The sequence below is a fragment of the Diceros bicornis genome, chromosome 11 (assembly GCF_020826845.1).
Source record: "Diceros bicornis minor isolate mBicDic1 chromosome 11, mDicBic1.mat.cur, whole genome shotgun sequence".
NCBI lineage: Eukaryota > Metazoa > Chordata > Mammalia > Perissodactyla > Rhinocerotidae > Diceros > Diceros bicornis.
This window is the reverse complement of record NC_080750.1, coordinates 14,473,657-14,617,835: the sequence shown is the minus strand read 5'-3', so window position 1 is coordinate 14,617,835 and position 144,179 is coordinate 14,473,657. Positions and strand designations below refer to the sequence as shown.

General features: G+C 38.2%; 1 protein-coding gene across 1 annotated transcript; it reads left to right on the top strand.

Moving 5' to 3' along the window:
* The first annotated feature begins 40,016 nt into the window (after positions 1 to 40,016).
* TNIP3 (TNFAIP3 interacting protein 3) lies at positions 40,017 to 132,026 on the top strand. Its single transcript, XM_058550633.1, has 14 exons — positions 40,017 to 40,130; positions 45,146 to 45,231; positions 82,041 to 82,161; positions 99,124 to 99,210; positions 102,410 to 102,490; positions 104,387 to 104,452; positions 105,853 to 105,984; positions 108,257 to 108,385; positions 113,049 to 113,168; positions 116,303 to 116,428; positions 120,023 to 120,073; positions 120,963 to 121,061; positions 123,869 to 123,929; positions 131,396 to 132,026. The coding sequence occupies exons 1-14, from the start codon at positions 40,017 to 40,019 to the stop codon at positions 131,425 to 131,427; spliced, it is 1,305 nt and encodes a 434-aa protein (XP_058406616.1). The 3' UTR covers positions 131,428 to 132,026.
* The last annotated feature ends 12,153 nt before the right edge of the window (positions 132,027 to 144,179 follow it).

The window sequence follows — 144,179 nt, the reverse complement described above, 5'->3', positions numbered from 1 at the left end:
TTGTCTGGTTCCATTACATAAAGAGGCCTAATTAATACTGTTTTAAACTACTGAAAGGAAAAGGTGACCTTAGAGAGACTATTTTTCACTGTCTAACAAGAATAAAATGAACTGAATGTGATTGTTATTGAATTGCTTTTAAGAGAAAAAAAAAACTCATTATTTTTATACAAAACTTGCTATTGCAAAATACCTATTTCAAATCACAAAGTTTGTTCAGAAACGTGAATTTCTCTTGTCAGTACAATAAACCTATTTGGTAAGCAGGCCTCATCTTGTTGCCACAGTGTAAACATGATGATACTGAGGATTTGTGATGTCAAGTTCACCTACAAAAGGCCACACAGCTAGTGCAAAGTAGCCCAGACTTGAACGGAGGTTTCTGTCTTTTGAATCAGCCATCTTCTTACCACATCAACATCATATTCCCTTTGTAATCAGTATTAGCCTTGCTCCCTGTTCTTGGACGCTAAGGGAGGAAGATATTTATAGGATCCTACACAAAGCTCCTTCTAGGGTGTGCAGGACCCAGGCAAATAATTTTTATTGCTCTCTCGTTTATATTAACACTTTCTTTAAAAATGTATAAGATTTGGGGCCAGCCCCGTGGCTTAGCGGTTAAGTGCGCACGCTCTGCTACTGGAGGCCCGGGTTCGGATCCCGGGCGCGCACCAACGCGCCGCTTCTCCAGCCATGCTGAGGCTGCGTCCCACATACAGCAACTAGAAGGATGTGCAACTATGACATACAAATATCTACTGGGGCTTTGGGGAAGAAAAAAAGGAGGAGGATTATCAATAGATGTTAGCTCAGGGCCGGTCTTCCTCAGCAAAAAGAGGGGGATTAGCATGGATGTTAGCTCAGGGCTGATCTCCCTCACAAAAAAAATTTTAAAAAATGTATAAGATTCATGGGCCCATGTGAAGTATAGTGTTTTATTGACGATTTAGAATCATGGGTAGAGAAGAAGTACAGATGTATTTGTTTATTGTCTAATCAGTTCAATAAAGATTCTTTGTGGGGCTGGCCTGGTGGCATAGTGGTGAAGTTCACGTGGTCCACTTCAGCGGCCCAGGGTTTTCAGGTTCGGATCCTGGGAGCAGACTTTCACACCACACATCAAGCCATGCTGCGGCAGCGTCCCACATACAAAATGGAGGAAGATGGGCACAGATGTTAGCTCAGCGACAAAGTTCCTCAAGCAAAAAGAGGAAGATTGGCAACACATGTTAGCTCAGGGCCAATCCTCCTTACCAAAAAAAAAAAGATTCTTGGTGGTGTCCAGGCGCCCTCTCTTCCTGTTCAGATCCAGGAACCATCTTGTCATGTTCTTTGTTGACAAATGTGCAGCTTCTGGCTAATTTCATATCTCTCACCCCAAGCAAATGACAGTAGTACTGTTGTAACTAACAATGCCATGGCTCTTTAGACCCTGTTTATACGGGAAAAATGTAGTTTTTCTTGCCTCTGCAATTGTCCCATACCATTTATTTAATGCTGGTTATATCATACTTTTGGCACTTGTGATCAATTGTACTGCCCTTGAATGCTGGCTTCCAATGACCCTCAGGAAGTCTGTTTCTGTGATTTGTTGAAGAAGCCTCATTTATACAGGAAAATGAGAACAATAATTTATATTATGGTGATGTTAAATTTACCATCCATAACTTTGTAGTTTAAATATAGAACAATACATCTTACAATCATGTTTTCTCTTGAACGCTTTAGGCCATAATCACTGCATGCCTAGAATGTTCTCTCTTTCAATGTCACCTGTACCCTTGCCTTCCCCACACTGTTGTCAGCAAGAAAGATAGGCAAGGGGCTAGTGAGTGGAATGAGAAGGGCGGTCACATTGTGCCAAGACTCTCCATCCTTATCTGGCATGGTCTAAGATGGACCTGAGACCACAACATCACAATACCAATGGGAGACAAGAGAGCACATGGAATGGAAAGGCCCATTGGCATTGCAGTGCATTGGTCTTGAACACTTTCAGAATGATAAGTGCAGCCTCCTTTGGGGCACTGACTAATATATGCCATGGAGCCTGCAGAAGGGTACCAGCAGTGGTGAGTACACAAGCCAAAGATGCCATCTGCCATGCCCACCATGCTTGAGTTCTATAGATGTGAGATGGCACCCTGGTTGAAAACTAGACAGGTGAGAACCATGCCATGGGCCACACATGCAACTCGAGAACAAGGGTCAGCGTTAGAACAGAGTCCTAAACTCACCGTGTGTCTGACGTGATTGAGAGTCACATCAAGTCAGTGTGTCACCACCATACAGGTGCCCCAATTTCATGTGATCCCATAAAAGAAATACACTAGTCAGCAAAGTGATCCACTTGTCTGACCACCTCCTGGAACTGGGGCCTGGCCAGGATGACTGGGGATGACCCCATGACACAAGTCCCAGAGCTCCTCGGAGCATCTGACGCCCCTTTGTGTGTGGAATAGAGCAGTGCCTTGATGAGGAGAAACAAAGACCAGGCTCAGGCAGGTCCCAATGTGCTTTCAGAGCACCCTGCCTGGATGGCTCTGGTCCCAGGCATCAGACGGGTCTTAGAAATTGTTGAGGAAGGCACTCCAAAGCACAGGGCCCCCTGAAGTGCAGAGCCTGAGCAGGGGCCCCGCTTGCCCAGGTATTAGAGTATACTAGTCCCTCCATCCACTGCTTCTTGGTATTTGTTCTGCTCAGCAAGACAATCAAAGGATCCAAAATATATGATAAAAAACCTCACTTGCTGTGCCAAATATGATCCGTTTGCCCCTACAAATCCATTTCTACTCACTTTCACATGCTCTCTGCCCCAGGAGGCTGACTGTTAGGGACTACACCTTCAGGATTTCTGTGCCCTCTGACTTCCGGCTGGGTTTGACCAGTGGGAGCCCTGGTCAGAGACTTGGAGAAAAAGTAGGTCAGTTAGATTAGGGAATTATTCTCCCAGCTTGTTACTTCTGAGGTCACTTTGCCTGTGTCCCTCCCCTGAAGGCCACTGCTCCTCTCAGGCAGCCATCTCTACACTAATCTCTCTCCTAGATTTTGGTCACCAACCCCTCAGTGGTACCAATTTGGCTTCTAGCCCCTGGATACTGCACTATCCCTAGAGGTGGCCTCAAGCCTCCTTGTAATTAACCCTTTTAGAATTAGCCTGTATCGATACATGTACAAAAGCAATGTTTTGTTAAAAGAGACCTAAGTTAGAGAAAGAGTCGGCAGTTGGAGAGGGCTCCTGGTTAGAGGCCTACTGCCAACAGGAGCTGCCTGCGAGCCTCAGGAATGAACTAACTTCACACAATCAGCTATCAAGGCCCACGCTTTCAGTCTGAGACAAGACAGCTGTTTGCCAGAGAGGACCCGGGACTCCTCCAGCTGTGTGCAAGGAACATGCCACTCTGCTTTGAGACCCTCCATGTCTTGGTCCTACGCAGAAAGCATTATGGTTTGGCATAGTGTTGCAGCTAATCATCATAGTTCCTCCATCTGTAAAATAAAGGGGTCAGATTAAAGGATCTCTGAGTCCAGCACCAGAGTCTGGGATTTGGAGAATGTTCCAGAAGTGAAGTGCCTCTCCCCAGGGCTTAACATTTGCAGGGCTCTGGGCAAGAATACAAATGGTGATCAACTTACTATAACTATAAATATTTAGAAGTTGCACATAACAGTAACAAGCAAATAAAATGAGTTTTGTATTTCTACCCTAACAAATTTGTATTCATCACAACCACCACAAAAAAATACACATAAAGCTGTAGTTTATTGGAAAAATATCAAACATGTATGAATTTAATCATGATTGCTCATATATGAGTGTTACTTTGATTGACAATATTTGGATGAGTAATAAAATTAAGACATATATAAATCATAAATAATTTTATATTGATTCCAAATTTTTTCAGCCTTTATTTCAGTAAAGCTACTAATTATGTTATTGTCATAAAAATTGCTTCAAAATTTGTGTTCTACTGACAGGATCTAAATGATTAAAAAATAAATATAATTTTATTCAAAGTTTTAATGTATTTTATACAAATATAAATTACAGTAAATGTAAAAAATCAAAAAATTAAAATTATTTTTCATAAATGTTTTAAGTTAATTTTCTTAACATTTGCAACCATGAAAATTAAAATGCAAAGTAAAATTAATGAATTACAAGTCAAAATTATTTAAATCAGACTGAACTTTTTATTTGGTTGTTTGAAAATATAATTAAATTTCCTTATATTAAAAAAACACAATTCTAGAGCACAATGTTCAGCTAGTTGCCAATGTAAAATATGCATATGAATTTCACACATGAATATGAATTGTTTAATATCACAAAATGTTACTCACCAGCCATGTGCCACTATCAAGAACATCAGGCTAATTTGTAAATACCTCTAGAAGCACAAATTAGAACACAAAGAGTAGAGAGTTGGACACTCAGCCCTGCCAAGAAATAATTCTTCAGATGCAGTGTCTTACACATGATTGGGGCATAATAAGTTATAATAAGTAGTAGTAGTTACTAGTAGTCTTTGTAGTAGTAATACTGTTTATTTTGTGGCTCTCTGGTTATTCCTTTGCTCAGTGTTACAGAATTATTTGGGGGCTAATTTAAATAAAGAGAACCTATTCAATTCCTCCTATATTTTGACCGAATTAAGCTGTTAAAAATCCAATTACAAGATGATAGGGTTAATTACTGTGCCTCAACAGCTGTCTTGATTTTACTTAGAAGGAGGAAATTTTTAATGTTAGAATCTAACCAATTCTATTTAGCAAAAAGTTGTCTTTGATTCCAATGTGTTTTGAGCCAAATTGCCCTCACAACCTGAGCATTGAATTTTGGCTTCTAATTTTAAGGAGAGAAATGTAACTGCAAAGCAAAAATTCATGCAAAGCCTTCTTACTTTATCTTGTTCAATTCAAACAAGGCTAGGAGCATTATGCACAGATCCTTAAGAAATTGTCTTTGCATTCAGTTGTCCTGTATTAATTTTCATTTCACTGCCATTTGCTCTTTTAACTTTCTCCATTGGCTTATCAAACAGAAATTGGCAGTGATCACATTTTCTATTTCTTTGATTTTCAAAATGGATCTTTTCAAAAATGTAGATTGACTAATAGACCAAAAGGGATGGAGTTGATCAGAATTTTTTTTGTGTGTGTGAGGAAGAGTGGCCCTGAGCTAACATGTGTGCCAATCTTTCTCTATTTTATATGTGGGCCTCCACCACAGCATGGCTTAATCAGTGGTGTAGGTCCACGCCCAGGATCCAAACCCACGAACCCGGGCCACCAAAGCAGAGCAAGCCAACCTTAACCACTACGCCACCGGGCAAGCCCCCAGAATTTTTTTTTTAAGACAGCTCTTCATATCAACAATTTCAAGAAGGTTTCCGTCACCCTGGTGCCTCTCATAAATTGGGTTCTTTCTCTTCCAGGAAATAAAACAGAATTATTAAAGTCTTATTAAAGTAGAAATGGCATCTGGAAATACTATCTTTTATCAAAGACCTATCTTTTATCTTTATATCAAAGACTACCTCCAACAAAATGACTTATCTTGAAACTGTCAGAAATATCACCTAACTTCTGCACATAGGAACACCTTTTATAGTTAAGGTAGCACAATCTACAGATACAGTGGTGACTATAAGAGTGTCGGGGTGATAGCCTGCTTTTTCCAGCTGTTGGCTAATTCCTCTTTCCTCCCAACAATGGAAAGAGGGGGCGAGAATCCGCAAATACTTCTCTGTTCTCACTAGTGGAATAGTTTTATCTAGCTGAATTCTCTAAAATTTTTCAGACATTTTGGCCTGACAACAAAGGAATGTCCAGAGGCAGATAAAAAGAATCTAAATTTATTCCAAACCGAGTGCAGAGTACCTGAGGCCTCTCTGCTTGTATTAGAAATATTTAGAAACTATTTCTAAACATCCAAATAAATGGACAAGTCTCTGAAAAATGGGGCAGTAACCAATGTCTGAATAGGGGCAGATCTAGTAGACCCAAATATGGCTTATGAATATTATTTAGCATTTTTATTATCTTTGGCCAGAATCTGAGAGCCTCTCAGGTAAAATAAAATGGAGTTAAATAATGTTGGAACTGGCTGGCTTTCAGAGTTCTTTAAGTATTGCATTTTTCAGAAGAAAAAATAAGACAGAGAGGTAGCCACCCAGCCAATGCCACAGTGTTGGACCTTGCAAAGATTGCAAAGCCTAGAGGAAGTACAATGTGGTAGAAAGATCACGAGTTATGTGATCAGGCAAACACTGATTCCAATTCCAGTGTGCCACTTCCAAGTTTATGTTGGAGAAGTCTCTCAACATACTATGCCCCTGCTACCATTTTCACATTTTGCATAGTGAAGCATAATATCTATTTATAGATTAAATAAAATAGTGTATAAAGAGCTTAGCACACAGCAGATGTATTGTGAACATAGATTATCTTTTTCTTTCCCCAATCAAGCATTCTCTGAACTACATACACTTATAAATGATCCCACAAAGGGTACTGAATAAAGGGGAAGGCATAGTGATATATTTTTTTAAAAATCTCTGACCTAGAAAGTTCTTACTTTCAAAGCAATAGGTGGCAGTGACTCATTACTATAGCACTCAAAACGCAGAGGAGGAATGGGGGTGGGGGGTTCCTATCAAAGCAAAACATAGAACACAGATGAATAAAAATACACACATACATGTTTTATCCCCACATATTGAAGTGTCTGCATAGGTGGAGCCAGATAAGAGGGTTCAATCATAACCGATTCTACTCTCTTCTGACTCATAAGCAGCGTTAAGTAACTTCCTGTACTTTCCTGAAATGAGTTCTATCTCTGCCCACCCCAGCACCCTGCAGCCTGAGAACCTGGCTCTACTTCAGAAGTTGAGTCACTGCTTTTATTTTAAAGGCTCTTTCTGCCAACAGATTTCTCCATCCAATTTCAGAAAAGAAAGCTTCACAAAGTCAGATTGCCCCATTTGAGCAGGGTCTTGTCATCCTGGTGCAAGTTTAATGCCATCGTACATTTAAAGTTGACCTCAAAAAAATAAAAAGGTGATTTTGAGAAGTCATATAATCAAAGAAAACTAGTACAAAATTCAAACTAAAAGACAAATGCCAACATTTCAACATTTCTCTGTGGAATTCAACTGCAATTTCTGTTGTGCAGAAGGAAGTGGTGATTCATCTCAGCTCATAATGGGCCCCCAAAGTGATAAATTTCTCTTGCTTTGCTTAATCAAAGACTCTAAAAGGACCTGAGAGATGTGGATGAGCAATGAGGAGACTTGAAATTCTTTTGATTCCTTTTAGTCTTATCAATTAGAATATACGACCCTTTATTAATTTAATGGATTGCAAATTGAAAGAAAAGATAATTTTCTTAATTAAAAATAATTAATTTATAAATTCATATAGAATTAAACAATAAGCACTGTAACAATAAAACCTTGACTTATCACATGAAGTAAAAAGTTAGTTGTGGTGAATGTATTCAGTTTCAGTATTTTTAAAAAACACCAAAAAAGAATGCTATCTTAAAAGTAGGGCATGTAGCATAGATTTACAGAAAGGAGCATGGGAAATATCTTGTCATGTGTATGGTTGTGTCTTGTCCGCTCCTCTAGCCGTGAAGGCTACAGTTTGGAGGAGGCTTCAACAATGTTTGCACAGGATCAACCTGCCGGTCTTACCTTGAGCCATGTCATGTGGCTCACAATGTGGCAGGGAGGCCCACGAGATCCCACTTAGCATTCACACATGTGTGTCCTGGGAGTGTTAGAGAGTTAACATCCGTGGAGCATGCTCGACCATGATGCTTGATCATGCTTGAATGAAGAATGGGGCTGATGGAAATGTCTCCCCCTTGACACACAGTTCAGAAGGCTCCTCAGAATGTCCTGCTGAGTGAAGCATCAGTAGACCATAGCAGCAACCAACACATCCGTTTACTGACTTTCCCTTCCTCCCTGATTGACTTCTCGTATTTGTTATCTACTTCTATGTAACAAATTACCTCAAAACTTAGTGACATAAGGCAGCAAATATTTATTTTCATAGTTTCTGTGGTCAACAAATCAGAAGCAGCTTCAGCTTGGTGGTTCTGGCTCAGGGTCTCTCACGAGGATGCAGTTCAAATGTCAGCCAGGGCTGCATTCATCAGAAGGCTTGACTGGGGCTTGAGGATCCACCTCTAAATTTACTCATGTGGTGGGAGCAGGAGCACTCAGTTCCTCACAACGTGGACTGCTGCTCACCTCACGGCAGCTGGCTTTCCCCAGAGTGAGTGAGCTGAGAGAGGACAAGGAAGAGCACAAGCAGGAAGCCGCAATGTCTTTTATGACCTAGTTTTGGATGAGACATACCATCACTTCTGCTGTATACTCTCCGTGACATAGATCAACCCTAGTGCAATGTGGCAGAAGACCACACATAGTGTGAATGCCAAGAGGTAGGGAACATTGGGCCATCTTGGAGGTTGGCCACCTCACTTCCTCTACCCTTCATTCATGATCCCTGGAGTCACTTCCAAAAAACTAAAGATAAAGGACAAAAGCCTTTATCTCAGGTTCTGCTCTTGGGTGGAAACTATGCTAAGACAATGAATAATTTTCTCTATGTAATTTTTTTGATGAGGTGTACCTGTATGTGCATTTGTCGATATAGAAAGATTTCCAAAACATGTTATTAACTGCAAAAAGCAAAATACAGAACTGTTATGGTATATGCATACAACTGAAAGAAAAGAAGAGAAATTTAATAATACCTAATAGTGGTTATTTTGGAGGAGAATGTGAGGAAAGAAAGACATTAATTTTAATTTTATTATTCTCAGCACTGTTTGAATTTTTTAAACACATTTATGTATTCTTTTAAAAAATAACTTGATTTTTTGGGATAATGAGATTATGGGTAATTTCAAATTTTTCTATAATTTTATGCATTAAAAGTATAAAAGTGCTTTTAAAAACAATTGTCACAGTCAGAGAAACCCTTTTCTCTCAGAAACTGTAGAAGATGTTTAAGAGAAAGCTCAATTCAGACAATACAAGGGGCCCCATGTTCAGTCTTGACAGGCAGTGAGCTGTGGTGTTAACCCAATTATTTCACACAAGAAGAGAAGTAGAGAGGCGTTCCATTTCTATGAGGAATCCATGCCCCAAAGACACAGCACACTTCTTGTCATTGTGTTGGCTGTCCATTCTCTTAACATTGTATTAAAACTGGAACTACATGGAAGAACCATCTGGAACCATGCCCCAGACTTTTGCTCTTGTCCTCTGTCACTTTTCATCCTTTTCAAATTAAAGTAAAATACTTTCACAATATGGCACCAAGATAGTGTGAATTCCTATATGAAGCAATTGACAGTTGGCTCCTACTAGTTTCTCAAAGAACAGGTAAAAGTTCTTACCTGGGAAATGACAGGCAACATTATCTGGCAAAGCAGGTGATCAAGTGAAGAGTGACTTCCTGCATCCTCACTATCTTCGTAGCTGAATCTCCCCCTAGTTAGAGCCAGTGAAACAGGGGCCAAATAACCAGAAGGTTCCTGGAATCATTGGGCCTCTCCTGGAAATTCCATCACTCCATAGTTAAACTGTTGTGGATAGCTGCCATGGGTAGCATCAAACTCCAATTGGGACCAGGATGGATCTGGATTATGCCTCCAGATCTTTCTTGCCAACTGGATTCATAGATCCAACAGGCAATTCACGAATCCTGCATTAATGTGACCTCGCATTTTGATCTTGACTTTTTAAAAACCTTGCCTATCCAGTTATAGCAAGATTTTATTATCATAAGTAAAAGACATCTCTTACAGCTCAGATGTTCTCTTAATAATGGTAACTTTTGTTAAAACCAATTAAAATTTATATTAATTTATTAAAGAATTTGAGTAGTCTACTTCATTTGACTATAGTTGTTAAGGAATGAAAGAGACAGGCCAAAAAGCTTACAATACTTCCCAAAATATTTGTTTTCTATAGAAGAAAAAAAGCAAATTTTAGAAAACAAATATCTTTCCTGATTATAGGAACATTTCTCAGTAAGTGAGTTAATGTCCTACAATTTTAATTGCAAATCCAAGTGTCCTTTCCAAGTTTTCCATGTTGTCAGTGAGGAAGAGGGACATCTGTGGTTCAGGCACTGTGTCCTCTGGGCCACGACCACATTGCTGTTTCCATTCTGACATATAGGACATGAACAAGACTCATTATTGTAGTCAGTATTGGAGTCTGCTAATATCTGGAGTGCTAATTTCAGTCAGTAGATTGGTTGATACCTGTTGGCATCATTTTCCACTCCTCCAGTATGAATCTCATTAATGTGATAAAGTTCAAAATATGATGTAAAAAAAAGCTGATTTTTTTTCATAAACTGCCTAACTTCCCCTACAAATTTTGTCCCCTTAAAAGACTCATGGTTTGGGGCCGGACCAGTGGCGTAATTGTTAAGTTCATGTACTCCACTCCGGCAACCCAGGGTTCGCAAGTTTGAATCCCGGGGGCGGACCGACACACTGCTCATCAAGTCATGCTGTGGCAGCCTCCCGCATACAAAATAGAGGAAGATGAGCACAGATGCTAGCTCAGAGCCAATCTTTCTCAGCAAAAAGTGGAAGATTGGCAACAGATGTTAGCTCAGGGCCAATCTCCCTTACCAAAAAAAAAATAATCATGGGTTGTGGGGAAGGGGGGCAGAGGAAGGGGAAAGGGGAATTGGGTGAAGGTGGTCAAAGGTATAAACTTCTAGTTATAAGATAAATACGTTCTGGGGATATAAAGTGCAACATGATGACTATAGTTAATGATACTGTATTGTATATTTGAAAGTTGTTATGAGAGTTGCTCTGAAAGTTATCATAAGAAAAAAAAATGTAACTATGTGAAGTCATGGATGGTAACTAAACTTGAGATGCTAATCATTTCTCAAATCAAATCCTTATGTTGTATACCTTAAACTTTTACAATGTTGTATGTCAATTATATCTTAATAAAACTGGGGAAAAAATCATGAGTTGACCATATTCCTCTGAAAAGCCGTTTAAGAGAAGCTATGTCTACTCAGACTAGTGCATATTGCTTGGATTTTCATTTTTGCTTTCTTATGGCAACTTTGAATATATAGTGTGTGGTTTTAAGAAAGCCTAGAACACAGCAGATAGCGTGAATAAGGCTGTGTCGCTAAAAATATCCTTGCCAGCAACAGAAAGACCAGTAACTACAAATTTAAATTCTATGCAAACTCAATTCCTTTTGCTCATTTACTCTTAACTCCTTTTAATCAAATTGGACTGAGAGATAAATATTAATAAAATATGCAAATTTGTACAAGTTTTCTCAGTTTTGTCTTCTGCAGTGAAAAGTCTTGAACCACAGAAAGAGGGATTCTTCCTCTTTTTCTGTCCCCTCTCAACAGTTTGGGTGGGAGGGACACTGAGTTTTTCATGCCTAACCACTCATATTCCACTCTTGACCCAATTAATTATTTTCATAATCACCATAAATAACCATAAAACCTCTCTCCATCACTTCAAGTTTTTTGTTCTGGATATAAAAGTGAACAGAAATTGTTTATGTGGGTTCCCTATTTGTTCATGATTTAGATTTGTTCTTTGGAAAGACTTCCCAAAGATTCTTGTATCTTCAGGGATGTGGCAGCCCATTAACTGTAGATACCAGCCTTCACTGAAAGTTCTTTCTCAGACATGGAAAGTAATTAAAGTACTTACACTTGGTTTTGTCCAGGGAAATAAAAAAATACTCTTTGGAAATTGACTTGAGGATATCAATACAAATGTAAATAACAAGGAAAAAAATATTTTCTTAACCACATTCCAAAAGTTTCCCCTTGGGGGAGATTCAGTTTTGAAGTTAAGACTTTGACAAGCCCATTTGGAGTTTCCAGGGCTGTAGGTTTGCTGACATTAGAGATGGATTGAAAGGGATGAGAGAGAGTGCCACAGCTCTGCTTAGAAGAGTGCGGGGAGAGATTTGAGACTTCATGAGGGAAGGGTGGCTAGAGGGAGACCTGAAGGCTGGCAATCAAGAAAAGAGGCAGAAAAATTTAATGTGATTCTGGAGCGAAATATCATGTGTAGTGTGATGTAAGTTCTTTCATAGACTCCTCTACAAAACAATTAGTAAATTTACACTGCTCATGCAAGCTTTATAGGGAAGAATTCCTATTGGAGAAAACTGAAGAAGCGCTGAGTCCAACTTCAAGGTGTGAGGTGAAAGCAACTGTCCACAGAAGAGACTACATATGAGATGAGAAAGAATTTCAATGTTAGGATTTTCAAGCTAGAGAATCACTTTCTTATCTAAGTAAGACCTACATCTCTCATAGTTCATATGGAAAGAACAGAATGTTAGGTTTTCTAAGAAAAAAACCCTTATAGTATTTTGAGAAGAATGCTTAGTGTGTACCACCCTGGGTTTGTCAGGGAGCAAGGACTTGATGACAGGAATATATAAGCAGGGTGCCTTGAATGTCTTATACCCCTGGAATTGTAAATTACATTAACTATTTGGTTTAGCTTGGTTTGGTTTGCATTTCTGTCACTTGTGATGAAAAATCTCCTGCCTTTGATGCAAACAGCAATTCTGGTTATCATTAGAAGATCACTCAGGACAAGGAGGGTGATAGGGATGAGAGAGCCCAGGGAATAGTTAAAAAGAAAGAATCGGGTAGCTGATGCAATTTGCCATCCTGTCTTCCTGGGTCTGATCAGCACTCTCATTTCAGCACTAGGCTTGGCCCAGAGGAAGAAATCCAAGGGCTTCTCAATGAGAGAAGCTTTCTATATCAAACTTCAGCCACGCCTTGGCTATTGAGGAGCTAGGCAGCTGCCAACTAGGATATGGAGGATTAGTTACGGAGAAATTTCTTTATGACTGGGATTACCTTGGATGAGGAGGAAAGAAGTGAGTATTCCACATAAAGGTGCACAATGAATTACTAAAGGCACTCATGGTCTATAGATCTGGACCTCACTCCTGAAGGAACATTGACCCCTCCACCTTGGCCATGCTTCAGCCAGTTTTTCCCACCTCACTGCACATACCTCCTATTCATGACCCTGGCTGAAGCCACCTTCTCCATCCTTGATCCTGCTAGCCCAATCTTTCTGTACCCGTACCTCCCTGGGAATTGCCTGAATCTTTTCCCAGTTGGGCTGACCATGCTTCCCTCTCTAGCTGTGTTTACAGTTGTAGGCCTGGACTCCAGCTATCTGTTCCCTTCTCACACAGGCCTATAATGGCCTCACAGCTTTTATCAGGACATGAACTTTGGCTGTTTGGATCTTTTGATCTCATGTGCTACTGTGAAAGTCACACATGGAGGCTTGTGGGTGGCAAAAACTGAATGCTTCAGTCCAGAGGAAAGTATAAGGGCAGAAAAAAGACACAGCTTGGAAGAGAGTGGAAAAACAAAATTAAAGATGATTAATAATATCGATTTTTACTTTTAATAATATCGATTTTTACTTTCTCTCCATTTCTTAAAAATCTCTGTTGTGCTTTATTCTATCTCCCAAAATTAGCAGAAGACTTCTAATCATGATTCACCAGTGGTTCAGGATGAGCTGCCACACTGGTTTCTACTCTTCGCCATCTGGCCCTACGGGGCCTGAGTCAGCGGAGGTCAATCAAACAGCAGAATACCAGGTTAATACTAAAACTCATTTCGACCCCCAAACTCTTCCATTGTTTTTGTCTATAAGCCCTTCCAATCTGGCCTTCACCTCAACCCTCCAACAAAACAGGTCTTGTCAAGGTCACAAAATAAAATCCACTTTTTAAAACCCAGTGGGAAATTCTCAAGCAGCTAACTTGACTTGTCAGGAGCTTTTGCACAGTAGATCTCTCTCCTCCTGGATATGTTTTCTTCACTCAGCTTCCAGGGCACCACACTTTCTGATTATCCTCCTAAGTAGATGCTCTTCCCAGTCTTTTCTTCTGATTCCTCCTCTTCTCCATTCTTTTAACATTGGAGCACCCTAGAGCTCAGTCGATGAGTCTTTTCTCTTCTCCACTCACGGTGTTAGTGACATCTCATCTAGTCTCAGGGTTTTAAGCACAATCTAGATGCAAATGCTTCCCAAATCAATCTATCTGACTGGGATTTCCCTCCTTAACTCCCAGCTAATATATACAACCACCTACTCGCTGGCTCTACTAGGATGCCTTATATGCATCTTAACTGTAATATGTCACAAACTGAATTCTAGATCTTCCTCTTTCAACCTCCAACTTCCTCCTCACACAGGCTTCCTCATCTCGGGATGTAGCAACACAATCCATCCATCCAGTTGCTCACACCAAAACCCTTGAGGTCATTCTTGAATTTTCTTTGTCTAATACCTCATATCCATTTCATCAGCAAATCCTACTGGGTCTGACTTCAGATTATACCCACCAACACTACCCTAGTCTAAGACATCAGATCTTTTGTCCTAAACGGCCTCCTAACTGGTCCCTGTTTCTACCTTTGCTCCCTTAGAGTTTATTCTCAATGTAGCAACTAGAAAGATTCTTTTGAAAACAAAGCCAGATTATGCTATTACCCTACTCAAAACTATAATGTCTCCCAGAGTCAAAGCCAATGGCATTTTAAAGGCCAAGAAACCCTGTATAATCTGCCCCTTTTTAATCCTGCAACCTCTATTCTTCCCTCTCTTCAGCACACTCTCTCCCAGGGCCTTCGCTCTTGCTGTTCCCTCTGCCTGGAGTACTCTCCTCCAGATATCCACAGGCTCCCTCCCTCACCTCCTCTGTATCTTGGCTCCAGTATCACCTTGCCAGTGGAGCCTTCTCCGACTACCAAATTCCACACCCCTGCCTCTTCTAGGTTTTATGTTTCTGCATATTATTTATCACCATCTGACCTATTCTATGTTTTACTTGCTTGTTAATGTTCTGTCTTTCCAGTTCATCTTACGTTCCACCAGAGCATGGAATTTTGTTTTGTTTACTTCTGGTCCCTGCGTAGAACAGTGCCTGACACATAACAAGTGCTCAATGGAAACTGGCTCAGTGAATGAATGAATGACAAACAATAAACTGATTTTTCTACTATATAACCTTCTCCCTCCCCCCAAAGAGAGAAATTTCATTAATAACGCCACTCTGTAGGTGGTTTTAACCACACAGTTTTTCCTCACTCATTTGTATGCATCATGGTTTTATCTTACATGTTTCAGGACTTTTAAGTATTTAAAATAAACAAAGTTGATGAGGAAAAAGCTGATGAGAGCTAAAGTTTCTAGAATATTAAATATAAACAAAAATATTTTTAAATATACAATGATTATAAAACATTTGGGGAAAAATCACATTTGGGGGATATAAAAGTCAAAGCAAACATTCAAAAAATTTTAAACAGGTAGATATAGACATGTTGTTAAAAATCGAAGCCAGATGACAAATTTTCATTCCTGTTATTGATCTGCTATCAAATCTGTAGGTTATAGATGATATAGTAATTTGGAACCAAGAGAGGCTTTACTTTAGCAGAGAAATCCTTTACCTCATCCACATAATACCAGTTGGAAAGGTTCTGAGACTATTACAGTGACATTCAGCAGCCTCTGACCGACTTCAACAAAGTGTGATAATATGTCTGAGACACTCACCATTTTTCTGATAAAGCATTAATGATATGTAAGCCAGGGCATTGAGCAAAGGGAAAGTTCAGTATTAAATGAGGAAATTCCATTAAAGTATCATTTTAATCAATGGAGACATGAAACTTTACTTCATTATATTAAAATTAGTTTAAGGAGTGTTGTCAAAAATTTGCCTATAAGTGAATTAAATCAATTTGAGATTTTTCAAATATGATTTTGTAAATATATCCTAGAGATTTTTTCTTTCACAAAAGGAATATTTCAGATTATCCTCAAAGGACTAGTTTCCAATGATTTGAGATTGATGCTGGGAATCCCAGAGGCTGAGATGGTTGAACATAGGTTTAGGTTTGCTACTAATGAATTGGAACAGAGAGGAGAGGATGTCAGATAAACCCAGGGGTAACACCCTCAAATATCCAGTCCTTTTACTGCCAAAATCTGTCGCAGGCTATTTCTGTCTACCAACCCCAAAGGCTCCCAAGAACTCAAAATACCATGAGACTATGGGAGGCAGTGCTCTACTTGCCCTTTGTCCCAACTTTGGCCTACTCTCCTATCACCTCCTCCTTCCCTGTCTCGCTAGAATCATATCCTTCTAGAAGCACTCTTAGTTAAACAGACACATAAGCATTTTATACATAGAACCCCCTACACACACATGTGCGTACATACACATATGCAGCCTATCTTATGCTTACATATATACATTTATACTACATTTATATATCGTGCTTCTATAAACATCAGTACCAACAAACTAGTTTATAGACCCTCAGACCAACATTGGCAGAAGCTGAAAAATGAAATATTAAATCAACATATATTACAATTTTATTTGTCAATTTTACCTCAGTAAAGTTGGAAATAAAATAAAATACATCTTTTTCAGATTAAAAAATTAATCAATCAATCAACAGGGATTTTTTTTTTTTTTTTTTTGCAGGGAAAGATTTGCCCTGAGCTAATACCTGGTGCCAATCTTCCTCTTTTTTTTTTTTTTTTCCCCTCCCCAAAGCTCTAGTGCACAGTTATATATCCTAGTTGTAAGTCCTTCTAGTTCTTCTCTGTGAGCCGCCACCACAGCATGGCAACTGAGAGACGAGTGGTGTGGTTCTGCACCCGGGAACCAAACCCAGGTCGCTGAAGCAGTGAAAGCGCTGAACTTTAACCACTAGGCCATCAGGGCTGGCTCAACACAAGATTTTTAATTGTATACAATTTATTGATGCCAAATCATTGAAGAAATGTTACTATAAACTAGGACACAAAAATAAGTGATAGACTATAATCTGCTTGAGATTATTATTTGTTGAAATTATTTTTTTATGGAGGGTTTAAACTTCCTTTATCTTATGAACTTGGTTAACGGGATTTTTTTCCTCTTTTTCCTTTGAATGTTTCCCCTGTCTCCTGGAAGTTGTAGAAATTAATGTTTTACTCAATTACTTGTATTGGGAGCTTTTGAGCATATAGTTTGTGAAACAAAAGGAGACACAGGGGGAAAGTTTATATGAGAGTGTGTTTGTTTCTCTAAGGCCACATTCAGGACAAGTTCTCAGCTCAGCACGAGTTGAACACCGTTTCTGTGTCATTGCCATTGTGCTATGAGAACCATACCCCAAATGAACATCCTCACCTTTCAAAGGAAATATAGACAGATATTTTCATATCTAACCAACAGGCTCATTTCTCATGTCAGGTTTTTATAAAGTTGCCTGCATTTTAATTGCCCAAATTAAAGGGTTAGAAAAGTAGTCATTATAAAAAGTTTCCCACAAAATCATTAGTCATTCTTAATTTTTCCATGCATTAGAATGGCAGCTTGGCTATCCTTGTCTAAATCTCCAAAGTTCTAGAACTGTCCTTGATACATGAACTAGTATATGTATAGCTGAAGTAGATTATGTATGTTCATTTTTGTCATCTAAATGCCTTCTCTTACTCTGAAACTCTTTCTAACCTCTTTTGACTGTTTTGCACACGGTGGCCAGTTCTGAAAGACGTTTTCTTTTTAAATACTTTTCTAGAGGAAGCATAAATGTAACAACCATCAAAATTCTCTGTGTCTCTGCAAAGGGTTGAATTCAGAAAGTTAAATGAAGTACTTCATCCAGAAAGTGCCGCTATGATGTGGATGAAATGAAATGAAAGCAATCTTGATACAATGAGAAAAATCTAGCCCCGAAGAAATCTTATAAATGCTTACTAGTTAAGTCTTTAAGCTGTGAGTCATGACCCATGATTAGTGAAGTATTCCTCCTCAGTTTTCAGTAACCATGAAGGTAGTTTTTATAAAAGTAGTTTTTACCCTCCCCATAGTGATAGCTAGAAAAGATAAACTCCTACACAAGGTAGTGGTGGGGGCAGCGGGGGAGGAGGTTACGATCTGTGTGGGAAGCCGTAGGTTGTCAGGGACGCTTCATGGTCCAAGATTGGGCTCCCACTCATCTAGCTCGAGTAGTTACCAGCTACTTTTTAGTTGCTTAGTTGGTCTGTTCTCTCTCGCTCTCTCTCTCTCTCTCTCAGTACGGCTTGCAGTTCTTATTAAAACAACACTTGAGTTTGTATCAGCAAATGGAATAAATTATTAAGATCTTATTCACATACATTTTATCATTCAAGCCATGTGTTCCTGTAAATATCTTATTGAGTTGTTCCATTTAAAAATAAAGATGCCGTGTCACTCAATATATGAAATTCAGCATGTCATTTAAAATCTCCAAAGCCTTGGGTCATACTGTTCATAGTTCATAGTTCATAGTTATTTTCACCAAAAAAATAGTTTCTATCTTTGCATCATCGTTCAGTTTAAGATTATGGCTCAAAATTACCTTAGTAGAGAATGCACTCCCCCACAGAAGCACTTACCAAACAGGAATTGATATTCTGAATTTCCTTTTTTCTCTTAAAAGTGAGTGGATTACCTTTCACATCTTTATAAAAAAAAATTTAATTAGCTTTTATTCTATCAAAGACTAAACAATCTCAAACTTCCATATTATACATGTTTTGTGTAAATGTATTTATATGTGTATCTCTGTCTGTCTGTAGACTATATAAATACACATACACACTCATATGTTGAAAGGGAAATGAAAAATAAAACAGAAGTCACGGCAGCACATTACATTTTCACAACCTTTCTGTTATTTTTATAGTCCTGTCATCACCTGTAAAGGTCTCTTGGTGGGCAACGCCAATGTGAAAATCTGGCATATCCACAGTTTCCCTAAACAGCTTTGAAATGAGATGAAGTCATGCCTCTCTATCACTTTAGGAGCCCTTCTGATAAACTGAGTGCAATGCTTACTTCCCCAGTCTCGACCGCCTCTTACCACAACCTGAGGAGGTACTTCCTCTTGATCCACAATTTTGGTACAAGCTTCTTTGGCCTAATTTCCAGAAATTAGCTTCTCTCAAATTATCATCACAGTTATTTCTGAGAGCCCAAGGGAACCATGTCACAGCCCTCCAGGACAAAGGCTTCAGATTTTCAAATTCCAGCAGAATTGTCCTGCAGTCACTCAGCTGCTATGGCTAAGCTGACTCTCAAAAGCTTGTGGTCCTCTGAGAACACCAGCCCTCCAGTGTGACTCTGTCAATGCTCCTTCAGTGGCCTTGGGAAGTATCACTATTCTACCTAGTCTCCACAGCACAGCTAAGACCAGGATGTAATTTTTATCAAGAATCTCCTGAAGGTTGAAGATAACAGATACACAACTCAGAAAGTAGCTTACAACTGCTACTAGAGAGCCAAAGATGGCCCTTTACGACTCTGGGTAGCCTGCGGTCGAGGACAGTATAACCCCTGACTCACAGGAAGCGTCAGACATCCACACCTCAGGGTCCAGGCTCCGCTGAGGGGAGACGTTCTCTTCTGTCCAAGCTGAGGGACAGAATGCCCACTATGTTCTAGCTACTTTATATGCACCTTCTTTAATCCTCACAACAACCCTGGAATGATGATAATAATAATAACAACCGCCATAATAATCCTCTTCACAGACGAGGAAAATAAAGCCCAAAGAGGCTAAAAGTTATTTTGCTCAAGATCACAAAGCCAAGATTTGAAAGCCAAAAGTATCTGACTCCCTCACGCCAGGAATCTAGAAGCAACTAAAACTCTCGTAGTGTTCAGAGCACTAACTTCAAACACACGATTTAATGCAATTCTGACAGATTCTTGGGTGAACAAGATGACGGACACATGGCCATGAGGAAGGAGCCAGGCAAAGGAGAGCAGCAACCCCTACCCTGGATAGGCTAGGAGGAAGAGCCGACTCGAAAATAGCACCTACTATTTGGGCCATCCAGTCTCTAGCCGTGTTAAAGCTTATGCACCGAGTCCAGAGGAAAAGATGTTCCTCCAGCCACACAACTGCCACAACTGCCTCACCTTGTGGCAGGGATCCCAACAGATCCTAATACCGCACCCCGAGTATCACGTGCAGCAGGGAGGAAGAGAGAGAAAGATGATGTTATTTCTATTGTCCTTTAGAAAGTTTCCTTCCTATTCCAAAGAAAGTCCAGGCTTACAGGTAAGCATCAGTTAAGCCATGATTCATCTGATGGCTTGGACAATGAAGATGAATATATATATATGAAGTTACAGTGCTGTCTTACAGAGATGTGGAGAGTGTTGTGGACACTGTAGAACCAAAAGTCATAACCTGAGGACCCAAAGCCATGGCTGATAATACGGTGAGCTCCCTAAGAGGATGTTCACCACCGGAGAGAACAGAGGTCAGAGGTGAAGAAGAAAGTCGGTCTACACTTGGTCGGCAGTCAGGAGTCAAGCAACAAAGTCAAGGCAAGTTACTCAGCAGTGAGACAAGGAAGAAAGCAAGTTCTACTCCTTAAAAATATGGATGGCAATTTGTAGTTGCACCTGCTTGACATAATTAAACTCACTGCAGATGGTATAATTCTGTGCATTGTCATGTAGATTTTACAACTACTCTAAAAACATAGCAATTTTAATGGCCCATTAATTCATTTTATCTGCTCTCAACTTATTTGATGAAACAGCTTCATCTTCAAGTCATAGCACTTTGACCTTTAAGAGTCTGCAAGCTCTAACCAACAATTACCATGACAATTCCTGTAGAAATTTATGAAGCATGTGCCGAAGTTGAAGTCCGAGCTAAGAAAGTGGAATGCCTTTATGCGATTTTATTGCCGAAATCTCTATCCTAACAACATCATACCATATTTGAGATGGTTAACATAGGATTAAGAGAGCACACTTCTTCCCCAGTCAGAGTAGAAAAATGATTACTAAAGATATACAAACATTCCTAAACAAAGTATTTTAGCTCTACCCTCTAAGTGTAACTAAACGTGACTTCGTAATCCTAAATTCTCAGACTAGCAACTCTAGAGCACCTTTTTCTGACGTAAGCAACAAACGTTTATTACATGTCCATCTCCACAACTCAATGGTGGGTTTTGTTGCATCAAAATCAATTGGATGTTATCACTTAGAAAACATATAAAATATTTCTATAGTAGTATTTGATAACAATGCTTTGCAGTTCCCTGGCTCCATTCAGGAAAAAAAAGGGAATTATTATAACCTTAGGAAATCTATTACTCTTGCACATTTTGGTCAATATTTAACATAGAGTGTATATAGAGAAAATATAACCTATAAAACCCACTATCTACGTAACAGAGGAATGTCTCCTTATCCTTAATTTTATGATTTTCTCATTTACTACCCTAGAACCTACACCACCCAAAGACTAATTACAGTCCATCACCACACACATGTGCCTAATCATCCCTTTCATCCCCCGCCCCCCTTCCCCTCTGGTAACTACCAACTCAGTCTCTGTCTCTACGTGATTGTTGTTGCTTTCATCTTCCACTTATGAGTGAGATCATACAGTATTTGACTTGCTCCCTCTGACTTACTTTGCTTAGCATAATACTGGAGAGCACCTTTTAAACAGAGAACTTCCAGAGTTGCACAAGGATCACCAGCCAAGCAGCTCTTCTGTTGAAAGAACAGTGTCCATATGTCCAGTAGAATCTGCTCCACCTAAAACAAGTTTTCCCCAGAAGTTATGTTTTACTGAACTTTCCAGACTCTGACCCAATACAATTTAGTGCTTTTGTTCAAGCACATGTCATCCTTTCATTGGTCAAGATGGTAAACAAATGGCAAATGAACAAAGTCATATTCACTGAGGGAAATTTTCCGGGTCAGAGATTGACTGTGATTCTCAATCCAACCCCCCCCCCTTTTTTAAATAATTTCCAATAAGTAAACAATTATTTCATAGATCCCTTCCAAATATTTTCAAGTTTACTTAATTGTAGCTGCCACATTCATGTTTACCTTGATTCCTCTTTGTTTTGTCCAGCTTAGTTTTGTTGTCTGCCTATAACCATCACAGCAAGGAACCAGAAAGAATTTTAGTCCAGACCAAGACCTTTGATCTCCAACATATCTGTTCCATGCCTGTGATGATGTGGACACAAAGACAGGCCCTGAAATAGGATGTGTACACTCAGGGCCTTTGACCTTTCCACCTTCTGCTGCTCATACCAAACAAGCCTAGGCCTCACCTTACTCCCTACCTGGAGTCCTCCTAACTGTGGGGCAGGGACATCCTGTCTGGGTCTGTACAACTTTCCACTCATACAGACACAGACCCCTTTTAGGAAGGAAAGAACCAAGTAAGATATTTTAGTGTCTCATCTCAAAGGGCTCTGGGTACAATAGTTTTTCTTACTCCTGACCCTCATGGCTAACTCCAAGATGTGATAACTGACTCTGACCCAGCTCTGTATCTGAATAGATTAGCCTGTTTACCCCTTGGTTCTTGTTCCTGAATTTCTCCAGTAACCTAATATCCTGATTCACTGTTTTAACCAAGTTTTCTGTACCAACTGGCAAATCAGACTTCCTGGCCTCCCACAGAGAGCACTCGATGCCCACAGTTTACCATACAGCTCTCTAGGAGTGCTGTCAGCTGAAGCTGAACCTATGCTGAGACATTTCCCATTAAGTTCTAGCAACTACTAGAATAGCTACTTTCTGATTTCCTCTTGTTTTGGAACTACTTGCCAACTTGAGGACATTATGTATATTTAGAAAAATTATTTCCTAATTGTAAACTTTGTTTGCTCAAAGCCTGACCTCATTTTGTGTTTCCCCATGCAGACTCTTAGTCTGGGTACATTCCTCAGGGATGATTTTGGCAATATGTCCAGAAAAGAGTATAGCCAGCACCCCATGTGATGGTGCAAATGATTCTCATGCTCCCAGGCTCCTTTACTTCCACTTATCACCCCCAGAAGGGTTTGCTTAGGTAACAAGGTGGAGATGTTTTTCTTTGGAAGATTTTTAGGAGGTTTCTTTGCAAGAAAAGCAATCAGAGTGAGAAAAGAGCTCAGCTTTCCAAGGAGCTTGGGCTACAGCTGTCTTCATGAGCAAGTGAAGATGAGAGGACAGGCAGCTGCTGGGCCCTCTGTCTCCCCCTGAGCGGGCAGAGGTGGGTCCCTGGAGTCACTCCCCTAGGGGGCAGCGAAGCATGGCGTTGTGAGAGACAGGAAGTGAGGAGCCTGGATGGGCAGAGTGTTTGGCAGAGTGGTTTCAGAATGAGGCAAGAAGGGCTCCAGACCGGCCCGAGGGATTACAGAGCAAAGGGTAGAGGATTATTAGCGTTATTTTGTTTATTTTTCTCAGAAGTGAGGCTGTGGGCTGTGAATTGCATACCCTTTCATGTTTTCCAAAAGACAAAAATAACACTAGAATTAAATGTTAATGTTTAATAGTTCTTGTACATTTTTCAGTATCTGACAGGGCAATCCATCAGTTAGTTTTTGCTGTGTAGCAAATCACTCTAAAACTTAGTGATGTAGTAAAAGAACCAATTATTTAGCTCACAATTCCGTGGATTGCCAGTTTAGGCTGGTCTCAGAGAGGCAGTTCTGGTCTCAATGGGACTGACATATATGTTTGCAGTTAGCTGCTGGTCAAGAGAGGCAATTATGCTTTGGGGAGTTGGCTCGCCATTAACTAGGTGGGGAGGGAGGGACACTGGGACACATGTCTCTCTTCTTGATGGAAAAAACTGAAAAGTCACATTGCTTCTCCCATCAAGAGGGTAGAGTCTATTTCTCTACTCCTTGAATCTGGGCTGGCCTTATAGCTTGCTTTGGCCCATATAATAAGCAGGAAGCAAAGTTGTATCATTTCTGAGCCTAGACCTCAAGAGGCATGTTTGTTTCTGCTCCCTTTCTTCAGAACTCTACCAGTTACCAAGGAAACACTGAGAAAATGTCATTGAAATCTGAATTACAATCTGGGGGTGAAAGCATGGTTCAAAACTGGCTATCTCAGCTAGAGAACCAAACTTATACAATATTGTGTTGCTTCAATAACAAGGAAAATTCAATGTCTCTCTTATGAAGTTGTGAAGCTGTCAGCAGTTTTCACTCAACATCTGTGAAGCACTAAATTTCTTGAGAAATGACAAGTATTTAGGTTGGTATCCTTTTTGCTTTATTACAGACTTATTGCTCTGTTTCACTAACAGTGTCCAGAATCCTTATGGAAGTGGCCATTGCTGTGTGACCTGTAATCAAGCAGGCTTTGAACTATGAGCAAAAGGTATCTCTACTGTAAACTGGAGAAATTCACAGAGAGCACTCCTCTAAGATCCTAAGGAAACAACTTTAAGTCTTGTTATACTACACCAGTGACACAAGACAGGATGGAAGCCTCAAAGCCTGAGAAAAACCAACTGCCAAATGAGACGTTACTGAGGTGGTTCATGGACTCAGAGACAGACAAACCATGTAGAATGACCTCACCATCCAAGAACAAATGATCCAGAGCAGACAGTGACTAGGATTCCCGTGGCTTCCCATTCCAATTGGAAGGCAACCACAACAGATTAGTTGGGAAAAGTGACGGGAAGATTCTTGACAAAGGAGAAATAGGCCAGGTTCAAGTGAAATATATGTATAGCCAAGGGTGAACAATCTTGATAGTCCCACACTGAGATGAAGTAGGAAAAGATGAGTCTCCGGTGGCCCTCCAAGAGCTGGACAAAGGTGGGAGATCCAATTCCAGAAAATGCAGTAGACTTTGAGAGCTGGAAATAATACCATAGCTTCTAAAGTCAGACCCAACAAACAAGAACCTGGTGGTGGAAATAATCAGGTTCCCCAATTCTAATCAGCAAACCCCCTACCCACAATTTATTCCCCAACTCCATATCTTCTGGTCAGCCTGGACCTCAGTTTGTAGGCTACATTCACTAGTTTGGCTTCATTGGGATGAGATGGGTCACAAACAGGAGGGTTACTTACCCTTGGCTATTCACAAACCCTGCCATGGATAGGCAATTAAAAGGCTACTTCTTTGGTAATTTCTGTTTCTTGATCTGGGTGCTAGTTACACAGTATATTCAGTTTTTGAAGATTCATCAAGCTGTATACTTATAATATATACACTATTTCTGTATATTATACACCAATAAAAAATTACAAAAAAAAGGACTACCCCAAATGGCTCCGACGTTGAGGTTTGGACATACACCTTACTTTGCTTTGGCTGTGTTGAAAAGGAACATGTTGTCACAGCTTGTAACTAGGAGATGACATTTTTCAGAGAAACCGATATTCCTTTTCACATTACTTGTGGTCACAACCCTAGAGTTCGTTCCTGTCCCCAACTCCTAGGAATGAAAGAAAGAATCCTGCAGACACTGCCGGCTGAACCTGACAGAGGCTCCTGAGTGCAATGACATTGACCAGGGAAGAAGTTGACGATGGCTCCTGCTGAACTATGAATGGGAGGACTCAGGGGAGGAAAATGAATATTGACTTCCTCTTTGCAGGAGGTGATGTGGATTTTACTAGGGTGTCAACAAAAGTGCTCCATAATCACTTATTGTGAGAAGAGCAGTCACAGAGGCAAAATCATTACATTTTTTGGAGAGTCTTTGAAGGTAAATTTCCAACACTTGGAATGTCACATTCTGTCCATCCTCAAAGGCACTGGACTTTCTTTCTTTGACTGACACATCACACCATTTTGACTCACTTGGGGCCTGGATATATTCAAGTAGAGTGGTTGGGCAGAGAGATTGAAGTGAATGAAGAAAGGAATAGGAGAAGTAAAATGGAAACAGTGAAATCTTTTAAGTTTAGCTTTGGATCTACTTCTCACCCAAAGTGACCTTAAAAATTTTTGGTTTATTTGTGTAACAGTCAGAATAATCACTGCGTGGGGTGGTGGGAAAAGTATGTGTTTCTGAGACTCACAAGCCGGGGCTGAATCCTAGCTATGTTAATTACTGGCTGGGATAAGGTCGCTTAGATTGGAACTTCAGTTCTTGGCAGAACTGATACTGAATACTTACACCTACTCTTGTTCAGGCTTCCACTTTTATTAGCTGGTGCCTGTGTTGAACCAGCTGTCAAATATTTTGAATAACAACTCCGCCTTTCCAAGCTTCATTTTTCCCATGGGTAATAGGGGGATGATGATACCTTATTTGCTAGTTACTGTAAAGAATAAATGAGATAATGCAATGCATCTCAAACTTGAATGTTCATTAATGAGATTCCCTCGCATACCTGGAGATCTTGTTAAAATGCAGATTTTGATTCAGTAAGTCAGGGGTGGGGCCTGAGATTCTGCCTTTCTAGCAAGTTTCGTGCTGGTCCGAAGACTTCTAAGTAGCAAGGAGATGATGTTTGTAAAGCATCTGATACACAATGGATGATCAGAAATTATTTCTAGTCATTCCCAACCATCATCATCAAACTCATATACATGAATTGCTTCCATTTATAGTTAATTATCATGCAACACAACAATGATAACGTTATTAAATTATCCAAGCTAACTTTTATTACAAACTTGGCTTAATTTCATTAGTGGGCTCTGTCCATATGTGTTTATTCTTTATATTACATGGCTCATTTATTCACAATTTTAAAAACCAGAGAAAATGACAATGAAAGCCTCTTGAATTTATGACATTATTTTTTATTCTCTCCATTTTAGTAGATAAAGGAGAGACTATAACTTCTTGGACTGCATGACGTAGTTCTTAGTTTCACCCAATTGGAAATATTGTTGCCAATAGTAATACTTGTTTGCTTCATCCAGTAACAAAATATTATGCCTAAAAATGATGCTAGTTATTATGGGTATAGAGAAGAAAAAAATTGGAGGAACATTCACAAAATTTTCTGAAACTAGCTGTCATCTTTGGAAATCACAGCCTAATATCAGAAGTTACTTCTCCATATTTTTCTGTTTCCACATAAAATAGTTTTATACCCTTAAACTTTGCATAATTCCTATGTTTGACATTTGTAATTAAAAAAGTAAAGGAAAAATCACTATTATTTTGGGTCTGTGGCTACTCCTGACTTCCTGGAACCCTAGCATTTTTGTAAAATAAAATTTTCTGAAGAGTGAAGTACTTCCCCTTAATGTCAAATGTTTTTACAGAACACTAAAAGACATATTGAACAGTTTTTCCTAAAGCCTACTTACTTCTCAGGGGTAAATTAGGCATTCAAGTATATAACCTTTCATTTGTGCTGGAGTCCAACTCTTCTAGGTCTTGGATACACTGGTTTAAGAAACTAAAAGAGTTAATACAACTCCATGAGTAGAATCAACTCAGAAGAGATACACTGTAGAACAAAGTGAGAGTCATATTTTTGTGATATTTTTTCTCAACTATACAAGGGACCTTAAAAACCATAAAACCAATCAAAATGGAAATAGTTATTTACTATTTGGGGTGATATCAAATTATAGAATCTTTGACCTGGATGGGATTTTTAGGCACCATCTGTCCCAATCTCGTTTTTAGGTAAAGGAACAGAAACCTCCAGGGGTTAAATGAATCTGATTTGTAATGAAGCTGTTAGAACCAATGCCGCTGGAGAATAATGCATTGGTTTGAATTAAGCTTCTATTAACAGACCTCAGGATTTTTCTCCTCGGAGTATAAAATGATTTCCAATATAAGCTTTAAAATGATTTTGCAAGTTTCAAGGTGCTCGAGGTAAAGTTTTACATTTGTTATGTAATCTTCTGAGTCTTTTGGGATAAAACAGTGAGGACCCCTCCCAAACTTCCGCATAGTAAATGACTTTTCCTTAAAATATCCATAAAGTTGATCATCTTAGTAACTGTTTTTACAGTTTTAAAGTTCCTGTCTATTCCCGAATGCACGAACCCCACAATGCTGTAGATTTGAAGTTAAGATCTGAAGATCACATGAAGACAACAGGCTGTAAAGGAGGGTCATAGAGGGTGGAAATCACAGCTTAAGATCAGAAGTTACTTTTCTGTTTTAGATTTTCAGTTGAAAACAAGAAACTGCTATAGGAAAAATGGCCTTTCATATAGCATGTGTAGGGCTTCTAACACCCAAACTCAGTTTTCACACAGTCGGAGAATGTGTAAATTATTCAATGTTGCTCTTAGAGAATTTGGTCCAAAATGCCTGACTTCTAAGTTAATGCTCTTTGGGTGGTAATTCCTGTAAGATAGGCATGATCAAAAGCAAATTTAATGTTGAAAACAGGTATGGTTCCCGAATTTGGATGAGAAAATATATTCACGTGTATTGAAAACAGGAAAGGATACAGTTGTGAGGATAAAAGTCAAAGGGGTTGAGTGTCAAAGGGTTCTCCTGGGATGGCTCCACTCTGTCAGCACCTGGGGGTGCCTTGTAAAGATCACCACATCTTAGGGCCTGCCTTACAGCAATAACTGGACTTTGCTCCCAAACAGCTGCATTTCTGATTTATCTACATCCGTGATTCATATCCATCCTTTCATCCTCTTTAGAAAGGAGATTTATGCCCCTTTTCCCTCCCAATTGTTTGCCTGACATATCCTTTTTTTGGCAGAATTTTTCAGAACAAAAGTCAGTTCCAGTCCTTAAGAAAAAGCAGAACTGTGATATTTTAATGGTTTAAATCAAATGCCGTTAAGACCTTTGTTATCCATACGGGAGTTAAAAAAAAAAAGGCATGCTTGCTCACACGTGGTAATGAGAGAGAACTCAGCAAAAATGTATAGAACTACTCACTTCCTTAAAACGATAGTTCTATTGGGGGAAAAAAAAAGAATAGACAAAAAAAGTCAAATTTAACCATTATCTCTTGAATATAACTGTTCCCAGAGTTTTATGAATGAGTATTCAATTTTGTGAAATGATGCCAAATTGTCCATTCTCTATGTCAATTTTCATCCAGATGAAATTTCATCAAAAAGTGAAATCAACTATGTTCCTGGTTGTTATGGGAGTTTGAATCTGAAAGAAAAAAATTGCCTTTTTTTATGAAGTAGAAAGCTCAATTTAACACTAAGGTTTATTCCTAATAAACTGGGCTAGGAGACAGTAGAGCACAAGTCGTAATATGACCCTTCTAGTTTGGTATCCATCTGGCTGAGTGTCCTGGCACAACCATCCCCGTCCTTTAAGTAATATTACGTGCGATGTTCTGCGACTGGAATGGAAATACACTCTGGTTTGAACTTCTCATGGAAACAGTAAGGACCACAGTTTGGCAAGAGGCCACGGCCTCCCTCTTGAAGGACTCTGGAGGGCCATCAAATGTCCCTAATCCACAGAAAGCTCTCACCTGACAGAATCTAGTTGGAACAACTCCAGAGGAAAGTGTACTTTAATGGGACAACATTGCCAGGTTGGCTTTCCCACATTTCCTAGAAAACCTTGTGGTGGTGAAGCCTTTAAAAATAAATTCCTCAACTGTGGTTTCTACATTACTGTCTCCAATGAACCTCCATTCTTACCCATAATTTGAAATCTGGGATGTTGCGAGGCTGAGAGGGAAAGGAGCATGAATGTGTGTGGCAGAGAGGGAGAGGAGAGGCCTGGAGTCGTGCCAGAAGGCGAGCATGTGGAAGCTCTCTGCCTGTCTTCCCAAGGACGCCTGTGGACAGACGGCCTGCACAGGAGGTGCCGCTGAGGTCCATGGGAGACTTATTACTGAGTGACACATTCAGCTCATCTTTAGAGACAGGTCAGATTTGCTCTTTCCCAAGACTGAAGCTTGGAAACTTCCTTACCTTAGACTCTTTAATACACATAATATTACTTCTGGATAAAGGAAGAAACATTGAACGTGACTTCCTTTTTCCCAAACTCAACTCTCAATGGCCTTGTCTCACTTCACCAGTCTCATTTTCTTCTTTTTTTCCCTTTTCCCTCAGACACTTGTACTTTCAACCCACACAAAATTAATTTTGGATCAATCACTTTAGGCACTAGTCTTCAAGTTTTATTAAATTTTTTTTCAACTCATTTCCTTATTTTTCCCTGAAGGTAAATCACTAAACAAAATGCTCTTTTGTGAACAGCAAAAATCATTTGGTGGGCAGATAGCCAGCTTTTGCTTGCAGTTGATGTTAAGTGTCTTAGGTGTATACTAGAAGTAATCTAGTGCTTTATGGACCAGTAATACATTTATTTCAGGATGGCATTCTATAGAGGGTCCACCTTCCCCTGTAGAGCAATGGGAGGTAGAAATAATAAGATCTGTCCCTGTGTTTTATAGACTCTCTTTTCTCCAATATTCTCATCAAGTGAATGAAAATGATGTCTTATTCCATTTTCCATTGACTAATGTCACCCTCCCCACTGTCCATTCCATAGTTTTTAACGGAAATAACCTTCCTGCTTAACCTTCAGTAGACTCTGAAATAAACTTATATGCTTTCTCCACTCCCTTTAATTTATGTGATTGCCAAATAAAGAAGTGCACGGCTTGAGACAAGACCAGTCCTTAGACAGACTTTGGGAACGTTTCAAAGTTTTAATAACAGCAATTACATAGTGCATTTGTATAGCACTTCATAATTTTAAAAGAAATTTCAGAAAAAGGAAGGCACTAGTTAGATCTAAAGATTCCAGGCTATAAGAATAGCTTAATTTTCCACTTTCTTGCTGTGGGATGATGAATTTCTCCTTGCTCTTTTGGTTTCACGCGAAAATGGCATATTCTCTTGAAACATTAAGTAATTCTTTTTCTCTCATGGAAAGGAACTAACAGGATAAATGTCATTTTGTGTTAATTCAAAAGACTTTTTAAAAGACAAATTCAAAAGACTTTAGGAGATCTTGAAACAACAGTATTCTCATATCAAATATATTTACTTTCATAACTCAGATTAAGGACATTTACTCCCTAGTTTCTGTTTAGATTTTTTTTTTTAGGTTGACTGCATGTGCAAGCTACATTGCACTATGGACTATTTTTTAATTCTGAAAAATTTTTGAAAATACAAAAAGGCATAAAGAAAAATGTAACAAACCCTTGTGACTTCACCAGCCAAGATGGATATTTATAACACTTTGTCATTAAAAAAATAATTTTGAAGCTCCCTTTGTGATTCATCAATTTTCCAAAGCATGTTTGTAGAAGTGGAATTATAGAAGTGGGATCATCATTCACTCAGAGTGTCAATCTATTTTTCTGAAGTTCAATGCCTATTGTGATGAGAGCTGAAGTGGACCAAACAGTCAAACTCTGATACAATCTGTCTTCTCCAGGATATTGCCAACATGCTATTTGCTGTTTACTTAATCTCACCATGCCTACTTGAAAAATGAATACTTCAATATAAACAAGTGGTGTAAATAATCATTAATGATTACTACTGGCTACTTCATCAGCAATGATTTCCTTCCTAAACTGGTACAAATTTCTCTATTACTTTGGAGAGGTTTGCCACTGCTCATAATTATATAGACAATTTTCTACTATGATGGGAAAAACATACATAATTCCCATCTTATAATGCTGGGGAAGCAACATAGAGACTATATTTCCCCTCTAAGTAAGAAAACACACAGCAACCTTTTTTTAAAAGGTAGTGGCCTTATTTCTAACTTACTTTAAAGGATGAGTATTTAAATGTTAACTTGGGTGCTAGCTCTCTCAGGGAAAGAAATAGGAAGATGAAACAGAGGAACATTCCTAGAAATGAGTGTGTGACCTATGTGGTCCTTACAGTAAATTATACTAATTCTACATTTATGTTTATGTGTTGTGGCCCTATTAAGCTGATATAACTTTTCCATTAAGTGGGCAGGTGGATTTCCTGTAGTACCCCCAATTGCCTGAAGAGGTATATTGTTTTCTTGTGTTTCCATTACAACATAGAGACTAAGAGGGAATCCTCTGTGGTATTTTCACATAGGTTGTGAATCTTTTATCTGTAGGTTGTATTTGTATCCGAGAGGTGAATATTAATAGCCTCTTGGCAGCAGAGTGACTTTCTTAAAAAAGGGGTTTCCCTGTGCATGGGTGGATTAACCTTTCAAAATATATGTTTCTACTTAAACCACTTAGTTACTGTTTGATTCAAAGAGTCAGAAAGACAACCTCTCCACGTCTCTCCTAGACCTTGTAGTACGCTTACCTAGATCTGAGAGGGACTTTCAGTATAGAACATGGTGAGTAACACAACGCTCTGCCTTTACTTTCATTTTGCTTCCTTAACAGAGTTTGCTGTAACTTAATTTCTTTTTAAAATGCCTACAGTTTTCCTATTAAAATGGCATTTGTGATTAATTATGAGTTTGGTAGTATTGTCAATTAAGATATAGTTTCATGTATTCCAGGGGGTAAATGAGATAGAACTTACAAAATGTAATAATGCGTGATGTTCTCCTTGAAAATTTCTATCGGTTGTACCGGTTAGCCCCTTCGTCCACGTCAGATAAAATAAGCTTTTGAAATGACACGTTTAACTCTTTGAATGTTATCCTATTTACTTTGTTATTTCTAACAGTTCTGTAAATAATTAGTAAATTTAAGTTCTCCTGTGAATAGTTTTGCTGTGCTTGCCCTCTTAGGCTACTAGAGGGTTCAACAGTTTGACTAAGCAACGATCAGCGCCAGGATCCAGGCAGGATGTGTCACTGCAGCAGGCTTCCTTCATGGTACTATATAATCACGTTGATGGGAAGCACAAAAAGTTCTAAAAGAATGTACTGTAAATATAAAGTCACTGGAACGTTTTATTTAAATAGTCAAACTTTCAAAAGGAGATTGGAAAGTAAACTTCCCTAAGTATAATTTAAGTGTAAACAATCAAATTGACATCCAAGGAAGGTTCACATTAAAAGCTTGCAATGGACAAAGGTAGACTAGATGCCCCTGAGCATAGTTAACGATGTTTCACTGACCTAGCAACATTAAGCTTCTGGTTTAGCCACAAAATTTTCTGCTGTGAAATGCTAAGGGACTTCCTTCTTCTTAGAAATCTCAGGCAATGCCCTGTTGCAGAAACTCCAAAAGCCCTCTTTTAAATGGCATGGCATCCACGGACCTGCCCCACAGGGTGAGGCCTGCACACGTCCTTAACGCTGTGGGTGACAGGCAGGTATCTGTAGAATGGGTCAATGTTAACAGACTATTTTCAGATATGCTCTCCTCAATTTTTGGAGGCTTTTTTTTTTAAATCAGAATTTTAATATATTTTTAAAGTCCGGAAAATAAGGGGAAAGATATCCTCTCATTTTCTCCTTTCCTTTTCACTGTTTTTCCTGTCTTTCTGTCTCCTCCTCTCTCTGTCTCTCTCTCAGCTGGCTTCTGTTCTTTTTCCACTAAGTTTACACTTTAATTAGTAAATCCCTGATTTCCAGCACAACTTTCCCATTGAAACTTGCACCCACTGTACCATTGCCCAATTTTGTTGAGATATATGAGGAAGAAACGATAATTTTTAAACATGGGAAATTGAGTATGAAACTCAATTCCTCTGGTTAAAGGAACCTGAAACACATGGGTGGCAAAAAGAAGTGTGGAACAACGTAGAAGAGACAGGCAACCATCCCGTATGCCTAATGAATTAAGGTCTGACTCCTTGACCATCCTCCTCCACTGGGGTTAGGCTTCTTTATCCAGGTTGGGGGCCGGGGGGTGGGAGGCGAAGATGCTTACTAAATTCTTTGTCAACTGAATACTTCCTGCTGAGGATAAAACCTTAGGCCTCATTTTAACTGTTAACTTTTAAAAATGGCTCTTTAATGCTCTACTCTTTAGTACCTTAACTATCAATATCTAAACTTTGCTTCCTCATTAAGATGAGATAATGGTGAACTCACAGAAGAAAACCTGTTAGTCACAGTTGTTCTCCCATCTGTTTGGAGTTGTGACAATTTGGATCTTTCAGGTGTTGTTTTCATGAAGGATGAAGGATTTACAAGAAACAGTTTGTACACATATGTCCTCAAGTCTTTAAGAAAGAGGCAAGAATACAAAAAAAAATGTCTTTCTACTGAAATCGCACAGAGCATGAGTGAAAAATTAGTTTTATTTGAAAACACTGCCAAGATTAAAAATCCCCATGGTTTTAAAATAAAAACAACATATGGGTGAAAATTATTCTAGTGGCTGCAAAGCACAGTCCCAAGAAACTGATCTTTTGATTGATCTGAGAATGTGAAAAACCTGGGATAACAGAGAAATAGTCACAGTGGGGCAGTTAGTACACAGTTAATAGATTATTATGGTAGGTAATCAAAGTTAATTATTCTCTGCTTTTGCTAATCTGACATATAAATTCTGCAAGAAGAAATATATTAAACAGTGTACTTCATAAAATACATTTGAAGGTAAATTACCCCTTTCACAGTTTTAAAATTACATCTTAAATTTTAAATACGGTGAAATGTTTTCTTTTGACGTAAATAAATATTGATATATAGACTAGGTTATGTCCAGATGACTATAAGGTAGATTGTATACTTACAAGGTACATCAGTATATTCTTCAGTAGGTTGCCATGTTCAATTTTTTTCTTCAGTTTTAGAGAATACAGTTAAGAAACTCTTTATGAGGAGAAGCTGTTCAAAAGTCTTCTGGGAAGATAGCTTACATTTTTTGAATTACAAAAGACAAAACATCAGTAGATGTTAAAAAAAGAAAAAACATTGTTCAGCCTAAACAACAGGAAAATATGATTCCCTTTTGAATTTTTCTTGTAGAGAGAAACAAAATATTGGAACAGTATCAAAAAATCAAATTTCATTTATAATTGAAAAAAATGAGTAGGAAGATTCTCAACTTTAAAGTGTTTAAGGTAGACAAGGGCCAGTCCGGTGGCGCAAGCAGTTAAGTGCGCGCACTCTGCTGCAGCGGCCTGGGGTTCGCCTGTTCAGATCTTGGGCGCGCACCAACGCACAGCTTGGCAAGCCATGCTGTGGCGGTGTCCCATATAAAGTGGAGGAAGATGGACACGGGTGTTAGCCCAGGGCCAGTCTTCCTCAGCAAAAAAAAGAGGAGGACTGGTAGATGTTAGCAGAGGGCTGATCTTCCTCACAAAAAATAAAAATAAAAAAAAAATAAAGTGTTTAAGGCAGACAAATTTAATCCTGACAAAGTATGCATCAAAAAATAAGATAAATTTCTAATTAGAGAATGTTATGTTGCTTGTTTAAAAACAAGAGAAAATATCAAAAAATATAACTATAAACATTAACGTTAAGATAAGACTAAGGAAGAGACTACAGAATTCATTGAGAGGATCTTGAATTTCACATGTAAAAACCAAAGGATGAATTCTGTATCTGAAATCCAGTGTCCAGGGGTCAAGTCTCCTCTCAACTTTTCATTACTAACAGAAAGCATTTATTAAAATCCAAGGGCTGCATTCAGTAATTAATAATTCTTATTATAATTAAACAGTCTTTCGCTTATTTTCATTTGAGTCATATTAAGATAACATAGTTCTTTATGTATATGTTTGTTCATCTGGGAATAATCCCCTGAGTGTTAAAATTTCAAAGTAATTTCTATGTAGTCATGGGTATTTTGATTCATCACAATTGCTTGATTTTAACAATAATAATATATTATTATTATTATTATCATTTTCAAAGTATAGTCTCCAACATGGCTTCTATTGCTAAAACTTTGGTCAGAATACACTCACCTGAAGTATATTCCCGTAAGACAAACATACCTTTAATCTCACATTTTCATGATTATCAGCAAAACAATCAACATTCATAAATAATAACATACATAATAACATTCATGTCCCATAAATATCACTTTCTCTACAGGCTTTCCAGTAAGTTTTGAATGTTAAACAAGATTTAAATTCCACCATATTTATTTAGAGCTTACTATTCACCAGACAACTCTAGATAAATCTTGTAGTACAGGTGAACTGGAAGTGCTTTCAAATGTAATCTCTTCTTTAGTCTTTATCTTCTTCCCTTTGAAGAAAGGAAATATTATCGTTACTGCACAGATGAGGAGATTGGGACTCGGAGAGTTTAAATAATCTGCCCAAAGTCACATAGCTTGTTGAGTGTAAAAGACAGATTGGGACCCACGTTTTTGACTCTTAATCCAATCATCTTTCTAATACAAATGCCAAGAAAGGTGAATCTGTAGTTTGGGGGACTTCAGTGAAATTCTTCAGTAGAAATCCACAGTACCAGAATATTTCTCAAAATAGAGCTGGATAAAGACCTAGAGTAAGCACATGCCTGTCTGGATGCAGAAGGAGGGACCATTCTATGGACAACAAGATCCTTTTTGTAGGATAAGAATTGGCCATCGGTCATATTTTAGTAAGCCTCTGAGACACATGCGCCAAGAGCAACATTGAAATCTATAGATAACCCTAGAACGACCAATTTCACAGCACCTGAGTGTTGAAAAGGATCTAAGTCATTGTAATGTCTGTCTCTTCTCATATCAGAGATGGTGATAAACACCTTTTCTAGGGAAAAGCAAGTTTAATGACAGTCCCAGTGACAGAATGTTGGTCTCCTGACTCTTGGTTCAGGAACTTTGCCCATTTCAGTCCCCAAATGTCAGTTTTCCATATAGAAGTAGTGCAGGTGCCCTGATGTGATTGAGCAATAGAGAATCTGTGGTGGTAAAGAATTTTACCTTATTGCTATAAGACAAAAAGACTTCTTAGAAGGAAAGAGATAATAAAAGTCCCCTGATCTGACACCTTTCTCAGAAATAAGAAATGGAAAAAAACAACAGTTCTTTTGGGTATTTCTTTCTTTTGGTTTAGCCAAACGATGTGTAGCCAAAATCTCTTTCTTATTCTCAATTTCCCTTGAGCCATTACTGTAAATGAGGGTGGCGTGTAATTTTCCTCTCCTCTGATTTCTTCCACATTGCAATCAAAGGGCCTTAAATACCTGTTAGATATAGGAATCTTATTTGCTAGAGGAAATAAATGAACGAAAACCTAGAATATATGCTTAAATTTTTTGAATGACATTATTGTATTCTTAAAAACCTTGAGCATTTGCCTAATCTTGCATGGAAATGATCTGAAAGATTTTAATGGTAACTTAGCTTTGTGCTTATAAATTTAGGTTGGTTTTATAGTCACCTGATATGCTTTCTAGTTCCTGTTTCTAGGCTAAGTGGATTCCTTTTTATTTTTAAAATTTTTGGAGATACAATGACTTTGATAGGAAGCTCTAGGGATAAAGCTTCTTGAACACGCAAACCGGCATAAAGAGTGTTAGGCTAAACTAAGGCACTATTGGGAAACTATACTCAAAATTTTGTATTAAAAATGTTACAGTTCCATGTTCACGTAAGTGCCAGCATAATTAATATCCTTCAATTCATCCATTCAATGTTTGCAGGGCATTTAGCATATTACAGGCACTGTGCTAGGTACTGGGGATTCAGTTGTGAACAAAACAGACATAAAATCACAGAATTTACAGTCTAGGGAAGAAAAATGGCCTTAAGCAAATAATCGCTTCCAAACCAAGATAGTGAAATTATAATTACGATAAATGCTACAAAGGGGAGATGTGAGAGATTTGTACAATATGTGAAGTCAGGGAAGATTTACTTTGAGGGGAAGAACAAGCCAAGGAGAAGGAATAGCAGTTTCAAACGTTATAGCAGAAGGGAGCACGGCACCTTCAAGGGACTGACAAAAAGGCTGATGTGTGATAAAAGAGGCTGGAAGGTGCTTCTGGATCAATGGGGGAGGGGACAGCATTTTTGGTTATAATAATGATTGGAGGCCGGTGATATTAAGCATCTTGCCATACCAGAAAAGTTCCCACACAACAAAGAAACATCACTTCCTACATCCAATAGTGATCCATTTGAGACACACAGAGTCCTTGAGCTATGACAAGGACTTTGGACACTGTGATGGAAAACTGCGAGGGTGTTTTTATTGTGGGGATGGAGAGAGGGGAGATGACCAGATCAAATATGTATTTCGAAAAGAACACTATGCCTACAATGCGGAGAGCAGATAGAAGGCAGCCAAGAATAAGAAGGGGCAGACCGTAAGTTAGGATGCTACTCTAGTGGTCCAGAAATGAATGGTACGGTCAGTGGTTTGCAAGCATTAGAGAGAACCTATAAAATGCTTGAAATTATTTCTTTCCAGCCAACATAATAGAACATTAAGCATAAAGAAAAGTCTGTTTGATCCTTCAGCTCCCCAATTCATTTTTCAGTTTTATACCAGTCACTTCATTTTATTGCCAAACTTGGACGGCAATAATACCCCTGTCACCCTCCTGCCTTAAGCATTAACCCAGTAATGATCCTGGTCACTGTCCCCAATGCTGACAGTAGATATTTGGCAGTGATAGTCACAGAATTTTAGAATTCAAGGGATAGTAGAGATAATCCAATCTGGTCTTGATTCTTCAGAAGAGGACTGAAACCCAGAAAAAATAATATACTCAAGATCACACATTTAGTTAATTTAGGAATTGGGACCATAAGTAAATAAATAAATAAATAAATAAAAACAAAAAAACTTCTGTTTCTAATCTGGCTTTTTTTTCCCTTCACATTTGTTTCTTACTAATAATAGCAAAGATCTCAAAACGGTTATACATTACCTGCATATTGGCAGCAAATCAGCTCATGCTTTGGAAGTTACAGAAGGCTATGAAAAATAAACTCGATAATTGCTGAAAGTAAACAGAATTTTTTTTTAAGAATATTGTGTTTGTTCACTTCGCTTTTTTAAAAAGTTGAATTTTAAAGCCTTTAGGCAGGACATTCATTCCTTGTTCTCCACAGGCTCTGCCACCACCTAACGTCACCAATTTATGTCAGCTTCCTCACTCTGCAGGCATTTTCCCACTGCTGCCTGAAACTTCTGCTCTTTTTCAACCTCCACTTAACCAACTCAGCATGGACTAACCATGCTGTCCTTTCTCTCTGTAAAACATACAGACGGGCACTCAAGGCTCACTGAATGCTCACAGCTAGGGACGTGCACTCATTTCTGACTCCAAAACTTGAGTGGTACATTTGCCAAGAGTCAGTCTTGTTCCCCCGAGCTGTTTATGATCATCTAACTTTTTTTGCAGTTACACAATTTAAATAAAATTTATATAAGCTGATGAAACGTGAGTACAAAAAAGATAAAAGAATTGTTGTTTCCATGTAAGCTAATTTCAGTACCTTGGAAATATTCAATAAAGGTGAGTTGCCAAATTTAAATTGGATGTGGGTGAGGCAAATATCAAAGGTTGGAAAAATATCATAAAGATTTAAAAGCATTCTGTTTTCAGACAGCTTTGTAAATATCTTAAAATTTTCATTCCCTTGTAAAGAAGCTAAAACTAGAATTCACGGAGGATTCATTGCGGGCCAGAAAGCCCGTGTAAAACACCATCAGTGGATCCCTACTTGGAAAAGAGGGCTTGGTGACTGATGTGCACTTATGTATTTTAAGTTATTATTAATTAATATGGTATTAATGTATAATTCTTCATGAGTCCCAATTTTAACCAGTTTTTGGATTAGCTGACTACCTATAGGTCTCTTATGTGAATGATAAGATATTTTTTATCATTAGACACCAAATACCATTTCTAAAAAAATCAATGTAAGTCCTTTTATGTGTGTAAGTGTGAGTGTATACGTATGTATGTTTTTCAGCATATTATCTTATAAAATTTTTATTATTTATCGTATATATGAATATGAGGATAATAATTTTCATGATGGATTAGTACTTACCTAGGATATTTCACCCTCAGTGTATTGAACCTGGTTAAGATTTGATTTAGAATTTGGTAAAGGTGAATGTTGGAAAGAAACAGTGTTTGTAGGTAAGTATTATGAGTTCTAAATTGTATGCCCCAGACGGAAGTGCATTTTGAATAGATAAAAATCAGCTTCAGGTTTCTTCTGTCTTCAGTAAAGCTTTTGCGACTTTGATTGCATACATATTTTGATGCATTCCAAGGCTATAACATAGATTTGACCAACATAACAAACTTATATAATGGTAGAATGCTTTGGCAGTTTTTAACGTGACGTTCTCAGGGTCTGTAAAACCTGTTTGTTGCCGAGTTTGACTATGACTGGTAATACTCACACCCTAGCCCTTGAACCTGACTTTAGGAATCCAAGTGTATTAAAAACTGTCACCACAAATCGCAAAAAGCTCATAAAACTTGGTTTACTTCCAAAAGTAAGTTTATCCTCTAAAGTAGGGTTGTTTTGGAACCGTGGATTGTGTAAACTTCTGGTTAAACAATCAAACAGCTTACGATCTTCACTGATGTACTCAAATCCATCCGAGAATTCAGGATATCTTTTGGTTAAGTTAAACAGAAAGCAACAGCTGCTTCTTGAGCGGTAAGAAACTCCTTAAAAAGAGGAGGAAGTGGAGGGGGAGAGGAAGAGGAAGAAGAAAGTAACCAAATGATGGAAACAAAGAAATGTGTTTGCTTTTCTATTAGAGGATGCTGTCAGCCAGTTAGGTGTTAGGTACCTTTCTTTCTGTGGTCTTTAATTGTAAATCTTTTGGTTCCCAGAAATCGTATGTGGTTTATACTAACCTTCCCCCAGGAAAAGAAAATTATAAAACAACATTAAGTAAAATTTTAAGCTCTCTTAATTTCAAATTTCCATGATATAAAAAAAGGCAAAAGTAAGCAATGTAAACAATCTAAAAATATCTGAGCAACCACTGTTGATCATAGTTAAGTCTTATTATCCTCAAACTCTTAATGGTCAATATCACTTATTTTTCACTTAACATCGTTTCTCTTATACTCTTAGGTGTCATTCTTTCATTCTGCCACACTTCAAATATTGGGTCCTCACTGTGATATTAGGGCCTCACTATGAGCTAGGTACTATGCTGAGTCCTGGGGATACGAAAATAAAAAACACTTGGATTTCAACCTCTAAGGCTTGGCATCCTATTTTTTCATCAAGATGATGAGTTCTTTGAAGGCAAACACCTATTTCTCTACTTGGAATCTTAGAATCATAGAATTTTAGCATCAAAGGGGCCTTAGAAGTAATTGTCTATACTAACTCCCCATAACCATGCTATCCCAATGAGTTCCCTCCACACACCATGAGTCAAGATGGTGAACTGACCACAATTATTTACCTCCTCTCTCCTAAGACTCCATTAAATGACAACCATTAGCAATTACAGTGTACTAATCACAGGCCAGGCACTACTGTATGAATTTTATATATATCAACATATTTAAGCTTCATTACAGTACTAATGAGGTAGGTACTATTACTATCCTCATCTTACCAAAGAGGAAACAGAGACAAAAGAAGGTTATAATCTCCCCAAAAAGTTACTAGAGGAACAGAAACTGTACTTGAGCAGTCTTGCTTCCAAGCCTGCTCTTAATCACTATGCTACTCGGCTTCTGCGGATCCAAAGAAAAGTCATTTTAAAAGTTGACAAACAAGGGGGCCGGCCTGGTGGCGCAAGCGGTTAAGTGTGCGCGCTCCGCTGCGGCGGCCCGGGGTTCGCTGGTTCGGATCCCGGGCGCGCACCGACGCACTGCTTGGTAAGCCATGCTGTGGCGGCGTCCCATATGGAGTGGAGGAAGATGGGCACAGATGTTAGCCCAGGGCCGTCTTCCTCAGCAAAAAAAGAGGAGAATTAGCGGATGTTAGCTCAGGGCTGATCTCCTCACAAAAAAAAAAAAAAAAAAAAGTTGACAAACAAGGAAAGGAAACCAGCTCTATTATTTTTCACCCTATGAGATTTTTTGAACCACTGATATTTATTAGCTTTACTTTCTTCACCTTATTTACAAAACTTTAACCTGATAATGTAGGTCTTTTCCAAAAATTTTCAAAAGAATGTGCCATTGGGGACCAGCCCGGTGGCATAGCGGTTAAGATTGTGTGCTCTGCTTCATCAGCTCAGGGCTTGCAGGTTCAGATCCCAGGCGCACACTGACGCACCACTCATCACGCCGTGCTGTGGCGGCGTCTCATGTAAAGTAGAGGAAGATAGGCACGGATGTTAGCCCAGGGCCAGTCTTCCTCAGCAAAAAGAGGAGGATTGGCAATGGATGTTAGCTCAGGACTAATCTTCCTCCCAAAAAAAAAAAAAAGAAGAAGATGAAGAAGAATGTGCCATAGATTCTAGAAATAATTTCAGAAGAGGGATCTCAGTATTTCATGGCAGCTTTGTTGGCATAGAATTGTTGCATTATGGTCACTCCTCTTATCAGCAATGATAGCATACAAAGGTTCTGTGTCCCATGGACTACATACATGAACATATCTGGGCAAAATAATGGTTTTTCAGGTGACCTTGTAGGGTAGAGGGTAAATGTCACAGACGTGAGAGAAAGGAAAGAACTGTGACTTCTACCTAAAAGCTAACAGAAATAGAGGTATAGCAGGCAGACACCATAATCAAGCAGTAAAACTTTGAGTAGTTATAGTTTAAGTACGTCAGGATGAAAGATCTGAGAAATTCACCTTGAATAGGCAAAGGTTAAGGAGTCAGGCAGCCCATCTTTCCTTTATCTTTCTACTATTTGGTATTCAGATACAATTTGCTTTAATGAAAGTCCATCGTGTTCTATGTCTAACTTGGTTGTCCCATTTAGGATCTGTTTCAAATATTTAAAATGTTGAGCAAGGTAAAAATGTTGAATTACACATTTTACAAAAAATTAATCAACCACCATCAAAGGTAACTGCAATGTGCTGCTAGAATTGGAAGTTCTCACTGCAGTGTCTCCCGGTTTGTTGTAGCAGGAACTCTGCTTCTGCCTGTTTTTCTGTCTCCACACCAGCCAATAAAGACTCAGGAAGTCCATGCCCTCCCTTCCAGACTCATTTTGTGCTTCTGCTCAGTGAAGAACTATAGGAGAGACAACTTCAGTAGAATTGCTTATCTTATGGTTTAATGTCACCCTGACTTGTGACTAGTGGTGATAAAGATCGGAGAGGCACACAAATGTTTGCTAAGTTTTATGAGACTTCTGAAGTTGTTTATTTTCTCTACGATTTAAAAAAAAAGGAAACACTAGTATTGAGAAAGGAAGGCCCTGTGTCCTCAGGGTTGGCTTGATTTCACTTATTTGCTTCCACTTGAAAGGGAAGCCCTTTAAGCGCTGAGTATCTTTTCTGATTGTCTTCTTGGTTATCGTTTTGTTGGGAGAATATCTCTGTCAGTGGAAATGGATAAACTGTTGGAAGTTATAATTACGCCTGGGTTATCAACTTTTCTGGTTATCATTAGTTGATATTTTTGACTTCTTAGATAGAATAATAACAAGAATAAAAGTCCAGCCTATGAAAAGTCTATTTAGAAAGGAAATACAGTGTTTGGTAAACTAATACCTTTGAGGCAATACCTGTCTTGTCTGTTTCCAGTGCCTCAGAGGTATTTCTGTGAATCTTATACTATAAAATTTAAGTCTGGAAATTTCCCTCCCGACATGTTGTTTGGGTTTGCCACCAGAGTTCAAATAACACAGTGTCATTGCCTAAGAAATGTATTTTCATGAGATTTCATTTGTAATGTAAAAATTTTGTATATTACTTTAAAAACATTTTACTATTAAAATTAGATCTTGCCTTATTTCAAACTTGAAATCTCATCTGTATAATGTTCAATTATGGAACAACAATAGAAATCATAGACGAGGAGTCAGATGACTTGACGTCTAATCCTAGATCAGCCATTAATTAGCCAAATTTTTTGTCCTCTCTGGGCTTCTGTTCCCTCTCTTGTAAAATGATAGTGTCATTTTCTTATAGTATTCTCCAAGGTCTCAAATTCTATAATTCTCTAATACCCCACGACTCCCCATGGCATTTCAGATCTGCTGGGAAAAATGCTGAGCATTTTTTAAAAAGTAATTTTAGGAATAATGAAACCATTAAAGACATTTTCTAAAATTGTACTACAAATTTATTTCATATTAATCAATTAATTAAAATGTTAAAAAACTCATCTTCCAGAAATAACAGTGTGGGCACTTATTCCTAGTCACTCTGTCAGGTAGCACTTCACTTGCCTGCCTTTTTGAGGCATTTGTGAAATTGTGTAATATTTCCAGAGTGCCACATAAAGAAACTGGGCACTTTTGCAATTCTGCATAGTTGAAGGACAGCCGCGCTAGTTGGTGGTCCAGCTCCTACAACTGTCCCGAAATGCATTTGCTTTCATCTAGTAACTGGCTACCATGGTGGTACAGATGACTTTTAAACAGCTGTCACAAGCTGCAAACAAAATAAAATTAAAAAACCACCCTCCCACACTATGTACAGACAGCTTGCCAAAAGCTGAAACTAATCCTTCTTGGCGCATTTTAACAAACAAACTTTTTTTGGTGGTTGTTACAATTAAATGGAAACTCATGAAATTTGGACAAAGCTGGCTTCACATTTCCCGAAGACCTGAACTGCCTACATTTTCTAATAGGGTCACAGCAATTAGTGGTTTCCAGATGCATTTAAAACGTGTTAAGTGCCTGCAAGAATTGGCTTTTAAAATATACACAAGTCTTCAAGGGCTTTGATCTCAAGACCCTACTCTAAGCCCAGTGAGGTGCTGTGATGTTTGTGTAATGTTTGACCACAGTTTGGTGCTGAAGTTGCAATTAATATGAAATAGAAAAAAATGGGAAATGAAAAAAATTCTGTCAAACATAGTTTTTAAAAATTTCTTCCTTCTCTTTAATGGTCACATTACCAGTTCCCTTGTTATCCTGAGAATCACGGGAATAATCACTGACTCCTATTGGAGAAAAAATGGAATGAACGGCTTCTGAAAAGTTAGCTCTTGGTGTCGTGGGGTCGTTAGGCACTCCTGGAAAACTCATTCCCGGACTGTGGCTAATTGAACTACAAACACGTCAGTCTGACAACGTTAACGGTTTATGACTTCAATGTTGGAATTTCCAGCTTTCTTTTACTTGCTCCTGGACAATTTCTCCCTGTCATGGGGCTCTTCCTTAACTGAAAGACTGAGTCTGTATGTTTACACCCAGCGTTGTACCTTTGATTGAAACTAGGCAGAAGGCACGTTTGTGGTCTGTCTTCTCATAACTGTCAGTGTTGAAAACAAGACATGAGAATAAAAACATGGCTTTTGATGAAAAATGCATTTACCAGGTGGTTTTCTCCTCCAGTGACTGACATGTTATCTTCCCTTGAGACATGTCTGAGCCTCACGTCCTTTATATTTTTTTCCTTTAGATTCCATGTGGACAACTCATTAACAAAAACGAGAAATACGAAGAGAAAGTGGTAATGTTCACCAATCAGCCGGAAGATTCTGACAGGTAATAATGACATTTTATTTAGAGAATGTACACCTCTAATAGTAATATTCTAATTGTAGCAATTCTATTTGATGAGTCTTTTAAGACTAGACGAGAACCTATCTGGATAGAACCATATAGAATAGATAAGAAAAGATGGTGGATGACAGTGTAGACTATTTGAACACATTTTCTTTCATTGCTGAGGGGCAAGAATCATGATAGGTTATGGAGGTTATTTGATTTTTAAAGTATTGGTAAGTTTCCTTTGACAAGTTTGGCCCTTAAGATAATTTTTCTTGAAGAACACAAATTTTCTCCTAGGAAACAACCCTATTTCATTAATCAAGTGAAGAGGTAGCTATATCTTCTCTCCTGAGTTATTAAATCCTTAGCTCAGGTATAGGGGGAGAAGTTTCCTAAGTTCCTTACCAAAAATCCCTCCCTCAGCCACTTTCCACATTCTATCAACCCTTTACGGCTTTTCTCAAGCCCCAGTCTATCCATTGACCCATGTAGTTATGTCTTTGACTTCTTATTCGGCACCTTTTATGTGCAAGTTATTGTGCTTGCTGCTTGCAGAAGATGAATCAGATACAGACCCTATCCTCTAGCTGCTTGCAGTTTAGAAGAGAAAAGCCATGCACATACCTAAGTATAGTACATGTTGAATGTTTTCCCTCATAAAAGAGGCACAGATAAACTGCTCTGTGAAATCAGAGGAAGGTGAGATTCCTTGTTGTGAGCATAAAGAGGTACATGAAGAAGGAGTTGTTTGACCTAATTTCTGGTAAAAAGAAAATGGAGGGAAAGATGAAAAAAGAGAAGGAAAGAATATTCCAGGCTGAAGGCACAGTGTGTACAAAAATGTCGTGGTAAGACAGTTGAGGACTTGTGTTGGGACCAGTGAGCATTTGGCTTCCACAACTGACATGTAATACAAAAGACATCTTAAGTGAAAGACTAAATAGCTGAGAACTTCTTCTATAGGCCAAGGTTTCTCTGTCTATAAAGACAAAACTGCTTTCAAGTGAAAGATTAGTTAAAGAAATAATAAAACTCAGGTTCTTAAGTCAGTATTTCTCAAACTAGGGTTCTCATACCTGAGGATCTGGAGACTTGTTCACAGGATTCTTGGTCTGTGACAATCTTTTCATTAAAAGGGGTCCATATGTACTTCCAATATGAGAATCATGACTGTGCATAAGAGGAGCCATCAAGAATTTTGAACAGGGCATTGACAATAGGCTAATTTGGCAACAGTGTTTAAAATTGGCGAGGGGAAAGACTAGAAGCTTGAATAAACATAGAAATGTTGAATTCTCCCACTCCTCTTAACTGGTTACATCCAGGATCCATAAAAAGCATTTTAGCCTTTAGTTGTATAAATTTAGCATTTTATTATGCACTACTCCTTATTACTCTTTAACTGTGCTGTGTGTATTAGTCTTGTCTCCTGGATAAGATTTTATCTATCTCAAGGGAAAGAACTCAGCATACAATAGTATAACCCACTTTAACAGTAGGTCTACAATAAGCATTGATCTATTTCATGTAAATTTTTGTAAAATATGTTTACATCACAGGAGAAGTCTGAGGATTAACTGATTATATTGACAACCTCTAAGATACTACAGACATAGAAGGACATGACGATTGATTGATTGATTTCTAGATGATGCTCCATTCTCCTTTGGTAGAAGAGGTCCATATTTGGCAAATTTTACCATTTTAAAAAAGAAAGAATGAAAGAGAAGAAAAGAAAAAAAGAGAGAAAGGAAGGAAGGAAGGCAGACAGACAAACCCATTGTTTCTGTGTTTTGAAGATATGTACATCCTTAGCTTTTCCTTCAGTGTCACCACTCTGCAAAGAGGTAGGGTTACCCCCATCCCCCTCCCTCTCCTCCCCTCCATGCACACTCATAAACCATTTCCCTCCACGTGGAGAATTTTAAGAACTCTGCAAGCTCCTGAGTCTCATTCTATTGTCTCCTCTTCTCAGCAATGCATATTAATGTCTAGGTTCTCTCCATTTACCAATTGTGAAAATTACACAGAATTTAGTAGTTAACATATTTTTCTTCTACAATGGTAAAAAATTTGTATTTCTGAGAGAAAGAGAGAGAGAGAAAGTCCTTTGATAGTAATTTAAAATGCTGAGGAGATGGTTTTCAAGTTAATCTTTAAGGTGGATACGACTTGGGGTCCAGAAGGAAGGATGAGTGGATGAGGCAAACGCTGCAGCCCTTATCTTCGTCTCAGGGGAGGTGAGAAAGAAAGAAGGAAGAAGCAAGATGAGAGGCAGCAGGGTGGGGACAGAACAGCGAGTGCCGAGTCATCTTTCTCTCTTCCTCTCCTGAACTGACTCCTTTCTAACTGAACCATTTTAGTTTCTACGGGGATAAAACGTACCATCACTTCAAGTTATATATTGATATGATGGCTGTCATAGCAAGCTTCTTTTCAAAGTAAAAGCAAAGGAGTGGAGGAAACAACTTTGATTCCAGTGGGAGATTATTAAAGTAAAAACAATATTTCATAGCTTTTATATTCCCCTTTAACATAATCTCGAAGCATATTGTTTTAAAAGAAGCCCCTCTCAACATGTTATGATCCTGGGGTCATCCTGGTTCTGAAGTCCTCTTATAATGCCAGTTCCTCATTTTAATTTTTCTAAAGCAGATGTTTCCCTGTCCTAGCATTTATTTTAAGAAGTGTTAAGTATTTTTAAAAATAAATGATGTGTTCAGAAAATTATAATTATAACCTAGGAACGAAAACTATTATGATTCATTATAGCTTCAAGTAGAGCTGGTCTCAGAAGAATAAAATGAATGTTAAGTTCTTGTGAAGTGTCCCTCTCACCTGGCGTTAAACATATTCACATTAGCACTCATTCGACCCAAGTATTAGACCTGATCAAATACAATCTCAGTTATTCATTGCCTTCTGGGAACAATATTCTGGTTTCAGATGCACTTAAGGAGCTCCTGTGACTTTCCCCATATTCAAAGCATTCAAATGTCTTTATGCAAAACATGGGTGTACTTTAAGAAAATTAAACAATAGTTTTGGGTTTTTTTCCATGTGAATAGCACAATCCCCTCCAGATGCAGTATTTGGCCGCCAAACAGCTGCTGGCTATTAAACGCCCCTTAAAGCTCCATTTTTCGCTCATAAAGGGAAGAGAAGTGTAGGGACGTTTATGGGGTGACAGGCAGATGTTTTCGTTGGAGCAAGACTGTGTATGTGGTAAGCAAAAGCTAAAATGATCTCTTTTATGATATCATCAGCATTTTTACAATTCTTCTGGCCTCTTTATTTTTAACCTTCTTCTTACCTGACCCTAAATTAAACTATTCTGGAAAGGCAGAGTAAAGGGGCATTTATATAGTTGCAGTCCATGTTGCAGAGAAGTTAATAATATCGGCTACTTTTTCAGACAGACATAGATTATCTTCTGTTCATTCATAGTATTTCATCAGGTAGAAGAGAAATTGATTCTGAGGTGCTGAATAAGTATTTTTAATGACTCACAGAACATCATAGATCGTTATCATTTTTTCTCATAAATTTTACTAATTCTTAGTCATGCTTTAATTTAGTTTCAGTATTAAAGTTCACAAAACAAATTTGTCAATTTTTCAGAAACTATAGTTCATCAAACTAATAAACATCCGAGTCATATTGCGTTTCTGGACAACAGTCTAAGTCTCTTTTCTTTCCAAAATCAGAAAGTAGCATCTCAACCGTGTGTTTATGTATAATATATTAAATAAAATTAAGTTTTATTGGGTGGATAAATTCACAGAGATTTAAGATCAGGGGCTTTTGGAAAACTTGTGTTTTCAGCCAGACTCTATAAAGCACATTTCAGAAAAGCCTCTTCCATGCAAACAACACCCACAGAATAAACACAAGAGTTTCCATTTCCTGAGGACTATCTTATACAGAATGCCCAAGAAGATATCTACAGTATATTTTTTGTTCTGTTTTTAATACTTTATGCCTGCATAAACTCTTTGCTTGACTCAATGCAACAATTACTTGTAAAGCTCCTACGATGTGCTAGGAAGTATTTGCGAGATGCTGTGGGAAAGATTACCAAATTAGAATTCTCCAGAGAATCCACTTTTCATTTATCTGGGAAGGACTGGTGCTGCCTCCCAGCATGATATTTGTGTATCTGGAGACTAGATCTGCAGCTTTTACCTCAGTGGAAATGTCTTTGATATTAACAGCGGAGGCACACAGCTTGCTTGGAGGTCTGTACCGGGCCCCACGCAGGCTGCAGACAGCAGGCAGCCAGCTGAATGAGTTATAAGTCTGTTCTTTCTGTGTATGACAACTCTAAGACATGCCTTTTTTGCAGAAGGCTTCAGAGTTTAAGCTCAAGTCATCTCCTCGAACGTGGCAAATACACAGACCCTTCTAAGGCAGGACATTCAGTTTCCTGGGCTTGAACTGACACGATTCAAAGCCAATTAACATGATGGAAGATATTGCATTTACAAAATTCCAGTTTTCAGGGCAATTTGGAAAAAACAAATTCACAACTCTCTTTATGAGGCTCTGACGGGGAGTCATGTAAATACACTAAGTAAGAAATAATGGGGAAAAAAATGAAGGGACTCAAGTTTGGAAAATTCAATTTGCTCTTGATTTGCATCTCTCTCTCTGATTCCTTCATATGAATTGAAAATGTTAATTTTCAATTAGCAAATTGGTTGTTTTCATCTCTGTTAGGCTTATGCTTCAAGTACTACATATGTCTCTGTTCAAACATAGATTTACTTTAAACGGTAGGCAGGTTATGTTCAGAATTTCTTTGAAATAAATTTTTATTCCTCGCTTTTAGTAATATGTATCATTTGCTAATTTTTATATTGATGTAGGACTCTAGCCGTCACTTTATATTCTGTAGATTCAGAATATCAGACTGCTCTGATAGATAGAATTGTAATTACTTAAGTCACACATAACCTCATTTTTCAAGGCAACTGGACTAGAGAATCATTTTTCCATTTCATGTCTGGGAAATATTTCCAAGCCAGAGACATCTCCTTTCCAAACACAATTACTTTCATTGTTCTAACCATATAAGTTCCATTATCCCCTTAATAGTACCAGATCATTGTTTTCAATTGTTGCAGAAAATACGAGCTCCTTAAAAAGCAAAATAAAATTTATTTTAAGATTCAAACCATTTGGGTGATTCGCCTTTCTTTAAATTTTCATTTTTCTCTGTACTACATCACACTTTTTATTTTAGAACACAAACAGGAAGAGAAATGTATATTTAGCAACAAAACTTAGATGAGTTTCACACCGTACTGTCATCATTATTAATACTTGACTATGACGTTGTTGGGGGTGCTACTATTCGTGATCAGACTTAGGTTTGTTTAATATTTTACACAGCTTGGAAAATCTTTTCACGTTGATATCTAAATTTAGAGTAGGTTAGAAGTACGCAGAAAAGTAAACTTTAATATGTGATTTTTGGTTATTTCCAATTGCCTCTGTGTCTTACCTGCTGAATAGTCAGTTGCTCTTTATGGGAAAAGAGCTGATCACAGTGAGTAGCACATGGTGAGGGCTCTGAAAATGTTTGTGGAATGAGTGGATAAGTGAACTAATTTAGCCTGTAAGTTTTGACCCACTCTCTGCTAAGCAGAACACTTTTCTGATCATTACAAATTAACCTGCCACCATGTCATCTCCTTCCTCCTTGTGTTTCTCTTTCTCTTTCTTTTTGAAAGTAGTTTTTATTTTCTCATTATAGCATTAAAATGTCAGTTACAAGTCAGTTCTTTCTGTGTGTGGCAACTCTAAGGGTTGCTATACGTATGCAAAAGCATTTATGCAAATGATTATTTGTTTGTGAAACACAGACAAAAAGAAAGAAAATAAAACTCATATTTAATCCCACCATCCAAGATAACTACTGATAGAATTTTTCAGATCTCTCTCTCTATTTTTTTCCCTTAAAAATGGGACGATCGTGGAAAGATTGTTTCTGAAACTTTTTTTAATAGATGTATGAATATTTTCTCAAGTAAATATTTATCTCTACAGTATCTGGTTACATAGCTGGATCAATATTTATTTAACTGATTTTCTGTTTGAGGCATTTAGGTTGAAGTCAATCTTTTACTATTAGGAACAATGCTGCAACAAACATACTTGTATTTAAACCTTTGTGCACATTCACTTTTGTTTTGTTAGGATAAATGCCTACAAGTGGAATTGTTGAGTGAAAGTATAAAGACTTTTTATACGTACTTCACAAAGCGCTCAAGAAAAATAACACCAGTTTACCATCCCTCCAGGAATAAGGAGAGTAATTTTTTCTACATTATTATCATTGCTTCAAATACTATTCACTGTTGAACCAAGCACTTCACTCTGGTCAAAATTTCTTTCCTAAGAATGCTATCCCTTCCTCAAGTTAAAAGTTGCTCTGCTACTTCCGCTGGTTGGCTTTCTAGAAGTCCTTCTCGTCAAATGAGACTCCTACCTATAGTATTTTCTCTACAGACAATCTCATCAGTTACTTTTTTCCTAACACCCTCACTTCTTGGGTTCTCTGTCCTTCTCTCCAATCTGAGTTGTTACTCTTTGGCCTACAGTGCAGCTTTTTTCCTAGAACTTTCTTTACCTTGTCTCGGAACTTCTGATCGCTGCTTCTTTTCTGGTTGTTCAGTTTTACTAGTGAGGATTTTTCCAGTTTGTACTCTTGAGATCAATAACTGGCTGTAGGTATTTAGAGCAAAAGTGAGGGACGAGATCTTAGACCACCACAGTTTACTACACAGATCATACAACTCCTCACTCCCACCCCAGTCCTCCTCCGCGCCTCCTGTCCCTGAATCTGGAGGCTTTTGGTTTCATCTTCCCAAAAGAACCATCCTCTGGCCACGCATGGGGTATTAAAGATAGTTGCCTGGCTGCACAGGTTCATATGAGAGGAGACCTCAGGGATTCAAATGCCCCAAAATAAGACAGCAAATCAGTTCCCTTGTTTTCAACTTTTTCTTCAGTTCTTTCAAGTGCTCAGCCTCTCAGAGATTCTGTGGGGTAAACTGTCCTCACCTCTTGGTGGCTTCTCTCTCAAGACATGGGTTTTAACCTCCTCTGCTGCAGTAATTCAGTTCTGACTTCTGCTTTTCTTCTTCCAAACACTGGTTGAAAAAGTCTCATCTACTGTTGTCTCCTGTCCCAATTCTCTTTGTCCTTGTGGGTTAACCATGGTTTAAAGTCATTTCTTGGGATTTTAACAGGGCTTCAAGAGAAAGAGAAGCGTTAAATTCATATGTGCTCTAGACCTTATTGATTTAACTCCTAGCTGCTGATTACTGAAACAGAGTAAGCCAAGATCAATTTTAAGAATTATTTTATGAGACTCGGTGTTTAGATACAATCTGAGGCTTAATGTTTCCTGACATTTCCAAATTAATGGCCAGAGACTTGGTGAGTCATCAAGTGTATTTACTTCCAATTAACTACATAGAGTGTTGATTTGTCTCATTGAATGCTCTGCACCTGAATTCTACTTTGCTGCTCTCAACCTCAGCATTCTTATTGTTGATTTCACTTGTCTGCTATGTCCTAGCCCAATCCCTTATTTTAGCCTCTCTGAATCACTCGATTTGGGAATGCCTTTTCTTTTCAGCATAGATCTGGGTTTGGCTTTGTAAGCCACATTGAAAATCATGTTCATTAAACAGCCAAGTTAAGTCCATTTACATTTGTTGATATGACCAGTATGTTTGTTCTCAATTCTGTCTGATTATTTGATGTTAATGTTAATATTAGATTTACTATGTTTCTTTCTCTTCTTGATCTGTCTTCTTTGCTTATTTTTAGTACTTCTTTTTGTGTTTAGGAAAGCTTATATTTATGTTCTAGTTGCCTAACTCTGTGCTAATAACTCTTAAAATTCCCTTGATCCTTTCTTTTCTCCCTTAATTAGGCTTCTCCTATTTGGTTTGTTAGATTTAATTGATACTCCTATCTATAACCTATGCAGCAATGAATGAACTTATTCTAATTTCTACTTTTTCCCTTCTCCTCCAATTTTTTTGATTACTTTTACTTTGTCAGAACACATATCATTTGCATAATACTATGTCATGCTTGTTCTCACCTTTGTTTTAGTCTTGGATATATTCTTAGATCTACTATTTTAATACTCATCAGCAGTCCTTTCGCCAAAGTTTCCTCTGGTTTTGATACATGTCAAGTAGGTGAGCTAGATACAAAATTCTTTACTCATTCTTTCCTAAAATTTTTAAAAAATACTGTGTCATTTTTGTTTTGCTATGTATGTTTCAGTCAAGAAACTTTGTATGTTTCCTGGTATTCTTTTCCCCAAAGGACTATATTTTTCTGATTCTTCAAAATTGAATAGCTTTACAAGACTCTGTCTTGTAATTTCCCAGGTATATGGTGGGCGCTTTCAACAATATGATTAAGATTTCATTTTCTCTTTGATTATAGTTTTAATAGTAGTTCTACTCTGTTTTATTTTTCTTATTCAGGAAAAGTCAATGTATATTGGGTCCTTTTTGCTGTACTATATCTAGCACTTTCTGATCCTATTTACTTCTTCATTTTATTTTTTTTCCTCTATTCAAAACCTCTTATTAGACTTGCAGTCAAGTATGTTCTCCCTTACATATTTTGTAATTTGGTCTTCACCCATGAGATGATTTTTATCTTTTTCTTCAATTTCTTTCCTGAATTTGGTCATATCTCATTTTAAATTGTGCTTTTTGTCCTCTTCTGTCCTGGGCTTTTTGAATTTATGATTTAAGGTCCTTTCTTATATCTAAAATTGCTTGTTAAGAGATGTTTAATGCTTGCTGGAGTGGGCGTTTTGTTACAGTTTTTCTCTGCTTCATGTTTGGTTTTTTAGAGACTATTTCATCAGCTAAAATCTTTTGATTCTCATTTTCTCTTTTCCTCTTGTAGTTTTTAGTGGATGTTGCCTGTCATTTTATAGTCATTTTCCTGTACTGGGAATACTAGGTGTTTCCATGTAGATATGGTGAGAGTGACTTAGACAGTTTTCTTAGTTCAAAAGGCCCCTCCTCTGTTGGTAGAGACAAATGCTTTTTCTTTGGTAGTTGGTGTGTTCGAGGTTGATGTATCTTCTGCTTTTGTTTCTGTAAGGTTCAATTCCACAGCTTACTTTCTTATATCCTCTCACCAGCAGACTCCACAGGATGCTTCCTCTTTCCATGTCTCATCCTCTCCCCCACAGTGGTGCCCTCCCAAGGCTGCCATGTTAGGAGACAATCCTCCAGGAGTCTTTCGCATTCATGCATATCTTACAAGCAGAGGAACTGACTGCCTTTGTTCTAGATTACCTTTTCAAAGATATTTATTAAAAAAAATCTTAGAAAACAAAAGTAATGTCTTCTTCTGGACTAAAGGACACTATTGCTTACAGTCTTGGCATATAGTATCTCCTTTTGTAGCAAGGGCAGGAATATTTACTGTCTAGTATAAAATATTCAGTTTCCCTAAGATCAGGGTTCCTCCTCTGTAATGCAATGCACCAGGTTGCAAGTGCCAACAGGCTAGCTTTGCACCTCACTGTGAGAATTGGTCTTGAGGAACTAGCCCAATTTATCAAAAATGCTGATATTCTGGCTACTGCTATTTCTGTAAGCAACAAATTCCTTTGCCTCTGATATGAGAGTCTTGTCTCTTCTGTCAGTATCCATGAAACAGTGACAGGCTAAACTGTTAGCTAGCAAGTAAGCTAGCTCAGACTCTTCACACTTCTTGACAGCTGCCTTTTGATCTTTAGATCCCTGGGAGCCAGTTCTCAGACATGTTCTGAGTATTTGCCCATTCAGAATGGGGCTTACTCTCTCCTCCTTTTTTTCCCAAAATGTCTGGTATGTTATTTTAAAAAATTTACTATGAATATTTTCAAACATATACCAAAGCAGACAGAATATTATGATGAACACTTTAATCATCACAGTAGCTTTTATAATATTCAATACATGAGCAATCTTATTTCATCTATATGCACACCCACTCCCCCAACTTTGGATCATTCTGAAGAAAATTCAAGATGTCATATCATTGCATCTGTGAATATTTCAGTATTTCTAAAAGATAAAAATTTCTTTAAAAAAAATCCCACAATATAATTATTACACCTAAAATATTTAACAATATTAACAACTCCTTAACATCAAAAAATATCCAGAAAGTGTTAACATTTTCCCAATTGACTTATTTCTATTTACAGTTTATTGAATTAGGATGAAACATTTCAATTAGTTGATCTAGGTCTTAATTGCCTTTTGGTCTATAGCTTCCTCTTATCCTTCTCTTTTTTTTTCTCGCAGTTTTGGTTGTTGTTTGCTGTTGTTGTTCTTATTAAAGAAACTAGGTAATTCGTAGAGTTTGCCAACAGCACTCATGTTAATCATATAGCATATGTTCCTCTGTCTGCTGTATTTACTATAAATTGCTCCTTAGATCTAAAGGCTTGATCAGAATAGATTTTATTTACTCATTTGGCAAGACTACTTTACAGGGGGTATTGTGTGCTTCCACCAGCAAACACTTAATGTTTGTTCATCTCTTTTTTGGGGACACTATCAGCCTCTGATAATTGCCTAGATCCATTAATTCATTGTTATTATTATTATAAAATAGCAATAGAGTAGTCTACCATTTCCTTTTTATTTTGTGGAATACTTCTATAAATAAAAATTGACTCCTAAAACTATATTACTATCTTGAGATGCAGATTATATAGGAGAGGCAGTATAAATAGCTTGATTCTTTCATGTACCTGTTTTCAAAATAATGAGGACTTTTTCTTTGTAGCAGGGATTTTATTGATGTTCATTACCACTAGACCTCCATGGTTTGCTCCTCTTTTCAACCCAGTCTTCACCAGACACTGCTCTGGCACAATTTCCAAAACTAGTTCTGCTGGTTTGGGATTGAAATTTGTAGTATTCTGTCTCTGTCTCCTGGTGCTATGGACTGAGTTGTGTTTCCCTAAAGTTCATATATCGAAGGCCTAAACTACTGTGACTGTACTTGAAGATAGGGCCTTTAGGAGACAATTAAGGTTAAATGAGATCATAAGGGTGGGGCCCTGACGCAAGAGGATTAGTGTCCTTATAAGAGGAGACACTAGAGAGCTGGCTTTTGATCTCTCTCCATGCACACACAAAAAAGAAGAGATCATGTGAGCACACAGCAAGGTGGCACAATCTTCAAGCCAAGAGAAGAGGCCTCAGGATGAAACCTACTTTGTGGGCACCCTGACCTTGGACTTACAGCCTCCAGAACTGCGAGAAATAAGTTTCTGTTGTTTAAGCCACTCAGTCTGTAGTGTTTTCTTATAGAAGCCTGAACAGGCTAAGACACTTACTTATGCTACAGTTTTCTAGTGTGAATTTTATTTCCTTTTCTTGTTCATCTGTAAGAATTCTGGAGGATGCATGGAGGAATCTGGATTAGGCAGCTGCTAACATCTACCAGGCATCTAGAAGTCCATGTAATATATTGAGAAGTATTCCCCTAGAGAACCACAAGTACTGTTATTATCCAAGATATGATTACCAAACCAAATAGTCAATTTAAGACTATTAGAAATGTTCCAGAGTATAAAGATTTATTTCTTCTTTAAATAGTTGTAATCTTTCCTTTCTTTATTATGTGGTATGATTTATTAAAGGATGGGGAAACTCCTTCTCATCAATGGCTCAGGGTAACTCACACCTATCTTGTTGAGCAAAGCTGATAGGAGTTCTTACTGGCAAGGAAAGAGCATCCACTATCTCAACAACACCACTTAAAACCAGTATTGTGGTTAAGAGTGTGGTTTCTTGAGTCAGACTGCCTGAGCTCAAATCACACTTTTTAGGTAAGTTACTTAATCTCTCTAAAACCTTCATTTTCTCATCTTCCTGATGGGGATAATAATAGTTGTGAAGATTAAATAAGATAATACATATATAGCTCCTGACACATACTTAGCATTCAATCATCATATAAATGTATTTAAAACAACCAACTAACAACCAATTTACTTATGATATAAAAAACAGTTTACCTTAAAAATGTTTCAAATATCAATAATTTTTTCTTTACTTACAAGCGGTCATGTAAAATTAGTTACAATTTTATATATTATCCAAAAATGTGTCACTGAGTTCTTTCTTACAATAAGAAATATATTATAAGCAGCATCTAGGACAGTTCTTGGCACATAGTAAACTTCAATAAGTAATTGTTGAGTGAGTGAATAAAAATCACATAATAAAATGATGTAATTCATATTTATCTCACCCCATTTGGGATCAAAGGATAGAGCACCTTGATTCTTCTGCAATTATTTTGTGAAGCTTCAGAACCACAAATGAATATGTGTGAAACTTGCTGTAACTTTATTGATCTGAATTTACAAGGCTAATCTGGAGCCATGTTATTTCCTCTGGGCTTACTATTCCTTCTATGTGTAATGCTGCTTGGATTCATATAAGCATCACTTATACCCATTGTGACGCCAAATGAGTGATTTTTTTCCACACTCAATTCTCCAACACCAGCTCAATTCTCCAACACCAACAATTCAATTCAATTCTAACACTAGCTACCTGGAGTTAGCACAGATCCCACAGGGTAAGGGCTCAGGCCCACAAGACTGCCCCCACTTTGAGTCCCAAGGACCACCTATACTTCTGAATGTCTGGTTATAAATTTGGGGGTCCCATAACCCCCTCCTCAGGTTCAATAATTTGCTAGAAAGACTCTTAGAACTCAAGAAAACATGTTACTTACATTCACCAGTTTATTATAAAGGGTGTAAACCTGAGGCACAGCCAAATGGAAGAGCTGTGTAGGGCAAGGTATTGGAGGGGGGAAGCTGGCACTGAGCTTCCGTGCCCTCTCTGGGGACACCAGCCTGGAGCTATCGAGGAGTCCCACCCTGAGTCACCTCATTAGCATAAACTTAGGTGTGGTCAAAAGGAGCTCCTTGCGAATAACAAGACACTCCTATCACTCAGGAAATTCCAGGGATTTGAGAAGCTCTGTGCCAAGAAAAAGGGACAAAGAATCAGAGTATATTTCTTATTATACCACGCCCAGTTTTTGGCCTCCTGGTCTAAATTGCCCTCTGTGTGGTCAACTACCCCCAAATCTCTATATTTATTGTTGTCTTCATTCACTAATGCCTTAACTCAGTGTTAGAGCAGTTAAATAGAACACTTAAAAATCGCCAGACTTATGAAATAGTGCAGAGAGTGAGATTTAAAGAAATATAGCATCTACATAGAATTAGTTGTTTAATTCATTGACATTCAACTATTACAAATCACGTATTGGTGTATCTTGGTTTCTACCAAACTTGAATAGATTTATCTTTAATGGAATTTTCTTTGACTTTCCTGAGACTTGTTAATTTCTCTTTGTGATTTAGAAGTTACTGCTTCACCGTCAGAGCTTAACGTCTTCTTTCTGTTCAGAGGCAAAACACATCATTGATCATCATATTTTACTGATCTTGAGGCTGTTTTTCTTTGCACTTCTGAACAATTTTCTGAACACTGAGGGTCCCTTCATCTTTTCTCTTCAATTGACAGTAGTTAATGACACCAACAAACAAACAGCAACAAAACAAAACAGAAAACCCCAGACCACACACAAGGTATTTTCACTAATGTGACCCTCCATGACTGTTCTTTTCCCATGAGAAGACTTTCCTCTACCTGACCACCTCTGTTTGCTCTTAGCTCTTTGCCCTTTGGAGTCAATACTTACATTGATTTCTCTTTTGAGTCAAAATGTCAAGGGGCAATCCCCATAATTATAAAGTGAGTACTCTCAGGGGCTTAGTACAAGAAAAAAACCTAGGATATATCTAAGTCTAACATTTCCAACACCTTTAAATAAATTTGTATTTAAAAAGTCAGAACACTAAGTAATGTGTCTACAATAAAATGCCTCTGACAATAATGAATAATTTTAAGGAATGAGTTCATCATCACTATATTTAACTTATCTGTGAATCGGGAAATAACCAGTTTCTAAGCCAAGTGTGTCAAGGTGAGGATTAAATGAGATAATGCATGTAAAGTGTTCAGCAAAAGGCTTACTTTGAGCAAGTCTTGCATATTCATCTGCTTACTCAACATGTCTAGGGCATGTCTTTATAGGGATATCTGAAATACATCCCAAATAAGAGGCTCATAGAAACTCCTCCTTTCTCTAACTACCCCAAATTTGCTCCTCCCTCAGTCTTTCTTGTCTCAATAAACGGAAACTCCATTTTCCCAGTTGCTTAGTCTAAAAGAACTTAGAGGCATCCTTGAACTAACTTTCTTTCTCTCTTTCCCCTCCTACTGTCTAAATTCAAATTACACCTAGACTCCAAGCTTTTCTCTCCATATCCCCCCCATCTGTCCAAACCACAAGCTTCTCTGCCTGGATTACCACAATAGCTTTCTAAATAGTCTCCGGGCCTTTGCCCTTGGCTGCCTCCAGGCTACTCTAAACCCAGAATGATCTCACCAAAATATAAGTCACATCATATCTCTTCTTCACTCAAAACCTTCATCTTATCAGAGTAAAAGCCAAGATTTGTTTAATACCCACAAGCTGGCCCTCATTGAGTTGGCTCCCTTTTACCTCTGGTATTAACAGCTTCAACTCCCCTTCTAGCTCTCTCTCCTCTACTCACACTTTCCTAGTCACTGTTTATTGGACACACTAGGCAAGCTCTAGCCTTATGGTCTTGGCATTGGCTGCCTTGACAGGGAATGCTATTCGGCCAGGAAGCCACACGGCTCACTTCTACATCTCCTGCAAGGCCTTCTCAAATGTTACCTTCTCAGTGAGCCCTGCCCTTGATCACCCTGTATAAAATTGCAATCCCTACCTCCCCAAGCCAACACCTCATAGTCCTGATCCCACTTACCTTGCTTTGTGTTTTTTCTATAACATCTATACCTGTTAAAATGCTAACTAGACAAAGAACTACTGCACATGGGCAAGACAAAATACACTCATAAGGAAAAGTCAGTCAAGAACCAGAACTAACAGTTACGGAAGAGAACAAGCAAATGAATAATAAACATATTGAAATATGATCAACGTCATTGGTAATTAAGAAAATACAAGTGAAAACAACAATAGAATATCCGTTGTTGGTAAAGCTATTAATACATGTAGAGCTGACTTCAGTTGTGGGAAAATAAGAATTCTTACACATAGCTGACAGAAATGAAAATTGCTATCACCAATTTGGAAAGTAACCTAGAAGCATTATTAAAAGTTTAAACATTTGGGGCTGGCCTGGTGGCTAGCGGTTAAGTTTGCGCCCTCCAATTCAGCAGCTCGGGGTTCGCAGGTTCGGATCCTGGGCGCGGACAGACGCACCACTTATCAAGCCATGCTGTGGCGGCGTCCCATATAAAGTAGAGGAAGACGGGCACAGATGTTAGCCCAGGGCCAATTTTCCTCAGCAAAAAGAGGAGGATTGGCAACAGATGTTAGCTCAGGGCTAGTCTTCCTCACCAAAAAACAAAAGTTTAAACGTTCATACCCTCTGACCTGATGATCTAACTTTGGTAGATCTATTCTATGTAACTAAAGTACCAGTATGTCAGAATATATCTTGACAAACATTTCTATTATGGCATTGATTATAGTGATACTGAAAAGAAAAAATAATTAGAAATAACTTGATACTCCATCATAGGGAAATGATTAAGTAAATTTGTTACATTCATAATTTTCAAATATTATTTGGCCATTAAAAGTAATCAGCTAGAGCTATATGTATGAATCTAGAGCCGTGTTCAGAGAAATCACTAAATAATTAGCAGAGTAATGTATAATGTGACTATATTTTTATTTTAAAAAAGAAAGAAAAGAAACATCATGTATATCATATATATGACCATATGAAATATGTTGACCATATTTCAATATGTTTATTATTTGTAAGAGCATAGAGAAAAATATGGAATATTGTTAATACTAATTATCACAATAAGGTGGAACTGAGGGAAGAATAAGAATATTATTGACGTTTTCTTTTTATCTTTTCTAACATTTTCCTGTTAAAAATGGGTGTATTTTTATAGTGTGAAAATAACCAATAAAGAAAAAATAAAATAGGCTATTATTTAAAATAAAATAGCCCAATACTTTGATAAATACATAATAAATTTATGGATCATATCAGAAGACCTAGATTTTTATCTCCGTTCTCAAAAAAAAAGGGACATTTGAAATCAATTATATGATTTCCACATTGAGTTGATCTAGGGTAGTTCCTTTAATTTACATATGAGGGAAATGAGATCCTCATAGACATAGCAGGTTCTTAGCATATGGCCATTGAATAAATGAATGGATGCATTAATTACCGGACAAAGAATGAGCTAAGTTACTCCCAAGTCACAGCTAGATAGTAGCAGAGGTACATCTAGAATCCAGATCTTCCAATTCCGGGTCCAGGGCTCTTTCCATGATGACATAGGCTTTGGAGAGCAACATGAAGAAAGATGTGTGTATTGCCTGAAGCAATGATAGGCTTATCTGGAAAACTCTTATAAACATTTCAGCTCTAAATTTGCCTAAGGCAAAAATCATGATGCTCATAGTAAAGAACCATAACTATGTTTTCCTCTTAGAAAGCTTATTATTTTTGGGGGGGGGGGTTTTGTTTTTGTTTCTTGAAGCATACAGAATAATGCTTAGAAACTAATTTTAAACACACGAGACACAAAACAATGCCTAATAACCGGATGTTCTACTCTGGAGCCTGCTGCTCTGTCAGAAGCAGTCCACTGACCACACTCCATCTTGCATGGAATGGCCTCATGGTTTCTAGGGTGAGTCCTCCTCTCCTCCTTCCAAGCACTACACAACGCATCAATATGGCTACCCAGATGCTCCCTTTTGTGGAACATTTGATTAGCACGTTTTCTGGACTTTCCTCACACCCCAAAACTTCCTCTCTTGCCCCCTACTCATCCAGCCTCATCAGAAGTATCCACTGACGTGGCTTAGAGTCCATTCATAAATTAACCATAGTTATTGCAGCCACCAAATTTCCCCCTTGACCTTCAACTCCTACTCTCTTCCCCACCACACAGTTCCACTTTTACTAACATTCAGAGTCTCTTACCAAAAAGTGACCTTTACTTTCACTCTCACCTAGCAGATCCAAAGAACCAGTTTCACTTTGTGACACTTCCCTCCGGGTTTAGTTCCACCTAAGATACGTTATTTTCCAGTACGGTTCTGTTTTTTCTCTTACTAGAGCCTGAGCAGAGGACTTGAAATGGTCGGCTGGGCGGGGGTTCCAGAAATCTGCTGGATGAACGAACAAAAAGCCCTCTGAGGGAATAAAAGCAAAAACAAACAAACAAACAAATCTGTTGAGGAAAGGATAGCCAACATGCTGGTTTGCTGGCAGTAATTCCCCGATCCTTAAATCAATCATGCAGTAAGTGTCAGCCACAGTTCTCTTTGAACTAGATTGTGCTGTCATAGGAAAAGGAGGTTTTCTAATCGGCATTTCATTGGCGGTTACCAAAAGCATGATGGGAGCTGGGAGCCATCTGGTCAGGGCGCATGTGCTCAGGGGTCTCCTCATGCATCCAGAGACTGCCAGTGGCCCAGCAGCTGCCAACTGCCAAAACTCTGTGTAAAGATGAAAAACGTTGCTCAGAGCGTGGAAAACCCCCTCAGTCTGACAAGTTCTAATTAGGTATAGTTTTGAGAAATTGGGTCTAAATAAAGACTGCTGAGGGCCCTACTATGAGGTTTTTGAGAAATCTTGGACTGTAAAGTGTCCTCTTCTTAATTTAAGATTATGCAAAGGGAATTTGTAATTTTTATAGTGTTTTCTGCTTGAAATCTCTTCTGCAGTTGTTCTAGTACAGCAGTCCCCTGTTACCCTCGGCGGAATACATTCCAAGACCCCCAGTGGACGCCTGAAACCTCGGATAGTACTGACCCTGTATATACTATGTTTTTTCCTCTACGTACATACCTATGATAGAGTTTAATTTATAAATCAGGCACAGTAAGAGATTAACAGCACTAACTAATAATAAAGTAGAACAATTATAACAATATACTGTAACAAAAGTTATCGTAGATCTTAGCAACCTCAGCATACCATTTTTTTTCTTTCCTTATTAAGTTGAGAGCTTTCACCTTTTCACTTAAAGGAAGTACTTGATGGCTTCTCTTTGGCATTCCGAATTGCCAGCATTACTGCTCCTACGCTTTGGGGTCATTATTAGGTAAAATACGTGAACATGAGCACTGCAGCACTGCGATACTGCCATAGTTGATCTGAGAACCGGGAGTATTACTAAGTGACTAAGGGGTGGGTATCGGATATAGCATGAAGACGTGGACAAAGGGGTGATTCATGTCCAGGGCAGGACGGCTCGAGATTTCATCATGTTGCTCAGAACAGTGTGCAATTTAAAACACGAATTATCTTTGTAATTTTCCCTTTAATATTTTCGCACCACAGTTGATTGGGTAACTGAAACTGTGGAAAGCGAAAACGTGGATAAGCGGGGACCACTGTACACTCATTGTTTAGCACTGTCAGGTGTGGGCGTGTTACCTATTGGGGTGAGAACACAGGCAAGAGGAAGTTCCTTTAGCATATCCGTGTCCATCTGCGGGCAGTAAAGGAACCGATTCAAAGTGGTCCCAATGTCTCAACATACAAACATAAGAAATGCCAAATGCCACCCACACCAATGTTGCCAGGTAAGGGCTCTGCCTCTGACGGTGTTTTTTTGAGAGGGGACACAGTTACACAGTTACCAGGGCAGTGCTAGCCCGTCGAGCACCTTTGTGTAATTGAGAAACAGGTGCGCCTTCTTCTGGGTGTATGCAGCCCACTCAAGTGCTCTTGGCTTGGCAAGTGGAGAACGGGTGAGATCCCAGCCTCCACTTGTCTTCTGGGTCAAGTGCTCTTACACAGCAACCTACACAACTGTACTCAGTTAGTGACTCTGACAATTACCTGCTCTGATGTCACCTCAAACAGATTAAGCTTCTTTTCTAATCTGAGGGTTTCAAAGGGATGCTTCACCTCTGGACATTGTGAATTTGGGTTTACATGATCCGTTTTCTCTTCTCTGGGACATTCTTCTCTAACCATTGCAGCTTGGCACACACAATCAGTTCCACTTGAGTGTGGGGGAATTTGGCAGATAAAAATCAGTTCAGTTATAAGTTTCATCTCACATGTCTCAGCTTGTCATGGGTTGAAACCTTTAATCAATGGTTCCCAGTTATCGCTTCCTTTTCTGATCCATCGACCCCTCCTCACAGCCAGGACATATGGAGTCCTTGTCTTCCCTGCCCATTTACCTCTGCCAGGCAGGGGTATTTCCCAGCTACAAGAGCAACAAGATTCTTTTCTTATAGGCCCCATGCCCAATTTCTTTTATTTTTAAACAAAAACTGGCTGTCAAAGTAACAAGGAGCTTTGCTGATTTATCTTTAAGCTCAATACTGTATGGATATTACAAATATTTTACTAAACTTTTCCTAGCTCTCGCATTCATCCCTTCTTGGTTTCCTTAGGTTGTGCCACGCCCCCATCTCCCTGAGTACTCCTCAGGTTTCCTTTTCTCTGGATTTTCTCCAGATTTTCTTTTTCTGTTTTTGTTTTTTTTGGTTTGAACCAACTCTTTTGTCCTTGCTCAGTGCTTTCAACTGGGCCTGCCATGTTGTGTCTGGGTTTTCTCAAGTCTTTTTGTTTGTTTTGTTTTGGAGTTTCACTAAACATCCTCTTAAATTTTTATAACTTTATATCTCTAGCCATCGTAGAGGATCTATACCTTTTTCAAAAGATCTCTTTAAAAGTTTCACATGTTAAAGATAATGTCTCTCTTATTACTCTTCCTAATTCTTCATTTTTATTTAAAAAGCTTAAATACCTCAGAGATCTATGTAAAACTCTAGGGTCACAGTGCGGACCATGGTCACTTCTGAGCGGAGGGGTTGTTCTCATAACATATTCCACCATTTTGTTAATGCTCTCTTTGAACCTATTTATATATTCCAAATAGATACAGTAAATTTTTAATTACCGTATTGTAGTTGGCCCTCACTAGATCTCATGAGCTGTGTTTAGTAATGAACTTGACAGCAAATTCACTGTCAGTTTGTTTAGAGGCAGGATATTGTTACAGTTGTCATTGTTTTAAGAAATCCTGGAATGTAAGATACACAAGAGCAGGGATTTTTTTTTTTCTTTTTTATCCATTGATATAATGTACCAACCACCAAGAAGAGTGTCTGGCACATAAGAGGTGTTCAATAATTATTTGCTGCGTGGGTGAATGATAAAAATCTAGTCATTTTTTTATTTTGCTTTTTCACCTCTGTAGCGCTGTGAGGATGATCTCATACGCAAACAATCTACAATGCCTTGTGAACCTCTTTGTAACTGAAAGTTTAGGCCAGAGATAGTAGAATCATACGTTTGGGTTATTTTACCTCTGAATGCAATGCTTTACATTGAAGGTCAGGTACAACCTTTTCAGCCTATTCCCATAAGCTTGTGTATTTTGCCTCTAGTTCATTCCTTTTCCTTTAGCATTTTGGTTTGAAAAGACTTTAAAAACGTCATTTTCATTGTTTACTTTTTCTTTCCTGTAATTTACAAACAACCAAAATGAAATCTTTCCTAGCCCAGATCCCTGAGAGAAACCAAATATTTATACTCACCCAGAAATATGTCTATTATCCACACCCTTTAGTTCTTTTCTAGAATCTATTCTTAAAAACGTGACAGAACATTTTCAAATTTACTCCATTTTTCAAATTGCCTTTGCCTATAATCATGGGGAAGTTTTCATGTGTGTATTTATTCAGTCAAATAGGATTTGTCCTTACAGAAGCTTTTCTTTCTGAAGCTTAAATTCCTTTCATATTAGTGAATATATGTCATGAAATTGCACTGCTCACTGATAGGGCCTTTGACTTTCTTATATGGCTCTTCTTATTAATTAAAATAATTTTAGCAATCCTCATTTCAGTTTCATGCTGGCTAATATGTTTTGAGGAAAGATTCTTACATTTGCCCTCAAATTCCTTCAGAATTCTTGGGTAAATCCCAATTTTTTGCTTATGTTTAGCTTTATAGTTAGTTCTATAAAATAGAATAGATCCTATATGTACTTGAGCTTGGACTTAGGTGTTAAGGAACACCCAAAATCTTTAACAGGCAAGTCGAAAATCAAGTTTCTTAGCTCTGAACAGCCATATGCTTGTCCTTTATGAATACAACTTTTATATTGCACTGATAGCCTACCACTTGCTTACTGGTTTTTGCCGGTCTTTGGTGTACTTAAATACATTGTATTTTATTAAAGGTCATTAAGCCTCCTACTTTGAGCCACATCTGTTCATTTTTTTTTTTTTTTTTGGAAGAGGAAGATTTGCCCTAAACTAACATCTGTTGCCAATCTTCCTCCTTTTTTTCCTTCCTTTCTCCCCATCCAAAGCCCCAGCACATGGTTGTGCATAGTTGTAAGTTCTTCTGCTTCTTCTGTGTGAGCCACTGCCACAGCATGGCTACTGATAGACGAGTGATGTGGTTCCATGCCCAGGAACCGAACCCGGGCCGCCAAAGCAGGGGGCAACAAACTTTAGCTACTAGGCCATCAGGGCTGGCTCTCATGTTTGTTCTTGAATGCTTTAAACTATTCTACTCATGAATCTCTTTTCTAAAGGAAAGGCCTTTAATAATTACTCTGATGATACATTAATCAGAAAAAGTAAAATACAAAACTTTATATACCTCTAATCCCAATTTACAAAAATACACATGTCCATATAAAGTAGGGTAAATCTACCATAATTTTATTCTAAATTTTCTGCATTAAAGTTGTATTATTATAAGAATTATTATAAAAATCTTTATTATGAAAGATTAAAATACTTTTTATCCCTATTTATTTATTCAGCATTTATTAAGTCTTGACTTTGCTAGATATTCATACTTATATTTGGTATGAATGTATATTTTAAGCAATTATTAATTTTATGTTCATCTTTAAAACTAAATACTTTTCCCTGGGTATTCTATAACTCCATTTTCTAAAAATAAGTCTGACTGATTCTTTGGTTTTCCAAATCTCACTGGCATGCTAAATTTAATTGTATTATGATCTCCATTACACAGTCAACCACACATAATTACTCCTGAACCCGTTCCTGATTTTTAGCTCTTCAGGACCAAAAATTGTATATGGCCCTTTCTTTTCTTTAATAAAAAAAATAAACCATGCTAGTTATAGAAAAAGGAACTATTTCTCAAAAAGATCTACCTCCACCGGTATCACTAGTTGATCTGTTCTAATTCTTTACCTTTGGCGGTTTACACATAATCCCTGCTCAATAAAATGCAATGGTGAAGAGCTCACCCTGGGCAAGTTACTTCATCTCTGTGAACCTCAGTTTCCTCAACTGTAAGACAGGGGAGGCAGTTGCTCCCTCAAGAGGGCCTTCTATGGATTGAATGAGATAAAGCATATACAGTGTTGAGTGCAGTGCTCGGCTCAGTAAACGCTGCCATCGCTCTGAGCAGCCCGGCCAGGTGGACTGTGTACAGTTCCACAGGCACCAGCTGAATGAGGGGGAACATCATTTCTTTAGTAGAATGTGAGTGTTCCCATCCATCTTGTCATCACTCATAAAAACAATGTCACCTTGCCCACCCGATGCTCCTTGTTTTTACTGCAGAATGCTCCCTGGCCTTTGAAGATTACCCTTTCCCCGCTTGATCTCGGAAATGCCAGTTACAGGCGAGATTCGCTTCTGCTGCCAACTACTCTAACTCCCTCAGTTTTAGGAATTCCTCTCCCAGTTTTTGAATAGTTGCATTTATACAAATAGTAGAGGGGCTTTTATGTCAATCTTGTAAAGATATATGAAGAACAAAACATAATTTTATACTTAAGAACTGTTTCACTTTGCTGATTTCTCACATAATCATGTCCCTTGATAATTCCCATCTGAATTCAATGGTCTGATTTATAACAAACAGAAGCCAGTGTTTTTTCCCATTTCACCTAGGAATAAATGATCAATCTCTATACTCAGAAATAAATAGACAAGGTCCATAACAGTTTTATTTTATAGCTTTTGTATCTAAAAATAATACTGTGATAAAAATCCATTTTAAACCCCTGCGCTGTTCTCTGATGTCAAAGATCATATCATTGCGTAAAAAACAGTAATTAATAAAAGAAAAAAAATCCCCTTTTATGCACAGTTCTTTCTTTTGGAATCTCACGCACAATCATGAAGACACAGGCCTGGTTGATTTTGAAGGTTAATGGGCCTTGTAACAAAGAAGTTTTAAAGAAATATTTGTTGAATTACATGAGAAAAAAGTCTTTCTCAGTTTTTGGTTTTTTCTATTGTGCATGGATTTCAGCACTAAGCCACATTTCCAAGAACTTCTATAATCTGAGATGATTTCAACAGAGCCTGTGCATTCATTGAAAACAAGTCCACAGGGAGGTGAAATGCCAGCCATTACAGAGCAAAGGTGAAGACATTCAAGGTTTGAGGTTTTTGTTTGTCTATTTTGAGTTTTTTTTCCGATTTGAGCTTTAAATATTATGGTGGAAATAGCTCATGTCATTTTCTGGAATCCCTGGGCAGAACAGGCCGTCTGAGTAATTTGATTCACACAAATGCTCTCCCTCCACATTCTTTTAGAAAAGCAAGATAAACCCTAAATTGTCTTTGCTTTGTTTTGGTTTGCACTGATTTCGCAAATCTCAAAGAAGATTTATTGGTCTGCGTCTTACTTTCCGCGACATAACGAAATGCTTTTTTCATTTTTATAACATGATTTCTATATTAAGTATAAGATAATTTAACTATCAAATCAGATTTTATGTTTTAGGTTTAGTATTTGGGTACTTTTTTCCTATTTTAAAATACTTTCAAACTTACCAAAAATTTCTAAGAAGTGTACAAAGATCTTTTGTTTTCCTGAGCCGTTCAGAAATAAGCTACCACTGGATGACTTAGTGTGCATTTCCTGCAACCAAGATCATTCTCCTCTGTAACCACAAGATAACCATCTATCAGGGAAGAAAACCTATTCTTCTACCCTCTTAGGTTCAGTGTCTGAGGGCCTGCTAATTTAACTGACAAAGACTGATTAACAGGAGAAAAGAAATATACATTTATTGATATTTTTACGTGCACAAGAGTTCACAGGAAGGAAGTGAAACTCAAAGAAGCAGCTAGACATGGGAGCTTATGTACCCTTCTTAACTAAGGAAAGAGGGCTTGGGCTTCAGGGGATGATAAATTACAGGGAAGTAACTAGGAAATATCTGGTGGAACCAATGGAAGATATGGGCCATTTTACTAAGGTTTGTTCAAGCAGACTCATCTCGGTGCTGGCTCTCCATCTCCAATGATAAGAATCACTCTTCTCAGCCTAGTACAGGAGAGGGGCAACACTTAACACCACCTTCACAAAAGAACATTTATGCCCTGCTTTTAGGCTGATCAGGGGAGGGCAGTGAACTCTTCTTGTATCTGTTGATTCTTAATTGCCTTCAGCTCAAAATAATCCTTACGTCAAAGTGGCACATTTGGTGGCAGCATATCCTGATCCCCTTTACATCAAGATCAGAAAATGAACATTGATACAGTACTACCATCTAATCCTCAAACCCGGTTCAATTTTTTGCCAATTATCCTCTTCACATCTTTCATGGAAAAAAAGGATCCAATCGAGGTCCTAAATTGCATTTAGTTTTCATAATTTTTTAGTCTCTTTCAATCTGGAAAAGAGCCCCAGTCTCTGCTTGACTTTCATGACCTGACACTTTAGAAGTTTATAGGCCTGGTATTCAGTAGACTGTCTCTCAATTTGCTTTCATCAAGTAGTTCGATAGATTTCATCTCATAATTAGATTCAGAATATGCATTAGAGGCAGGAATACCACAGATGGGAAGCTGTATTTTTTTAATGCATCCTGTCAGATGGTCACACTTTGGATTTTTCTCGTTACAGGTGATTTTAATTTTGATCATTTGATTAAGATGTTGTCTGCCAACACTCTCCAATGTAAAGTCATTCTTTAGTATGTTGTTTAGTATTCACTGTGTATTGGGGGAGGGAGATCCTATGAAATCATGTAAATATCCCATTCCTCATCAAAACTTCAGCTACTAGTTTTAGCATCCATTGATATTTCTTATTTGAATTATTACTATGATGGCTTCCAAATAGTGATTTTCTAATACCATAATTTCCTCTACATTTGTTAGTAAGCATTCCAATGTAAAGATTGCTCCAGTACCCATTTACGTTTATTTCAAAATTTTTTATGAGGATAAATTAATGAATTCTTATTTTATTTAATGAATTATAATGCACTCTTGTTATTATTTATTTTGATACTGAAACTGTCCCTTGTTTAACCATTTTCTTCCTAATTTCTGGCACAAAAAGAAATTCCAGGCTTATCCATTTCACACCCATATGAACACGGCAAAAAAAAAAAGAATGAATATGGACTATTGCAATCTTTAATAAAATCAACTCACCATATAGGAAGAAAACTATTTGATATGTCTATTACATAAATGTTAAACAATGATTGCAACTTAAAAAAAATTTTATTAAAAAGGAAACATAATTTTTATTATGTTTTAAAATAAGTGAAACAAAAGAAACAAGCTATAATTATTACACCTAAATACACCACACATTTTCTTTCTCTCCTGAATTCAAAATTAAGAACAAAACCCTTAACTGAAAATGTGAGCGACATCAGAAACTTTCTACCTGAACTGAATGCAGAGCGCCCTCTAGAGGCGTCATTCCATCGATGCAGTATTTCAAACTGCAAATGAACTTATTTAAATCTCTACTGGTTTTCAGAAACAAATTTTCATTAAATACATAGAATTACTCTACACATAATAATAACTGATCGTTATTTGATTTACCATATTATGTACTACCTCTAACGAAACTAACGCAAATGACCCAAGAAAAAGTGTCTCACACTTTACCATCTGGAGGAAAGAATTGGGAAGATGCCATCAGAAGATTTAAAAAGATATTAAATTGTCATAGCTCAGTTTGTGACCTTCGGTGAGGCTGTTATGAAACCTCCCAAAAATTTCCCGCAGAAGGCGTGTCTCATAATTTATTCCATTATTTCTACAACATCCGTAGGTGAATCAGGTGTAGACTCAGGTTGGCAAGCTGCCTCACTTGTCAGCCTTCACTTGGCTCCGTACGTTTGTAAATACGCCACAAACTCAAAAAATCTGATGAATTAAAATCAAGAATTGTAATCACAGATTGAAATGAACCTCCAAAATAGATGTGAAACACTGACATTTACACTGATACAGTTTAAATAAATATTAATGGTCAATTAAATAGAAAAGTAAACTATCTCTACTATTGTAAATTTTTTATACAGCTCTCAAGTATGTTATGTAAATTACTTAATACTTCAGATATAGTTACCAAAAGCATCTCTATCTAACCATCTTTGCTATAATTTAAAAGAATTTGAATAAAATTATTTTACCAATGGCTGTTCCTTAAAAAAAAATTCTTTCAAATATTTGTCCTGATGAAATGAAATTCAGCTTTAACAATATTGATTTAAGAGAATAGTTGTAAGATGATAGTGTTTTGTTATTTGATGATAATTTTACCTAAATACATAGTCAATAAATAACAATGAGATACTAGGGAAAATATTAAATATTATAATTATTAGAAATGATTCAAAATTTAGTCTTCCAATCTTCCTAGACAATGTCACAACTTGGTATTGTGTAAAGTAGAGATTTGAGAGATACGTTTTGATAAATTAAAGGAAAACTGTAGTTGACACAAGAATGTAGCTATATCAAATGAGTATACCAGATCTAACTTAACTACTTTGCTTTTTTGACAAAGACACAACTGTAAAATATTATTTAATGTTCCTATTAAAATGCTTATTTCCATAACATTGTAGCAGAGGAAAATTCTTACCCATCTTAGGTCTCTGCTGAGGTTCTGTAACAAAAGACAGCTTAACAAGAGAAAAGTATACACATTTAAGTTTTCTGTGACACGGGGGCCTTCATAAGTAAATAAAGACCCATAGATGCTTTTGCACTAGGTTGAACAAAGAGAAGCTTTTGTGGACAGGTAAAATAAATGGGAAGGCTAAAGGAAGATAAGAATTATTTTAATGAGGTCTGTTTGTGAAGAATTCTCTCGGTCTTACCTTCCCGAACTTGATGATAAAAATGTTTCTTTTCTCCTAGTATAGGGAGGGCATCTTGCACATGGGAGTTTTATCTCCTGTTTTCAGGAAGAAAAAGGGGAGATCACAGTGCTCTTGCGACTGCTGTTTTTTAAGTGCCTTTAGCTCAAAATAATCCTGTTGCTGGGGTGGCATATTTTCTGCCACCCTTCAACATTAACAACAAAATATACAACTTTTCTGTGCATGTATGGCTGGTTTAATTTTGCTCTCTTCCAGATGTTCATCAATAAATCAGTACGAGTATATTTGCACTGTAGAATAATGGTGCAAAAACCTTAACCATGTGATACAAACATTAGAGTAACTGTCAAGGTTTTCTTGACCTAAAAATAGAGGTTTGACCTTGTTCATAAATGCTGATTAGGAACTATATTTCCTATACCTGAATCTTTAAGATTATTCACTTTTTACAGTCTCTTGCTTCTTCAAGAGAATTAAATTTTAAATAACCAAAAATCAACCTTGATGGTAGCATGCCATATTAAAACAATAATAATAACAAAAACACCAAAGAATCTACCCCTCTATTGACTCGTAAAGCTATCAAGCTATGTTCTTCCTGTGTCCCTGTCAGAGGGTGCATTTGGTATCATTGTAATAAATGGTTGGGAGAGGAGGAAGGTTGCATGACTTAGTTTTTCTCCTTTTTCTCTACTAGAATCCCTGCTCCCTGGAGTAGAGAAACTCTCATCTTAACATACCTTGGTCTTCCAGGCTCAGCCTACCCATGAGATCTAATATGGTGTAATTTTTTCTCTTAATAAAAAATCAGAGAGCTTGTTAGAAGAGAATCATGCTTAATACTTGCCTTTGGATAAGGCTTTATCCTTATTTATGTTTCTTCTCAAGTATCACTCTGACTATAGGTTTAATTCCAAGGAACTGGAAAGGACTTCTCAACTCTGAAATACCTCCAGATCCCTGCTTACTGACGCCTGAAACCCTATGGCTGGTAGCAGAAAGGTGTGTCCCCTGTTACAATAGTCAGAGCTGTTAACCCCTGTCAGCTCCTTTTCCCAGAGGCAGGTGAAGGAATATCATGGATACCATGGAGAGAACGCATCTGAAGAGGACAGAGAAGCAGCCTACCCATGATTTTTTAATATAAGCTTCTCCTCCTTCAGTACTGCCTCGTGCCCCCTATTGACCCCAGATCTAGTTGTTCTTGACTCTTTGTTCTCTTGTCAAATATTTAGTAATCACTGTGAGGCTCTGGAGATACCATGATAAGCATGCTAAACCTGTTCTTGACTCCAGAGGTTTATAATCTAATGGAGAATACAAACGCGTAAACACGCAATTACAATTAAGTGTAATAAGCTGTGTAAAGGGGGAAATACGGGTTGCTGTGGAAATTCACAGTTGGGACACCTCATGCAATCTAGGGTTCAGTTTCTCTCCCAGATTTAAGGTGAGAACTGTAGGATGGCTAACATTTAGCCAGGCATAAAGGCCAGGGTGTGCGTGTATCAGAATATCTTCTGTCGAAACAGTGTGTATTCATAGACGCTATATCCTGCCTCTGTCACTCTGCCTATGTGAACGAGAGTCTTTCACCCGAGCAGAACAGTTCCCATAAGGAGGCCAACCCTGTCTCAGTAGGATAGCTGTAGGAGGATGTGGCTTCTACAGAATTTTGCTCACTGGTAATCTTTCACGGCCTAAACAGCACCTGCAGCATCTTGGCTCCAATCTGGCTCCTCTGCCCGCATGTTCCTCCTGGGCGCAGCCACAAGAAGCTTGGCTTGGATATGCGGCATCAGTTCAGCGACCTGGCACATCACCCAAGCAGAGAGGAAATAAACAGGGATCCAGCCAAGAATGCAGATTGAGGGCAATAAGAGAGTCCGTGTTCATAAGAAATATCCCCCGTCCTCTGGGCTTTCGTTTCAGACATGCAAAGACCATTTTTTAGACACTTATTTAAGTTATTAAACCACATAGCCTTAGGTTAAACTCTAGAAAAATTCATTCTTGCTTGAGGCCAATGCTACTTTGAAAATTCTGTGAGAAAAGCTTTTCTTTTCTACCTTCTTTAGCCACAACTATTAAAGTTCCCAATTGCTAAAATAATTAAGACGCCACGACTTACTGATCTAAAACACGCATACACAGAGTAATTTCTTTATTGAGTAATTTGTTTCTCCTCTAAATAGCCAGAAGCACGCTCAGAGAACTAATCATAATAACAAAAACTAAAACCTAAAAATTACTGCTTGAGTATAGTCTTTCAGACAATACCACTCATTTTGAGTCACCAAAGGTCACAATTCCTGGTCTTCGAACATCTGGAAGCATTTCCATTAGAGAAGAACCTGCTATTGATTTTTCCTTGTCTTATATTTGAAAATGTGCTGTATTCTCTAGGATCCTCCCTAAAAAACCTTGGCTTATGACATAAGATCAAAGCATAAAATGAGACCTTGGCAGCAGGCTGGGAGGAAATTGTGGACATTTGCGGTAGGCGAGTGTGTGGAGGAAGAAGAACACTAGGGTCCTTAATTCTTGCCCTGGCTTTGTTGTCTGTCATTTAACCCCTCTGAGCCTCATTTCTCTGTCTTCTAAATGCAGGAGACGAATTACATGATTTCAGGTTATTTCCAAGATTGTGGTTATCTGTTTTATCTACTGAGTGTAATTCTTTTCTTCAGGAATTTACACCACTTGCCAATACTAATGAGGCAACCATACATGTAACCATAAAAACCAAGTCTGGTGGTTTTGGGTTGCAGGCTCACCATGAGTCATTGGCAGCAAGTGGAAGTTCAATGGTCTTAAAGTACAGATATCCAGCGATGTTAATGTACAATGCACAAAAAGTTAAAACATGACTATCACACAAGTATAAAAAGAAATTATGTCCGTGGTTTTAATTCAGCTCATTAATTAATGAGGTATCCAGAAAGATAAGAAGCCTTATTCAAAGAGCATTTAAAGAGCTGAGTATATACAGGCAATTTAATAAAGGAATGTTAGAATGAGATGGTTAGATTAGATACAAAACTAGTTAATGCCCTGCAAGGCAGTAATCTATAACCTTTGAGATCATCTTTTCAACCAGAGAGGATTCTACAAATTAACAATGTCTAGGTTCTAAGCAAAGAGTAAAATTTAAATAATTAAATAATCCTTGGATGAACCTATTAATCAATGGCATTCAAAGACATGCTCTATCCTTTGCTTTATTGGATAATTTCTTGGAGGCTTCTGTACTGGAGACCCTTGAATATGTAATAAAAGTCTAAGGCTTCAAATATACCTGAAACCCATTCACCTCATTCCCTGTTCTCTCGGTTGCCCACTGGGTTGCGGGGCAGATCATTACTTCTCAATGGTAGTCTTGGGAAAAGCAGCTCACACATCATATATAACTTAGGGGAAACTGTTAAAAAAAAAAAATCTTCATTGTTTCATTGGCTTAACTTACTATCCTGTTGGTAAAATCTAATTCTTATTAATATCATTTCTATTTACTTTCTATGTTGATTATTCTTGTGGGTGAAGGGTAGGAAGGAGGGATAGTAACGAAGGCGATTTATACCCATGTAAGTTTAAAATAAGCAATGAATAAGCGAAGAGGCCATCAGGGATTTACTGGACTTCATTGAATTCTGTCGCCCTCATCTTGGAGAACTTTTAGCCTAATAATATTGCCTCTATAATTCTCTATTTGCTGGCAATTTAGTAACGAGGCGACCTCAAATAAAGATTTTAGTAATAGTGTTTGATTCAAAGAGTCATTTCTGAATTTTCATAGTTCTTCCATGGTAAAAAAAAAAAAGAAAAAAATTAGGGGCTGGCCCGGTGGCATAGCAGTTAAGTTCGGGCACTCCACTTCTGTAACCTGGGGTTCGAAGGTTCGGACCCAGGGTGTGGACCTACACACTACTCATCAAGCCATGCTGAGGCAGCATCCCACATGCAAAAAGAGGAAGATTGGCAACAGATGTTAGCTCAAGGCCAATCTTCCTCACAAAAAATTTTTAAAAAATTAACAAGTGTACTCTTAGACAAAGAAAACCACAATGAGATTTGATTTTAAAGTAGTCACTCATGACAATAACAAGTTGGGTCCGTGACTTTTAGCTTTTTGGAGAGGTCAACAACTTAATAAAAACTATAGACACTTTCTTCAGAAAGGGACAATGAACATATACCACATATGTTATTTTGTATTTAATTTGATTTGGGATGATTCATGGACCCCCTGAATTCCATCCTGGACCCTGGTCAAGAACTCACAACTTAGTAAAATAAGGAGCCATGTAAAACACAGGCCACGGGTGAAACACCTGATCTTCACAGCTCCTCTCCCAAGCCTCTCCTAACATCTGACTTTATAAGTCAGTTGCATTTCAGTTGCAGGCACCAATAGGTTGTTTTCTTTGGAACCAAAGCAGAAAAGCCCATCAAAATGGAAAACCTGAACCCAGTTATTTGGGAATAACACAGCCCTCTACGGTCCTGCTGTATTGACAATTCCTAAAATCACTAGTAGCCCAATGGTTGAGTTATGGGCTTCAAAAAGCATTCTTACCCTGCCCCTTATAAGTCAAGTGACCTTAGGAAAAGTACTTAACCTCACTGAGGCTCAAGTTTCTTATTTGAAAAATAAGGATGATTAAGGGGGAGGGCCCAGAGCATAGATCTCTAGAGCCATAACCCTCACCTAATCATCTGAGTAGAATCAGGGCACAGACCCCAAGGTGAGGATAATATGTCCTAGCAAAACTAATGCAAGGTTATGTAGGATTTATTCTACTTGTGCTTAAAAGTTGGGTAGAGCGTTTTTCTTTCTTTACTCCAAAACTTGGGTCATAATGTTAAGAATATAACTGTGTTGCATGCAATTATTTAGTAAACTAAAGAGAAAAGCATAATTTACCAACTTTAATTCTGCCTCTCAATTGTCAGAATTTTGAGCTTTATAGGAAAGAAATAAACTTTGATAAATACTATTTTCTTTTATAAAATAAATCTAAGACCAATTGAAATTCATGAAATATAATGAATTTCACTAATTAAAAATAGAATGTAAAAATACTTTCATCCACTAAATTCTTATATTAAAGAATAATCTAAAAGATTTGCTAAGAATGTTATAAGACCCAAGTAGGTGGCACAGCTGTCTTTTATCCAAGGTGGACTAAACTTTTTGATTATCTTTTGAACCAAATTGAAACCTTTTTGTGCTTTTTGAATTATTTTTCTTTTCAGCAATATACTAAATTCACGGTTCCTCCTTTCCAAACTCATTTGTTAGACTGTTTGGTAACTATGAGCCTCAGAATAATAACAGTGGTATCAATTATTGAGCACCCACAGCATGCCTGGCACTGCGCAGCCCATTGTACATATGTTATCCCTAGTCCTCACAGCCTCACAGTATAATACTATTTTCCTCTTCTTTTTTTAAAGCTTCAGTGCATGGTTGCGTATACCAGTTGTTTGTTTAGTTCTCTGTGTGAGCCACCACCACAGTATGACAAGTAATAGTGAGAGCACTGAATCTTAACCACTAGACCACCAGGGCTGGATCTGTTTTCCTCTTTGTATAAACCAGGTTAGTAGGGTTCGTAGAAGTTGAGAGACTTATCTTGGGTCCCACTGTTATGTTCAACTCTAAAAGCTCATTTTCTACTGCATCCCAATGCTTCTTTTTCAGAGGCTTCATATGTAGGTTCTGAGGCAAACTCACTATAGTGACAAGACAATGGCTATAACAATGTCAATGAGCAGAGAAAGTGGACACCAGCCCCAAGTGAAGCGTAATCTCTGGAGCTCCACCACTCCCATGTCCTTCCAGTTCCCAGCTGGGTTCCTGAGTGCTCAAGCCCTGTCCCTGACACCATGGTCAACACTGAGACCTGCTGTCTCCATAGGCGTGTCCAGAAGCTTCCCACCTCTAGTCCCCACCACGTGGTTCTCTTTATCTTTGCTGTCACTTCTCCTCTTTCTGTAGTGGCCAAAGTCACCAAAGCTGTGGTCACCACACTGAGGCTCACTCTGTGCCAAGCCCAAGAACCCTCCCTCAGCAAGGGCCCCTCCCGTTTGGCTATTGTTCTGAGGGACATGTACCGAATCCCCTCTCAAAAGAGGGAACATGCTCCTGCTCTGAGGCAGAACCTTCCCTCACTTGTCCACATGAAAAAGGAAAGCGTGGCTGTTGGCCTCTAAGCATGTTCACCACTAAAGCTGAAACAGTTTGAGAATCACGACTGTATGTAGCTATTTCTGTGAAAAGTCAGTACCCACTCTGCCATAGTGGATACTCAATGAATTATTGTTGACTATTGAAAAACACACATACTTCCAGTATAAAAGAGCAAGGCAGGCTGAGGGCAGTAATAACTGAGCCCAAGTGTCCATTCCTAAACTACAGTTACTGTTCCCTTGCTTAATGATTCATATCCCGACTTCATCAGTCCTATGAGTTTGAGGTTATTTGCATACATTTTAAATAAACTTCTAATGTAATGGTCAGATTTGAGTTAATGTTTTGAGTTAAACTTTGTCATGGAGTCACATTTATTCAATAACTAATATTTATTGAGGTCATACTATGTGCCAAGGGACAGAGCAGTGAATAAACAGACAAAGGTCCTTCTTCTTTTATGGTACATGTATGGGGCCTATATAAGGGTGGGGGAGAGCAGTAAACAAATAAGAAATCAAAATATTAAAAAATTCTAAGAAGAAAATAAAAAGAACTAAGGGGCAATAGTGATGGGTGCGAGAAAGCTATTTCAGATAAGTTAGTCAGAGGCTTTCTTGATAAAGTCACATTTGAGACAGGACCTGAATGGCATGGGCGAGCAAGTCTTGTGGAGGTGACAGCAGACACCAAGGCCCAGGAGTGGGAACTGTGCCTGGCATGTTCCGTGAACTGAGATGGGGCAAGAGGGCCTGGAATCAAAAAGCAGGAGGGAGGGGGGTAGAAGATGAGCTCACAAACATAGCAAGGGAGCCAGATCAGTTGGAGACTTGGAGGTCATAGTAGGTCAAATCAAAATGATCCTTCTAGGGTTTGAAATTGCTCAATACAATGTTTGCCACAGGGGAATGCTGTACCAGAAAGTACTGTGACCTCTTGGCAGGCAAGTCCAGTTCAGAATTGGTCAGAAAACTGCCTCAAGGGCTTAACATTCAGTCCAGTCCAATTCTATTGCTACTTGAGAATCTAATTAACTTGAAGGATTTGCGGCAGTTATTAAAGAAATTTTGAGACTCTTCTCAGAGGATTGTGGGAAACCTTGTAGATAGTCCAAGCTCATCGTTATGAATTAGCAACATTTTGGACCATGAAGGATTTACTGTAGACCCAGTAGCTCGTAATGTCTAGTGGCATAATATGTGGGACATGAGGTACAAACATTTCACAGCCTGAAAGAAAGAATAAATATAAAAATGAAGGTCAAAGTGTATTATTTAGGGATTTTATGTTACAAATAACAGAAATTAAGCAAAGCTGGCTTATAAAAAAAGACAGAGATAATTCATTAAAAAGACATAGGGTGGTTCACAGAATGTAGAGGTAAGAAGGCAGTTATGCCTTAGAAAGGGCTTTCTCGGAATGAGAAAATTGTCAGGACTGTCTCAATCTCACAGCTCTGCATTTCCTACCCATCTGCTTCATTCCTAGCTCCCTCTGCTGGGAGAGAACAGAAGATAATCTCATTGACCAACCTGGGATCAGTTGTTTACTCTTGGTCCAATCAGTTATAATCAAGGAAGTGATATCTAGTGGTGTCAACAAGCATGGCTGTCAGAGCCTACTCCCGGGAGTCACTCTCAAAGGAGGTAGTGGTTGGGCAGACAACCCAAGCAGCCTCTGCCACATAGACATACAACTATGTCATCCAGCTATATATTTATTTTGTTTGGAGACAGCTTTGAGAAGTACTCTTGAAAGATCTCCTACCCCAATCCAAGGGCTTATTTTTAAGGGGTAAAAAATAATAAGGCAGGCAAAATATATGTAAAGAAAAATCACAAAAATGAATGCATTTTTCTTGTGAATTGTATTTTTACTGAGAAAATCTCTCCATCATGCCAACACGGTAAAAATGGGAAAGAAAAATGAAATTGAGTCAGAAAATCTGGTTTAAATTTTAGTGTTATCAGTTAATGGTCATGGGAATGGGAGCAAGTCATTCTGGTTCTCAGATAAACGATGCAGTTGGACTAGATTTCCCTTAAGGTGGCTTCCAGATACTCTTTGATTCTACCTTAATATTTCCATTTGGTGGCAAATAATTGCTTAGGGATTTGTTCTCAGGTTAATTGAAGACAGACAGCAAAAATGGTTGAGACAGGCTATACAGCATTATTTACAATAGCCAACACACGGAAACTACCTAAGTATCCATTGATGAATGAATGGATAAAGAAGTTGTGATATATATACACATCATGGAATATTATTCAGCCATTAAAAAAACAAGGAAATCCTACCATTTGCAACAATGTGGATGGACCTTGAATTCATTATGCTAAGTGAAATAAGTCAGAGAAAGATGAATACCGTATGGTATCACTTATATGTGGAAGCTAAAACAAAACAAAGCAAATACCAGACTCATGGAAAAAGAGATCAGATTTGTGGCTACCAGAAGCAAGAAGTGGGGGGAAGGGATAATTGGAGGAAGGTGGTCAAAAGGTACAAACCTCCAGTTATAAGATAAATAAGTACTAGGGACGTAATGTACAACGTGGTGACTACAGCTAACACTGCTGTATGACGTATAGGAAAGTGGTTAAGAGAGTAGATCCTAAGAGTTCTCGTCACAAGGAGACATTTTTTCTTTTCTTTTTATGGTATCTATATGAGATGATGGATGTTAACTAAACCTACTGTGGTAATCATTTTACAATATATGTAAATCAAACTATCATGCTGCACACCTTAAACTTTTATATAATGATGTATGTCAATTATTTCTCAATAAAACTGGAGAAAACAAACACACACACATGCAAGAGACAGCTATAGAATCCTACAGTTCTGAGTTGGATCTTGGCCCTGCCAATGTTTCACAGTTTGACTTCACTTTAGTACGCTAGCTAACTTCCCAAGCCCAAATTTGCTCACATATAAAATGCAGGTAAAGGTGACCACTTGAATGGATTGTTGTGCCTATTGAATAAGAAAATATATGTAAATAATCTGGATCACTGTGAGTGCTCAATTCTGGTCATTGTATAAGATTGTGAAAATCCCTGAACTTTTCTGTATCTTACTTTATCACTCTGTATAAATGTGCAAGTACGTGAAAATTAAACTCCAATGCCCTTTAAAGTGCTGTCATTGCACAGACTAATGAATACAAAATGAGATTAGAGATCTGGAGATTCCAGAGGAGTGTTGTACGTAAATAACACCTGCATGTCATTCACAAACTCATTGTACCCTTGAATAACTTCTAATTACCTTTATAAAATGTAACTTTCCCATGTCCCCCTGCGCAGATGTGAAAGCGTGGAGCTGGACAATAAAATCTGCGATCTGATTGAGAGGAATACTTCTCCTGATCTAAAAGGGGTCACCCCAGGGGCCATGCCAAGTCACAGAAATTCATGTTCTCCAAAGGTAAGAAAACACCTTCTTTCTACTTTTTCTCACAACATCCTTCAACAGTGTGTTCACCAAGAAGAATTTATGGGGACAGTCCCCAAATCATTTACAGTAACATACTTCCTTGATGGCTAAGAGGATAAAGCGCACCAGTATAAAACTGCTCTCACACAGTCACTTCCTGTTACTAAAGAAACCCTCCGGCAGAAGCTCTCCCCGGTTTAAAGTGTGGTACAGGCGACTGTGACCACAGGAAGGCACGGAGGAGCTCATGCTATTAGAAAGAATGTGTAATACAGCAATATCTCTTTTTTGGGGGAGAAGAAGTAACCCAATTTGTGGAAACCCACTTACATTGGGTTACTAAAATCAGTACAACTCATGTCCATTTTCTAAAGAAAAAATTAGGCTTCCTTGATTAAAGGAGGTGTTTGACTTTGAATTTCTTCTTGTTTCAGGATATTTGTCTATGGTGCTTTATGTAAGCAAAGTTCAAGGATAAGCTCAAGCTGGGAATTTTGTGGATAACTTTCTAGAAATGCATCGTAAATCACAACATATACTCTTAAGCTCTATAGCCTTCCTGATTAGACACTGTTTCTAATGATCATTTCAAAAAAACCTAATGTGAATAAGTTTGAGAGCATGGCTGACATAAACAAATTTACATAACTTATACTTTGGTTCTTATTTCTAAAGGAATTCATGATCATTGTGGAAAAGTTATGCTAAGCACAGAGAAAATTACAAAAGTCATGTAGACACAGATTGACTGTGGAGCTAATGAAGCTTGGATCCTCCTAAACAAATATTCTTTTTATACCTAATTTGCATTCATAAATTTGTATCTTTTTCTCTTAAAGGACGCCCCAGAATTGTATAAACCTCAGGTCATTAAACATAGATCTGCCTCTGAAATCTCCTCCAGGCCGACCACTCCTAGAGAGCACCTTTCAGCATTTCTAGTCTCTGTGTGTTTTTCTCTCTCTGTCACACACATACACACACACACACACACACACCCTGTTTTGTTAAACTTACCTTTTTTCACTTCATAGTATGTTGTGGATACTCCTGTACCTCTTTCTTTCATTCATTTAATAAACAAATAGTATTGCATGTGTTCTGTAACTATGCACTTTTTCCTGTTCAGATTATCACTCCTTCCTGAAAAAGTAGCATTTATTTTCAAAGTTAGAAATGAATACCTGACTTAGGAGCCAAGGAAGGCTTCTCTCTTCCCTTCTTTCTTCTCTTCTCACCCCCACTTCCAATTGTTATACATACGTATCTAACCCCCAATTAAGACTTTCTTCCTTCATGGAAACGTCTGCTTTTCTTATTGGCCTTCTTGTCTAATCTCGGAAAGAAAATTTGTGATGAGAATTTTAATCCTCTCCAGTACCCTGACCCTCCTAGTCTCTGGTTATCAGCCGCTAAAACTCATTTGCTCATGACTGACTTTTCTCCTAATTCTGTTCATTTTGCCTTCTGGGTTCCTCCTTATATGGCAAAGATCTCTTTGACATCCTCATTGCCATCCTCTTAGCAATTAGGTTCCTCTATTTTAGGGAGTTAACTGAAACTTGTATCTTTCTTTAAGATATTGCTTCTCCTATCACTTCCTTGGTGAAATTTGCTCATTTCCCTACACTCCACACATGCAGGCAAAGGAGAGCAGGCTCCTAGCTGATGTTTTTAATTTCCCTTGTCAAGTGTGAGGTAAAGACATCTACAGAGAATGAGAGAGTAAGAGGCGAGATCTAGCATTTAAGGAAATTGGGGAAGATAGCCATTGAGAGACACAGAGACAGAAGAGAGGAATGAAACATTTGAGTTGCTGAGTAGCAGGACGTCCTCCGACTCTGATTACGGAGTTGAGTTTGAAAGCCACCATTTCAAGAGAAGACCAATCACTAAACGGTATTTGGGCTCCTATATCTTCAATATCTCCATCACCTTTTATCAGCCTAAAATATGCTCAATTCTCCTCCACTTTTAAATGTAGGTAAGATCCCATATTATTTTATGGGTAATAGTCTAACTTATTCTTACACATCATAACCAAGCTTATTGATCATGGTGTCCAAGACTTTCTAGCCCATTATCACACTACTCATAAGCTCTACCTTGATAAATCCAATGGTCATTTTGCATCTGATTTTTCACTTGTCTTCTCACTTGCATTTGACACTATTCACTAACTCAATTTTCTTAAAATGTCTTACTCCATTAACATCTATAAAATTAATCCCCCTTGAGGCCAGCCTGGTGGCATAGTGGTTAAGTTCCACTCTATTTAAGTGGCCCAGGTCAGCGGGTTTGGATCCCAGGTACAAACCTACACACCACTTGTCAAACCATGCTGTGGCAGCGACCCACATACAAAATAGAGGAAGATTGGCACAGATGTTAGATCAGGGCCAATCTCCCCCATCAAAAAAAAAATTAATCCTTCAAGACACCCTCGTCCCTTTTTTCTCTGATCTTTCCTTCTCACTCAACTTCACTGGCTTCTCTTACATAACCTGCCTGTGTTATATTGGCGTTACCCAGGGATCCGTACACAGTCCTTGGCTCATTTAAATACAAAATATATGCTGATGACCACAGACACATATACTTACTAAATATCGAGTTCTTTTCTCTATGCACATTAATTTCACTCTGCAATTTCAAAAGCGAATTCAATCTTTCCTGCTAAAACTGCTTGGTTTTCTCCTCTCTACATTTCCTACATTGGTTAATAGATCATTATTCATCCAGTCATCCAAATTTGGGCATAATCCTGCATTCCTCCAGGGCTACCATATTGTACAACTCCAGGGGGCACCATTCATAGAATAGTGCCATCTTTCTTTCACCCTGGACCCTCAGGGTCTTGCCTATTTTACCTTCATAATATCTTTGGACTTTGCTCCTTTTTCTTCATTCTTACTACCATGCCATAGTTTAGACATTCATTATCTCTTGCCTAGACTATCCCCAGGCAATGCCTAACTGGTTGCCCTTCTTCAGTTTTACTCCCCACTAATTCATGTTTACCAATATGGATCTTGCTAATGTGCAAGTTCTTGAAACTTAAAAGTAGATTTCCTTTCCCTACATCATAAAGTCTAAACACCTTGGCTTAATGTATAAAATCCTCTATGATCTAGCTCTTGCCTACACTTAGAACAAAACATTAGAAAGAGGATCTAATATTTGTTGGGCACCTACCAAAACAGATATGGAAGTAAATATTTTATTTTATGTTTGATATCTACAACAACACTTAAACATGGCTATCTTTATCCTCATTTTCCAGATGAGGAAACTAAGATTCATAAACATTTTAAAATGTTACCTAAATTCACAAAGTTGTAAAGTTCTAGTCTCAGGATAGGAAGCCAAGCTTGTGCATGTTTTTCTTACAGTGTCATGCTGTCTTTTACATATTCTGCCACTTCTCAAATTGCACGTTGTGCCTTAGCCACCCCATAATCCTTTAATAGACCATGCAGCTTCATGTGCTATGTCTTTTTATGTGCTCTTTATTCTTTATGGAAACCTTTGCCTCCTTACCCATTGGATGAACTGTCTTTTACGCCAACTCAAACCTTTCATGGTACCTTTAACCACCCTCTCTAGTCCCACAGAGTTACTCAAGCCACCTCCTTGCTCTGTCCTAAATCTTTATATATACCTCATTCACAGGCTTTGTCACCTTGTTTTTGTAATCATTTATCTATAGATATGTCTTCCCTACTAGTCATGGGCTTCTTGAGGATGGGGTATAAATGTCACATGAAGGTATAAAGTATCACAACATTGGTTTTTCTAGAAACCACCAGTGTTAAACAATGTGCTTGATTTCCTGAACCGTGATAAAGCTAGATTTACAATCATTTATCTCTACAATCCCTCTACAAATAATTCTCCAAGTCTACAGGCGAATAGCAAATGTATACTCATAAACCCAGCCTCTCATCTTTTGTGCGGAAACCACCATTTGGTCTTGTCCGGTCTGGTCTCTTAAAGCTATTGACTGACAGTGTTGTCACATGCTCACCTATCACTGCTGCTTCTAGATGTCAGCTGTACCACTCTTGGGAACACTGTTGTGGTACCACTCGCTGTCCCAAGTATGTCCAATATGGGAAATGTCCTCCAGAGCCCCAAATGCAAATAAACACTATTGCTCTCTCCACTTCAGTGGAGAGACTTTTTCTTTCCCAATTTTGGCTACACAGGCCCCCAGTGCTACCTTACACATCCAGTGTTTGCCAGAGATATGTGTAACAGTCTTTTCAGTTTTCTATTGTTTGGGTTTTAGCTGCCATCTATTGGGTGACTACTGTGGGCCAGCACTTTGCAGAGCTTTTCTATACATTAGCCCATTTACTCCTTACCCTTCTACAGATAAGGAAACAGGTTCCATGAGGCTGACTTGAACCATTGCCCTATACTTCCTGCTCTTAACTCCCCCTCGCTCACATAAGAGTCATTTGGTGACTGGGCCAGAGCTCAAGCTGGCGTCAGGAGTGATGCGGTTGTCTGAGCAGCCCCTCCTCTCTGGTTTTAAAGCATCAGCCTTGGATCAGCACCCCCACCCCCCACTCCCACCCCCACCCCTGTGCCTTTCCTTTCTTTCCCAGAAACAACCCCTAGGAGTCTCTCTTCATCCCAATAGGCTGCTGGCATACTCTCCTCAATAGTTGTCTGAAGGTATCTTTAAACATTTGATTCCTTGAGTAAACAGCTTAGTTTCCAGCTGGAATCTCTGCTGAATTACCATTTACATAATAGCACTCTGCAGAAGGAAATCTTTCTTTCAAAACAAAACAAAAACTTTTGTTTTACGTTCTCATTGAGATATTGATAGAACTGAAAGAGTATAAGAAAATTTCTTTTTGGGTAAGACAAGGGTGAGCCAATGACAGAGTGACTGTGGAGGGTGTCTCTCGTTTTCCCACTGAATGAAGTAAGTAAGCATAAGAGCGGTAAGGTAGACTCCCTTTCCGAGAGCAGGAAATGAATTTCTTTATGATTTTATGAGATGGGAAGAGTACAGCTGAATAAAAGAGATATGATTTAATGAAATGGCCTGAGCCATATGTCAAGTTCCCTTTTTGCTCAACTACCTTTGCCAAGAATAAGTAAAGAGGGAGAATTACTACAAGAGAAAATGAACAGACTGACTCATTGCTTTGAGGAAACAGAAAAACATTATTGATGCACATGAGGAACTCCATTCATACGAAAGTGGCTTTAATATTCTATGAGAGTTGAAGTAGAAAATTGGGGAACAAAGGACATTGAAAGTCTTGTAGGCAAAGGAAAAATAATTGCCTAAGTGAGAATAATATTCAGATTACAGAATAAGTGTTAAATGGAAGTTACACTAAGCCATAATCCTAATATTATGAGAAAATTAATATATGAACATTACTTTATGACCCTGTAATTGTATGTCTTCAAATACAAAAGAAAGTGATGGAAGGCTTGAAATGTATTTTTTGGACAAATAAAAACATTTCCAGTAATGCTTGGAAACAAAGATGCACCTTGGGAGTGAGAAAAAAGGTGTCCCAACTTTAAGAAGATCCACCAGAACTGAATTTGCTTAAGAACCTTGTCTTGTCTTTGGATTCTATTTTGTTTTTCTGATTTTAACTAAGAGGCAGTACCCAAAATTGGCTTTTAATAACTTTGGTACAAGTTGAGGGAGGATTTCCCAGCAACTAAGGACAAATTCTAGATCTGGAAATTCTTCCCAAAGTAAAAAGCCTTGGGAAAATGCTTTAGATGATTCAGAGAGTAATATGAACTTATGACACTGAAAGATCATGAAGAAAAACTTCTTGCAAACTACAGTAAGTTGACACACATTTCTGTAACCACACTGTTAAAAAAAAAAAAGATCTAGTTTCCCTTTCCTTATTTCCCTTTTTCGAAAGCTAAGCTGGCTACTCTTGATCAACACGAAATTTTGATTATCGAATTTGTTTCCTCATCCTGATGACGATTTCTCATCAACAAATGGGTTGCCATGAGAATACAAAGTGAGTGAAAATGTGAAAGCACTTTGTAAGTATAAAGGGCTAAACAAACCCAATGTTATTATTATCATTATCATCATTATTATCATATAATGCTAGTAGGATCAAAATTTTCTTTAACATTTTTCTCATACAACTACTGGTTTCCACTTTGAATTCCATTATCTAATATCAGTAGCTGTGGAATGTTTCAATCTTTCTTTTTTTTTCCTGTTAGAAAAAAAATGTTGCATTGTTGTGTGAGGATCTGTTCACTCTTCTTTAGGAAACATTTGAGTAGTTGGCTAGAAAAGCTCCGCCAGCAAGTTCTCAGGCAACAAGAAGGCCTGTCTTAGCTCATCTGCTCAGCTGGTGGTATTTGAAGCTCACAGTTGGCAACCTGGGTGAAGTCATTTAAATGAGCTATGTATCTTTCTCTTATTTATAAGTTCAGCTATTTGTTTTTAGTCTTCTCATTCTAAAAGTGTAATCAAACCTCAAAACTAAACGGGTTAGTAGGTAAAGAGGCCAGGTTGTGTTTCCCAAAATATCACCATAGAGTTAGGTTGATCCCATCACTAATCTATGACATAGTCCTCCTTCCCTTCATTACAAGGATTTTAAAAGGCTTCCATTATCCATGAATATCAGGTATATGTCCAGATGAGGAGATCTGGCTGCGTATGCCCACCTTAAACTCTACTTTATAGTAAGCTATATCATCAGATACCACAGGAAAACAGACACACATGTCTGTGAGATAAAACTGTACTCTAAGACACAAGAATTAACTCAAAAAAGGAAGACAAAAGCTCTCCCTAACTTTTGAGAGGCATCCACTTGGACAGAAGGGTGTCTACAAGATAGGAGAAGTGAGGCAATAAACTGAGACTCCCTCTTGGGTGATAAGTAAGAGACACTTTTTTTGTGTGTGTGTGAGGAATACCAGCCCTGAGCTAACATTCATGCCAATCCTCCTCTTTTTGCTAAGGGAGACTGGCCCTGAGCTAACATCTATTGCCAATCCTCCTCCTTTATTTTTCTTTTTTTTTTCCCCTTTTTCTCCCCAAAGCCCCAGTAGATAGTTGTATGTCATAGTTGCACATCCCTCTAGTTGCTGTATGTGGGACGCGGCCTCACCATGGCCGTACAAGCGGTGCGTCGGTGCGTGCCCGGGATCCGAACCCGTGCAGGCCGCCAGTAGCGGAGCACGTGCACTTAACTGCTAAGCCACGGGCCAGCCCTAAGAGACACTTTTGAGTAGAACACTTTCTTTCTTATTCAAAGGTTGTCTGTCCCATTGCTAGGAGGACTTGCCCCAAGTTCTACAGAGAGGGAGTTACAGAAAACTGGAAGGTGCAGGTTGTCCTTTGGAAGGTATAAGCAGTAGGCGGAAGAAGATTCCTTCTGCCTCATTGAAAATAATAATCCTGGCAGCTCCAGTTCAGGTCACTTGGGTAGCTGGAGGAGCAGCACGACAACACTGGGGGGCGCGGGGGTGGGTGTTGGTGGAGGACGGCACCAAGCTTGAAGTGAGAAGTGACAACTGGGTGGAAATCATAATTGATTTTATAATTTTTACTGATTAAAAGAATATAAGGTATCCAGGAGCCTGCAAAGAGAAGACAGAGGATTCAGCATCTCAGGGTTTCTACTGAACAGGCACTTGAAGCCAAAGGTATTATGCTGATTTTGGAATTATTACTTTGCCTTTGATTGTCTTCTCCCAGACTTGTATGACTTCAGCAGGTTAATTTGCAATATCTAAGATATGTCTTCTTTATTATGCAAGGAGAATAACACAAGCCTCTGGGTTAAGAAATTTGTAAACTCGTGACCATATTAAGGAAGCAAAACATTTGGCTTGGGAGATACCATGAATAATATATTGATAAGAGTTGTTTAGCAAATGTGTTCTTTACATTCTTGATCTGTTTATCTTTGTGACAGGATGTGAATCTTTCATAAGGACATCCAAACCCAAGCTGGGTTTTGGAATCTAAGGCCTCAGGAAGCATTCTGTCTCAAGCAAGCCTTCCCATTTCTAGCTTGGTTGGAAACAATTTCTTTCATGGGTGTGGGAAAAGTACTAGCAAAATGGGCACTGTCAGCTCTCACTGAAGAATGCTCATATCATTCTAATGTCTACCTTCTAGATGAAAGTGTTTTAAGACTCTTTTTGCCTTATTTTGTACTTGTGGGGAGAGTGAGGCTTAACTCAATTAAGCTTTTTTTTTTTCCTCCAGTGAGGAAGATTTACTTTTTAAAATAAATTTTCTTTAAGTCATTAAATATAAGTTAGCAAATGTTTACAGTTTTTCAGGTTAACATATTGAGAGATTTTCTTTTGAGTCAGGCTCATTTTCAGACAAAACACTCCTAATAGACACTCTTTGTATCACCTGTGTTTCTGCTGAGTCATTACCATAGGCTCCCATTATTCCTACATCATCTTTATATGTACATAACTTTTCTTAATTATTATACATAACTATAATTTTTTGTTATTTAAAAATAGTATCTAAATAGATATGATGTTGAAATGTATTGCCTCACGGAGAAAGTAGCCTCTTTCATCTGAGGGACCCAAGCTAATTACTTGGGAGAAATGATGCAGAAAGGATTCCACTCTCAATGGAGTGGTCCCCTCAAGTCTTCAGATTTTATATTCAAAAAGCAGAAACTATGTGAAAGACATGTCTGTTTTGCTCATCTTTATATCCTAGACTTAGCACAATACCCAATCCCAATCCATGATCAATGAATATTTATTATAAGAAGGCATGCATGAATGAAGGGGAGGTCAACACTTTGCAAAGTACAAGAGAAAAACAAAGGGATCTGTGCTGATACTAAGTGATCAGAGATTAATGTCCTTGCAGAGAAGAGAAAATTTTTTAGAAATTCGAATACAGGATTACCATTTTTGAAGGCTAAATTTCTCTTTTCTGTCCACTAGTCATTGGCACTAGAAATTAACCTCTACGCAAGTAGCAGTGGCATTTTGTTTGGATATGACCTCGGAGGTCAAGTCAGTTCATATCTAGCCCTCAGGAAAGCTCATGACTCTTGAAACCCTCCTGAATTATATTCCTTAATGGTTCAGGCACCAGCATCAAATAAGTAAATGATGTTTTGTCCAATGATTTTTAGCTGTGTTATTCATATCTCCCCACATAGGTAAAAGGTTCTTTGGGGGGAATAAGCCAGGGGGACTAAGTGAGTTCTAGGATGGGTTCAGCCACCCACTTGTCAAATCCCTTGGGCAAGTCCCTTAACATCTCTGAACTTCAACTTGATCCTCACTAACATCAAAGATGTCTCTCCTAACAACATCACAGAGCTGTTATGAAGTTCAAATTAAAGCAGATAAAATATTTCAAACCACAGAACTCACGTGTGCAAAATTGTGATTTTGTTTGTTTTCTAAATTGAATTTGCTTTCAGTTGCAGAAGATAATTGAATCTATTGACTGTAGGAAATCTCCATCATTTCATTGTTTTCTCAGGCAATTTATATCTTCAGTGCAGTCATGCTTAGGAATTCTCTCTCTCTCTCCTTCTCCCCATAATGGCACCTAGGGTCTGTGAAGCAGATTTTGTGAAGAAATCCAGGTGGAGTAGGGTTGGCAGATGTGGCAAATAAAAATACAGGTTACCCAGTTAAGTTTGAATTTCAGGTAAACAACAAAATATTGCTTAGGACGTACTTAAACAAACAAACAAAAATCATTGTGTATCTAAAATTCAAATTTATCTGGATGCCCTGTATTTTTCTGGCAACTTCAGGGTAAAGGCATCTGGGTTGCAATAATCTACCATCTTACACTGCCATTGGCACTGATGTAATCTACTCCTTATGGTCTTTTCATTGGCCTACATCCTCACTGGCAATCACTGAAGCTTCCAGGTCGCTCATCTCATCTCCTGGCCTCAGGTCCATGTAGTAAATACTGCATCCTCTTCAATTTGATGGTGAAGCCACCTTACATCTATTTAACCTCAGTTAACCACTTTTGCATCCTTCTCAGGAACATAGGAAATTTCTGGCTCTGCTTGCATACTACTTGGAGGTTGAGCTGTCTCAGGACCTCTGTACCTAAACATCCACAAGTCTCAGCTGTGTACCACGGTGGTCTGGACACATGCTCTTCAAGACTTGCACCTTCCCCAGGCTTACCCCCAGGGGGTAAGGCTGAAGCTCTCTCTGCTCTTTGATGTTCGGTCTGGGCGGTACCATAGATGATGGATGAGTCCCTAGAAGTAGAGGAATAAGGCTCAGTTTCCTCACAAGGACTCAGGACATTCAGATACTCTTTTTCCCTGAGTCTTTTCTCATTTTCCCTCAGGCCATGCAACCTTTATCTATTCTTCTAAGGGGGGTGGGGGGAGTTGCTGTGTGGAAAAGGTAAGGAATAGATTATATTGTCTTTTCAGCTACCCTCTTTTCTATCAGTTGTTTATGGTATAAGTTTTTATGCCTTGATTCTGATTTTTTTCCAAACATTTTGTTATGAAAATTTCAAATATATAGCAAAGGTGAGAAGATTTATGGTGCACACCCATACATCCACTACCTAGATTTTGCCATTAACATTTTACTCTGCTTGTTTACCACCCACCCCTGTTTTCATCCATCAATCCATGTTACTTTTTGAGACATTTCAAAATAAATTGCACAAAAGGAATTAGTTTTTTTAAAAATTTTTTTAAATATATTATTTTCAAAAACATTAGTTCTTGCAATTCCAAGCTTCGGTTTTCAAGATGGTCTCTAGAGTTTGGAAAGTCTATTTTGAAATTCAAAGGCTGAACAGGGGCTGTTTTTCCCTTTGCATTCTATGACAAACTTAATCAGCCCTGAGGCAAAAGATATCTCTTACTGAGCAAAGAAAGGATTAATTACATTAAACAAAGAGAAGTGTGTGTTTGGGGGGATCATCAGTTAATACGTCAAGATATTAACTTATCTCTTACTTATCTCAGATGTAATAAAGCACTGTGCAAATGTAGGCAATGTTATTGAAAACCACATTCATGCCTTTTAAAAATTCTCGCATGGCATGTATAATTATTTGTATTGTTTCTTTATTAAATATGAAGCAAGATTAGGAGAAAAAAATTCTTAAGAGGCTTTGTATGGAAGCAAAATAATATTGACCACATAACCAAAATAGGAAAGGGTGAAATATTTACCTATAAAATGAATTTTTAAAAATACACTGAAATAAAACAGCTTTTTAAAAATGGATTGATACTCCTACTTGATCCTTTCTGATTTGGAGACAAAACATATAACTTTGTGTATCGATGTGGTCATTCTCCTCTGGGTTGGGTTCTGAGAAGCAGAGGTATGCTATGATTTCCTACATAAACAGATTCGTTCAACAAAAATGTGTTGTATCACTACTCTGTACTCTGAAGGTACTATGTTAGCTCCCAAGGCTAAAATGATAAATGCTGACCCCACCTTCAAGAAGCTTATACAGCCTCTCTGAGAGAAAGGTACATAGGATTAATGACTGTTTTACGATGTGTTGAAATTATGTTCCAAAAGCATCCTGGGATCACAAAGGAGGAAGTAAGTAACTGCTCTGGAGAACCATGGGGCCTTCACAGAGGGGCTGGTGGTTAAGCTGGGTCAGATTGTTTACCAATTCATGCAGCACTGAGAAATCTTTAGACATGGGAGTTTCATAAAGTCTGAGTTTCATAAAGACTACAGAGTCAGCAAAAGCCAATTTGCCCTATAATGTATCTGACGTGCCATAAAAACTACTACCAGCGTGTAGTGGAAACAGACTGCAGGCAACATCTCTATATTGCGTGGACGAACTGCTGCAGAGTTCCAAACTGCAGGGACATAAGCTTATATCCCTCATGAGGCTGTGGAATGGGGACACACCTCTCCCCTGCCTCTACTAGTCCAAGGCCAGGTTTGGAGTATGAAAGCGAAGTGATTTACTAGTTTGGAAGCCAAGAAGTTGAAGTTTCTGAACTTTAGATCTTTTAAAACCTTTTGAGAAGATACGTGATTCAGCAACGTTACAGATTTAGTTTTGGGTGGGGAAAGGGCTTTATGGTGTCTGAGCACTGTGTGTACATGCATAGGTACTAAAATAATTGGTGCTAGTTTAGGTTCAAGAAATATAGAATGAACATTACAGACAAAAACGGCTATCATGGAGTTTATATTCTAATGACAGGAAGCAATGAACAAAGAAAAAACATACAGTGTATGTATACATATATATGTGTGGAAAAAGATAGCAGGAAGAGTGGATAGAAAGTGCTGAGATGGAGAGCAATTTTAAATAGGAAGGCCAGGTAAGGACTCAGTAACAGGTGACGTGTAAGCAATTACCGATTGAAGGTGAGGGACTGAGCCACGTGGATATCTAGGGGAAGATAGTTCTATGCAGAAAGAGCAAGGAGTGTGTACGACAGGTTCATGGACCAGCCACTGAAAGGTTTTGAGCAGAGGAGTGACATGAAATGACATATTTTTAAAGACTTATATTGGCTACTGTCTTGATAATAGATGGGTGAGGAGCAAGAGCGGAAGCAGGGAGGCCATCAGGTTATTGCAATAATCCAGGGAAGAGATGACAGTGGCTTGGTCAGTTCAAAGATGCTAAGCATCTTGCCCAAGGTCACATAACTAGTAAATGATGGGACTAGGATTTGACAGAGACAGGTATCAGTCACTACTGAATGCTCTCTTAAAAATTTTCGTGTGAATAAAATCAAGAAGCAAACATTAAAGTTCCTATTTTGAGAAAGTTAGACAAAGGCATGTTTATTTCACCTTGCCACTTTCTCATTAGACTGGGAAGTCTCCAGGCTCTTGTGGCAATGTGCTGCTCTTCTTTTGGATATATTTTCAAAGCGCCTACAAAATGTTCAGGAAGATTGGATACAAGTTTCCATCCAAAGACTGGACACATAGGCTATGACAGAAAAAGAGGAGTCAAGGATGCCTCCAAGTTTTTAGTCTGGAGCATGAAAGTTGTCATTGATTGTGATGCGGAAGATCAGGAAACAGGTTTTATACAAGTAAGGAAGGAGGTGCCTATTAAACATCCAAATAGGGATGGCAAGTAGGCAATTAAAATAGGAGTTAGAGGGGCTGGTCTGGTGGCGCAAGCGGTTAAGTGCGCGCTCCGCTGTGGTGGCCCGGGGTTCGCCGGTTCAGATCCTGGGCGTGCACTGACGCACTGCTTGGCAAGCCATGGTGTGGCAGCCTCCCATGTAAAGTGGAGGAAGATGGGCACAGATGTTAGCCCAGGGCCAGTCTTCCTCAGCAAAAAAAGAGGAGGATTGGCAGATGTTAGCACAGGGCTGATCTCCTCACAAAATAAAATAAAATAGAAGTTTGAGGTTCAGAGGTGTAGTCTATTCTGAGTGCCCCAGGTTAACTGATTACCACAAGTTGTCACCCTATTTTGGTTACCACAAGTTGTTAAATATTTTGAATATTACTTTTGATAATATCTATTAAGTGGTATTGCAGTTGTCAACCTCACCCGTTTAGTACATAATGCACATAGTCAGGTTTATTTTTACTGAAAAGCCACTTTGATCACGTAATTCCTTTGCTCAAGGGTCTTCACTAGCTCCCCATGGCCTATTGCAAGAAAGTCAAAATTTCTTAACCTGAAATTTAAAACCTTTCACAATTTGATCCAAATCAACTTTATATATACCACATGAACACTGTTCTAGTCACGCTGGGCTTGCTAGAGTCCTTCATACTTAGGTTTGTCCATCTCTGTTCCATTTAAGATGTTCCCCTTACAGTGATATATCTCAGCTCTCACCATCTATTAAATCCTATCCACCCTTCAAGGCCCAGCAGAAACTCCAACTCCTCCCATAACAATTAAAGCTGAGAACAAGCTCTCTGTCCTCTAAACTCTTACAGGCAGGCACACACACACGTGTGCATGTATGTATATCTACATTAATTTTATTGGAGGCAGGAACTTTTGCTTAGTTTCATTTGGAACGCACTCAGTGCCAAGTGCAAAGTTAGTAATGCATAACTGATTGATGGCCCTTTCCTTTTGTCATATTATTTGTTGCATAAATAATTTGATTGATGGCCCTATCTTGAAGATCATATTATTATTAACATCTAAGCTCTTTATATGTATTATCACTGATAACAACCCTAGGAAGAGGACACTGTTACTCTCCCCATTTTACAAATGTGGGAGTCGAGCCTTAGGTGCCTTAAGTAGTGGATGGTGGAGCTGAGATATGAATCCAGATGATCTGACTCGAGAGACAGATCTTTCAGTAGCAACTAGGTACTCTCTCTCCCACCTAGATAGCACATTCCCTTAAAAATTCACGCAAATAGATTCAGGAAACAAAGGAGGTTTTTCAACCCCCATTCTAAAAGAATAGTAAAGAAAAAGCCATATTTATTTTACCTGGCAAAGAATGCATCCAAGCATTTATAGAAATGTGATGCTCTCCTCTTGGACTAATTTTGAGAATTATCAACTCGAATGATAGTTACAGACCAGTGATTGGTAGTTCCTTGGTCCTTTCCTTCACCATATTTCTCTGTCAGTTATTTTCCTCTATATAATATTTTAGTCACTTGAGAAATGAGGACCCTTCAAAATCACCTTGGAATCATGAGTAAAATGTCTGTTTCTCTGAGAGTTATTGCAGCTAGTAAGACTTCTCATGAAACAAAGCTTGACTAAAGCCAGACTCTTAAAGCATACAACACACGTGAGAGGGGTGCAAGTAAGGCAAAGAGGGCATATGTAACAGAAAATATCCAGTTTATCCCTGGGACTATCCTAGTGCAAGTTCCTTTTTCCTCAAACCAAACATGGGGCTCTCCAGAAGAGTTATCGTTTATTCATAAATCACCACATGGCTCTCTGGAGCTAATAGAAAATCTGTTTGTTGTTAAACTGCATAGCAGAAGAGGCAAAGAAATTGTAATGAAAAATGCAAAGGGACAGGATTTCTGTTCAATAGAAGCAATCACACCACGATGTGCTGTAACACTGAGTGTGCGTCAGGATTCCGGTACAGAAGAGAGCCAGAGGACAACGGTGCCAAGGACACTACTTCCTGGCAAGAAGATGTTGTTTCAAACCACTCCTCTAGGTCAATGTTACCACATCCACTAGGTTATTATTACCAAATACACAGACAAGGATGAAGGGAACCTTGAACTATATTTTTACGTTATTGTCTTATTTTCCTTTTCTGATGAGCAGATTTTAGTGTTAATGAAGTGTCAATCTGCAGGAAATCTCTCCTTATATCCCCTAAAATCAGATCATATGTGAGTCATAACTTTTACTTGTAGAACTCTGAGCAATTGGATTTCCACCTGTATTTTTGGATATTGCCTTAAGGAAACATCGCTCCATTTCACTCTAGCGTACCCCTAAAATAGACCAAGAAACCATCAAAAAGTAAAGACACACACACACATACACACACACACAAACTAGCAAAAAGTCCATAAATTTGATATGTAGATATTCATCAACTTATTCATTCAGCAAAATGTGTGGAACACCTGCTCTGTGCCGTGGTGCTGTGGCTCCAGAGTGAAGACACCAAGATGTAAATGAGCTATTGTAAAGAAGCTCTGCCTAGCTGGTTAGAGCAGATCAGATAAAGTCAGGGTGCAAGAGAGACATTAGCTGGGTTTTCCAGGTCACCAGGTTGGAGGGAGGCCCAGAGAGGAGAATGTTCTAGGCAGAGAGCGCAGCAGGTATTAGGGCGCCTGACTTATTTCAGGAAACAGAGGCAATTCAGTAATGGTCGGAGCACAGGGAAAGCTGGAGAGTGGTGAAGACAAGAAGTAGAAAAAGGGAGGGCCAAATCTTGGACACCCCTTCATTCCCTTTTAAAGAGTTTGAATTTCAGGACTCTTAGGATTTATCCTACATATATGTGGATATCTCATAGGGAGGTCTAAATAAAACCGTAAATTATGTGATTGACTGTAAATCCTTTCTTTTTTCTTTTCAGCAGCACATTCTTTCTTTCCTTTTTGTCTTCTTGCCTTTTCTTTTGCTCCCCCTCCTCCAAGTCCAGAAAGAGGTCTTCTGCTCCACCGGGGCCCATTTATGTAGCTCCAGGCATGCACTTTCCAGCTTTTGTCTGAACTCCCTGAGTGCTCTGTTACCTCAATGACAAGAGTCAACTAATTAAAGCTAAAATATTAGTGCAAAATAAAGATTTAACTCCCAATGAGTTGTGGAAAAAATCTGGACTTGACCTATGGAAAAGAGAGTCTTAAACTTGAGAACCAAGTTTAAACTTTCTGCCAATATAGAAGATTAGCTTTGCAAACAATGTCCATTTTCTTTGTAATAGATTATTTTCTCTTTTAGTTCCATACGAATTAGTAGCGCTTATAGAGTTATGTATGACTCATTCAGTTTCACACAGCTAAGCTCACATTTATAAGGCATTGCCAGAAAATCTTGCCTTTAGGGAAGCAAGTAACCGAGTTGTCAAAAAGTCAACAGTTACCTAACTGCTCTGGGAAGTACATGAAGTTATGGCAGTGAGGTTGCTGAGGAAAGACTTGGTTTGCCCAGGCTGTCTGTGGTTAACTTCCTCCTCCAGTTGGAGAAACTGCCAGTAAAGGAAGAATGACAATTTACATACCATAGCAAGGCTTATCCTCCTCGCGTCTTAGTCACAGCCCCCTACTTAAGACATCCTGGGAAATCCCTATTTGGAAGAGAAGAAAAGTTAAAATCACAGTTGCTGTGCTTATAACCTTATTCTGTGTAATTCACATACAGAGTCTCTTCTGTTCGTTGTTAATGAAAAACTATTGCTATTATTTTCTATCATGACTTAACTGTTTGTGTGGTCTTTTTCTAAATTTTGTATATTTGGTCTCACTTTAAAAGACACCATAAGAGACATTTTCTTTCTTTTTTTCTCTCTGCTTTTTAAGATTCCAGGGAAGACAACTTCCATGGCAAATTTGGTACGGGGTACAACTAGAACGAGTGCTGCAGAAAGTTCTACGGAGCATGCAGAGGTAAGGACACATTTCTAGGGGATGAATTGACCATATCTACTATCGACAGCATTTCTAATGGCAATGATTTATAAGAGCAGAAATGGCTATTTTACTTTCTTTAGCTAAGATCTGCTCTATATTTTTAAACAATGTTATTCAAGAAAAAACATCTGAGTGACCGCTGCATTTCCTTTGACACTTCTGAGCTTCATTTCTTCTTTTACAAAGTGAGAGATTAAATCCTGTCCTTTCAGCTTCCCAACTATATGGGTTTCATATTTTGCTCTTGTTTTAGGGGAATTTGGTTCAATGTAAAATTTTTAAAGAATATTATATTAGTGTGGTTAGAAATAAAATATATTATAGCAATAAAGTATCCATGGTAAAATATTTATTTATATATGTGCGATTAATACCATAGTCTTTGTTCGGTTACTGCTTACTGCAACAGATACTTACTAATTAAATGAATGAATGAAAGTGCTTTCTCAAAGGTTTTTTTTTAGAGATAACCAAGATATTATAGGAAACCAAGTGAGGCTCTTTTGCTCATTTAGGTAAATTTATTAGTATAAGAACCTGAATATCTTAGAAGTTGGTCTGGGTCTTATGGTAAATGGGAAAGAAATGCCCAGATACTTTGAACATAGATTACATTTTATAGAGAATAACTGTTCTGTAAGGGGGCCCTTAGTAGGTCCAATGACAAAAAATCTTTGTATTTATTGCAATATCAGGTGCCTTCATTAGCAACTGGAAAGCAAAGCAAATACAATGAAAAGTTCCCCCCAGCCTCTGTGTTTAATTGATTTTTCTTCATTTTAATACCCACCTAAGACATAGGAACCACACTAAAACGTTGATTAATCTCCAGAGAAATCCCTGGTGAGACATTCGTGGCTTACAATCCATTCCTATTACTGTGCTTTCTCTCTCTCGAAGATTTAGTATCTAGCTTTTCAATAACTTAGTTATAAAATAAAAATCAAATGTCAAAATATTTCACAATTTTTTCCAGAGAAAATTATACGTGGGAAAAAAATGCACACTGTCTGATTAATCTTACTCTGGATTCCTAGAAGGCAGTGTCATACAAATGTTTGCTGGTCACAGATTTTTTTTTTTTACCTATATTGGAAATGGAGAAAAGACTTTTTGAGGACCCCAAATCCATGTTCCCAAACGTGGTGTGGAATGGGAGAATCTTGAACTTTAATATGAAACATGATAACCTGTGAAATTTATTAAAAATAGAGGTGGGATAAATAGGTGAAGCACAGAGGATTTTGGGGGCAGTGGAATTATTCTGTATGATACTATAATGATAGATACAGGTCATTATACATTTGTCCAAACCCATAGAATGTACCACACCAAGAGTGAACCCTAATGCAAACTATTGGACTCTGGGTGATAACGATGTGTCCGTGTAGGTTCATCTCTTGTACCAAATGTACCACACTGGTGGGGGATGTTAATAATGCAGAGGGCTACACATGTGTGAGGGCAGCGGGTATATGGGAAATCTACTTCCACTCAATTTTGCTGTGAACCTAAAACCGCTCTAAAAAATAAAGTCTATTAAAAAGAAAACAGAGGAGCTATGGCTCCCTTTTCAGAGATTCCAATTCAGTGTTCAGGGTGCCCTGCTTAGCAAGCTCCCACGATTACTTTGATGTACTCTTGCGGTGAGAACCACTGGTCTAGAATCCAGTCTCACTGCACCTCTGCTTTGCTAAACACAGGACACCCTAAGTAGGGTTGGCTCACAGCATTTTCCACGTCAAAGATGCCTACTATTTAGTCTGTTCTGATCCAGAATGAGTCCAGTCTCTTGGAAGTCTTCTTAAAGAAGGGAGAGCCCAATTATAGCACCCAATATACTTGTCACCTAGATTTTTATGTCACTTCTGGCAGGCAGCCAAACCAGCTTAAAGTCAGTCAAGCAAGTACAATCATTCTGAATTTGTTGATGCACAGAAGAACGTCTTTTTTAAAATGTAGTCTTAATTATACACGGGTCTGAATAGGAAAAAGCTAAGAAAACCAAGAACAGCATCTGTAGAGGTAAAATAGTATCAAACCCTAAAACGTTGAGCAAGACCTAGGTAAGTAGAGAAAAGATAGAAAAATAGTTTTATAAATCATTTCTAATGAAAAAAGTCCTTGAAATCCCAGGATGATTGCAAAAGAGCATTTCCTGTAAACGTTTCTGGCAAGGGCCAACACGTTTTCAAAATATTTCTTAATTGTTCGTGAATATCTTTAAGCAATTTCATGGTCCACAATAACTATTGAGCCTGAAACTGAGCAACATATTTGGGAACTACCCTCATCACCCGATTCATTGTATTATTTATACGACTCAGAGATGAGATGGTAAAAAGACTCTTGAGTTAAAATATAGAAAACAGTACTTAAGTGAGCTTTGTTGGTGGTGCATTTAGACAGACGGCAGGAAGTTTCCAGAGCTTTTGTGCATCTTTGCATGAATATCTCCACCCCTAGGAAAAAAAAAAAGAAACTGAAAAGAAAGGTGGTTAACTTTTTCACTGTGCCAATGATTTATTACTAATCTAAATTTGTAACCTAGTGGCTTTATTCAAAGGGCTGTTTAAAATTAACTATATAGTACCGGATAATCTACACGCACCTCTGTAACATATTTGTGTGATAGTCATTGATGTAGCTAATTTATTGTAGTTGTAGAATCAATTTGCTGCCTTTTAGCTGCATGTGTCAGTCTTTTTTTCTTGAAGTTTCTGTCACTGCCCTGACTTTCACCAGGGCCCCTCTTCAGATTGTGGACACACCTACAAAAATGATTTTTTAGAAATGTTTTCTATGTAAATACCTAACATATATCCGTGAAACTGACCTGATTTCTATATGCATTATACTCTGAATTTTCATTTTCTCAGAAAAGAATTGAAATCCTAATTTCTTACTTACCTGTTATAGAGACACATTTACAATTTATTAGAGAATTATTTTGGTAATTAATTCATATAAAGGAGTCTAAAATATAATATAAAGCTTATTGATCAACAGGTCTCTATGAAGGACTATAGTGTGAAGATTGTTACTGCTAGAATAAGATATTTTTATAAATCACAATGTGAGAGTTGACCAAATGCGTGGAGTTTGGGAAGGGCAGCATTTCTCCTGTTTATTTTATAGACTATTATGTTTCACTCTTTTTTTTTTTTTTTTATAGTGTGCTCAATCATCAAGAAGAAAGAACTTGACAAATCCTCTTGAACAAAAGATAAGGTGCTTGGAAAAACAAAGAAAAGAGGTAATTTAGAAATATTAATTAAAGCAACATGTGCCATGGGTTAATGCTGAGAATAAAATAGAGTGAATCACCTGGTGCCTTTATTTTTGTTGTTGAGTCACAGTATTTATCTCTAGGTTACTGTACTGCATTATTTTGAGAGCAAATGCTTTTTTCTTATTCACTCATATTTCTCTTAGTCTCTCAGTGTTTGTGAAAGTGAATGAAAAATGACAGTCATAAATCCGATTATTATAATCTCAGTTGTCTCAAAACGTAGATGTTTCCTCCACATGGACTATGTGAGCTTAATCACCTGTGTCCTTTATGTCTTGCAACTTGACACACCTTGAAACTCATACTGTCAAGGGCTTTAAGTTTAGTGGACTTAGGTGCTATGACTCTGTGAGTTAAGCATCTGATCTCATAGGGGTTAAGGAACATTATCATAAAAAATGTTTGTTTCTAAAATGTCATTGGGAATGTGATGGATATTATTTTGAGTTTGTTTTTCTGAGTTTAATGAATGTTAGAATCTCTTTATTCTTATTGACAGAGGAGGTGGTGAAAAGTATAACAATTTTAGCACTATGACGTGTCTCATTCTATATATTACATCTTTCATGTTCTCGTCTGTGATACCTTCTACTCCTCTTTGATACTGCATAAAATATTGTGCCTTTCTGGAAAATTACTGTCCTATAGCAGAGTAATGTTACCATAGCATAGAAATATTAATCTCTAAAGTGCCAACAGATCAGGTATCTTTATATAATAATATTATATAGTCTTATACTAAATACTCATATCTATTTCCAGCATAAGAGTTACCTAGTAACTGTCTTTCTGGATTAGATATTTTGTTTTGTGATTAGGAGAAAATCTTGCAACTTTTTAGTCATTTTGACTACCTTCTCAATGTCTGTTCCATATTGATTAAGTGCTGGATTTTCTCTTGATGTAGGAAGTTGCAGACTTCCCTTACTAGAACACTAAAACACAGGTCATAGTGCTTTTTCTTCCTTCTGTTTAGCACATAGTTTTGAAACTTCCAAATTGTTTGCAACCTAAATTATTTCTAAATAGTGTCTTATGACAAAACTACTATTCTTTGAAAATCTGTACTTTCAAAAAGGTGATAGTATCCATTTGTTGAGTATATATTACAAATCATGTGTTGATTTTAAAAAGCACAATAGTGCAAACAAATGATGATCAGTTAATGGGGTTTGGGAGTTGTTAATATATAATTTTATTTATTTATTTTTCCCCCAAAGCCCCAGTAGATAGTTGTATGTCATAGTTGCACATCCTTCTAGTTGCTGTACGTGGGATGTGGCCTCAACATGGCCAGAGAAGCGGTGCGTCGGTGCGTGCCCGGGATCCGAACCTGGGCCGCCAGCAGTGGAGCGCGTGCACTTAACCACTAAGCCATGGGGCCGGCCCTAGGGAGTTGTTAATATAAATTCTGCTTTTAAAAAGCTGGAAGAAATGTTTCATTAAAATAATCAATGTAAGCACATAGAAAAATATGGAAAGATTGGAAAAAAGACCCTTCATATATAAATAAATCCTAGAGAAAACCATCAATACTCACAAATTTTTACTAGATTCTAGTTGGATTAAACAAAGAAGATGAAAATTCAAATAACCAAGCAAAGTTAAAAATTGCTAATAAACTGTTCAGCTGTCTAGTTAAGATATAAAGACTTAATAGCTTTCATATGTGAACCAGTTATGAAAAGGTGAGAGTATGTTCAACTAAATCATCCCCGCCCACCTAGAACTTGGTGGAAGGAATACCGTCTTCACCCATGGCTTCCAAAATCTCAGTAACCTCAAAAAGTGATTGCCTTTTGGCCAGATCTCCAAATGGGCAGAATCCTTTGTTGACTTACCAAATTTTAATAATTTCAGCTCCTGGAAGTTAACCAGCAATGGGATCAGCAATTTAGAAGTATGAAAGAGTTATATAAAAGAAAGGTAAACACCTCTCTCTGTTTGGTATTTGCTTTTAATCAATAATGTGGTGGGGCCAAGTATGTGAAGATTCTCGCTGATTTCAGCTAAAGGAGATTTGTGGATAGTCAACAGTTGAAAAATGATGGGGAGGAAGATGCTGAGTGCATTATTGGCCTCTTGCTGCTGACGATTAAGGAACAGTATCAGTGAATTGTCTTGAGTGTTGCAAAACAAAGGTACTAAAAATAGCCTCTAGAGAGGTTTCTAGAGTTCTTATGCACATTTATCACAGCTTACAGAGTATCCTGGCATTGGCTTTGTTACTAGCTACATAAACACGGTTATATGCAAGGTGAGAGATGGTTTAAAGTTCACACTGTTTTATGCAAGGCTAGCTCTAATTCTTTAATCAAACAGCATGAGCTATTTTCCACAGATAAAGAAACAAACAGCGCTAACAGTGAAAGGGGGAGGGGAAGTGGATATCTCACTTTTCTCTAAAGCATGCTCTCTGTCAAGAAGCCTTTGCTTTGGTGAGAAAGAAATTTTTTGGAGAAAATATCTTTTAATAGCTGAAAGTCAATTTATAATTTTAAATCGTTCCATGTTCAAAAAGAGAGAAAAGGGAAAGTAAATTCCCCTGAATAATTCAGAACTAAGAAACCTGACCACAAGTGAGTAATATAGCAGTATTGCTCTTTTCTTCCCCATTTTGATACTCAGAAGTACTACATTTAGAAAGTGCAGGATAATGCTCCTACTACAGGAGGCCATGGTCAGGCCACCTTGTAATGGAGCAGCTTTGGGGTCTCCAAATTTAAAGATCATGATTCCAGAGAAAATGTTGAAGCTGCTTTCCTGAATGGCTTGCAGGTGAGTGAAGACCTGGGGTTAAGATGGGTGTAATTCCCATCTCTGATGAAGCATGTCTCTAAGGCTTCTCTCAGTGGACCGTTGTCACTCTGACATCTAATCTGGCATTTAGTAGCAGGTCAAGCACTGCAGGTTACTGATGAGTTAAAGGCCATGTCTGTTTTTCCCTGGTATAGATATCTTCACTCACCCCTGACCCCTAGCATCAGATCAGGCATGGCACATCTTGAGAGATGAGAATAGAATGACAAGCCTAGAACCGCCCCCGTCTAAGGGCTAAATCTTTACTCCCTCGTAAGTGGTGTGGTTTGGACAAAGGAGGACAGAGCTAGAGGCTGTTATGGTGTTTGCTTTTTCCGGTAGAGGAAGCTCCTTTTTAAATGCAAATGTCCTGATCTTTGTTAGGGGAGGTGGAAAGTAGAACCTCTCCTCCGGGGACGCCCAGGTGTGGGGCTTTTCTGTCCCCGAGGGCATGGTCTGGGAATAAATCTGGGGGTGCGTGGGCTTCAGAAGAGGTGTCTGCAACTGTCTGTGAACGACTTCCTCAGGTCGCAGAGCTGAAAATGAAACTGGACGCAGCAGAGAGATGCCTCAGCACACAAGAGAAGGAGCGGCAGCAGAGTCAGAGAGAGAGCGACAGGCAGCGCGACCTGGCCCGGGAGCGGCGACAGCGCGAGGAGGTGGGCGGGGCTGAGTGCAGGCAGGGGGCGGGGTTTCCTGCTGGAAGCTACCGTTCTGTTAAAATCAGCTCACTGCTGGGCAGTGACCAGCGTGCGAGGGTGTGCAGGTTACGCAAGTCCCCAAAGCCACTGATAAGGGTCACTTCTCTGGAATCAGATGGAAGGAGATGCCCTTTCGCTTCCTCCTTTGTTGCACAAATAAGCAGGCCTGCTTCTCCAGGCTCTACCAGCAGAGAGAACTGATCCACAGCTGTGCTGATATCTGTCTAGGGCATTTCAGCCTAGGAGAAAATTAATTTTTTTCTTTTGCCTTTCCTCATTTTATTATTATTTTTACTAGTGTTAATAATAATATGATAATATCTTGTATTCGTATAGCTGCTTTTCATCTTACAGAGAGCTTTACAAATAGGTATTGCTTTTGTAATCATAAAAATAGCACATTTAAAACAGTACTTCACCCTCATTATCTCATTTGACATTCTCAGCCCACCTGGGAGGAAAATATTATTTTTGCCATTTTAAAGATGACTTGCTAACGTTGATAACTTAGCACACAGGAAAATGTATTGTGGCCATTGAGGAGACAATTTCTCCTAAAACAGACTCTTGGTTTTACTTTGTTATTGGACTTCATGGATATTGCAGAAAAAAAAATGGGAGGAAAACCTTAAGCTCTAAGGGCCTCTCATTTTTTTAGGTATGTTAGGAAAAAACAAGAAGTGTGAATATCCTCAGGTGAAGTCTCATGACTGATATTGCGAGGCATTGGTTGTATTTTAAAACACGCACAAATCTTAAGGCAGTGTCTAAAAATTGTACAGACGATGTCAGTCCAGGTTTTCCGACCTTGCTAAGGGTAAGGGTACCTTTGTCACAGTGAGCCAGAGGAAAGCAAGGTTTACCATCTTCCTGTCTGCCGTGTAGCAGCCCTTTCCTTTTCCATTTACACCCTGACCAGGAATCATGGCAATTTTCCCTCATGCACTTGGGACCATTTTCTAGTTAATATAACTTTCTCTTAAATTATGCTAAATTAGAAAATGATTGATTCATTTTCTAAGAGTATAGGCTCTCTATTTAACTAAAAGCAAATACAAATGTTTTCACTTTTAAAGAAAACGAATCCCCTAAAGCAGATTTCTTAAATCTAATTATTGTATTGGGAAATATTAATTACTAAAATATCATACTTTAACATATATATTAACTATTTTCTCACCTGGATATACCTAAACTCTGGAATGTTTACTTTACTAGGTTAAAATCTCAATCTCATTAAGAATCTAATTCACTCCACAAAAAGTTTACTATCTGGAATATAAAACTGGATATATAATATATAAATATTATATATAATAATAATATATACTATATAAAATAATAATATATAAATATTCAGATGTTGTCTGAATCCAGAGCCTGTTAGCGTCTGAGCAGCTACACTTGCTTCATTTATTTAAAACATTGGACGCTTTAAAGGTGATCTAAAACATGGAGGAATGATGGCAGTTGGACTCATTGATCTCTGCCTTTTAAAAGTAATAATCACGGGGCCTGCCCAGTGGCGCAAGCGGTTAAGTGCACGGGCTCTGCTTTGGCGGCCCAGGGTTTGCAGGTTCAGATCCTGGGCCCGCACTGATGGACCACTTGTTAAGCCATGCTGTGGGGGCATCCCATGTAAAGTAGAGGAAGGTGGGCACTAATGTTAGCGCAGGGCTGGTCTTCCTCAGCAAAAAAGAGGAGGATTGGCATCGGATGTTAGGTCGGGGCTGATCTTGCTCACACACACACAAAAATAATAAGAATAATAATCACAACAATACAGTGCTCTGAAGGGTCTTATTTGCCTGAAGTTTTATCCTGTTCTCCCTCTCTCCAGTCCAGAAGGATTCAAGATTGGGCTTTAAGATAGTATTTTTTGTTGCAATGACACTTTTCTTTTTAGGACTTTCAGTTCTTTTCCTGAGTCACTTACCCATCACTTGTACGTGGGAACTAGCTTATTTTGCAGACACATTTGACCCTTGAAAGTGAGGATTGGGGATTTTGAGATCCTTTTTTCTGGGGTCACAAAACTTAGTAGCGCTAAGGATAAAAGAAAGATTTCTTCTATGCTAACCCTGTTCTCCACCCACAGAATGTTGCTCAAATGGAATGTTATGTGAAAATTTAAAGGTCCTGTTTTTATTGTATTTCAGAAGTATTCCTACAATATCGTCTCATCTGAATTTTGTTGAGTTTGCGTTTGTTTTCTTGCTCTTTACTTCAGAAGGAAAAGGAGAGCCTAAATGAAGAATTACATGAATTGAAGAAAGAAAATAAGCTTTTGAAGGAAAAAAATGCTCTCGCAAACAAGAAGAAGGAACATTATGAATGTGAAATAAAACGCCTCAATAAGGTAAGGTATCAGGCTGGGTCAAGCTGGGAAATCCAGGAAGAGGGCCGTGTATGAAGAGCACGTTCCTGATTGGGAGTCAGGACACAGTCTACACTGCAGTGTGTTCCTGGGCCTAGGGGCTTGCATGGGAGCTTCTCTGTAATTTTATAAATGACTCCTGTCTGCATCTTTCAGCCGTACTTGGCTAAGGAGGCTTTAGGGAATTCATGTCCCTGCAAAGAATTATCATGAAAAAGAGAAACGAGGAGAAATTATAGAAGACAGCAACAACATTTTTTTAGTTCGAAGAACCACATAAAGCAAGTGGGTGTTTTCAAACAATAGCGTATCTCTTGGTCAACCACAGAAGTTTCCTGAGGAAACAGGCTGCTCTTTAAAATCGTCACTGTGGAGCTGGGTGTGATGCAAACTCTATGGAAGCATGCTAAATGCCAACCCCAAGGCTGAGATGGCCGCCTTCCTGAGAATAAGCCTAAAACTCACCTCTAATGGGGGGAGAGGGGGTCAGTGGCGGGGCGGGGAGTAGATCTATTAGGAAAATGCGAGTGGTTTAATGCCTTTGCTCCAATTTAACCATTCAAAGCGGCTACCCATGCATTGCTGCAAAAGGATGATGCATGAGTGTCTGTGTGTGTGTGCGTGTGTCTGTGTTGTTTTATGGACTAATAGCTTAATTTTCTGGGGGAAAGGATCACTGACTTGTTCAGGGTAAAAATGAAATCCTTGGCTGTTGACTTTTCCAAGAGCCATATCATAGGTGGCCCATTGGAATACTTGTAGCATATGGTTGAGTCGAGATAGGCATCTCTCAAGCTAGATATTTCTCAAACAAAGGCACAGAAATTGTCTTCTAAAACAAGAGTAGGTGATTGGCCTTGGAAACGTGCTCAACTCCTGTATTTTGGACTGTGCCATGTTGTAGTTAACTGGTGTTCAGAAGTGTCGTTTAAAGACCCCCGAAGTGTTATGTATGTGCCTGTATAGTCGACAGGGTGCTTTACAAATGCAATGCTATATTTGATTTGTTTGTGGGGCAAGTTATTCAGGAGAGAATGGGAAATTGGAGATTGACTTTATAAACAATGTACTTCTCTATCCTCTCAGAGAGAAAAACAATGTTTAGAGACACAAATTCAGGGCAAATGAATTTTCCCTTTTATTCTCTGCTGGAAATCCTCCACAAGTGAATTAGAGGAATGAACATTAATTGAGATATTTGAAATCTCTCTCATTTTTGATATATGATTTGATAACTAGTCTTCTATTCTCTAATTTACTTCTCTGAATGTAGGCACAGGGATATAAAAAATTATATAGAAATTAGAACAGCCAACAACTCTGGTTTTTGCTCATGTCCACGTGCACCCTTCATTTTTGTGTATCTGTATTTATAGTTAGCAGAAATTTTTTAAAAGTTAGTAAAAATTTTGTAACTCTCGTGATTATAATTGTAAAATCTCATTAAGAAAAAATAATTTGAGCAAAATTCAGATCTTTATACAAGTGTAACCTTCTCAAAGAGGATTTTTCTGGGTATCCTAATTAAAATTACATACCTCTAGTATTTCTTCTTTTAATTTTTCCTTGAAATTTATTGCTATATATGTTTAATGTCTCATATTTATTATCTTGTTTATTTCCTGTCTCTCAATCTTGATTGTAAGCTTTCATGAGGATAGGATTTTTGCAGAGCCAACTTCTTTGTTAGGCATTATAGGCACAGTGTTGAGGGCCCATTAACATGTTTCATTTCTCTTAAAATCAGAAGAAAAAAATGAACTTTGAGGTTGAAAAAACATTTGTGGGGTTGGCCCCATGGCCTAGTGGTTAAGTTCAGCGTGCTCCACTTCGACAGCCCGGGTTCAGTTCCCAGGCGCGAGCCTATACCACTCACTGGCAGCCGTGCTGTGGCAGCGACCCACATACAAAATAGAGGAAGATTGGCACAGATGTTAGCTCAGGGCAAATCTTCCTCAAGCAAAAAGAGGAAGATTGGCACAGGTGTTAGCTCAGGGTGAATTTTCCTCAGCGAAAAAAAAAGTTGTTTTCATATTAATATTAATGTATCCATCTTTCTAAGAACACGGTTATAAAATATAATTTTCATATATATTTATTTGAAGGAAGGGACTCACAAAGACAGCTGTCATATGTGTCCCTGAGTTTTTCTATTTTGTTCACTGCTGCATTCTGAGTGCCTAGAATAGGGCCCTGTTCATAGTATGTTCTTAAATATTTGTTGAATGGCTGAATTAATTACTTAATTAAATTAGCTAGTCCATAGTATGTTCGATAGTCAATTTTGGCCCTGAGAGTCATGCTTTAACAGGCATAACACATTACTTATGAGTAATGAGGGAAAATAAAAGAGTGGTTCAAGCCAGAAAAGATTTCATCTTACATATCTATACCTTAAACCGCCGCTTAAAAAACATTGATATAAAGTGATGAGCTATGAAAAGAGTTTTTTTTATCATTTAGCTCATGTATTAGTGTCTAATGAAATGTGAGAAATTGTTATTCTATTTTATAATGTAGATTTTTCTTTTCTTTTCTTTCTTACCACTGTAATAAATAGAAGTTATTCAAAAGGTTGATTTGGGTAGCTGATTGTGCACACTATCCATCATAGCATGGAATTTTGGGCCCACTCTACTCGTGCAAGTGGACTGCCTGCTGACCCATTCCCTCAGCAGAAATTTGTAACATGTCAGTTTAGTAATTAACATATGGTTCTCAGAAGTTCATACAACTGTGTGTACTCAATTCAACTTATTTGCCTTGAAGGAAATACCCAAGGGCACTGTTTTCATCAAGTTCTTGAAGAGAAGCCAGATGTTTAAACCAAAGTCAGATAAATTACCTGAGCCTAGTGAGCCGGTGCCACCCATGGGCAAAAGTAATTTGTCTGACATCTCACCATTGTGAGATGGGTAGATCTGTTCAACATATCTGTGCTGATGGTAATTTACTATTCTAGAATAGGTTACAGGTGTTTGTTCAAGGAAATTGGAAAACCCCAAGATGGAATGAATGTCTATTAGACTCACCTTTCATTTATGACTCATTTGCAAAATTTCTAGAAGCCTGAATAGCATGAAAGGTATACCAGGAAATTCAAATATAACAAGACCCACAAAAATAGTCTATTCATAGGTATAGGATACAGAACGAGCATATTTAATTGTCTTGACTCATTTGGCTTCCCCACCCTAGATTCTCTCTACTACTACTTACACATTTTTAAAAATTATAACCATTATGATACTTTCTATAACTATACAGCTTAGCAACAAATTCTAACAAAAGGTAAATTATTAAACAACTTTTGTTGTTTCTTTAAATTCTTCTTGGAGGAAGAAAAAAGTTCTTGTTTCTCTTACACAACTTCCTGAAAAATGATATTTACATCAGGCTAGACAGTATCCAGAGACTGTAAGACATTCTATTAGGAAATTTCTAGTCTGTCTACACATATTTAAGACGATAAATTTGTTTTTATTTTCCTACTTTTATGAACACATTGTATAGTAATGCAGGGAAGTGAGTTACTAATAGTATCATCAAATGGACATCATTGAAGCTGCTAAAGAAATAGTCCCAGAGGAAGTGAGTTCTTGGAGCTCTGAAAGTGATCCTTTTCTATTTGTATAGAGACTCATTTGATAATGAGCAAGTAGTCATACTGGGTGCAGCTCTGAGACCACACCAGTATGAGGTGGGTAGTGTCACAGTTTTTGGCAGTCATTTTATTGAACTCATCATGAACCAAGGTCTTCAGAAGAGAGTAAATGTCTTTTATATGATCTGACAAAGTATAGTATATATAAGAGCATCATGCGCTAATGAGTAAGGATGATAATCTTGTTGGCAAATCTAAGTGTCTCTTGTTTCCTTCACCTCCTCACCTCATAATGAACACACCAAGTTGTACCAGATGTCAAGAAAGCAGAGCACTCTTTCCACCCTGTATCAAGTTAATGGATGTTATACTGGAGAATAAATAAGACTGTAGCTGGGCCAGGGCATGGAATGGTGAGGAGGACAGGGCAAAAGAGCAGCAGTACAGTGGCTCTAATGGATAGTGAATCTTCATGGGTTCACACTTCTTTGGGTTCCCCTCTCCTATTGGGGGTGTAGTTTTATAGCAAAATATTACTCAAAATGTCATCTGGGACCAGCAGCATCCGCATTTAAGAAATGCAGATTCTCAGACCTTATCCCCAGATCTACTGATTGAGGATCTCTGGGGCACTGTCCAGGGATGGGCATGTTTTCTACCTCTCCAGGTGATTCTGATGCTCCCTAAAATTTGAGCATTATTGATAGAGTATATATTTGGTTGAAGCGGAGAATCTGAAGAAAGGCTATAGATATGTTTCCTTTCGTGGTTGGCTAGGTGCAGGGGGCTCCGACATCAAAAGCCCTCCTAAATAACAATGGGAGTTAAATAACGTAAGCATCATCGTGGAGAAAAGAGATTCTGCCAAAAAAATACATATATCCTAGAAAATCAGAAAGAAGAAAGTTATTCAGTCATGAAAGTAGCATTAAAAATGAAATTTTACCTTGCAGGTGTGTTTGAGATGATTGCAAGAATTATAGAGGAATTCATATGATGTGGTAACTCTTAAATCAACTATGTGCTTATCTTATAACATAGGCTCTTCAGGATGCCTTGAAAATCGAGTGTTCTTCATTTCCTGAGGACTGTTTGGGAAAGTCTGAAATGGAGTGCTGCCATGAGGAGATGAGAACAGAAATGGAAGTTCTTAAACAGCAGGTGAGAAGTTGAAAGTGGCATGATCACGTGGAGAACGTAGAGCCCACTGTTCATAAGCCTTTGGACATTTTGGAAGACTTGCTATTCAAAATACGTAACAGGTTTTTGCATTTATTTTCATTAGAATTATCTAATTTTAAAGATTGATGGGAGAATATAGATTAGCTAGCCTAACTCACACTTTACAAAAGAGAGAATTGAGTTTCAGATGGGTTAAATGTCTTGCCCAAGATCATACAGTTAAAAGAAGGGCCATACTAATTAACCTTTTGGTAAGATTCTATTAGCACTGGGTCTAGAGAGTTTCATATAGACATGATTTATTTTGGAAACACTATTAACCCAAACTCTGGACCTTTTCAGAAAATGGTAGCAGCAAGGCTGGTATTCTGCAGCTGCTGGCCTCCAGGCTTCTGAACAATGAGGGCAGTTTTAAAGGGAACACTCTGCATTGCTCATAATCACTGAAGAGCCAGATCTGTTCATCTACCCCACATATGGATGGCACCACCTAGCAATTTACTGATGCACAATGGTTTCCTCCTCCCCACTCACTCCGTCTCACTCACTGATGTCAAGTGAACAGCGAGAGTAAAGGATGCCTTCTGTTAGCTTCTGCATGTATTAGCAGCACAGGGCTGTGGGGATAGAGTGCTGCCTAAATTATTTGAGTCTAAATTTAGTTCAGCCAGCTCTGGAGCTGGCTTAGCTGAGGGGCCACCCATGCATATTACATCTCTTTTCCTGTGAGAGGTTAAATAAACTAATGTAGGTAAAGGGCTGGAACAGTTCACGGTAAAATCGATAAATACAGACTATCTGTAAGAATTCCAATCCCTGAAGCACATATTGTCATTAATACATTAGCAATGGACGTGAGGATGTCATAGAACAAAGGGCTGGGAAGGATTATTTCTCTGATGTCGCTGGGTGTGATTCGTTGGCTGTTTTGCTCTGAACAAGTGCCAATTACAAGGATTCTTGATGCAATACACAGAAGAATTGAGCAATTGTGATACTGTTGTTGTTATTTACTTTATTGTTGTTACTTCATAGGAAATAGCCTATCTGTAAATCTAAAAAATTCAGAGCACTTGATGGTAAAGTTGAATTTTCTCTTTCTATCAACCCCATTTGAATAATCAGCTTCATTACATTCACGATCAAATATATAGCTTAAAAATAAACCCATGAAGAGGGCCGGCCCGGTGGCGCAAGCGGTTAAGTGCGCGCGCTCCGCTGCGGCGGCCCGGGGTTCGCTGGTTCGGATCCCGGGCGCGCACCGACGCACTGCTTGGTAAGCCATGCTGTGGCGGCGTCCCATATAAAGTGGAGGAAGATGGGCACAGATGTTAGCCCAGGGCCGTCTTCCTCGGCAAAAAAAGAGGAGAATTGGCGGATGTTAGCTCAGGGCTGATCTCCTCACAAACAAAAAAAAAAAAAAAAAAAAAAAAAATAAACCCATGAAGAGAAGAGGGTAGTATTCAGAATGTTAGGGCTTTGCCAAATTCTCAACCCCTAAAGTACCATTGACACTAGCCAGGATTCCTCTGAAAAAAAGCACTGCTTATGTTCAGACACTTGAATCATCTTCGATGCTCTCATATACTGTATACCACATGTGAGAGAGTCACTCTTACACATGGAGTTTATGCTAATGGTTTAGTTCATATTTGATACAGACAATGACAGGTGTTCTTCTTTTCATAACTCCCAAGAGTAGACCAGAACCCACCTCCTTAGTGTCTGTGTGGCTCTTTTGCTAACTTCCTGCGTACACATTTTAACTGCACACATTTTTAATTGGGCGCCCACAATCAGTACCTCACCAAGTGCCACGTGAAACACTAAAGGATTTAAATTTACAAGGAAACTGAGCTAGATTCTTGGCCACCTCACTAAAGTGACGCCATCACTATCAGTGTTGTGTTTGATAAAGTGTTCAGTTCTGATCAGGTGGCTTCTCCCATTTCAAATGCCTCTGGTAATTGTTTACAGAGCATTAGGTTAACTGTGTCTAAAATTGAACCTCAGCTTTCAACCAAAAAAAACCCAAAAACAAAATGCCCGCTTGGCTGGGTTTAGTTCCCTTACAATGTTTCTGGTGAATAAAGCCTGAAAATTAAATATTTATATCTGCATCTAGATCTATATCAAATGTTTCATTTCTTCCTCTCTTGTCTATTATATTTTGTTCTATTATTATTGACTTAAAATTGATAAACCTCTAGTTAAAATTTGTTGCACTGTGGGTGGTGACAGCACAACATGCATTAGTATGAGTAGACAAAAATCCAGCTACTAGGTTCCAAAGTAAGTTGTAATTTAAATCATGGTTTTAGAGAAATTCCTTTGCTTCATTCCCTAAGTTTCACTTGTTTTCACAGCTCCACATATTAGTCTCCAAGCCATCAGTCAACACTATGCCAATTAAAAACAACAATGATTAAATCTGTTTTTCTGTTTGGTTTGATTACTTTTCTGGAATATTTGGAGTACCTCTCAAGAGGCATTCCACTAAAATATTACTCTTTTTTTTAATGATATACTCCAAAATTACTTGCAAAGGGCAATACTTGTGAATACTTTTAACAATCATGCTTTGCTTTTTCACATACATGAGCCTTTCATTTCTATTTTTTGTTCAACTTATAATTTATATTTGGAAACCTTGGCATGTCAATATTTAGCGGCTTCACTTAACAGCTGTTGTCAGTGAACTATCTTTTAGATCTTCAAGCAGTATTCATGTATCAAAGTCTTCTTTTGGGGATGAATAACTTGCTCCAAAACAGTGATATTGAACACTAAGACAGAGTCGTCATGGTAATGGAATATACAGCAGAATATTTGGTGAAGGGAATTTTTTTCAAAATAGCCGTATTATTACTTTACTTCCGAATCCCTGGTACATGCTTAAGGGGGAAAAAGCTGAGAACTGCCCTTCTAAGCAAAGCGAAAGATAAAATTATAGTCATATATATCAGGATGGAGTCCCACCAAGAAGACATATTTGTGAAAAGAGGATAGGAATGCCTCAGATTGGACAAGCCTGCATAGCGCCTCTTCTGAAATCCTTTGGGTGACTAAAGAGAAAAGGAAGCTAACAGTAACAGCAAGTTAATATTTCCTAGGTGCAAATATACGAAGAAGACTTCAGAAAGGAGCGATCAGACCGAGAAAGACTCAATCAGGAAAAAGAGGAGCTACAGCAAATTAATAAAACTTCTCAATCCCAGTTGAACAAGCTGAATTCTCAGGTATAAGTCAAAACAAAATCATCTTTACCAGCACATGTGTATTTTATTTTTATTTTCTCATTTAAGAAAAATCAAAACTTTTTGGCTTCTGTTAATTGACATTGGATGTTTTTTAAGAGGTTGGCACCTGGGATGAAATCATTCTTAAACAATCTTGTAAGGAGATGAAAATGACTGGAGATTTCTTTTAACTTAAGTATATTAAGTAGTTACACAAGAAATTGGATTCCAAAGTCTTTTATAAAATCCAATTCTTTTGATCTTTTTCTCATAATATTTATCTTGGTGGAATGGGAGTTGAGCTACCTCGTACTCAAATTCAAGACCGAAACACTCCAGTACAGTGAAATTGTTTCTAAATTCTTGTCATTTTCTTTGAAGGTCTATGTTGGCATGTTCCTGTCTTCTAAAAACACACATATTTCTAAATGTCATTTATATATCTAGTGAACCCAAGAATTTTGTTCAGTGGGTTCCAAGATTTAATGTTACTGGAGCACTCTCTGGGAAGCCAGATAATGTTAGCCAGTTTATTGACATAGAATATATTAAATGTAAGCACACTAAAATTATGTGTAATAGAATGCATTAAAAGTGGACTCAGGAAGTTGCCGTGATGGATAAATATTGATGTTAAATAGAAAAATGTAGCTAACACAATTTTGGCTTAAGAAAAGAAAATGAACCACAAAATGTTTGATTTGAAAAATCATGCAAAGCTTTTCAGTAAGTAGGAAATTGTTGTGGGACATGCTGTGACAGCTCTGTAGCTTCAAGATTCTTAGTCTTAAAAGAAATTTTAAAGTATTTGTCATCCTCTTCTTCCTAATACAAAGTAGATTTTGAATTAAATTTAATTTCTTCTCTGACATTTTTTTCAAGGATTAACTTGAAATTCCTAATTTTACATGGAAAAATTATTTGGCAGAATCATTTCCTTTCTAAGAAATTGGAAGGAATAAATTAGTATGCTTTTCTGAAAATAATTCATGCAACCTACTTTATATAACAATGGGTAAGAAAATGTTCTGATTACTCTTGGTGAGGAAATTACTCTTTCAATTTTTCTGTCTTACATGCAAAGCCACCTTCATTTCTTTTAAGTTGTCACTACAGAAATTATTTTACTTCCTGCCATATTTTAATTTTATTTTTTCTATTACATTAAGCTCAAATGGATGATAAATCGTGTTTAACATTGGCAGTGTCCTTGCCATTATAGAAGTTTTAGCAGAGCCAGGAATACATAACCATCTGCTTATGTTGTAGACTATAATCCACAAGAAATTTTCATTCCTATGTCATCTGTAAATTAATTTTTAATTGATATCGACAAAATAAATGTACTGTCTAAGTACATTGTGGTTGAACTGTGCTTATAAACTAAGGGATGGTCTTGGTGATAGCTTAAAACTATCAAAATTTCCTTTAAAGTAATGATAGTGCAAACATTTATTTTTCAAAAGTCTCATTCACTATGGTAAAAGGATGACAGAATTCACAAAAAGATGTAGTAGGTGGTATAACAATCTGTGCTAAATGTATTAACAACAGATTAAATGCCATGATATAGTACAACTGGCATTACCTTATTTAAATAGCATATTATCTGTGGTCCAGATGGACCATTTGACCAAAAAGGAATTTTTAGGTCACATCATTCTGGCACTAGTTGCTTACATACCAGAGTTTATTCATCACTCTTCTATCACTGAAGACATTTTAAGTCAATGATTTGTAAAATAGGCAGTGTGGTGAAGTAAAAAATAATTATGGATACTTAGAAGTAGGATTAAGGGGTAAAAATCCCCTTCGTGCCTGCTTTGACGATCGATGATGACCTTGAGATGCCTTAAGAAAGTAATTCAGCTTTTATGTGCTTCCTCTTCTTTATCCGTAAAATGACAAAGTTGGACTAGATGATCTCTAAAATCTTTCTTATACCTCTAAAACCTGTGTCTCCAAAATAAGCAACCCAACCTCTCTCAGTGTACTCACCTGTAAATGTAGATAATGATACCTTCCTCATGACTCCACGAAGTTGTTCTCAGGGTTGAGCGAAAAAAATCCATACAAAAGCGTCTAGCTCAGGTCATGGCTCACAGATATTTCATAAATGATTTTAGTCTATTGGAAGGGGAAATTTTTAATAGTTTCATTTAGTTGTATAAGCAGCATGCCACATTCAGTTCCTTGTAAGCAAATTTTGATACTTTCTTTCTGTAAGGCATTCTGCTATGTGCCGTGAGGGAATAAGAAAATGATCCTTGCTATCCTCGTTTCAGCTCTCATACTGTAAAAAGTGTCCTTTTTATGGTCTATTTAGTCCCTTGTTTTTGCATTTTTGTGCTTTTTGTTGGTGATTTCGTTGTTTAAAATGATCCCCCAGCATAGTGCTGAAGTGCTGTCTAGTGTTCCTAAGCACAGGAAGGCTGTGATGTGCCTGACAGAGACATGTGTTAGATAAGCTTCATTCAGGGATGAATATAGTGCTATTGGGCATGAGTTCAATGTTAATAGATCAGCAATATATGTTAATAAGGTGTATTTAACAGAAACACACATAAAATAAGATTATGTATTGATTGGTTCACAAAAATGGAATGACCGGAGGCTCGCAGGAACCAAACCCTGCATTTCCCTTGGAGCAGTGGTTCAGGATTCGCTATTTCAGTGTTCACGGTGACTTTATAGAACAGAACTTCCACAAATAATGAGAAATGACTGTACATAGTACACACTGGACTATAAAAAGTCACATAGTAAATGTATAAAGATGAATGGGAGGACCAAGGAAGGAGAGAATAATTCTGATAGGTGGGACTTGGTGAGGTATCACATAGGAGGGGACAGTTGACCATGCCAGATAGGGTGTGGGACATGGCGTGTGGGGATGACAATAACATGACTGAAGAGTCAAAGAAAAACCAGCTTTCTGTAGGTGTGTCAGATGCTGAGGGAACCCAGGGTGGGTGACTCTGCTTGATGAGGTTGGGCCTTCAGTGGTGAGAAGCCATAAAGTATAGCAGTGTGACTCTGAACAAGTTACTCAGCATCTCATGTCTCAGTGTCCTCATCTGTAAAATAGGGATAATAATATTAAGTATCACATAGGAGCGTGGGGAGGATTCAGTGAGTTATTATACATAAAGGACTTAAATCAGTGTCTGGCATATATTAAGTACATACAAAACTTCTGAAATTTATTGTGGAAGCCTTTGAATGTACAGCTGACCAATTCCAATTACATTCAATAAGCAGTGGAAGCTGTTTCTGTATCTATATCTATGCCTATGTCTATGTCTATGTCTATATCTAAATATATCAACTTAAAACTGAGAATTATAGTGGCCCCAACAAGTTGGAATAACAGTTTAAAACTATCCAACTTTCCAAACTTTATTTGGGAATTTCAAGACAGAACCAATGTGTGTCTGTAAAATCCCGAGCTTGACTGTTTTTGTTGGCATTATTGCTATCAGTGCTGCACCCCTTGGGCTTCTGAGGAGGTCACTGACAGCTGGGTCAAGGGTAGCTTTAGAACTAACCATTTGAACTCTTTTTGATAAACAAATGCTTTTGTTTTGTCTGTAGATAAAAGCTTGTCAGATGGAGAAAGAAAAACTAGAAAAGCAATTAAAACAGGTACGTTGATCCTTACCTAAATTCACCAAGCCCTCTTGCCATGGTTAGAAATGGCAACTTTAAGTTCTACCCACGCATTTATTCCCAAGTATGACAGTTCCTCATGGTCCCAGCTAAAGGCATATTCAAGCTCTGCTACAGATGGCCTGGAATAACCCATGCTTTTCATTACCGACTAAAACGTCAGTGGATCAATAGCACTTAGGAGCCACCAAGGCCTCTCGACCCTAACGCTCATGAAAAACACCTGCTTTACAGAACATATCACCTTAGTGTATGTTCACGCAAATGGAGATTTCATCATAGACCCACAAACACCTGGGAAATACATTTCCTTGGTATTTCTCACAGTTGCTTACACAATTTACAGTGGAAACTACGTCAAAGATGTTTGCCTCTTTTGAGAATATAGAATACCTTCTTGGGCACTGAAGCATTCTATCCCACTGGTTCTCTAGTGGCCTTAAGGAATGAATTTTCTTTCTCTTAATTCCTAATTTCCTCTCAGGACTTTAGTTATGCCACAGGAGTCTGGCTACAATTTAAGAAACGTATTTTATGGCTCAGTGGCTGGTTCTTCTTAAATGAGGACCCTCTGTGAAGATAACTTAGAAACATAAACTTAACTCTATATACCTTTCAATGTTTCTAATTTCTTCAAAATGGAAAAATAATTGTAGTTTCACCTTAAGTAAAATTTGGCCTGTGAGCCCCATCTGTATCCGTCCAGAGTCTACATTAGCATGCCTACTATTTTGAGTTAGGATTATGCCAGATTTAGGCTCAACCTTCATGTTGAAACCAACACTTTGGGTTGTATAAAGCAAGTGTCAAAGTGTCTCCCCAATTTCACCCACTTCCAGTGAACCAACAGTCTTGTTCTCCTCAGATATATTTCCCAACCTGTAACTGCGGCTTGGGTTTCCACCTGCGGGATCCATGTGTACCAACCGGTCCCAGAGCTGTGCAGGATCAACAGAAGCACCCAGTAAGTAAGAACTGGCATTTCAACAAATAAGTGCTTAGTATTCTCTTTTGGTAGAAATTATCTCTGTTATTCTGGAATTTTGGCATATAATATTGTCTACAGAAAGAGCCTGTATTTCATGTCAGCCTCTAGTTTGTGGTTACAGTGGTCAATGTACGCCATAATTATCTTGGGGACACTATATTCACAAGATACAGAGATATGAATAAATTAACTGAAAGGTATCAAATTGAGCTATGATTCCTTGAATGAACATAAAACATTTTATATGGGTCATTTTTAGTGACACACCTGACTCTACCAAAAGGATATTTTTGTGTATAAAGAAAAGCAAAGTGAATCTAGCAGAACAGTCTGGGAGATGCCTTTTTCAGTTGTAAATTTATATTGAACTACTATGAATATCGCTACATCTGTGCAAAATAGTTTTTGACGTTTTCCAATTGAAAGGATATTCTTAAAGGATCCAAGAAAAAGTGACCCACTTAAGTTACTCTCCATGGCTGTGTCTACCCAGGCAAAATGAAATGAACAGTGGAGCAATTATTTGTGAGTGGAATTGATTTGGACAGTCAACCTGAAATAAGTCAGACCGAAAGCACCCTTCCCTTCCTTCTCAATAGCAGTATTCCACCCTCCCCCATGGTCTGGATGCTTGTCTCTACTGTTTTGCCTACATAGACAGAATCTTTATATAGGAAAAAAAATTATGCATTTTTATGCATTTTGGATTTGCTCAGACAACTCCCCTCCCCCTTAGTTTTTATTAACTGTGTTTCTAATTATGCAAAGAATCTGAGATTTTAACTGGAATTTTATCAGCAGAGCATTTATGGAAAGCGTGATTCTCTCGGTTGCCTGAAACTTCTCATACTTTTGTATTTGAGTGTGACTCAAAGCCCTTCTCCAGGGGAGGGGATAATGTCTCTTTGGGTGGCAGAAAGATGTCAGAATTTAATGAGCTTCTCTTATTTGACCCTAGTATGACACAGCCTGCTGCAGAGAATTTGGTTCTTTTTGTGTTGTTGCTGGTTACTACTGTCTGCTCTCTCTCCCCCATTTGTTTTTCTTTACCTGTTTGCTTACTTTTCAGTCTTCACCAGAAACAATTCTGGGAATCTCCAAACACAGTTATCATTCCTTAAAATTTTTTTTTTCAGAATGTAGAAGTAAATTAAGATTATGAGAAACATAAAGAGATAGATATTTACTTAGGAGTTAGCTCTTACAGGTTGGGGAATTAGAGAAATAGTCTTGTGAAAGGTTGACTAGAAAACCAATGAGTCATTCAAGTTTATCTAGAAGTAAAAATAACTGTTTTCTTCAAATCTTCATTTATGGAAAGAAGGCAGAAATTTGCCTGCTATGAAAGTTCATCAGACTTTCCCTATCAGTTATAAGCTCATGTGAAATTATCACCAAATAGAAGTCTGTATTTGAAAAAAGATTCCAACCCATGTATAATAGCCTACATTTTCAAGCAGTATACAGTTAAACAAAATCTCCGTGTAACAAGAGAATTTACAAAAACTCCCAGAGTTAATTTAAAAGAATATTTCATGTTTCATGCTTATTTCTAAGGCTGAATGCAAGCACATGCAGTAGTGTCTGTAAAATTACAGTATTTGCACCGTCTTTTGGCAACTCTCCTGGAATATAAAACCGAGGCTCACGTCACTTATCCTATGTGTTATTTGAGACACCTAAAAATAAACGAGGAGATAAAAAACAGAGGTGATCTCATTTCCTCTTTTAACTTTTCATGGACCAAAAGGAGCCAAGAGCCTAGGTGTCTGAGTCGGGTAAAGTGGGGTCAGGCTGTACTAAAGCAGCCTCTCTTAGTGTCTTGTCGGGTAATGGAACTTGGGGGAACTTGGGGGGACTCTCAGTGGTCTAGCGGGTCTACAGGGGTACATGCTCCCTATTGGCTCACTGTCAGAGAAATTTTCCCTGAGTTATTTTCAGGCGGTAATTGAATCATAGAACAAAAAGTCTATATTCTCTGTCTTGGGGACAAGGAGGAAGCCAGGGTGAGCATTTGGAACAGGAAGACCGCCTACCTCATGGGCAGGTAAAGCTGAAATTGCTCCTTTCCAAGTGGTTAGATGCAAAGATACTGGCCTTGGAACTGTATCTTGAAATCTAGGTCTATAGATTAAGATTTATTCAATGCAGTGTGTGTGACATATTCCCTGATGTTCAGTATCTAGTTGTTCTTGCTGGCGTAAACCTAGGAGAAAATCCCACGAGAAAAATCCAGTCTGCCTTGTGCTTTCACTGACTCTGTAGTCTAAACTATCTGAGCAATTGTGAGACGAGTTTCTGCAGCGGACAGCACCAAGGGGAAGGTCTGGCTTAGATATCTTCCTTAAACCACCAGAAAACATTCAACTTGTAATTTTTTTCCTGGTCTTCCTGTTGCCTCCTGTGTGAGGGTTTTAAAAAGAGTATTTGTTGATGGTAAATTGCTTTGTTTTATTTATGGGCTATAGTAAGTTTTACAAAAGGGTTTATACTTCTGCAGATATCCAGAACACATCTGTTTCACAAAAAAGAAAATATGCCACAACCCCAAAGTAGTAGAAATTCTGGCCAAACACACAGCAGATTGAGGAGGGGGGTAGGGAGATGGTAATAGTGATGAGGGAGGTAAGAGAGATGAGCAAGATTGGCAGCAGGTTTGAATAGAAACTACTTTTGTGTTGCCTGGGTACTAAAAGCCACAGAGTACAATTATATTGTTAATGTGCCACCATGTTGTGTTTGAAGTCTGTATTGCTATAATAATGTTTTACTGTTCCACACAGCCAGAGTATCAGTGGTATGCTCCTGACCAGTTTCCGCCAGATGTGCAGCAGAAGGCAAATGGTAAGACCACAGCTGTATCGAGCATTCTTTCATGTTTACATTTTAATGGGATCTTTTGGGGAAGTTTATTCAACATACATTCATTCGTACTCAGGGAGGACCTACTATAAGTTGCATACACAGTTCTAATTTGATGCACATGGGGTTAAACTGAGCTCCTTAGGAAGAAGAAAAAATGTTCGAATGCAGAAATGCATGAATCTCAGTTCTTGCTTCTGTTCCTATACCAGCCTCAGAGTCAGTATCCCATCTGGGGTTAGAAATGAAAACTTTAAGCAGAGCTGTGTTATAACAACAACAACAGAGCTCTGGGATTCTACTACAAAGGACAGATGCACGGTCACTGTCCCAGGTGGAGTTTGCTAGACAGATGTTTTAAATGTCACTGGCAGACAGACAGAGGAAACCAAAGGCTCAGAACTGTGTTCCCTAATGACTAAATGTAGACTCCAAGTTCAGGCCAGGGTTGCCCACAACACCCACCTCCAAGTACGCTGGGAAAAACTAAAAAGTCACCTATGTAAAGTACTCATGATTAAGAGCACTCTTTTATTTTATTTTTCTTTGGTTTAGCATTCTCCTCCTTCTTTCCAGGATCTGCTATACTTTCTACTGCTTGTTTCTGTGGTCTCATGAGGCCACCCAGGAGTGGGCTGTATAAACTGGGCTATAATCATAATCCCACTTCTGTTTTCATCACCAATAGTCAGAAGTCAGCAATGTCTGCTACATGTTTAAAAATCTTGTGTGACCCTCGCCTGTGCCTCTAAGTTGTTAATATCCGGAGATCTGAATCTATCTGGAAAAGCTGAAGATGAGCCACATTCCACTTTCAGGCCATACTTGAAATTTGATCTCATTTAGTTCAGATCTGAGATCACGGAATTCTAGTTTTTAGTACAAGGAGTCCATTATGGAGTGGAAGTAGGGAACCAGGGATAACACATGTAGTTTTGCAGGTTGTGAACTTCATAAGTTCAAGAGGGTCTTCATGGTAGTCTATGTAAATGGAGCCTCCTAGAGTTGTACAGTACACAACCTGGACAGCTGTACATGGCAGCACTGGGAGTGGCGAAGTCTATAGCTTACAGTAGCATCATAAAGAATAAAGATAAAAAGTGAGAACTCTGTAATAAAATGTCTAGGTATTTATCAGAAAACTATAGGATTTGTTTTTTCTTTTGTTGGTCTGGAATGAATATTAAAGATATTTTCTCCCTGAGATGGAATTTAATCACTAGAAAATACAATTACTCAGTAGAGAATTCAGTAATATCATAAGGCCATTATATATCACTATTGGATTCTACCTGAACCGGTATTACAGAAGCTAATCATTACATAAAATAGAAATGAATTGTGATGACCTTCAGAAACTAAATAAAATATGCAAAAATAGAATTTTATATTCAATGTATAAGATCTACTGATTTTTGTCTACTTAGGGAGAAATATAATGAGTTTTGTGATGTATAAACATGCTGTGTGATAGTGTCTACAGATGAATAATCCCAATAAAAAAATGGACCTTTAATATGTACTAACATAAATATTTTTAAAGCATTGTTTTAATCTTCACAACAATGCTATAGAGTAGGCTTTATTCTTATAGTATTTTACAGATGAGGAGACAGAGGCTTGAGAATTTAAGTATTTCCTGAATCCTACAGTTACTAAGATTTAGCCTGGGGGTTAGATTCAGATGCACAAGACTCCAAAACCTGTGCTTTGAGTCGCATCTTATAGCAAAAATACCCCACTTACTATATTAAAATTTTCTGAAATTATAGCTATAAAAATGAGAATGAGAGAGCTTTAACTTGTAATTATATGACTAGTATCTAACCCTCAATAATTTCTCCTTCCTATGAACTCATAACATTTATTATCTGTGCTACTCACTTGACGTTTAGAACATGACAGGGAAAAGGCACAGGGCTATGTAAGAATAAGTATGTAATAAATATGTTATGAACTAATCTATGCTTGGGCAGCCCTGGTGGTAACTAGTGGCGTATGTTGCCATTTGAAACCTGTCCTTCTCCATACCAACACAGCTCTGCAGCAGACTGTGACTTGTCTGCAGCAGGGACGAGGGCTGATCACAGCTAGGGGACCACCCTAGAAAGAAATTCCTTACTCAAAAATCTACCAGTTTGGGATTCCTATTGCTCCTCTTCTAGCTTCCAAATCTGATGCTATTTCAAAGCTCAAGTCAGGTCAAAAGAACTGACAGAAGCTCTGAAATCATCCTTGTCACAAACATCTCATGTGCCATTATTTAATTTCAGTAGTGATTCTGGCTATTTTTGGCTTCGTTTAATTGGAAAGCTCCTTTTGATCTGTAGATCCAACCCAATTGCTCAGAATTCTTAAAAAAATAATTTTGTGGTATTGATTATTAAGCAAATATAGACTTAGAAATCTTTTGATTATACAGATATTTTTATTATGATAGTAGTCATTGTTTTATTGTATGACTAACATATTTATCCTCCATTTTCAAGAATATACTGCTAGCCAGTATACCCTGTGTTTTTGACTAGAAATACCAAAATTCAAGCAATGGAAGGAAAAATGAGTGGAAAAATTAGACTCTGTCGCTGATAATCTATAAACAGAAAGTATCTCTTAAAACTCTTGCAAGTTTTATTTCTGTAATAAATACTTAAAATATTTTATTTATATTTAAATGAAAATGACTCTTTTCAGAAATGTGGATATTTAAATTAATATTAGTTAATATGAGTGCTTTATAGATTGTCTTAGTTCTCAGTTTTTATTAATTTCCTGTGACTCCTGACAAATTGACTTTTCTGACCCCATTATATTAGCACATTATATTTTTATCCTAGTATCTTCCCTTATAATTATTCCTCTTATGACAATTTAACCTGAAATACTGGCTCTGATGTGTATACATTAAATATTTGTAGAGCAGTGGCCTTGTGATTTTTAAAAGGTACAGTGGGTAATAGACAATTAAATTTCTGTGACCCCAGTAGACGCCCCCTTTAACATTCCCAGGCCTGGGCCAAGAATACAGGGAGAACTGCATCCTATATGTGTAAATATTTAAACGTCCTGAATCAAGCTTGGAAACTGTTAGGATAGTCTATCCTCCTACCTTGGTAAATATATATACCTGGAAGGTCAGAGTAAAATTTAGAATGCTCAGATTCCAACCACTTCCGTACCAGAACACAGTGCCCTGGAAGACCTGAGCTGTGGCCCATCCCTTTCTCTTCCCACCTCCCCACTGTGAGGGGTCTTGAGTGTGAATCTGGGGACAGCTCAGCTGGCACATTGCAGTTTCATCCATATACCCCTCACCACACTACAAACAGCACCCCTTGGCCAGCCTTCAGGCCTGGGGAAGAGGACCACACGAGGCCTGGAAGCAGAGCCGAGGTCACTAGGGCAGAGAATTTTGGGGGGGGTGTGTGGGTACCAGGATCCTGTTCAAGAGGAAGGCAGGCTCACACGGTGAAGGGAGGTATGGCCAGAGGAGAGGCAGAGCAGGGTCCTCTAAAGATGGGACACCCAGTAAAGGACTCCCTAGCCAGGGCCTAAGGCCCGTAGGTACTGAGTACCACATGGCACAGTCTGCAGGTCAACTAACTTCCAGCTTTGCTGTCAGTTACCGTCTGTGGTTATTTTAGACTGCTTTGGAGACACATTGAAAATCAACTCTTCTTTCAAAAACCAGAGATTTACATAAAGGTTTTCAAGGCTTTTGAGATTTGCTTGGCTTTCTCTCTGCATAGCATTAAATAACGGTATTTTTATACATTAAAGTCCACAGATGTTAACGGGTTACAGTTTTGGTTTAGAAACACGTGATTTTGCAAAGAACATTTTAATCTCATTTCATCTGTTATCAGAATGGAATGCAAAATGACTTCCATGTTTCTAGAACAATTACGGCACAGCAGAGTTAGTGTAACCTTGAAAACATATTGTTTGTTTCCTTTGTGAAATGTCAAAAAGCTACGTTTTCTGACTATATTGCATGCCAGTCACTTCTGTACCTTCCAGATTTTTCATATGGTGCAGAGTTGACCTTTGTCTTATGAGCTGGAGCTCAATTCTTATATATTCGGAAAGGCATGAAATGTAGGCATTGAGATTGTGTTGTGAGCAAACGTAATTATTTCTTTACAGTATAGAAGATGAAAGCCCAGCTATTGTAACTGGCCTTTACTAATGTCTAATAATAACTAAGTAACTGAATACTGACTGCATTCCTTTCCTAGGGCTGCCATAACAAAGCACCACGAACTGCGCTTAAAACTTACTCTCTAGAAGAGAAGGCTAGAAGTCTGAAATCAAGGTGTGGGCAGGGTCATGCTCCCTCCAGAGCCTCTAGGGGGGCACCTCCCTGCCTCTTCCAGCCTCTGGTCACCCCCGATGTTCCTTGACTTGTGGCACATAACTCCAATCTCTGCCTCCCATCTTCACATGGCCGTCTTCCCTCTGTGTCTGTGTCTGTGTCAAATTTTCTTTTTCTTGTAAGGACATCAGTTATATTGGATTAGGCTAATCCCGTATGACCTCATATTAACCTGATTATATCTACAAAGTCCCTATTTCCAAATAAGGTCCCATTCACAGGTACAGGGGTCAGGACTTAAACGTATCTTTTAGGGAGACACAGTTTAACTCATAACACTAACTATATGCCAGAATCTATTTTAGGTGTTTTATATATATTATCTCATCAAAACCTTATAGCCACCCTATGAAACAAGTACTGCTGTGTCTCTGTTTTATAAATGTGGAAACTGAGGCAGAGAGAGAGAACGTAAGTTGTCTGAGTCCACACAGCTAGTTATTGGCCGGGACATACACAGCCCAGGCAGTCTGGCTCCCAAGCCCACGTTGTGACCGCTAAGAATCATGGACGACTCCATGCTATACATGACCTAAAATATAATAGGATTGTAGTTTGCATGTATTTTATTCAAATAAACTCTGACCGTCCTATCTTGAAAGCTAGAGTCTTTAGTTCTCAGTTTGTGTCTTTTTATAACTATCTTTATATCTAAACATTACAGATAATTTTACATTGGCAAAATGGCTGGACTAGCTGGAGTTCTCAGTTCCCAGCAGTATGAAGAGAGAAAGGAACCAGTGTAAATAGTAAAAGCTGCTTGAGTGTAATAGACAGAAGAAAATTAGTATAATTTTCAATACAAATGGACAAAACATTAAGAATATTTCTTTTATAAAATATATTACTTTCTTAATTATTTTGCCAGTGGTTAATAAAGAATATTAATCAAAATTTAGAGAGTTATAATTTTATGCCTGTTTCTAGATTTTTAGAAAAGAATTGCAGGAGAAATGCCTTCTCACCTTATAAAGCTATAAAGGTCAGCATCTCAGTAAACTCAGTGATCTTGCTAAGGGAACATTAAATAAAGTGTAAAATGATATTTACATGTACATGAATATATGAAAATATAGGTGGTAAGTATATTCCTATTCAAACATGGATTTTATAAGCAAATGCTAAACATTCTAATTAACAACTATATATATATAGTGTATATATATGTATATAGATTACATGTGACAAGTCTAGACTTATTGTGTGCACTTTTGTCATCTAGGCTCTATCTAATCTGTATATATAGACATATTTGTCATATATACTATATATTATACATACTATATATTACATGTATATATAATATATATAGTAGACATATATATACTGTATTGTATGTAATATATATATAAACAAATATATATCCAGATAGATAGATAGATAGAGCCTAGATAAGAAAAACGCACACAATAAGTCTAGACTATTCACAATTCTACTATGTAAATAAAATTGCAGTAATTCTCTAAATGGAAGATAAAAATCTACAGGGAAAGAAAGCAAGGTATATATTATATATTGCATCCCAACTAGGAAGAACCTTTACTTACCTGGGTTTCCTTACTGTTCCTGCCTAAGCATCCACTTTCTAAGAGGTTAGTGTGCATGCAGAGAGCAGAGCCCGCTCAATCCTTTTAACCCCTCGTCTGCATTGGTACTCCCTCCCCTCTTAGTAGCAACTGAACTTCCCATTCAGCTGATCCTTGATGTGGACTCAAGACATGGCTTCTGCCACCAAGATCTCTGGGTCCTACTCAGATCACGTCAGCCTCTTGCTACTTAACCTCCACTCTTGTGAACATAAAAGCATAGAGTGTAACAGATACCATCCATAAATAACCAGGCACACAATTAGTGAGCGGAGTTCTTCACCAGCCAATAAGGCAAAGCTGACTCTTCCTAGCACTGTGAGGACCCATGATTCCTTTGTGGCATTTCTCTTGTCCTGCCATTAAAAGCATGGAGCCCAGTCACATGACAGAAGTCTCTTCTCGCCTTCGCTGTATGGGGACACTCTGGCTTCCCTTCAAGGAACTGAAAAGTTGTCTTAGCTCTCGTTCAGATTTCCATTCTGCCATGGATTCTCTTGTGGGCCACAGCCTCTCTCCATCTAAAACATGGGGATAATGACCCTTGCCTCTACACCTGTTTCACAAGGGCACTATAAAAACTACAGAGGAACTGGTTTTTCTTAATGTTTTAAGATACCCAGGTTTCATTAATGGAGTAAATCTAAACTTCAGATTGGTTATATCAGTGGATTATGTTTCTGGGTCCAAACTTATGTTCTTACCATATGAGATATCTTTTTAATGTAATGGCCACAGTTCTCATAAGCATATTTTTTAAGCCTGGAAAAGTAACTTATCTCCCTTTTACCGAAATGTTTGTTTAGCATGTCTTTGAAATACCAAATGCAGGGAAGCAAGTATAAAACATTTTACATATTCAAAGTTGTTTTCATAAATAAGGAAAACACCTTATTTCTTGGCATTTATGTGATTTTTTTTTTTTTCTGTTGCCATGAGTAGATTTCTTGGATTTTGTCTTCCTCACGGTATTTATTTGTGGCATTCTATCCCGGTCCTACTAAAATATGCCATATTTTTCACATTAGTCTTCATGATACACTAACACATCTTAAGAACTGTGATCTTTTCTATGGCTCTGACAATAATGTGCCCAGTACCATATTTTAAAACTAGTTTACTTGGCAAGTTATCTTTCCGTGGGGTAAGCACTGAACCAAACAGCAACATACATGACTTACTTTCATAAGCAAATGTCCGAGCCACCAAAATGCCAGCAAGAATGAGAAGTAGTAAAGAATGTTCCTCTTCAGGCCTGATTAGAACTAGGCCACAACTGATTTCACAAAATGGTAAGCATATGTCAATGCTTAAAATAATAACCCTCCATTTCCCGCCTCTTGATTTCTCAGTGTAAACTTGGGGGAGCTCATGAATAAAATATTTCTTTTTTTACCAGCCTCGAAGTTGATGTTAGCCCTAAGCCAGGAGAAGAGAAATGAATTTTTAACTTTTAATCTGAAACATTTTCCTGCTGTTTTTCATAGGTTTCTCCTCAGAAAAGAAAGTCCATCAGTAGAAGCACACGAGCAGAGGGAGAGCTTGGCTGAGGGCCTTCATTTTTCTTTTCACTGTGGCTCTGTTTGCTACAACTGCACATCATCTACTCCATTATTTGTGCCTGGTAATGTTTCACTTTGGCATGGGCAGAGGAAAAGGCTTGTGACAGCTGAGATCCTGATCAAGTCTGAGGAGCCAGTATTATACAGCCAAGCACAACTTCCAGTTGTCTCGAAATGGGATTTGGCAGATGGATTATAGGCCACTCCTTGGACCTCTCTTCGGCATATTGCTGTTGGATTTACGGAGGTGATTTCATGATTTCAGCAACTCCACTTTTAGTGCAATGATATTGTGTGTTGATTTAAATATATATTCCCTGAGGGAAAAATTTCTGCAGTTGTAAATTTTTAACTTTGCTCCCATTATATTTAAAGGGGCTTAGTTCTTTAGCTGGTTTAACTGGATACTATGTTGGGATTAAAGAGGTGTATATATTTCCTTAAACTAAATGATTGGTTCAATCTGAATAAAATGATAAACTTGAAACTATTCTTTAAACAGATAATTTCTTTTAAGATGACAGGAAATTGCGAGCCTACTTCATTTTCATGTGGACTAGATTATGAGGTAAAGTCCTAATATGATGGTGTTTGCTTTGCTGCGTTCATATTTACTTATAGAAGTAGTTCAGAGATGTATGGATTTGCAGTTAAATCTGTGTTTTTCCTTCCTATGGATTTGAGTAATTATTAATGAAAAACATAATTCTGACTTCTCAAACCAATTAAAATGGAAAACGAATGTATGCAAATTTTATTGCAATTCAATTATACAGTGGCATGACAGATGTCTGAAGATTAAGCAGATTTAAAAGTACTTAGTTCACCCATTTAATAAGGATTCTGCTAAGACCAACTGGAGATCCTGCTTGTGAGGAGAGGTATAGCAGGAGTGTGAGATCCATGGAAGTCCAGACTTCTAGAAGTACCTGAAGAAAACCAGGAGCATCAGCTGAAGCTGACGTGAAAGAAAACAATCCAGATGTACTGTTGAGCCTATCTAGTTCCAACTTCCAGAAGTTATGCTGCTTAATTCCAGCTCTTTTTAAAAAATTTCTGGAAATGCTTGAATCTTCGTGTAATGGGAAGGTGAAAGAGCCTTAGGCAGTTAAATACTTTCAGTCTCGGTCTTGAGCTACTCAAACATAATTCTTGAGAAAGAATTATCTTTCTCTCACATGAATTCTTTAATGCTTTGTTTTTGCTGCTACTTATTAAGGAGACAAATCATCCTTGGGCAATACTTCAGTATAAGTGAGTCAGAAAAACAACAGAGTTAACAAGTCAGTTGCATTGAAACATTTTGGCATATTTTTTTCTTAATTTCTATTTCCTCAGATTAGTGAAAAAGTCATTGTAATATCAACTTCTAGTGGTGGATTAAGTTTGTCAACTAACGTGTGCCCACCAGAACAAAAACTGAACATACATAGCGGAAGTACCCCTTGATAGGCTTGTTATGGGTCAATTCAACAGAAGTAAAACATGATTCGACCATCCTATTACTATTAACGAAGTCATCCTGTTACTAATTAGCAAGTTGCAAGATTGTGCGAATGCTAACGTAATAGGAGAAAATCCAATTTCAGTGAGACCTAATTTAATTTGAACTCCCTGTGGGTGACCACAAATGTGAGACGAGGACCCCTTGCTCAGAGTGCAACTACCATTCCAAGAAGATAGATTTCTCCAACCTCCACCTGGGAGTCAGCCAGTCCCTCCTGTGTCCGTCTCCCCTTGTCATTTGTTTGGGGACTTCTTTGTCTCAGCTCATTATACGGGTCATACCCCTCAGCAGAGGCACTTGCTCCATTATCACACAATTTGTGGAAATAGTGTGGGAAATAGCTGTGTCCCTTTAAAAGGAGAGCAAGGCCCATCACACGGTCTCTTTTACTTAGAAAATGTAAGACTAGGCATATTTTAGGTGTTTGATGACCACGGAGAATTTGGTCTTTGATGTGAAGGTATCACATGAGGAGAAAAGTGTGTTCACTTTGTCCTGGTTGTGATGAGCGGTCAGAAGAAAACCTTCCTTGGGGTCTGGTCAGGTCTGGGAGGTGGGCAGCCTCCATCGCTCAATAGCGTAGATTTTTTTTGGACACCATTTTCCTTATCAACAAAAAGGTTAGTTTGGACTAAATTGCTATTATTAAGCAAGAACTAACTTCCAGATGGTTTTTTCTTAAGTTTATTTACTGAGCTCCATCACCAGCAAGAGAGGGATAATCATCCCCTTGTTACAGATGATTAATCTAGGGCGCAGAGAGATTCAGTCATTTCCCCAAGGTCTCACAGCAGGAGAGCTGCAGAGCCAGGATTGAAAACTGTCTGAACCAGGGCCACCCAGTTCTGTGCATGCTATAATTCTGCTTTCTAGATAACTCCCAGCAAGTTCTACCTTTTTTTATGGTTCTTTTGGGTTTTCATCAAGTTGAATTACAGGAGCGTACTTCTTAGGAGAAAATAATTTGATAGGAAAAAATACTATGTGTTGTATGGAATTTGTAAGTTACCCCTTGTAGGGCCTGGGCCTTGCTTGCTCAGCAAGAGCCCACAAACCCGTTGCAACCACGTGTCCTTCTGGCTCCCTTCTGAGCAGGACGCCCAGTGCTGGGATTTGTAACAATCCAGGGCCTGGCCAGCCTGGAATTTACCTTATCCCATTTAAAGAACATCACATCTTAAAGGGACATAGAGCCCCTCCACGTGAGCTACCGTTCCTGGGAACGCTGGTCGTACCAGGGACGGCCCCTTGGCAAGCATATAGCCTTTGTGTCCTCTGCGTATATAAGAAACCTCCTCCCCACCCACGGTAGCGGGTGCACGTTTCCGTCCAGCCGGCCTCCACTGGACCTCCCTGTAAGTAACTCCCAATAAACCTGTATGTCTCCTTCACCGTCTCCAGGTCTTTTCTTCCGTCTCTCCAAAACCTACCCCGCACTGCTCACCAACTGGGCATGCGTCCAGACACTCCTTAAGTTAAGAGAAGTATCTCATTTAGGCTAGGAAAACAAAAATATAAATTTAATGTTAAAGTGCGTTAAATGGTACAAGTATGGGCCTGAATGGTTGCTTCCATGTATCGACGCCTCTAATGTAGCTCAGTCACTAGAAGAATCTAATCTAAAAGACATATGAGCTCCCAATTCAATAACTCAATTTAACAATTATTATTTAAATACTCTCTTATTTTCAAAAATGTCTAGGCATCACACAACCTCTCACACTGCCTCTGTCTCTGTGCACTATTTTTGGTTGAATCCATATCTGGAGGGGAGGACAGAGTGATTTAGTAGCTGTTATTCTCCTCAACTTGAGGGTCCCTTTGCTCTTTTTTCATTTCTGCCATTTTTCTTCCCAGTTCCTTGGGCACCCCAGCGATATTAAATTCTAGGGAGACATCAAATCAGTTGCATTGCTGTTGTAGCCACACTATGATCCTTCTTTTCCTGGCTCAAAATTGCTTAAGGTCCATTACATAGCTCTAAAGAAAAGAAAATATTTACTATAATCTCTACTTTTCAATAATTTTAGAAATAATTTCTCTGGCCTAGTTTCCTTCTTACATATCTACCTCTTCACTTTCATCAGTATTTTGCTCTAAGGGAGAAGGGGTCATGGGGAAACAGTTATACTCTAAGCCTTTGTGATTCCACAGAAAAGAAAACTTTTACCAGCACACACCACACACACACCCAAATACACCACACACACATCCACATACGCCACACACACACCTCACCATACACAGACACCACACACACACACCACACAGACCTTACCATACACACACACATACACATGCACACATATACCACACACCACACACACACACACCACACACACTCACATACAACACACACACACATGCACACATACACAACACACCACACATACCCACATACACCACTCACCACACACACACACATACATGACACACCACACACACATACACCACACCACACACACATACACACACACACACACACACACACACACACACACTGCCTCTGCCTCCTAACCTTGTGGGCAACACTACAGGTCTCTAGTTTCTCCATTTGTGACTGGGTAGATTTATTCAAATTGAAAAATTTGCTTAATAAAGCTAATTTTTTCCATTTTGCCTCAAATCCTTGTGTGTATAATACATTGCCAAGAATACTGACAAAGTATTCTTGGCAAGAATACTGACTCCTAAAGGTCATGATAATGTTGCAGTCTAGAACCAATTAATTTGCCAATATGAGGGGAGTTTTAATGTTGGGGGAGTGTATGAATTTCACTAATTTGTGTACTATGCTCTCCTTCCACTTTATTCCATTCCAGCATCAGAAAGAGGAGCATAACTTACGAAGGTCATGTAATACTGTTTTGGTAAACTAAACACGGCCCTTAGGGCTTCCCAATGTGCTTACCTTATTACTGAGAATTAATTTGCTGGGAGAATTCATCGTGTTAACTGATTTTCCAGAGTGCTCTTGACGGGTGGGAATGTGCTTACATTGACGGGCGATTCCATTTGCACATCTGTGGGGGAGCCTCACGGCTCCCCTCTGCCTCATCTGCAGCCGCAGGACGATGACCCTCAGTCAACCAGAGACACACACACAGCCGGCAAGAGCCAGGCCTGCTCCACTCAGAGCCGCCTCCGCAGGCAGGAGGGCTGGCTGTGCCGAAGCAGAAGAAACATGGAAAAAGGACTCAAAAGAAGAAAGCTTTTCTCTGGAGTCCCACCTGGAATCTGGTTTGTAGGGGGCATGTGAAAGAAAGCGCGTGCAGCATCTCCCAGGAACGGGCAGGCCCTGTGAAAGAACGTGGTAGTGAAGCAACAGTGGGAACACAACCCTGCTCCCGACGCAGCCATATCTGGAGCGTATTTTAAGAGAAATCAGTGCTGGTGAAGCTGCTCAGTGTGTCACGTCATGTGCACTTGCCACACTCAGGCTGTGTCCTTTTGCCCTGGGAAGGGAGGTTGTGCAAATACTCCTGCAAGATCTCAGAGTCCAGCCCAGGCTGAGATACTCTGCATTTCTCTCCAAGGGTTACAAAATTGAGCAAGATTTTGCATGCGAAGAATGAGAATTACACTTTCTCTCATCCTTTGATTCTAACTTGTATAGGTTCTTTCCCCCATTCCTGGGAGGGAGGACCTCATGTCTTCCAACCGCTCCTGAATTCTTTAGACCAAAACCATGTGTCTCTCCCTTCAATTTCCTCTGTTTCTTTATTCGTACTCTTCTCCTTCTCCTTTTAGGTAATGGAAGTTTCAAAAAGGCAAGATGGATGCTAGAATGAAGGTAGATGGTATAATCTCAAGTTCAGGAGATGTGGTAACTTACATGGGGGTCTCCAGATTCCCATTTCGTAATCCAGACCTCTCTCCTGATTCCTAAGAAGGAGCTCAACGTGGCTTAAACTGAGCTGAATGGAATCTTCCCTTCCAAACCCACTCTGTCTTCTATTCCCTATTTTCATGTACATAATTGTCATTCATCTAGTCCCCCAAACCAGAAACCTGTGAGGTATTGGCCCCTCACCCTCTGCCTCTTCTAATTGGCCTTCAGGTGCTGCCCGCTCTACCTCCCCAATATAGCTTGAATCTCTGTTCCTCCAGATCCCTCACCATCGGTTCACAGGTGCACCACCCCTCACCTGGGCTACAACTGTAGTCCAGATGTCAGGGGGACACCTTGCCTCACATCCCTCCTAACCTCTCCAGGAGTGGTTCACAGTTTTTAGAAGCACTGGCCCCGGAGCTTCTGCTACTGCTGAATGAGTTCAGTTTTGTGGATCATCTCCATGCTGCTCCTGCCCCACGCTGAGCTACCCCAGCCCTCCAGCCACGATACCGGACGTCTCTCCTCCAGCAGCCCTCACACGGACGTGTACGTGCAGTAAAGGCTCGGGGAGACCAGTGAGGCCGCTATTATAGTATATGCTAAAGAAGATTATTATTTATAACCAAGACTCTCTGTAATCGCTTAGGCCTTCTAAGGCCTAAGGAGATAGCGTGGGAATACGATTCATGCTGGCGAAAAAATCCGTATACGGCTGCTATACGCTCAGAGAGAATAGCAGAGGAGGAGAAAATGGAAAGAATAAATTTCAAATAAAGAATCAGATAGTTTATGTTCCGTCCTTTGACAGCCCAGTAAAACTGTCAGAGGCGCTGTTGTCATCAAACTGGGTACAACACAAATTCCCCCCAAGCAGTCCTAAGTGCCACCACCGGGGCAAGGAGGAGTCAAGTGCTCGGGCCCTGGCCCTCTACCTGATTCACAGAGAGAAGCTCCACTTCCGCCTGATTGGAGATTAGAGCTCCATTTATGAGTTTGTTTAACAAAAGGTGTACACTGTTTTAAAAAGTTTGAAAACCAGTGGCCTGTAGAATAAAACACAAACCTTTGTCATGGCTTCCAAGACAATTTACAACCAAACAGCTCTTCCTCAAGCATCCTCCCACCACCAATAGTCAGCGGCCTTCCTCCTGGCCTAATAGCGAGCTTCCCTCAGAGAAGTGCTCCCTGGGGCACTCACTCATTTCCTCTTCTACGCTCCCAACCACACCTGCTTCATACATTTAGCCATCATTATACTAGTAACATTGTTTTATAAACTATTTGCTTACTTGTCTATTTTGCTTGCTCCTCTATTTGCTCCTAGAGAGCAGGTACCTTAATTATTTTTATCCCTCCAACATGCAGCACAGAAACTCGGTGAGTTTGACCAAAATACTTAACCTCTCCGAACTTCAGGTTTTCCTTGAATAAGTATCCAGATATTATGTGCGGGCCTCCAGACTCTTTGATATGGCTTGCCTTCTCTGTTTTGCCATCTCACCATGACCTCCAAACTTCATGTCAACCTGGATGTAAACCCGGACTTAAAATTCAGAACCTTTCAGAGGATCCACAAGTAATCTAATTCCTGTAATGATTTTCTTATGGTTTGTACAGTCCGCCCTGAAGATGTGTGGTGTCCTGGGGGTCGCACTCATAGCATCCCATAGAAGTCTCCTATCTAATATTTGTGTGCCCTGCCTTCCCCTCTACCACAGCTGTATCACCTTATTTTTATTTTCACTTTCTCTTCTGCCTATCTCCACTTAGCATCCAGCCTCTGACCTTTTCTCTAACTTCCAACTCTTTCCCTCCCCTCAGTAGCAACAAAAATCTCCCCCTTTGTCAAAAATATATCTGCTTAATCACCACCACTTATTTTGCAAATGTGTCTTTGAGGTCTTACCCTCCACCCAAGAGGATTATCAACACATTCTGTCACCAAAACAAACAAACAAAAAATTGCAAGTCTCTCTTTGAGACGAATTCTAATGAATTTAATTTTCTCTAAGTGCTTGGGCACAAAATGAAAATGATGGTTATTAATTCATGGGCTTATTTAAGGATTAAATTATATAATGCATATAAAGAGCTTAACACAGTGGCTAGCATGTGGTAGGGACTCAATACATTCTTTGGTTTCTATAGCTATAAAGAAAAATGTCAATGTTGATAAAAGCTAATAAGATGTTGCCATGAACTATAAAGGTCTGAGATTTTACAAGTCAGCCTGCCGTAGTTTCATGGATGCTGGCAGAAGACATAGGACTCCTACGTCAGAGACAGAAGCCTTCATTACTCACAGTAAAAGCAGTAGCCACAGTATCAGCATTTTCTTGTGCCAGTTATCCGAGCCTGATTGCCTCAGGGTGAAGTGAACAGAGCCAGGTGACACCTGCACATGCAGTGGGCTGCGTTACAGGAAAGGAAGCCTGAGCTTAGAGAACCAAAGCCTTTTATAACGGACAGTAAGCCTGCCTGACTTGGCTCTGGAAGGAGACGTTATCTTTACTATGCTGGACACCAAACCTGTCTGCCATTTACTCCGGAAGGAGACACTGTCTCTATTTTCTGAATCTGTTTAAGATAAAAACATTTTTGAAAAGATAATCCAGAACTAAGGCATTCAGTGCCCCTGCTTGTAATATGTACAGAAATAGAAGAATTCCATGGAGCATTATCTTCCAACAGATACTTGTGAATAAAATCATGAATTTTCTAAATACCGTAATAAATTTCTCTATCTCTATGAGCCTGGGGTTAAAACTTGGGTTACAAATACAATAACTACCTCATTTATAAATTAGGACACTTCCGATTAACTCAATTTTAGACATATCTTGACATCTCTTGTCAATCATATGTCTTAAAGTCAATTATTAGACAATATCATTCTTTATGTATCTTTGGTTTCTACTGTATGTGCATACTCAAAGAATAATAAAAAATAAATAGAAGACTTCCTGGTTCTTTGAAAAAAGTTATTCTAGCATAATACTCCATTAAAGGTATCAGAGAGACTTGTTGCTTTCTTTTCCAAGCACCCATCTTTTTTTTGGAATAGCACCTCAATATCCTTCAGGAAAATTATCTCTTTTCCTACTGGACGCAGATTGATCTAAAGTGCTCTGCCCTCTCCTAGGCAAGGAATAACCATGGGATCCAAACTAGGCCAGCTGAACACTCCTTTGCTGGCATTTGAACTTCAAGCCAGCAGAGCACCTTGCGGAGGCAGTGGTTGCTGTGTTGGCCCCTTAAGACTGAGCACGTTCCGCAGCTTCCTTGAGTAACCCAGTGTCTCTCCAATTAATTCTTTCAGTCAGTCAGAGTTAGTTTCTCTAGTTTGAAACAAAAGAATCTTAATTAATCACAAACGTGGGAGTTAAAGTTCAGAGAGTTTATGTCAAGGGTATTGTGCGGAATATACATGCACGTACATATATGTATATATTTTCTTTATGATATCTTTGAAAATGGAAAGTAGGACTGGTGGTAGCCTTACAATAATATAATCAGATTCAAGATAATCAGATGAGTTAAACAATTCAAATGTTAAGCTTACCAGCCTTAAAAAATATTACATTGGATGATTGTGCAGTACATTTTAATATATTTTAAAGTGGAAAACACCATAATAAAAAATAAAATACAATTCTTCATTTGAATTTTCTCCTAAATCTGACAAAGCCTCTTAAGATATTTTAATGAAGCAAACTTGGGAAAAGTTTTGATGAAACAAAACCACCAAAGCCCATGTGTAATTTCCTTATTTCTTTTGCTGAAGTGCTTACTTGCATATAACTGATAATTTAAATTTTAATAGGTTGTCAATAAATAAATCATAGGAAATAGAATTCCTTTGTGTAAGCACTATACCAAATGAGTTCTGCTTTAAAAATCAGTGGGATGATGGTGTTTCTTTCCAGCAAAGGTAAACTCTAGGGCTATAAACGTCAGGTTATTCTGTAATAAAATGTTAATTCAAATACAGAGTAGCTCCTCAATGGGAAGTGAAGGTAAAATTCCCAACGGCTTCAAAATTTTCTGTGAATCAGTACATTTTTGGACAGTTGGTCAATTCTACACATATCCTAACTCTCATCTTGATCAATTATCTATTTTGGATGTTATTAATTGTCAATGTCATTTATTAGAAATTTCTTTTGTTTGCATAAAACTGTATTCTGTTTGCACTGATGGGTGATACAAAAGGAATAGAGGCCCTTGCTATTCTTTCTACTGTCTAAGGAAAATTATTCTAGCAGCTGGGGAGGATGCATTGAAGCCAGGGGAGATTGAAGGTCCTTTTAATTCCCAATATAGTCCTTGGTGTTTCAATGTCTCTAGAAGTATCATCTTCCTTATATAAATCACTGGAGGCAATTAGTCAAAATTTGGCAATTCAAATTGAGCAAAACATTACAATATTCAAGTATTCTAGCAAAATTTTGTTTTTTTTTTACCAAAATGTATTTCAATATTTAGCAAAATCTAGATCGTTTTCCCCAAAAGGACAATTAGCATTAATTTATTTTTACATTACTCCCACTTCAGTAACGTTCTAGTAGTATAACAGTAATCCATCTTTCCCATAAAACATTAAAGGTTAATCCTAGAACATAGATTAATTATAAGAAAATTTACAAAGTTAAAATGAATTTTTTTAAATATAAGGAAGTGGAGGGCCAAGGTTTCTGACATAAATTCATATTCATAAATTTACATTTTTTCCAGTTTTAGCATATGTTTTTCAAAAAAAAATTACCACTAATGATATTTGGCAAACTTTTAATTTATCTTTGGACATTCATTCTTCCTCATCACCAAATAATTTAACATCTATCTCCTGCACCTCCTCTATCTATTGGGGAGAGAAGGTGTGTGCTAAATTGCTTTCCAGAAAAATAAAACAAAATCAAGTAAAAATAAGTTTTTTACCATTAAAAGTAGTGGAGATAGTTAAGCTTTTATGCTAAGTCTGCAAGAGATCACTTTTACCAAATAGGAATGCAATGAATGAGTGCAGCACAATTTTGTAGAAAGAGCACAGGACTTGGAGTCAGGTGCAGATTTTGGTCCTGATTGCACCAGGTGTGAACATGAGCAAGCATGCCTAATGTTAGTGACCTCAGTTTCCATCAAGAAAAAGGACAACAAGAAAACAGTCTCAGATTTTTGTTAAAAATTAAATCATATGAAATATGTGATGTTTGGCATTTGGGTGGAGTTCAACATACGTTAGCTCCCTTCTGCTTACTGTGATGGTTAAGGAGATCTCTCTTGGGTCACAGTTCCCAAAATGTGCTTGGTAGGAGTAAACAGGAACTGAGCAGGAAAGGATTTTCTGTGCTTATAAGTATAAGAAATGCTTGGTTCAACCCAGCTTTCACTGTAGGACTTCTCATATCTTTTCATGTGAAATTGCAAATCGCAAAACTGGCATTGTGAACTGTTCCCAACATGTTAAGATTTTAAGTCATGTTTAAAGAGAACATAAATAGAATTACCATGAAAATCAGATGCCATTCAAAGATTAGTCTCTGCAAGATAGAGGCATAAAAAGTGGTTGTTCTCTAGTAAATTTAGATATATTATGCTTATTAAAAGTATACACCAAACACTGAAAGGGTTATCATATCACATATCACCCAAAGACACAGGGTTAACTTCAGTAGGATGGGACAGGCTAGAAACACGGAAAAGGAAGTACATCCGTAGGGTGTGTGATTTAGACCCTGGTGGGACAGACACACAGTTCATTCCAAACAGAATGAACCAAAATAGAAGAATATCTAGACACATTCTGAAAAACATATTTGTATTACAAAGATAATAATCATAAACAAAAAAGATTCTCATACAAATTTCCAAGCTAAAAAATTCAATTGGTCTGCAAAGGGACACTGGAGGAATTGGCCACCAACCAATGTTGGACAACTCGACATACAGCAAGACATGGAGCCACAGTTGTCATTGTTTTGACATTATACTTTTATTTCTCATTTACCTTTTCAGTCATCTTTCAGGTACCAATGTATAAATAATATACTGAAATTAAATTACATTAAATTTTATATAAACGGGAGTATAATATCTTACTTTATAAAAAAGTAATTATAAATACCTTATTTCTTAGTAACATATATCTGCATTTTGAAAAAAAACATTAGAGTGCCACTATATCCAGGGTTAGTTAGACTGTAGCAATGGCACAGTGTAAGAAGCCTGCCTCCTTGAGAATTTATCTTTCAATTTTGAAAATTTGAAGTTTTATTAGTTTTATAATATATTGGTCACAGTTCAAAGCCAAGGGCTACTTAAGTCAGAAGTGTTTACTTTTAAAACCTAAGAGCATTTTACATTTTGGCTCTTGCACAAAATCCTTTTAATAATTTTTATTCTACCTTGAAGTTCTGAAGAATTTCAACTAAAACTCAGATTCCAGTTTTTCACCTTTATCTCCTTTAGAAAAACAAATCATATCACTCAAGGAGAAGCTAACTCACAGGTGTGGATATAGAGTTAGCTACTTGCAGAATGACAACTTTTTAGATCATATTCTAGTTTGTAGGCATCTTGATGAAGCCAAACTTACATATATTACTTTAGGCAGAGAAGTTTTGGAGATCTGACAATATTCCAGAGTAAAGCAGCTTCATGCACATTCTTGATATTAATGTCTGCAAGACACCTCCAATTTCCAAAAAACAATCAGATTGCCAATTAGTTTCAACAGAATATGCATCCTCGTTCCTGAAATATTAGATGAAATATTAGATTATTTCAAAAATTGGATGGACAAATACTCCAAAGATATACCTGAAGCTATTTATTTAAGTAACAGAAAATTAATAGTAAGAGCATGTAATCCAAATGTTTTTCTTTTATAGTTAATCTGTGAAAACAATTTATATGTGATTAATACATATTAAATCATATATATATAAATTTCTAAGTAGAGCATAAAATAGTCAGATGGACAATTAAAGTATTCTAACAAAAATTTAACAATGAAAAAAGAACTAAGCTTCGTATAAAAAAAATTTTTTTCTTCTGTTTGAAAGTTCTTTTGCGCCAATAAACATGCCACCCAAGTGAATTTCACATTCTTTATAAGGGATATCCAAATTGGTGGCTAAGGATGCTATGTACCACTTGTCAGCTTGTAAAAGTCAGCAACAGTTATGCCAGTGCGGCATTCACTTGTTCTTGGACTGAGGATTGCTAGAATAAGAAGCAGAACTCAGAGTATCATAAGTTTTAAAAAATTATTCTCCCATTCTCATCTAAGCTGGCCTCTTCACAATCTTCTGATTTTACTAGGCTCTGGGAGTAAGGGATAAGAGGGAGTCAGCAGAAAGATGGAA

What these genes read in the sequence shown, in the direction of transcription:
- TNIP3 (XM_058550633.1), top strand. Translation starts at nt 40,017, where the DNA reads ATGACTGGTAATACTCACACCCTAGCCCTTGAACCTGACTTTAGGAAT. An exon ending in AACTTGGTTTACTTCCAAAA is followed by an intron (nt 40,131 to 45,145) that starts GTAAGTTTATCC and finishes TTTTTCCTTTAG; the next exon opens with ATTCCATGTGGACAACTCAT. An exon ending in AAATAAAACGCCTCAATAAG is followed by an intron (nt 108,386 to 113,048) that starts GTAAGGTATCAG and finishes CTTATAACATAG; the next exon opens with GCTCTTCAGGATGCCTTGAA.